The sequence below is a fragment of the Carassius auratus genome, unplaced genomic scaffold (genome assembly GCF_003368295.1).
Source record: "Carassius auratus strain Wakin unplaced genomic scaffold, ASM336829v1 scaf_tig00041812, whole genome shotgun sequence".
Taxonomy (NCBI): Eukaryota; Metazoa; Chordata; class Actinopteri; order Cypriniformes; family Cyprinidae; genus Carassius; species Carassius auratus.
In genome coordinates, this window is record NW_020526680.1 from 1 (window position 1) to 118440 (window position 118440).

At 38.5% G+C, this 118440-nt stretch overlaps 5 protein-coding genes and 2 long non-coding RNA genes across 11 annotated transcripts; 2 read left to right on the forward strand and 5 right to left on the reverse strand.

Annotated features, from left to right (window-relative positions):
* Positions 1 to 23864: 23864 nt before the first annotated feature.
* Positions 23865 to 27181, reverse strand: LOC113085543 (zinc finger BED domain-containing protein 1-like). The gene is made up of 3 exons (XM_026255185.1): positions 26914 to 27181; positions 24592 to 25947; positions 23865 to 24477 (listed from the first exon to the last, which is right to left on the reverse strand). Exons 1-3 carry the CDS (start codon positions 27133 to 27135, stop codon positions 24193 to 24195), a joined length of 1863 nt encoding a protein of 620 aa, XP_026110970.1. The 5' UTR covers positions 27136 to 27181; the 3' UTR covers positions 23865 to 24192.
* A 10316-nt stretch (positions 27182 to 37497) lies between these two features.
* On the forward strand, positions 37498 to 39633 carry LOC113085548 (scavenger receptor class A member 5-like). Of its 2 annotated transcripts, none has more exons than XR_003284309.1 (2): positions 37498 to 37759; positions 39145 to 39633. XR_003284309.1 is itself a non-coding variant. In XM_026255190.1 (2 exons), exons 1-2 carry the CDS (start codon positions 37733 to 37735, stop codon positions 39058 to 39060), a joined length of 552 nt encoding a protein of 183 aa, XP_026110975.1. In that variant the 5' UTR covers positions 37540 to 37732; the 3' UTR covers positions 39061 to 39632. The 2 variants fall into 2 exon arrangements, 1 of the variants encoding a protein (XP_026110975.1); XM_026255190.1 differs by having other exon boundaries at positions 37540 to 37759; positions 38536 to 39632.
* A 121-nt stretch (positions 39634 to 39754) lies between these two features.
* LOC113085546 (uncharacterized) lies at positions 39755 to 44901 on the reverse strand. 3 transcript variants are annotated; one of them, XM_026255189.1, is made up of 15 exons: positions 44417 to 44901; positions 43649 to 43762; positions 43479 to 43571; positions 43286 to 43363; positions 43106 to 43198; positions 42532 to 42877; positions 42290 to 42342; positions 42060 to 42172; positions 41730 to 41963; positions 41536 to 41621; positions 41335 to 41439; positions 40861 to 41054; positions 40609 to 40773; positions 40144 to 40385; positions 39755 to 40017 (listed from the first exon to the last, which is right to left on the reverse strand). In XM_026255189.1, exons 1-15 carry the CDS (start codon positions 44584 to 44586, stop codon positions 39989 to 39991), a joined length of 2115 nt encoding a protein of 704 aa, XP_026110974.1. In that variant the 5' UTR covers positions 44587 to 44901; the 3' UTR covers positions 39755 to 39988. The 3 variants fall into 3 exon arrangements, with proteins under 3 accessions (XP_026110974.1, XP_026110973.1, XP_026110972.1); XM_026255188.1 differs by having other exon boundaries at positions 42060 to 42342; positions 43479 to 43556; XM_026255187.1 differs by having other exon boundaries at positions 42060 to 42342.
* A 10795-nt stretch (positions 44902 to 55696) lies between these two features.
* LOC113085544 (uncharacterized) lies at positions 55697 to 69149 on the forward strand. Its single transcript, XM_026255186.1, has 6 exons — positions 55697 to 56132; positions 56479 to 57003; positions 66829 to 66975; positions 67598 to 67762; positions 68810 to 68986; positions 69115 to 69149. The coding sequence occupies exons 1-6, from the start codon at positions 55715 to 55717 to the stop codon at positions 69147 to 69149; spliced, it is 1467 nt and encodes a 488-aa protein (XP_026110971.1). The 5' UTR covers positions 55697 to 55714.
* Positions 69150 to 77759: 8610 nt separating this feature from the next.
* On the reverse strand, positions 77760 to 78907 carry LOC113085550 (uncharacterized). Of its 2 annotated transcripts, none has more exons than XR_003284310.1 (3): positions 78584 to 78907; positions 78448 to 78505; positions 77760 to 78030 (listed from the first exon to the last, which is right to left on the reverse strand). It is a non-coding gene; the product is annotated as an uncharacterized LOC113085550 (long non-coding RNA). The 2 variants fall into 2 exon arrangements; XR_003284311.1 differs by lacking the exon at positions 77760 to 78030 and adding an exon at positions 78171 to 78376.
* Positions 78908 to 89989: 11082 nt separating this feature from the next.
* On the reverse strand, positions 89990 to 90851 carry LOC113085545 (uncharacterized). The gene is made up of 3 exons (XR_003284308.1): positions 90491 to 90851; positions 90305 to 90371; positions 89990 to 90221 (listed from the first exon to the last, which is right to left on the reverse strand). It is a non-coding gene; the product is annotated as an uncharacterized LOC113085545 (long non-coding RNA).
* A 19147-nt stretch (positions 90852 to 109998) lies between these two features.
* On the reverse strand, positions 109999 to 114528 carry LOC113085549 (gastrula zinc finger protein XlCGF57.1-like). The gene has a single exon (XM_026255191.1). It carries the CDS (start codon positions 114187 to 114189, stop codon positions 113065 to 113067), a length of 1125 nt encoding a protein of 374 aa, XP_026110976.1. The 5' UTR covers positions 114190 to 114528; the 3' UTR covers positions 109999 to 113064.
* Positions 114529 to 118440: the final 3912 nt, after the last annotated feature.

Consider the following 118440-nt stretch of genomic DNA (forward strand, 5'->3'; position numbering starts at 1 on the left):
TGAAGTTATAACTGTATTAATGTAAATTTTACATGAAACACCTGAGATCAGGACAGGGATCTGAAGTTATAACTGTATTAATTTACATTGACATGAAACACCTGAGATCAGGACAGGGATCTGAAGTTATAACTGTATTAATGTAATTTGACATGAAACACCTGAGATCAGGACAGGGATCTGAAGTTATAACTGTATTAAGTAATTTACATGAAACACCTGAGATCAGGACAGGGATCTGAAGTTATAACTGTATTAATGTAATTTTACATGAAACACCTGAGATCAGGACAGGGATCTGAAGTTATAACTGTATTAATTTACATTTTACATGAAACACCTGAGATCAGGACAGGGATCTGAAGTTATAACTGTATTAATTTACATTTGACACGAAACACCTGAGATCAGGACAGGGATCTGAAGTTATAACTGTATTAATTTACATTTACATGAAACACCTGAGATCAGGACAGGGATCTGAAGTTATAACTGTATTAATGTAATTTTACATGAAACACCTGAGATCAGGACAGGGATCTGAAGTTATAACTGTATTAATTTACATTTACATGAAACACCTGAGATCAGGACAGGGATCTGAAGTTATAACTGTATTAATTTACATTTGACATGAAACACCTGAGATCAGGACAGGGATCTGAAGTTATAACTGTATTAATTTACATTTTACATGAAACACCTGAGATCAGGACAGGGATCTGAAGTTATAACTGTATTAATGTAATTTACATGAAACACCTGAGATCAGGACAGGGATCTGAAGTTATAACTGTATTAATGTAATTTACATGAAACACCTGAGATCAGGACAGGGATCTGAAGTTATAACTGTATTAATGTAATTTTACATGAAACACCTGAGATCAGGACAGGGATCTGAAGTTATAACTGTATTAATGTAATTTTACACGAAACACCTGAGATCAGGACAGGGATCTGAAGTTATAACTGTATTAATTTACATTTGACATGAAACACCTGAGATCAGGACAGGGATCTGAAGTTATAACTGTATTAATGTAATTTGACACGAAACACCTGAGATCAGGACAGGGATCTGAAGTTATAACTGTATTAATTTACATTTTACATGAAACACCTGAGATCAGGACAGGGATCTGAAGTTATAACTGTATTAATGTAATTTGACACGAAACACCTGAGATCAGGACAGGGATCTGAAGTTATAACTGTATTAATGTAATTTTACATGAAACACCTGAGATCAGGACAGGGATCTGAAGTTATAACTGTATTAATGTAATTTTACATGAAACACCTGAGATCAGGACAGGGATCTGAAGTTATAACTGTATTAATTACATTTTACACGAAACACCTGAGATCAGGACAGGGATCTGAAGTTATAACTGTATTAATGTAATTTGACACGAAACACCTGAGATCAGGACAGGGATCTGAAGTTATAACTGTATTAATGTAATTTTACATGAAACACCTGAGATCAGGACAGGGATCTGAAGTTATAACTGTATTAATGTAATTTTACATGAAACACCTGAGATCAGGACAGGGATCTGAAGTTATAACTGTATTAATTTACATTTTACATGAAACACCTGAGATCAGGACAGGGATCTGAAGTTATAACTGTATTAATTTACATTTTACATGAAACACCTGAGATCAGGACAGGGATCTGAAGTTATAACTGTATTAATTTACATTTTACATGAAACACCTGAGATCAGGACAGGGATCTGAAGTTATAACTGTATTAATTACATTTGACACGAAACACCTGAGATCAGGACAGGGATCTGAAGTTATAACTGTATTAATTTACATTTTACATGAAACACCTGAGATCAGGACAGGGATCTGAAGTTATAACTGTATTAATGTAATTTTACATGAAACACCTGAGATCAGGACAGGGATCTGAAGTTATAACTGTATTAATTTACATTTTACATGAAACACCTGAGATCAGGACAGGGATCTGAAGTTATAACTGTATTAATGTAATTTGACATGAAACACCTGAGATCAGGACAGGGATCTGAAGTTATAACTGTATTAATGTAATTTTACATGAAACACCTGAGATCAGGACAGGGATCTGAAGTTATAACTGTATTAATTTACATTTTACATGAAACACCTGAGATCAGGACAGGGATCTGAAGTTATAACTGTATTAATGTAATTTGACACGAAACACCTGAGATCAGGACAGGGATCTGAAGTTATAACTGTATTAATTTACATTTTACATGAAACACCTGAGATCAGGACAGGGATCTGAAGTTATAACTGTATTAATGTAATTTTACATGAAACACCTGAGATCAGGACAGGGATCTGAAGTTATAACTGTATTAATGTAATTTTACACGAAACACCTGAGATCAGGACAGGGATCTGAAGTTATAACTGTATTAATTTACATTTTACATGAAACACCTGAGATCAGGACAGGGATCTGAAGTTATAACTGTATTAATGTAATTTGACACGAAACACCTGAGATCAGGACAGGGATCTGAAGTTATAACTGTATTAATTTACATTTTACATGAAACACCTGAGATCAGGACAGGGATCTGAAGTTATAACTGTATTAATGTAATTTTACATGAAACACCTGAGATCAGGACAGGGATCTGAAGTTATAACTGTATTAATTTACATTTTACATGAAACACCTGAGATCAGGACAGGGATCTGAAGTTATAACTGTATTAATGTAATTTTACATGAAACACCTGAGATCAGGACAGGGATCTGAAGTTATAACTGTATTAATTTACATTTTACATGAAACACCTGAGATCAGGACAGGGATCTGAAGTTATAACTGTATTAATTTACATTTTACATGAAACACCTGAGATCAGGACAGGGATCTGAAGTTATAACTGTATTAATGTAATTTGACACGAAACACCTGAGATCAGGACAGGGATCTGAAGTTATAACTGTATTAATTTACATTTTACATGAAACACCTGAGATCAGGACAGGGATCTGAAGTTATAACTGTATTAATGTAATTTTACATGAAACACCTGAGATCAGGACAGGGATCTGAAGTTATAACTGTATTAATGTAATTTTACATGAAACACCTGAGATCAGGACAGGGATCTGAAGTTATAACTGTATTAATTTACATTTTACATGAAACACCTGAGATCAGGACAGGGATCTGAAGTTATAACTGTATTAATGTAATTTGACACGAAACACCTGAGATCAGGACAGGGATCTGAAGTTATAACTGTATTAATGTAATTTTACATGAAACACCTGAGATCAGGACAGGGATCTGAAGTTATAACTGTATTAATGTAATTTTACATGAAACACCTGAGATCAGGACAGGGATCTGAAGTTATAACTGTATTAATTTACATTTTACATGAAACACCTGAGATCAGGACAGGGATCTGAAGTTATAACTGTATTAATTTACATTTGACACGAAACACCTGAGATCAGGACAGGGATCTGAAGTTATAACTGTATTAATTTACATTTTACATGAAACACCTGAGATCAGGACAGGGATCTGAAGTTATAACTGTATTAATGTAATTTTACATGAAACACCTGAGATCAGGACAGGGATCTGAAGTTATAACTGTATTAATTTACATTTTACATGAAACACCTGAGATCAGGACAGGGATCTGAAGTTATAACTGTATTAATTTACATTTGACACGAAACACCTGAGATCAGGACAGGGATCTGAAGTTATAACTGTATTAATTTACATTTTACATGAAACACCTGAGATCAGGACAGGGATCTGAAGTTATAACTGTATTAATGTAATTTTACATGAAACACCTGAGATCAGGACAGGGATCTGAAGTTATAACTGTATTAATGTAATTTTACATGAAACACCTGAGATCAGGACAGGGATCTGAAGTTATAACTGTATTAATGTAATTTTACATGAAACACCTGAGATCAGGACAGGGATCTGAAGTTATAACTGTATTAATGTAATTTTACACGAAACACCTGAGATCAGGACAGGGATCTGAAGTTATAACTGTATTAATTTACATTTTACATGAAACACCTGAGATCAGGACAGGGATCTGAAGTTATAACTGTATTAATTTACATTTTACATGAAACACCTGAGATCAGGACAGGGATCTGAAGTTATAACTGTATTAATTTACATTTTACATGAAACACCTGAGATCAGGACAGGGATCTGAAGTTATAACTGTATTAATTTACATTTTACATGAAACACCTGAGATCAGGACAGGGATCTGAAGTTATAACTGTATTAATGTAATTTTACACGAAACACCTGAGATCAGGACAGGGATCTGAAGTTATAACTGTATTAATGTAATTTGACACGAAACACCTGAGATCAGGACAGGGATCTGAAGTTATAACTGTATTAATGTAATTTTACACGAAACACCTGAGATCAGGACAGGGATCTGAAGTTATAACTGTATTAATGTAATTTTACATGAAACACCTGAGATCAGGACAGGGATCTGAAGTTATAACTGTATTAATGTAATTTTACATGAAACACCTGAGATCAGGACAGGGATCTGAAGTTATAACTGTATTAATGTAATTTTACATGAAACACCTGAGATCAGGACAGGGATCTGAAGTTATAACTGTATTAATGTAATTTTACATGAAACACCTGAGATCAGGACAGGGATCTGAAGTTATAACTGTATTAATTTACATTTACATGAAACACCTGAGATCAGGACAGGGATCTGAAGTTATAACTGTATTAATGTAATTTTACATGAAACACCTGAGATCAGGACAGGGATCTGAAGTTATAACTGTATTAATTTACATTTTACATGAAACACCTGAGATCAGGACAGGGATCTGAAGTTATAACTGTATTAATTTACATTTTACATGAAACACCTGAGATCAGGACAGGGATCTGAAGTTATAACTGTATTAATTTACATTTTACATGAAACACCTGAGATCAGGACAGGGATCTGAAGTTATAACTGTATTAATGTAATTTTACACGAAACACCTGAGATCAGGACAGGGATCTGAAGTTATAACTGTATTAATGTAATTTTACATGAAACACCTGAGATCAGGACAGGGATCTGAAGTTATAACTGTATTAATTTACATTTTACATGAAACACCTGAGATCAGGACAGGGATCTGAAGTTATAACTGTATTATGTAATTTTACACGAAACACCTGAGATCAGGACAGGGATCTGAAGTTATAACTGTATTAATGTAATTTGACACGAAACACCTGAGATCAGGACAGGGATCTGAAGTTATAACTGTATTAATGTAATTTTACATGAAACACCTGAGATCAGGACAGGGATCTGAAGTTATAACTGTATTAATGTAATTTTACATGAAACACCTGAGATCAGGACAGGGATCTGAAGTTATAACTGTATTAATGTAATTTGACACGAAACACCTGAGATCAGGACAGGGATCTGAAGTTATAACTGTATTAATTTACATTTTACATGAAACACCTGAGATCAGGACAGGGATCTGAAGTTATAACTGTATTAATTTACATTTTACATGAAACACCTGAGATCAGGACAGGGATCTGAAGTTATAACTGTATTAATGTAATTTTACATGAAACACCTGAGATCAGGACAGGGATCTGAAGTTATAACTGTATTAATGTAATTTTACATGAAACACCTGAGATCAGGACAGGGATCTGAAGTTATAACTGTATTAATGTAATTTTACATGAAACACCTGAGATCAGGACAGGGATCTGAAGTTATAACTGTATTAATGTAATTTTACATGAAACACCTGAGATCAGGACAGGGATCTGAAGTTATAACTGTATTAATTTACATTTTACATGAAACACCTGAGATCAGGACAGGGATCTGAAGTTATAACTGTATTAATGTAATTTGACACGAAACACCTGAGATCAGGACAGGGATCTGAAGTTATAACTGTATTAATTTACATTTTACATGAAACACCTGAGATCAGGACAGGGATCTGAAGTTATAACTGTATTAATGTAATTTTACACGAAACACCTGAGATCAGGACAGGGATCTGAAGTTATAACTGTATTAATTTACATTTTACATGAAACACCTGAGATCAGGACAGGGATCTGAAGTTATAACTGTATTAATTTACATTTACATGAAACACCTGAGATCAGGACAGGGATCTGAAGTTATAACTGTATTAATTTACATTTTACATGAAACACCTGAGATCAGGACAGGGATCTGAAGTTATAACTGTATTAATTTACATTTTACATGAAACACCTGAGATCAGGACAGGGATCTGAAGTTATAACTGTATTAATGTAATTTGACACGAAACACCTGAGATCAGGACAGGGATCTGAAGTTATAACTGTATTAATTTACATTTTACATGAAACACCTGAGATCAGGACAGGGATCTGAAGTTATAACTGTATTAATGTAATTTTACATGAAACACCTGAGATCAGGACAGGGATCTGAAGTTATAACTGTATTAATTTACATTTTACATGAAACACCTGAGATCAGGACAGGGATCTGAAGTTATAACTGTATTAATGTAATTTGACATGAAACACCTGAGATCAGGACAGGGATCTGAAGTTATAACTGTATTAATGTTTTGACATGAAACACCTGAGATCAGGACAGGGATCTGAAGTTATAACTGTATTAATTTGACATGAAACACCTGAGATCAGGACAGGGATCTGAAGTTATAACTGTATTAATGTAATTTGACATGAAACACCTGAGATCAGGACAGGGATCTGAAGTTATAACTGTATTAATTTACATTTGACATGAAACACCTGAGATCAGGACAGGGATCTGAAGTTATAACTGTATTAATGTAATTTACATGAAACACCTGAGATCAGGACAGGGATCTGAAGTTATAACTGTATTAATGTAATTTGACACGAAACACCTGAGATCAGGACAGGGATCTGAAGTTATAACTGTATTAATGTAATTTTACATGAAACACCTGAGATCAGGACAGGGATCTGAAGTTATAACTGTATTAATGTAATTTTACATGAAACACCTGAGATCAGGACAGGGATCTGAAGTTATAACTGTATTAATGTACATTTGACATGAAACACCTGAGATCAGGACAGGGATCTGAAGTTATAACTGTATTAATTTACATTTTACATGAAACACCTGAGATCAGGACAGGGATCTGAAGTTATAACTGTATTAATGTAATTTGACATGAAACACCTGAGATCAGGACAGGGATCTGAAGTTATAACTGTATTAATTTACATTTTACATGAAACACCTGAGATCAGGACAGGGATCTGAAGTTATAACTGTATTAATTTACATTTACATGAAACACCTGAGATCAGGACAGGGATCTGAAGTTATAACTGTATTAATTTACATTTTACATGAAACACCTGAGATCAGGACAGGGATCTGAAGTTATAACTGTATTAATGTAATTTGACATGAAACACCTGAGATCAGGACAGGGATCTGAAGTTATAACTGTATTAATTTACATTTGACACGAAACACCTGAGATCAGGACAGGGATCTGAAGTTATAACTGTATTAATTTACATTTTACATGAAACACCTGAGATCAGGACAGGGATCTGAAGTTATAACTGTATTAATGTAATTTGACATGAAACACCTGAGATCAGGACAGGGATCTGAAGTTATAACTGTATTAATGTAATTTGACATGAAACACCTGAGATCAGGACAGGGATCTGAAGTTATAACTGTATTAATGTAATTTGACATGAACACCTGAGATCAGGACAGGATCTGAAGTTATAACTGTATTAATTTACATTTTACATGAAACACCTGAGATCAGGAAAGGGATCTGAAGTTATAACTGTATTAATGTAATTTTACATGAAACACCTGAGATCAGGACAGGGATCTGAAGTTATAACTGTATTAATGTAATTTGACACGAAAACACCTGAGATCAGGACAGGGATCTGAAGTTATAACTGTATTAATGTAATTTTACATGAAACACCTGAGATCAGGACAGGGATCTGAAGTTATAACTGTATTAATTTACATTTTACATGAAACACCTGAGATCAGGACAGGGATCTGAAGTTATAACTGTATTAATGTAATTTGACACGAAACACCTGAGATCAGGACAGGGATCTGAAGTTATAACTGTATTAATTAATTTTACATGAAACACCTGAGATCAGGACAGGGATCTGAAGTTATAACTGTATTAATGTAATTTTACACGAAACACCTGAGATCAGGACAGGGATCTGAAGTTATAACTGTATTAATGTAATTTTACATGAAACACCTGAGATCAGGACAGGGATCTGAAGTTATAACTGTATTAATTTACATTTTACATGAAACACCTGAGATCAGGACAGGGATCTGAAGTTATAACTGTATTAATTTACATTTTACATGAAACACCTGAGATCAGGACAGGGATCTGAAGTTATAACTGTATAATGTAATTTTACATGAAACACCTGAGATCAGGACAGGGATCTGAAGTTATAACTGTATTAATTTACATTTTACATGAAACACCTGAGATCAGGACAGGGATCTGAGTTATAACTGTATTAATTTACATTTTACATGAAACACCTGAGATCAGGACCAGGGATCTGAAGTTATAACTGTATTAATGTAATTTTACACGAAACACCTGAGATCAGGACAGGGATCTGAAGTTATAACTGTATTAATGTAAATTTGACACGAAACACCTGAGATCAGGACAGGGATCTGAAGTTATAACTGTATTAATGTAATTTGACACGAAACACCTGAGATCAGGACAGGGATCTGAAGTTATAACTGTTAATTCATTTACATTTTACATGAAAACACCTGAGATCAGGACAGGGATCTGAAGTTATAACTGTATTAATTACATTTACATGAAACACCTGAGATCAGGACAGGGATCTGAAGTTATAACTGTATTAATTACATATTACATGAAAACACCTGAGATCAGGAAAGGGATCTGAAGTTATAACTGTATTAATGTAATTTTACATGAAACACCTGAGATCAGGACAGGGATCTGAAGTTATAACTGTATTAATGTAATTTGACACGAAACACCTGAGATCAGGACAGGGATCTGAAGTTATAACTGTATTAATGTAATTTTACACGAAACACCTGAGATCAGGACAGGGATCTGAAGTTATAACTGTATTAATTTACATTTTACATGAAACACCTGAGATCAGGACCAGGATCTTGAAGTTATAACTGTATTAATTTACATTTTACATGAAACACCTGAGATCAGGACAGGGATCTGAAGTTATAACTGTATTAATGTAATTTTACACGAAACACCTGAGATCAGGACAGGGATCTGAAGTTATAACTGTATTAATTTACATTTGACACGAAACACCTGAGATCAGGACAGGGATCTGAAGTTATAACTGTATTAATTTACATTTTACATGAAACACCTGAGATCAGGACAGGGATCTGAAGTTATAACTGTATTAATTTACATTTCACATGAAACACCTGAGATCAGGACAGGGATCTGAAGTTATACCTGTATTAATGTAATTTTACACGAAACACCTGAGATCAGGACAGGGATCTGAAGTTATAACTGTATTAATTTACATTTTACATGAAACACCTGAGATCAGGACAGGGATCTGAAGTTATAACTGTATTAATGTAATTTGACACGAAACACCTGAGATCAGGACAGGGATCTGAAGTTATAACTGTATTAATGTAATTTTACACGAAACACCTGAGATCAGGACAGGGATCTGAAGTTATAACTCTATTAATTTACATTTTACAAGAAACACCTGAGATCAGGACAGGGATCTGAAGTTATAACTGTATTAATTTAGATTTGACACGAAACACCTGAGATCAGGACAGGGATCTGAAGTTATAACTGTATTAATGTAATTTGACACGAAACACCTGAGATCAGGACAGGGATCTGAAGTTATAACTGTATTCATTTACATTTTACATGAAACACCTGAGATCAGGACAGGGATCTGAAGTTATAACTGTATTAATGTAATTTTACATGAAACACCTGAGACCAGGACAGGGATCTGAAGTTATAACTGTATTAATGTAATTTGACACGAAACACCTGAGATCAGGACAGGGATCTGAAGTTATAACTGTATTAATTTACATTTTACATGAAACACCTGAGATCAGGACAGGGATCTGAAGTTATAACTGTATTAATGTAATTTTACACGAAACACCTGAGATCAGGACAGGGATCTGAAGTTATAACTGTATTAATGTAATTTTACATGAAACACCTGAGATCAGGACAGGGATCTGAAGTTATAACTGTATTAATGTAATTTGACACGAAACACCTGAGATCAGGACAGGGATCTGAAGTTACAACTGTATTAATTTACCTTTTACATGAAACACCTGAGATCAGGACAGGGATCTGAAGTTATAACTGTATTAATTTACATTTTACATGAAACAACTGAGATCAGGACAGGGATCTGAAGTTATAACTGTATTAATGTAATTTTACATGAAACACCTGAGATCAGGACAGGGATCTGAAGTTATAACTGTATTAATTTACATATTACATGAAACACCTGAGATCAGGACAGGGATCTGAAGTTATAACTGTATTCATTTACATTTTACATGAAACACCTGAGATCAGGACAGGGATCTGAAGTTATAACTGTATTAATTTACATTTGACACGAAACACCTGAGATCAGGACAGGGATCTGAAGTTATAACTGTATTAATTTACATTTTACATGAAACACCTGAGATCAGGACAGGGATCTGAAGTTATAACTGTATTAATGTAATTTTACATGAAACACCTGAGATCAGGACAGGGATCTGAAGTTATAACTGTATTAATGTAATTTTACATGAAACACCTGAGATCAGGACAGGGATCTGAAGTTATAACTGTATTAATGTAATTTTACATGAAACACCTGAGATCAGGACAGGGATCTGAAGATATAACTGTATTAATGTAATTTTAAACGAAACACCTGAGATCAGGACAGGGATCTGAAGTTATAACTGTATTAACTTTACATTTTACATGAAACACCTGAGATCAGGACAGGGATCTGAAGATATAACTGTATTAATGTAATTTTAAACGAAACACCTGAGATCAGGACAGGGATCTGAAGTTATAACTGTATTAATGTAATTTTAAACGAAACACCTGAGATCAGGACAGGGATCTGAAGTTATAACTGTATTAATGTAATTTTACACGAAACACCTGATATCAGGACAGGGATCTGAATTTATAACTGTATTAATTTACATTTTACATGAAACACCTGAGATCAGGACAGGGATCTGAAGTTATAACTGTATTAATGTAATTTTACATGAAACACCTGAGATCAGGACAGGGATCTGAAGTTATAACTGTATTAATGTAATTTTACACGAAACACTTGAGATCAGGACAGGGATCTGAAGTTATAACTGTATTAATGTAATTTGACATGAAACACCTGAGATCAGGACAGGGATCTGAAGTTATAACTGTATTAATTTACATATTACATGAAACACCTGAGATCAGGACAGGGATCTGAAGATATAACTGTATTAATGTAATTTTACACGAAACACCTGAGATCAGGACAGGGATCTGAAGTTATAACTGTATTAATTTACATTTTACATGAAACACCTGAGATCAGGACAGGGATCTGAAGTTATAACTGTATTAATGTAATTTTACATGAAACACCTGAGATCAGAACAGGGATCTGAAGTTATAACTGTATTCATTTACATTTTACATGAAACACCTGAGATCAGGACAGGGATCTGAAGTTATAACTGTATTAATTTACATTTGACACGAAACACCTGAGATCAGGACAGGGATCTGAAGTTATAACTGTATTAATGTAATTTGACACGAAACACCTGAGATCAGGACAGGGATCTGAAGTTATAACTGTATTAATTTACATTTTACATGAAACACCTGAGATCAGGACAGGGATCTGAAGATATAACTGTATTAATGTAATTTGACACGAAACACCTGAGATCAGGACAGGGATCTGAAGTTATAACTGTATTAATGTAATTTTACATGAAACACCTGAGATCAGGACAGGGATCTGAAGTTATAACTGTATTAATGTAATTTTACATGAAACACCTGAGATCAGGACAGGGATCTGAAGTTATAACTGTATTAATTTACATTTGACACGAAACACCTGAGATCAGGACAGGGATCTGAAGTTATAACTGTATTAATGTAATTTGACACGAAACACCTGAGATCAGGACAGGGATCTGAAGTTATAACTGTATTAATGTAATTTTACACGAAACACTTGAGATCAGGACAGGGATCTGAAGTTATAACTGTATTAATGTAATTTTACATGAAACACCTGAGATCAGGACAGGGATCTGAAGTTATAACTGTATTCATTTACATTTTACATGAAACACCTGAGATCAGAACAGGGATCTGAAGTTATAACTGTATTCATTTACATTTTACATGAAACACCTGATATCAGGACAGGGATCTGAAGTTATAACTGTATTAATTTACATTTGACACGAAACACCTGAGATCAGGACAGGGATCTGAAGTTATAACTGTATTAATTTACATTTGACACGAAACACCTGAGATCAGGACAGGGATCTGAAGTTATAACTGTATTAATTTACATTTTACATGAAACACCTGAGATCAGGACAGGGATCTGAAGTTATAACTGTATTAATGTAATTTTACATGAAACACCTGAGATCAGGACAGGGATCTGAAGTTATAACTGTATTAATTTACATATTACATGAAACACCTGAGATCAGGACCGGGATCTGAAGTTATAACTGTATTAATTTACATATTACATGAAACACCTGAGATCAGGACAGGGATCTGAAGTTATAACTGTATTAATGTAATTTTACACGAAACACCTGAGATCAGGACAGGGATCTGAAGTTATAACTGTATTAATGTAATTTTACACGAAACACCTGAGATCAGGACAGGGATCTGAAGTTATAACTGTATTAATTTACATTTTACATGAAACACCTGAGATCAGGACAGGGATCTGAAGTTATAACTGTATTAATGTAATTTGACACGAAACACCTGAGATCAGGACAGGGATCTGAAGTTATAACTGTATTAATTTACATTTTACATGAAACACCTGAGATCAGGACAGGGATCTGAAGTTATAACTGTATTAATGTAATTTTACATGAAACACCTGAGATCAGGACAGGGATCTGAAGTTATAACTGTATTAATTTACATATTACATGAAACACCTGAGATCAGGACAGGGATCTGAAGATATAACTGTATTAATGTAATTTTACACGAAACACCTGAGATCAGGACAGGGATCTGAAGTTATAACTGTATTAATTTACATTTTACATGAAACACCTGAGATCAGGACAGGGATCTGAAGTTATAACTGTATTAATTTACATTTTACATGAAACACCTGAGATCAGGACAGGGATCTGAAGATATAACTGTATTAATGTAATTTGACACGAAACACCTGAGATCAGGACAGGGATCTGAAGTTATAACTGTATTAATTTACGTTTTAAATGAAACACCTGAGATCAGGACAGGGATCTGAAGTTATAACTGTATTAATGTAATTTTACATGAAACACCTGAGATCAGGACAGGGATCTGAAGTTATAACTGTATTAATGTAATTTTACATGAAACACCTGAGATCAGGACAGGGATCTGAAGTTATAACTGTATTAATTTACATTTGACACGAAACACCTGAGATCAGGACAGGGATCTGAAGTTATAACTGTATTAATGTAATTTGACACGAAACACCTGAGATCAGGACAGGGATCTGAAGTTATAACTGTATTAATGTAATTTTACACGAAACACTTGAGATCAGGACAGGGATCTGAAGTTATAACTGTATTAATGTAATTTTACATGAAACACCTGAGATCAGGACAGGGATCTGAAGTTATAACTGTATTCATTTACATTTTACATGAAACACCTGAGATCAGGACAGGGATCTGAAGTTATAACTGTATTAATTTACATTTGACACGAAACACCTGAGATCAGGACAGGGATCTGAAGTTATAACTGTATTAATTTACATTTTACATGAAACACCTGAGATCAGGACAGGGATCTGAAGTTATAACTGTATTAATGTAATTTTACATGAAACACCTGAGATCAGGACAGGGATCTGAAGTTATAACTGTATTAATTTACATATTACATGAAACACCTGAGATCAGGACCGGGATCTGAAGTTATAACTGTATTAATTTACATTTGACACGAAACACCTGAGATCAGGACAGGGATCTGAAGTTATAACTGTATTAATTTACATATTACATGAAACACCTGAGATCAGGACAGGGATCTGAAGTTATAACTGTATTAATGTAATTTTACATGAAACACCTGAGATCAGGACAGGGATCTGAAGTTATAACTGTATTAATGTAATTTTACATGAAACACCTGAGATCAGGACAGGGATCTGAAGTTATAACTGTATTAATGTAATTTGAGATGAAACACCTGAGATCAGGACAGGGATCTGAAGTTATAACTGTATTAATGTAATTTTACACGAAACACCTGAGATCAGGACAGGGATCTGAAGTTATAACTGTATTAATTTACATTTGACACGAAACACCTGAGATCAGGACAGGGATCTGAAGTTATAACTGTATTAATGTAATTTGACACGAAACACCTGAGATCAGGACAGGGATCTGAAGTTATAACTGTATTAATTTACATTTTACATGAAACACCTGAGATCAGGACAGGGATCTGAAGATATAACTGTATTAATGTAATTTGACACGAAACACCTGAGATCAGGACAGGGATCTGAAGTTATAACTGTATTAATGTAATTTTACATGAAACACCTGAGATCAGGACAGGGATCTGAAGTTATAACTGTATTAATGTAATTTTACATGAAACACCTGAGATCAGGACAGGGATCTGAAGTTATAACTGTATTAATTTACATTTGACACGAAACACCTGAGATCAGGACAGGGATCTGAAGTTATAACTGTATTAATGTAATTTGACACGAAACACCTGAGATCAGGACAGGGATCTGAAGTTATAACTGTATTAATGTAATTTTACACGAAACACTTGAGATCAGGACAGGGATCTGAAGTTATAACTGTATTAATGTAATTTTACATGAAACACCTGAGATCAGGACAGGGATCTGAAGTTATAACTGTATTCATTTACATTTTACATGAAACACCTGAGATCAGAACAGGGATCTGAAGTTATAACTGTATTCATTTACATTTTACATGAAACACCTGATATCAGGACAGGGATCTGAAGTTATAACTGTATTAATTTACATTTGACACGAAACACCTGAGATCAGGACAGGGATCTGAAGTTATAACTGTATTAATTTACATTTGACACGAAACACCTGAGATCAGGACAGGGATCTGAAGTTATAACTGTATTAATTTACATTTTACATGAAACACCTGAGATCAGGACAGGGATCTGAAGTTATAACTGTATTAATGTAATTTTACATGAAACACCTGAGATCAGGACAGGGATCTGAAGTTATAACTGTATTAATTTACATATTACATGAAACACCTGAGATCAGGACAGGGATCTGAAGTTATAACTGTATTAACGTAATTTGACATGAAACACCTGAGATCAGGACAGGGATCTGAAGTTATAACTGTATTAATGTAATTTTACATGAAACACCTGAGATCAGGACAGGGATCTGAAGTTATAACTGTATTAATTTACATTTTACATGAAACACCTGAGATCAGGACAGGGATCTGAAGTTATAACTGTATTAATGTAATTTGACACGAAACACCTGAGATCAGGACAGGGATCTGAAGTTATAACTGTATTAATTTACATATTACATGAAACACCTGAGATCAGGACAGGGATCTGAAGTTATAACTGTATTAATGTAATTTTACACGAAACACCTGAGATCAGGACAGGGATCTGAAGTTATAACTGTATTAATGTAATTTTACACGAAACACCTGAGATCAGGACAGGGATCTGAAGTTATAACTGTATTAATTTACATTTTACATGAAACACCTGAGATCAGGACAGGGATCTGAAGTTATAACTGTATTAATGTAATTTGACACGAAACACCTGAGATCAGGACAGGGATCTGAAGTTATAACTGTATTAATTTACATTTTACATGAAACACCTGAGATCAGGACAGGGATCTGAAGTTATAACTGTATTAATGTAATTTTACATGAAACACCTGAGATCAGGACAGGGATCTGAAGTTATAACTGTATTAATTTACATATTACATGAAACACCTGAGATCAGGACAGGGATCTGAAGATATAACTGTATTAATGTAATTTTACACGAAACACCTGAGATCAGGACAGGGATCTGAAGTTATAACTGTATTAATTTACATTTTACATGAAACACCTGAGATCAGGACAGGGATCTGAAGTTATAACTGTATTAATTTACATTTTACATGAAACACCTGAGATCAGGACAGGGATCTGAAGATATAACTGTATTAATGTAATTTGACACGAAACACCTGAGATCAGGACAGGGATCTGAAGTTATAACTGTATTAATTTACGTTTTAAATGAAACACCTGAGATCAGGACAGGGATCTGAAGTTATAACTGTATTAATGTAATTTTACATGAAACACCTGAGATCAGGACAGGGATCTGAAGTTATAACTGTATTAATGTAATTTTACATGAAACACCTGAGATCAGGACAGGGATCTGAAGTTATAACTGTATTAATTTACATTTGACACGAAACACCTGAGATCAGGACAGGGATCTGAAGTTATAACTGTATTAATGTAATTTGACACGAAACACCTGAGATCAGGACAGGGATCTGAAGTTATAACTGTATTAATGTAATTTTACACGAAACACTTGAGATCAGGACAGGGATCTGAAGTTATAACTGTATTAATGTAATTTTACATGAAACACCTGAGATCAGGACAGGGATCTGAAGTTATAACTGTATTCATTTACATTTTACATGAAACACCTGAGATCAGGACAGGGATCTGAAGTTATAACTGTATTAATTTACATTTGACACGAAACACCTGAGATCAGGACAGGGATCTGAAGTTATAACTGTATTAATTTACATTTTACATGAAACACCTGAGATCAGGACAGGGATCTGAAGTTATAACTGTATTAATGTAATTTTACATGAAACACCTGAGATCAGGACAGGGATCTGAAGTTATAACTGTATTAATTTACATATTACATGAAACACCTGAGATCAGGACCGGGATCTGAAGTTATAACTGTATTAATTTACATTTGACACGAAACACCTGAGATCAGGACAGGGATCTGAAGTTATAACTGTATTAATTTACATATTACATGAAACACCTGAGATCAGGACAGGGATCTGAAGTTATAACTGTATTAATGTAATTTTACATGAAACACCTGAGATCAGGACAGGGATCTGAAGTTATAACTGTATTAATGTAATTTTACATGAAACACCTGAGATCAGGACAGGGATCTGAAGTTATAACTGTATTAATGTAATTTGAGATGAAACACCTGAGATCAGGACAGGGATCTGAAGTTATAACTGTATTAATGTAATTTTACACGAAACACCTGAGATCAGGACAGGGATCTGAAGTTATAACTGTATTAATTTACATTTTACATGAAACACCTGAGATCAGGACAGGGATCTGAAGTTATAACTGTATTAATTTACATTTTACATGAAACACCTGAGATCAGGACAGGGATCTGAAGTTATAACTGTATTAATTTACATTTTACATGAAACACCTGAGATCAGGACAGGGATCTGAAGTTATAACTGTATTAATTTACATTTCACATGAAACACCTGAGATCAGGACAGGGATCTGAAGTTATAACTGTATTAATGTAATTTTACACGAAACACCTGAGATCAGGACTGGGATCTGAAGTTATAACTGTATTAATGTAATTTGACACGAAACACCTGAGATCAGGACAGGGATCTGAAGTTATAACTGTATTAATGTAATTTGACACGAAACACCTGAGATCAGGACAGGGATCTGAAGTTATAACTGTATTAATGTAATTTTACACGAAACACCTGAGATCAGGACAGGGATCTGAAGTTATAACTGTATTAATGTAATTTTACATGAAACACCTGAGATCAGGACAGGGATCTGAAGTTATAACTGTATTAATGTAATTTGACACGAAACACCTGAGATCAGGACAGGGATCTGAAGTTATAACTGTATTAATGTAATTTTACACGAAACACCTGAGATCAGGACAGGGATCTGAAGTTATAACTGTATTAATTTACGTTTTAAATGAAACACCTGAGATCAGGACAGGGATCTGAAGTTATAACTGTATTAATATAATTTGACACGAAACACCTGAGATCAGGACAGGGATCTGAAGTTATAACTGTATTAATTTACATTTTACATGAAACACCTGAGATCAGGACAGGGATCTGAAGTTATAACTGTATTAATTTACATTTTACATGAAACACCTGAGATCAGGACAGGGATCTGAAGTTATAACTGTATTAATTTACATTTTACATGAAACACCTGAGATCAGGACAGGGATCTGAAGTTATAACTGTATTAATGTAATTTGACACGAAACACCTGAGATCAGGACAGGGATCTGAAGTTATAACTGTATTAATGTAATTTGACATGAAACACCTGAGATCAGGACAGGGATCTGAAGTTATAACTGTATTAATTTACATTTTACATGAAACACCTGAGATCAGGACAGGGATCTGAAGTTATAACTGTATTCATGTAATTTGACACGAAACACCTGAGATCAGGACAGGGATCTGAAGATATAACTGTATTAATGTAATTTGACACGAAACACCTGAGATCAGGACAGGGATCTGAAGTTATAACTGTATTAATGTAATTTTACATGAAACACCTGAGATCAGGACAGGGATCTGAAGTTATAACTGTATTAATGTAATTTGACATGAAACACCTGAGATCAGGACAGGGATCTGAAGTTATAACTGTATTAATGTAATTTGACACGAAACACCTGAGATCAGGACAGGGATCTGAAGTTATTACTGTATTAATTTACATATTACATGAAACACCTGAGATCAGGACAGGGATCTGAAGTTATAACTGTATTAATTTACATATTACATGAAACACCTGAGATCAGGACAGGGATCTGAAGTTATAACTGTATTAATGTAATTTTACATGAAACACCTGAGATCAGGACAGGGATCTGAAGTTATAACTGTATTAATGTAATTTGACACGAAACACCTGAGATCAGGACAGGGATCTGAAGTTATAACTGTATTAATGTAATTTTACATGAAACACCTGAGATCAGGACAGGGATCTGAAGTTATAACTGTATTAATGTAATTTTACACGAAACACCTGAGATCAGGACAGGGATCTGAAGTTATAACTGTATTAATTTACATTTGACACGAAACACCTGAGATCAGGACAGGGATCTGAAGTTATAACTGTATTCATGTAATTTGACACGAAACACCTGAGATCAGGACAGGGATCTGAAGTTATAACTGTATTAATTTACATTTTACATGAAACACCTGAGATCAGGACAGGGATCTGAAGATATAACTGTATTAATGTAATTTGACACGAAACACCTGAGATCAGGACAGGGATCTTAAGTTATAACTGTATTAATTTACATATTACATGAAACACCTGAGATCAGGACAGGGATCTGAAGTTATAACTGTATTAATTTACATATTACATGAAACACCTGAGATCAGGACAGGGATCTGAAGTTATAACTGTATTAATTTACATATTACATGAAACACCTGAGATCAGGACAGGGATCTGAAGCTATAACTGTATTCATTTACATTTTACATGAAACACCTGAGATCAGGACAGGGATCTGAAGTTATAACTGTATTAATGTAATTTGACACGAAACACCTGAGATCAGGACAGGGATCTGAAGTTATAACTGTATTAATTTACATATTACATGAAACACCTGAGATCAGGACAGGGATCTGAAGTTATAACTGTATTAATGTAATTTTACATGAAACACCTGAGATCAGGACCGGGATCTGAAGTTATAACTGTATTAATTTACATTTTACATGAAACACCTGAGATCAGGACAGGGATCTGAAGTTATAACTGTATTAATGTAATTTGACATGAAACACCTGAGATCAGGACAGGGATCTGAAGTTATAACTGTATTAATGTAATTTGACATGAAACACCTGAGATCAGGACAGGGATCTGAAGTTATAACTGTATTAATTTGACATGAAACACCTGAGATCAGGACAGGGATCTGAAGATATAACTGTATTAATGTAATTTGACATGAAACACCTGAGATCAGGACAGGGATCTGAAGTTATAACTGTATTAATTTACATTTGACACGAAACACCTGAGATCAGGACAGGGATCTGAAGTTATAACTGTATTAATGTAATTTTACATGAAACACCTGAGATCAGGACAGGGATCTGAAGTTATAACTGTATTCATGTAATTTGACACGAAACACCTGAGATCAGGACAGGGATCTGAAGTTATAACTGTATTAATGTAATTTTACATGAAACACCTGAGATCAGGACAGGGATCTGAAGTTATAACTGTATTAATGTAATTTTACATGAAACACCTGAGACCAGGACAGGGATCTGAAGTTATAACTGTATTCATGTAATTTGACACGAAACACCTGAGATCAGGACAGGGATCTGAAGTTATAACTGTATTAATTTACATTTTACATGAAACACCTGAGATCAGGACAGGGATCTGAAGTTATAACTGTATTAATGTAATTTGACACGAAACACCTGAGATCAGGACAGGGATCTGAAGTTATAACTGTATTAATTTACATATTACATGAAACACCTGAGATCAGGACAGGGATCTGAAGTTATAACTGTATTAATTTACATATTACATGAAACACCTGAGATCGGGACAGGGATCTGAAGTTATAACTGTATTCATTTACGTTTTACATGAAACACCTGAGATCAGGACAGGGATCTGAAGTTATAACTGTATTAATGTAATTTGACACGAAACACCTGAGATCAGGACAGGGATCTGAAGTTATAACTGTATTAATTTACATTTGACACGAAACACCTGAGATCAGGACAGGGATCTGTAGTTATAACTGTATTAATTTACATTTTACACGAAACACCTGAGATCAGGACAGGGATCTGAAGTTATAACTGTATTAATGTAATTTGACACGAAACACCTGAGATCAGGACAGGGATCTGAAGTTATAACTGTATTAATGTAATTTGACATGAAACACCTGAGATCAGGACAGGGATCTGAAGTTATAACTGTATTAATGTAATTTGACATGAAACACCTGAGATCAGGACAGGGATCTGAAGTTATAACTGTATTAATTTACATTTTACATGAAACACCTGAGATCAGGAAAGGGATCTGAAGTTATAACTGTATTAATGTAATTTTACATGAAACACCTGAGATCAGGACAGGGATCTGAAGTTATAACTGTATTAATGTAATTTGACACGAAACACCTGAGATCAGGACAGGGATCTGAAGTTATAACTGTATTAATGTAATTTTACATGAAACACCTGAGATCAGGACAGGGATCTGAAGTTATAACTGTATTCGTTTACATTTTACATGAAACACCTGAGATCAGGACAGGGATCTGAAGTTATAACTGTATTAATGTAATTTGACACGAAACACCTGAGATCAGGACAGGGATCTGAAGTTATAACTGTATTAATGTAATTTGACACGAAACACCTGAGATCAGGACAGGGATCTGAAGTTATAACTGTATTAATGTAATTTGACACGAAACACCTGAGATCAGGACAGGGATCTGAAGTTATAACTGTATTAATTTACATTTTACATGAAACACCTGAGATCAGGACAGGGATCTGAAGTTATAACTGTATTAATTTACATTTTACATGAAACACCTGAGATCAGGACAGGGATCTGAAGTTATAACTGTATTAATTTACATTTTACATGAAACACCTGAGATCAGGACAGGGATCTGAAGTTATAACTGTATTAATGTAATTTGACACGAAACACCTGAGATCAGGACAGGGATCTGAAGATATAACTGTATTAATTTACATTTTACATGAAACACCTGAGATCAGGACAGGGATCTGAAGTTATAACTGTATTAATTTACATTTTACATGAAACACCTGAGATCAGGACAGGGATCTGAAGTTATAACTGTATTAATTTACATTTTACATGAAACACCTGAGATCAGGACAGGGATCTGAAGTTATAACTGTATTAATGTAATTTGACATGAAACACCTGAGATCAGGACAGGGATCTGAAGTTATAACTGTATTAATTTGACATGAAACACCTGAGATCAGGACAGGGATCTGAAGTTATAACTGTATTAATTTACATTTTACACGAAACACCTGAGATCAGGACAGGGATCTGAAGTTATAACTGTATTAATTTACATTTTACATGAAACACCTTAGATCAGGACAGGGATCTGAAGTTATAACTGTATTAATGTAATTTGACATGAAACACCTGAGATCAGGACAGGGATCTGAAGTTATAACTGTATTAATTTACATTTTACATGAAACACCTGAGATCAGGACAGGGATCTGAAGTTATAACTGTATTAATGTAATTTGACACGAAACACCTGAGATCAGGACAGGGATCTGAAGTTATGACTGTATTAATGTAATTTTACACGAAACACCTGAGATCAGGACAGGGATCTGAAGTTATAACTGTATTCATGTAATTTGACACGAAACACCTGAGATCAGGACAGGGATCTGAAGTTATAACTGTATTAATGTAATTTTACATGAAACACCTGAGATCAGGACAGGGATCTGAAGTTATAACTGTATTCATTTACATTTTACATGAAACACCTGAGATCAGGACAGGGATCTGAAGTTATAACTGTATTCATTTACATTTAACATGAAACACCTGAGATCAGGACAGGGATCTGAAGATATAACTGTATTAATTCTCTCTCTCTCTCTCTCTCTCTCTCTCACACACACACACTCTCCCTCTCAACCACACACACACACACACACACACACACTCTCCCTCTCCACCACGGTTCAATACGATAATACAAGTATTTGTACTTCGTTACTTGACACCTCTTGACACCAGAGCTGCCATGGCATTTAATGAACAGAAACAATATAACTTCCATCTACATCACTTACATTTAATAATACATACTATTCAACGACTGCATGTTTCAGCAACAATTAGGGTCTAAGCTACATAGGCTACATCTAATCTGTGTGATATCTTTATTATCATCACTTTTCAAGAGTCCATCGTCCACAGTCTTTCTTTATTAAAGTCATTGATGGGGGATTGTCCCCTATCCATTCCACACATCGAATCTGGTGACCCCATGATCTTTATTGTAACTCCACATACTAGGGTTGTCACGATACCATAAAAAAATGTTACGATACTATACCAGCTGAAGTATCACGATACCAAGTAGTATCGCGATTCCATGCCATATTGTATTAATTTAAAATTCAAATCTACAAAATGAAGTAAAATGTCAGAAATACTAAGATATAAATGAAAACAGACCAAATTGTCCTCAGAATATTTTTTTTAATGAAAATGAATAAGTGGCTCTATGAAAAACTCAAGAACAGTCATGAAGCAACTAAAAAAATTTACTCCACCTTTACAGTAATGAAGTCATGCAAAATTAAACTCTTCTCAGTGTACTAAGTATAAACAACACATTAAGAATTTAATTTGGATAAGGAAACTCATAAAACTTGGATTTCAGGGAAGAATGAAATTGAAGAAGAAAAATAAGAATAATTCATATATTCATCTGAAAAGTTAATTAGAGAACATTAGAACATTCTACTGTTTCAGAGTAAATTAATGCTGTTGCCTTTACTGTTTATGTGCCCAATTTCTTGACCTGTTGTAAGTTCTTGCCAAGAAACACCAGCATATCCAAATGATGTGAGGTCAGCCTTGAACGAGGAGGTGTACATATGTTGCCTGATAAACTAAAAATGCGTTCTGATGCACAACTTGTGGCAGATATGCACAGGTATCTTTTTGCGAAGATCGATAGGACTGGAAAGCTGCCCTCATTTTGCCTCCACCATTTGAGTGGGTCATCTCTCGCATCTGTCTCTGGGATTTTGTTGTATATTTCCAACTCCCTCCTTAGCTTTTGCTGTGAATGCAAATACATAAACATTTAATTAAGTCAAGTCTGTTCTCATTATTAGCTACAGTGCTGTAATTAATTTAATATAAAAATACAAAATGGAATACACTGTAATCTTACCTGTGGTTCTGCTGCAGAGACAGTAACATCATCCTCAGTTGTGCATGGCGTTGCTCCTCGTTTCTCATTCATAATACCTGCCAAAAGTCCACTTAGCCCTGATTTTGGACACCCGAAATTAGGCTGATTTGGGATCTTCACTGATGGGATTGCATGCATTAAGCTTTTCTCAACCTGCTGCTGAAACCGTGCTTCCACCTCTTGTACATTAGATACAAAGGTGTCTTTGAATCTCGGATCTAAAAATGTACAACAGTTCAACGTTGTCTGTATCTCTTTCTGATTGTATCTGTTTTGCAGATCAGACCTTATGCAATCCTTGATACGAGAACTTAGTTGGCTGTCAGAGGCAGACGCTATCAAAATTGATTCAGTTTTCCAGAGCAGTGGCAGGACTGAGGAAATTGTGGGATGCTGCTCTCCACTTAGTGCATCAGTAAAATCCCTTAGATGTCCAAGCACATTTTTCAGTGCTTCCATTGTAGTAACATCCAGGTCTTTAGGCATGAGGTGCCACTTGTTTCTGTTATCAGCTAACACAGCACAAACAGCTTGCTGCTGTTCTAAAAAGCGTTCCACCATGTCACATGCGGACCCCCAACGGGTAGGTTCGTCATGTATCAGTTTGTGTTGTGGTACACCAAGGTCAGCCTGCTTTGACTTTAACTGTCTTGTCAGCTTGGCGGATCGCGAAAAAGCAGATACAGTTCTTCTAAGCCGAGACAAGGTACTGCCTACATGATCAACATTGAGGCCCTTGTGAACTGCCAAGTCAAGATTATGCCCAAAGCATGGAATCCAGTTACAATCATGTAAATCATGTAAATTGAGCCCCCATTGCTCTTCCAACATCTCAGAGAAGGCCTCGCTTATGCTCTCTGCTGTGTGGTCACTATTAAGTTCTGCACAGCCCAGGCACCATGACTGCATTTGCCAATGCATTGTTATGAACTGAGCAGTTACAGCCATGTAGGACTGCATTGTTCTGCTGGTCCAGAGGTCTGTAGTACATGAATAAAATCCAGATCCTTCAAGTTCTGCTTTTATTGTCCCTCTAGTTTCTGTGTACAATTTTGGTATTTCATTATTCATGAAAAAGTTCCTGCTGGGCAGTTCATATTTGCTGTTGAGCTTCTTGACTAGTTGCTTGAATCCAAACCTGTCCACTGTATATATTGGTATTTGGTCAAGACAAATGAATTCGGCCACAGCTCTGTTTAGAACAGCTGCTTCTTTGGATGTTGCTTCATACTTCTTGGATTTCTCAAAGAGGCTGTCGATGGTGGGCTGCGACTTGCTGGTGGCAGGGTTACCTGTGTGGCTTTGGGCACCAGTTAGGGCAGCATGGTTCTGATTCTGAAAAAAAAAAAAAACAGTAAGAAACAATATGAAATAAATTACAGTACTTGGATTCTGTTTGTTTGTAAAAAAGTACATAAACATTTAAAAAAATTTGAAATTAAAAAATAAATTATATATTCAATAGCCCATTTCATTTTTTTTATTTTTAAAAAATAGAATACAGAAAATTGTTTTAACATTTGTTGTATGTTAGTACTGTACATTTAATAAAATGAAAACTGGTGTGATTTTTTTATTTTTTATTTAATCAAATAAAAACAGTGTGAGTAAAATACATTTTAGAACAGCAAAATTGGCACAGAAACTGCACTTGCAGTGACACTGCAATTAAAACTGCTAAAATAATGATTAGTTATTTGATATATGAAGTTGTAAATAAAAAAAATGTCAAATACAAATATATGAAATGTTGAAAAAATTATTTTATGGACTACCTTTAAATGGGAAACTAAAAAATCCAGTAGGTGGCAGTCGTTCTTAATGATTTATTGACAGAGCCATTCAAAGAAACGTCTGGGCACTTCAGGAATGAAGCAAGTGATTACTCACACGAAACTTTGTGAATGTCTCCTTTAACAACTTGTTTAAAACACAGATATATTTAGGAATGAAACAAGCAGATTTTAACATTATAAATGAATAAAGGGCTGACAAGAACAGACTGCAAATGTCGTCATGTTAATGAATATAACAACATTCTTCGTCGCAAAGATTGTTGCAAAAAATGAAAACCATTCATCCAGAAGTTGGACAAAAGAGCAACAAAAATATATACATACTATACATAAAGTTATTATTTTAAAATACAGCTTAAGCTGCTAATTTTAAAAATCTTTTAATTCCCTCTCTCTAACATTAACGTTAGATAGCGTGAATAATATGCATCACCTTACTGAAATGTTAAACAGGACATTGTCAAAAATGAAGACAAATTATTTAAGGTAAATAAGATTCACTAACCTTTGTGTACTCTGCATAAGATGTTGGATGTGTCCAAAGGTGCTTGATGAGGTTGCTGGTGTTTCCCCCTTTAGCTTGAATTCTCGTAAGGCATTCACGGCAGACTGGTTTTCCGTCATCAATAGGTTTTCCAGTCTCATCAGGTAAAAATCCGAAGTAATTCCATACTTCACTACGTGAATTGCTCTTTTGTAGGAGATTGTCGCGGTCAGACGTATTCATTGTAATTCACAGGAACACACCATTGCAAATGAAAATGAAATGAACTGATTCAGATGCTTGTCAAGAAAAAAACAAAAAAAACAAAAAACAAAACCATATATGGTATATAAGGCGCGAATTCCCTACAGGTTTTTTGCGCGCTTAAAGGGCACCGCAGAAAGACGACAGTGTAATAATATTAAAATCTCCATACTCATCGGGAAGAAGGAGGCGGGAACCGGCGCACAATCAAAACATTTTAATATTCAAAAATAAATACAAAACGGCGCACCAGCCCCTCACGGCCGACTGGTGCGCATAAATAACAAGCAAACACATAAAATAATGTCCCAGGCCTGGTCCTCTCTCGTCCTTCACTATAGTCGCTCCAGTTTTATATCCTTCCATCTCTTACGTGGGACTCGATACTGGCGGTGGGGCGCAGGTGTAGCTCATCTCCAATCACTACACCTGGCCTCACTCCTCGTTCCCACGCCTCTCGGCCCCGCCCCACTCGCCACATACAGGAAGACAAAAGATATTGTTTTTTTTGCAACACAAGTGTTTGAACGTTTAAGCAACTGCCCCACAAGCCACATACAACAGTACTCACGGTAGAACCGTATAATGACGATACTACCGTTTAAAAAATACAGTGGCACCGCCAGTATTTTGGACCCTTAGTATCGCGATACCACCATAGCACCGGTAAACCGTGCAACCCTACCACATACAGTATAGGCCAAACTTTCAACAACTATATCCTCTGAACTGACAGAAGTAACACATGGTGCTCTTGTGTATTAATTAAGAAAGTGGAAATCCATAGGTTCATAGTTTTCTACAGATCTAGTTTCTGTTTCCAATGAGAAGCTGTGATACTTGCACCAAGAATGAGAACAAACAAGTGCCTTTTTACAACAGAGCACGCATGAATGCTGCAAACATGGAGCCTAAAGGGTGATTTATACTTCTACATTTGACCTACTGTGGGATTACAAATTTAGAAAATGTTAAATCTAGGTTCCAATATAATAGTAGACTTTTTGGGGTAATAAAGCTGACATCCAAGAAGCTCAAATCAGGAAAATCAAGTGTCTGAGACATTAACCTTTTGTCTTTGTGTTCTTCCTTGAAGCTCAAGGCACAGCTGTGCCTTTTGTCTCTATGATAATGTGAATGTATCAGTGATACTGTCTGGCACCTCTGTATTTAAATGACACTGTTATGCTGATAAGATCAAGGCTGGGAAGATGCCAGTGTCTGGTACTTTCCTGATTGCATTTGCATGCTTTGTTAAAATGGTCTCCACCTCTACTGTATGGATCCCTCCCACTTGAATGTATATAATCTACAATGTCTTAAAGACAAATTAGACTGTTGATGACTGCAGCGCCACGCAGAGCGTTCTCAATAAAGAATCCTGTTGAAGATTACCCAAGAGTCTCCTGGTCTTCGTTTCTGAGTTTCCAACAGTTTTTGGTGCCGTGACCCGGATAGAGCTTCTCACCTGAATCCAGATTGAAACTGCAACCTCAACAAAGATCAGACTTCATTCCACACTGAATCTTTTGTACAACCAATGGTTGGTGAGTGTACCTCTATCCAAAAGAACGTTTAAAACCAGAACAAATTTGTTAGCCTCTGCGCCGTCAGAGAAGAGTTAACAGACAGCTGTAGGGTTTGGTTAACTAAGTGACCCTCTAAAAATTACATTTTAGAGATGAAAATAATCCTCTGTTTAGGCAGGGAAGATTAGCATCACATGCTAATAGTTTGCTACCCTCTATGTCTCGGCAGGGAAGTTTAGCGTTTGTGTCTGGCAGGGAAGTTTAGCGTAAAGTGCTAAAAGTTTGTGTTAAGTTACCCTCTAAAAAAGACATTTTAGAGATGAAAATAATCCTCTGTTTAGGCAGGGAAGATTAGCATCACATGCTAATAGTTTGCTACCCTCTGTGTCTCGGCAGGGAAGTTTAGCGTAAAGTGCTAGAAGTTTGTGTTAAGTTACCCTCTAAAAAGGATATTTTAGAGATGAAAATAATCCTCTGTTAGGCAGGGAAGATTAGCATCACATGCTAATATCTTGCTACCCTCTGTGTCTGACAGGGAAGTTTAGCATTAAGTGCTAATAGTTTGTGTTAGAAGTGTCCTTTTGTGTCAGAAAGACGTTACAAAATGTTGAGAAGAAATCCTAATCTGATTCCAACAAATAAGAAAGGTGGACTAGCTACTCCTTCATGGACAGACAGTGAGTTCAAATCATTGTTAGGACAGCAAATTAACTCATTAGTGACAGAGTCAGTCAGATTGGATTTGATAAAGAAATTTGGTATTGATCCAGAAAAAGTATGGTCAATTGAAGAATGTAAAAAAGTACTAGGATCATGTATTCGCAAAAACAATGCGAAAGGAATTATCTGCTGCCACAGAGAATTTGGTTTAGCACTAGCTACGCAACATTCTCAGCGTACCTCAGAAGGGGGAACAGAACAAAGAGCTCAGAGCTAGAGTATCCTCCTTGACTAAGAAAATGAATCGCAACAAAGCTGCAGCAGAAACTGATGTGGGAGAAGTTAGTCAGACTGATAGCATTTATCCTGATTTACAAACTTTCTTTCAAAAAGATGTAGCCATCCAGTCAGTAACTGATGTGCCTGTAGATTCTCTAGAAAGTTTAGCTACTTGGGAAAGAAACTCTGATGTCAAAGCCAGAGTACAGATTGCAGCAGCATCATTTCAGGTCAAAACAGAGAACCGACCGAAACGTAGAAGTCCTAAGAAGGAGGGCAGTTGTCATTTTTGTGGTAAAACTGGACACTGGATGAAAGAGTGTAGGAAAAGAAAGAAGACATTAAGAGAAAATTACTCAGCTCCTACTCAGTCTACTTACTACGCTGAATCTGCCCCTCCCCACGTCACCTAACTGTTGGAGCAGCTTGCTCAGGTGTTAACTGTGAGGGCTGTGAGTGCTTAACTTCCCAAGTAATGTACAACAAAGATGAAACATCCTTTGTAAATACGTTGACTGTCACTTCCTTTCATTGAGAGAACGTTAAGTACACTCACAGCTGATGAAAGCTGAGAAGCTTGCGAGACGTGAGTATGTGTGTGTGTTTGACCCGTGACATAAGCAGTGCGCGCCCCCTCGAATGAAACAGCTAGAGCAGACTGCAACTCAAGTCCGTCTCTTCAATGTTACAGCAGTAAGTGAACTTGAAAGTAAACATCTGAGATCATACAATAAGGTAGAAATTGAGCGTGTTCCTCATTTTTGTAATGCCTTGTTTTATAGCTGATTTGAGTTTACTGCGTGTTCCAGTGTCTCAAACGCTATCTCAGTCACTGTTTGCTGAACGGAGCTAAACTGTTAGTGTTTCAAAATCGATATAAATCGGTGAAAAAAGAATAGTTTTGAGCGGGTTCCTCAATCTATTTATCAAAGTCCCCGTATTCATATTTCATATAGTTTGATTGCCAGTGCGTGTTCCACTGCCGAATCAAATTTGATATTTGACTCCCCTAAGTTAACGTTAAACATTAGAGAACAATGTTTGCCCGTTTGTATCCGTTCACAAAGTGAATGCAATCTCGCGTAACACTGCGTGTGCCCGCGAGTAATTTGAATGGGAGTGTTTTAAAAGCTTGATCAAGTAAATTTTAACTGTGTACCAACAGCGAAGGAAAACTTTTATGTTTGTGTCCAGAAAAACTCGCATGGAGATTCAAATTGCTGAGATTGATATAATAACTACAGCAGGAAGCTGCTATTTGAATTAAGATAAATTTAACTCTATACAAACTGAGAGTTTAAGTGCCACATCGCAAAACCAACTGAAGGCGGTGTTGTTATTTGTACAGTGTTGAAATGATCCGACATTTCATGTAACATGCTTAACTGTATTTGCAACAATGCAATGATTCATGTGCTAATCCACTAGAATGTGTTTTGGTTGCCATAGTGACGACCGTGACCCGGAAGCCTTAACGTACTTCCGGAGCAACTCTGAACTGTGCATGCGCAGCACACTTGTGTAAACAAACTCCACGGTGTTGCTAAGCTAACGAAACCATTGCATTTACATTGAAGTCTATGCTTAAGCCACTAGTCTCAAAGGTTAGCCGTTAGCATTACAATCCAGATGTTGAATAGTGTGTGTTTGGCAACGCAGACGTGATTTAACCCTTTAAACATCCTAACTAACACTTGTTAGTCTCTTTCATTGCTCTCTTTTCTCACTAAACCACTTATTTTCATTTTACTAGAAAGGGAAATACTAACTCACAATTATTAATTGTCAAATTGAAATTTAATTGAAACATTACATTTATTTTGAATCATTTAAAATTTCCCTCTCAGATCATTTCATATGATCTTTTATTTCTGGTATTCTCTTTTGGGCCTATTTATTTTAGGAATGAATAAGCCTTGAACTTTGAAAGTTTAAGTAAACTTATTCTTCCTAATTTATTTATTACCCATCTGAATATATGCTATTCAGACCTTTACTTATTTGAATGCGTTTTACCCCTCTTCCTGTTTTGGTTATACACTTAACCACTATTGTTTCACTTATTGATTTCCTCTTTTTAATTTCATTTTTGCATATTTTGCCCATTTATTATTTTTTTTATTTTACTTTTTCTTACCATTTCTTTACTTTGTGTATCCTAGCCTGGGAATGACACACCTGAGCCCTAAAAGGAGACATTGTTATCCCTCACTACGAGTTCAAATAAATTAGAAAGACAACTCTCTTTCACTTAAAGTTTATTTTGTTTGATTAGTTGTGCAGCAACTAACACAACGCTCTCCTTGTAGTAGAGATAACCGCTACTGAGACTCACCATCTCCCTCCTCTCTCTCCTTTACTTTCCTCTTCTCTTTTTACATTTGTAGGACATGTAAGAACCATCAATCAATTCTAAGTGAATTAAACACACAATCGTGCCAAAGACGACGAATCATCCTTATGAATTTTGATTGTAATCATCCTCTCATTTGTTCTTCATAACCTCCCTACATTTGGAAACGCAATCCAAGTTTTAGCATCTCATCCAACGTTGAGATCAATTTAATAGAGATACGTGTTGAACAACTGTCTCCTTCACAGCCTCCCTGGTGAGCGGTCCAACTGAAAGGTGTACGGTGTCAATCCTGTCAGACTAAGAAAAGAGATATCAGAATTATTATTGTATTCTTTTGTCCAAAACAAGAAATATAATAATATTGTTTACCTTTTTGATAACATTTATTTGGAAAAAAAATATTTTCCTTATTTGAAAAACAGAAATTTTGCTTGTAATTTAATTTGTGTTTCACCTCTTTCTCTCTTTTCCTCTTCCTCATTAGAGTGACAAAGTCTGCGCATCTCTGGTGTACTTAGACACCCTGAGACCAACACAGTCATCACCACATTTCACTAGTGGTTCACAATCACTGATACAACACTTAGTTGCCCCACAACACATAGGCTTTTACTCCACACAGATCTGTGTCAGTCTCTCTTCTCCCCAGCGTGCCAACATGCCGCAGACTGCAGACCCCATTGCCCATGGGGAAGATGTGAACATTTGGCTGAGAGGCATGACAGACAGCCTCACTCCAAAGACATTTGAACTGTTATTATTTTTAATAATAATCCTAATCCTGAAAAAAGTCCTGACACAAGATTCAAGCCAGAACAACAACCACGAGGAGCTAGTCAAGATCAGGAGCTCACTAAGCTATGCCTTCACAACCCAGCTGAAACTGAGCGACAAGCAAATCACCCACCTTCAAGAGGAGCTGACACGTGTTCAACGTCGCATAGACAAGCTGGAAGTGAAAGTTCAAGATCAACTCAAAGCACGCAGAGAGAGGGAGCGGGAGACAACGGAACAAGTTATGAAGCTCCTAGCAGCCCTGGCAGCAGCTCAGCTCGACCAGCAACATACAACGGCTGCTCAGAAAGACCTGGTAAACAGACTCCAGTATGCAGAACAGCTACTAGAGAAAGCCAAGATAGACATCAGAAACAAGAATTCTGAAATCAGTGCTTTGGAAGACGGACAATCTGACCCAACAACTAGACGATACCAACGATGAGCTCTACATGGTCAGAAAAGAACTCCAAAATGCTTACAAGCACAAACAAGAGCCAAGGAAAGAGAAACCTCTCTTAGCCTCATCACTGCTGAGCAGAGCAGAGTCCCACGTCCAAGAACTGGCATATGATGAAAGGAGCGAAGGGCCACAACCCAAAACCTCACCTGCCTTCGCCAGACAACCCTTTCCTGCCAACGAAAGAAAACCTCCCGTCCAAGGCCTTGAAGCATCACACGGGATGACCATCAAAGACCTCAATAAGCTGTCTAAAAACATCAGCAAGTTCAATCCGAACTCCACAGAGGGCCATGACATCCAAGCTTACCTGCGAGATATCGAATTTCACCTGGAAGTGAGACCTCATGTGACTGACAGAGACTGGTTATACCTCCTTAGAGCCACGTCCAGTCCCGAGGTACGAAACTTTCTAGATCGACAGCCCAGTCAAACTAAGTCAAACTACCAGTGACTTCGTGAGGTCCTGATTAAAGAGTTTACAGACCCAGAGTCTGAACATGGACTGTTAACTGCCTTGGAAACCAAACAAGGTCGTCAAGAGACTCCACAAGCTTACTACAACCGACTCCGACAAGCCTACTTTGGTGCACACAACAGCCCTGACCTTGAAAAGGATGTGAACTTCAAAACCCTCTTCCTAAAGAATCTGCACCCTGGAGTCAGTCACCATCTAGGTGTCATGGCCTGTCCGAACTCCATGACCATCCAACAGTTGCGTGACCTAACACAGAAGGCCTATAACAAGCAGAAGTTGGCCTCAAAGAAAGGTAACAAAACATCCATCAAGAGCATAGAGAGCGTGACACCCATATCCACGACCGCTTTCAGCCCAACTGCTGGAAAAATCCATGGGACCAGCCACGCTTCTCAAGAAACCAAAAGGATAAGAACATCTGGGAACCTAACCAGATATCCAAAGGTAATCAGCTGACTCATCCAAGAGCAACTCGTGTGGGTAAGCGACAACAAAACCCACCTCAGCACCACTCAGATATGCACAGTGCTGAGTATGCACAAGAACATGACCGCTTACCATTAGAAGACACGGAACAAGTCATGGAACAACTAAGTCCTAAGGGGGAAGGGCTTTAACCCTTTCGAGTCGATTAACGCATATATGCGTTTTGAGTCATTTTCTCCTGATAACCCCGAAAAGAACTTAAATTACACTCTCAGTTTTAATCGTACAGATAAGAGCAATACATCAATCGAATCTGTAAAGGGTCTAGTTTTTTTTGGATACAGACATAATAACAAAGAACCTTTGTGCACTTATAAATTAAAGATAACAAACAAAGTGCGCTGTCTGCAGTCATTGTCTCCGCTGATCGTCATGTACAAACACGTCATTAAAATGAACTGTAACTCTGTGAATACTCAACGAAGAGACATGAGAGCGATATCTATAGAAAGCCTGAAATGTCTACTTTTAAACTAAACAAGTGCTGCCGAAAACAAATATTCTGAGATAAAGTAATCCATATGAAAACAACGCGATGTCTATTTTTCATATCTCCGCTCATTATATCTAATGTGACCACACCCCCGCGCTGAACGCGCTATTCAGATTCAAACTGAAGCGTGCAGCTTGAATACGCCCACACAGAAGAAAAAGCAGCGAGACTGTTCTTTAAGTTTTTATTTTATTTTACTGTTTGCTTCGCGATGAGAGGACTAAGACATAATTCACCCCAAAAAGATGTGATGTGGTTGAGGATTTGAGAAATGGATTTCCTCAGAAAAAAGAATGAAGCACTTTATTCAGCAGAGATCATAAACATGAGTAAGTCTCTTTTTATTTATTTGTACTAGTTTTCACATAAAGTGTAAACATTTTACTAGTCAGACTTTTTCCAAATACTTTTTCCAAACTATAATTCCTGACTAAATGTATAATAAAGTGAAACATTATGAAGTTTCAATAACAATATACAATACTATACCATTCAAAAGCTTGATGTAAATAATATAAATGTGACAAATAGAGATAACTCTAACAAATGTAAAAACAATGCAGTTCTTTCGATTTATTCCCCCTAAAAAAAAACTGAAAAATATTCTCAGCTCTTTTCAACATTAATAATAATAATAATGATGATGATGATGATAAATGGGGTTTATTTGGTAGAAAATAAGATTGTTAAAAGGATTTCTGAAGGATTGTGTGACTGGAGTAAGGATGCCAAACAATTTGTTTGAAAGTAAGCTTTGATTGTCCCTAATAAACTGTTTAACTGCTCCCCCAAGTGGATATTAAATTATGTTGTGGGATAATTAAATATATTCTTAATAAACTACAAACATAAAATTATATACTTTTATTTTGTTCTCACATTCTTTCCTGTAAATCCTCACTCACAGTGGCACAGCTGAATGAGAGGCTCATTATGCGGCTCATTATGCAGCTCATTATGCAGGCCTTTGTCTTCTCAGGTGTAAATCACAATGATATTCATGATAGTTGACGCCTACTCGCATATGACTTTTACCAACAAAAAGTGTCTTAGAAAATTTAAATCAATATATTGTTTTCTGTGAATGAGTAAACAAGATGATTTTCACATAATTTAGAAAGAAACATTCTAGGCTACAAGCTCCAGTTCTCAACTTTTCCGGCAACCAATTTTATGTATGTGTTTTATGGCCTTATTCAAGTGACTTAACATTTTTAGTTTTTCACTAACCATGCATAACATTTTTTTTCTCAAAAATACAATCATGTACATGCATGCATTTCACATATTATTATAGCCCAGTTTGTGCTGATTACAGTGATATTAGACTTTACCCATTTAGATATTTATAAGAAACTGAAAAAAGCACAAATATCAGGGCATGACAAAACTTCTCCAGGCCCCAAAAATACCCTTAGACTCCAGAGGGTTAAACCTCTGTCTTCACAGAAAAGTCTTTGTCATGAGAATGACAAAGAAACTGCTTTTGTACATATATATGGCCAAGAATGAACTCAAAAAGACTGATAAATGAATCAGTCCATCGCTTCACTCCATATTCATTTATGTGTAACCCACACATTTGACTATCATGTATAATCACTTATTGTGTATGTTTTGTTTTTTATAACTATGGCATAGCTTAATGATGCATAATGGTGTTTGGTATGTCTGTGAGTGAATTTTCTTGCTTGATATTGTCCTGACAATCATTTATTTGTAAAATATATCATATTCGTGTTATAGTAATCATGTCCAAAATAAGACCCTGCCAGAGCAGGAAAACTCGGACCACATGCTTGGTAAGATAAACAAATGATTTATGATACCCCCGAGCCAAGACAATATCTGATTGGTCAAGACAACATTTGAGGTGTGGCCAACAGGCCAGTTTAAAAACTGAGGACATCGTAAAATCTTGGCTTTTAGTTCTAGCCTTGCTCGTGCTATCAGTTACGCTTTTCGTGTCTGCTTTTAGTCTGCTTTTTAGTCTCTAGCTATGCTGCTGCTATTAGCCATGTCTGTTTCTAGTCTCTAGCTATGCTTCTGCTAGCTTGTAGCTTCTAGCCATGCTGTTTAGTCATCACTATCTTTTGAGCGCGGTTCCAGCGTGCTTTGCCTGCAAGCCTGCTGCTACTTAGCCACGATGAGAAGGAACACAACCTAGTCTCGTCAAACTTTATTTCTTTTCTTTTCCGTTTGAGAGTTTCGTGTTCTGAGTTAAGTTTTGTAACGTCGAGTCTCCGACGCCTGACCTCGGATGCCCGTTCAACTTCGACCAGCGCACACGACTCTGCACTTTCAGCCAACGCTCAACAACCACGGGCTTCCCAAGACGTCACTTCAGCCACTACTGAACTTCCAGCCAATCAGCGACACCGGGATAGCCCTTTCAACGGGACTCCCTTTCACAGGACACGAAGGCAACGTATCCCCAGATATTTGTTGTGCTGGTGTATCTAATATAATTTTAGTCACATTGAGGAACTCAATGCGAGGGCTAATTACGTGATTGATGGTTGTTCATGTCTATGCAATTTAACGTATTGCTGTAAACTTGGGATTCCATATTTCCATTCTCTTAAACTCATCTTTCCCTAACTTTCGATCTTCCTGCAACTTGTGTGAATGTGTGAGTGCATGCGTTTATGTGCTAGATTAGTTTATATGTCTTAGATTTATCTAATAAAGCCTTATTCATATTGAAAAGAGAAGTATCTTGTGTTTTGTGCTTACAAGTTAATGTCTTAAACTGCCGATCTTGTTACTGTGCTAATTGATAGTGTTTCACTATAGTTTGGATATTAGTATCCAGCGCAGATTTGATGTTAAATGGCTCGTTCAGTGAATCGCAGGGCGTCTCATTGATCAGCCGTGAAACAGTGATTCTGTTCAAATTCCCTTTAAAGGAACCGTGTGTAGGATTGTGGCCTAAACTGGTACTGCAGTCACTATAAAAATACTGCAGAGCGGTGTATCCCCTCCCCCTCCCCCCTGACTCGAGGTTGCCAGATAAGCTGCAGGATTCAGCAGAAACGTAGGCTGCTTCATCGAGCTTCCAATGGCAGGTGACGAACAGACGTACACAGTAAGTTTTTCCGTTTTCTGTTAATTATGTTTATGCTTCATGAGAGATATTTTGATAAGTAATTATGTATTTAAACATTTTACTAATTGTCATTAGTTAAATATAATCGTAAAGATGTATGCTCGTATGTGACTGTATAATCGTAAAGATTTATGCTCGTATGTGACAGTATAATCGTAAAGATTTATGCTCGTATGTGACATTATAATCGTAAATATGTATGCTCGTATGTAACAGTATAATCGTAAAGATTTATGCTCGTATGTGACAGTATAATCGTAAACATGTATGCTCGTATGTGACAGACAGAATGGTAACTGGTAGTGTAACTTGTAACGTTATTTATCTGTCATTAATGTAAATACAAGCACAAGCCTGTCACTGTGTAACCAATATCAAAGATACAGTTATTCAATTAGCTGATGATATAAGTGAAAGTGGCCAGCTGTATTTTTTATTTTTATTTTACTTACCCTGCAGCACGTCCATAACGCTAAAATATGTGATGTGAAGGATTACATGACATTCTATTATTTTTGGCTGTAGAACTTGCATGAAAAACAAGTAGGCTACAAAACGTTCCAAATGGCCCAAATTTTTCACATCATAGGCTACACTGTGCTTTTCATTAGTGTTATGGACATTAGAAAAAGTATTTTTTCCTTGGAATTGTACCTACTGTAGTGCTTCCAAACCAATACTAATATAGTACATAGCCTAAAAGGTAGAGAATGTTTATTTTGAGTTAGCACTTGTACTGCTCTCACTTGTTGCAGCCTGATTTAGACCTCAGTTATGAGGTGCCCGCTGTCCTAAGTGAGGCTGATGAGAGCTGGGAAGGCGAGAGGAGGCGCAGACAAAGGAAAAGAAGAGCAAAGGGGAGAGGGACAAGAGTAGAGCGTGCAGGTCTTGGTCCAGGAGACAAAGAGCAGAGAGAAGGAGAGAATTTAGAGGGAGGAGATGGACCAGGTGGAAGAGGCCAGAGAGCTGGAAGAGAGAGTGCAGATGTTTCAGGTGGAAAAGGAGAGAGTGTGGGCCCTGCACCAGGTGACAGAGGCCAGAGAGGTGGAAGAGGCCAGAGAGGTGGAAGAGGTCAGAGAGGTGGAAGAGGAGATAATGCAGGTCCAAGTACTGGAGTTGGCAGCAGAGGAAGGAAAGGGAAAGGAGGCAGAGATGCAGAGGAAGAGAACAGAGTTCAGATGATCCAAATTGACCGAAGGGTCTGGACAGAGGTTTGTTTCCAGAATATGCTAGCTACACAATTGATAGATTCTAGTAAAATTATGGCTTGTGATAAGTAGCCACCATTTGAATCAATGTTAGCATCTTTGTTATTTTTAATCAAATGTAAATAACACATTTTCTATTATGGTTTGTTTACTTAGGCACTCATTCAGGGCATGAGTGAAGTGAGGCTACGAGCACTAGCAACCCAGGTCTTCTCCCGGAATCCTGGATTAGTTTTTGATGCACTTCCTCAATTGGACAGCACAACCCCACCTAACGCTGCTCTTCCATGGTGCACCTGTGGGAACTGCAGGGAAATGGCCACAGACGCTGAAAGGAAATGCTGTGGCCAGGGGCCTGACTACTGCATCAGCAAATTGGCACATTTTGATCTGTATTGTCTGGAAGATGGTTATTTGCGTATTCACAGAGATTACAGAAATGATATGTTGGTGGTAGCTGAAGTTATAGAGCCAGGAGATGATAACAGACAATTTAGGTATGCTGCTTATCGTCAATACATCTTTTGGCAGCATGGGTCACTGGGTCTGGGTAACCGTCGTGTTATTCCCAGCTGCTGTATATGGAAAATAAGGGACAAATACCCTGACCCCCAAGGCCAGTACACTGGCTTTGTACCCAGCATTTGATACCATTCTAACGTGAACAGTTAAATTCAAGTTATTTATTGTTGTATATATAGTTTTACTAATTGTTTTTTGATTTGTTCAGTTTTTTGGTTTGTTTGTTTGTAAAGAGCCTTCCTCATTTTTTCAATAAAAAAAGTTTATTTATAATAACAATACTATGCTTTTTACAATGTAGAGAAACAGTATATAAAATGGTATAATGATAAATGTTACACAGTATAAATAGAAAACTAGACTCAGCTGCTCTGTACTGTTAAAATTTTAGTCTGAAATTGTTGATAAGCAGCTTGTGACACAAAAGTTTACATGGCCATGAAGATGGTCAGGGTTGTGAGGCTCTGGAAACTGGGCTTCACAGGTCTTTAGTCTGGAATGTTGACACTGAGGAGAGCAAAATACAACCTGAAGTTAGTTTATTTCAAACTTGGAAGTGTTATGCATAACATCTGACTTGGTGTGTGGCATGTAGCCCAAGGTGCAAAATAAATAAATTTGCATTCAACCTACCAAGACCTCTCCTGACTTGGGTGTGCAGGAGTTCCTCAATTGTTGGTGCCGGCACAGGGGGAAGTGGGCCGTACCTTCTGGGGTCATCAGGTCGTAGTGTCCTCCGTCTGGGCATCCCCTTACCAGCTAATCTCTTTTGAAGGAGCATAGCTTGCAGTTCTGGGATGTAGCCATACGTCTTGGATGTCTTCCGAGTGTATAGCATATACCTGCGAGCATTCTTCTTGTACAGCCTCCTGTACCTGAATTAAAAGCAGAAAGGGGAGGGAAGAATACATTTACATTCCAAGGGACATTTTTTGTAGTGTTCTTCTGTAGTGTTAGATGAAAATTCTATCATCACATACTCACTCCCCCTCATGGTGTATATGTTGATAGAATTTTCATTTTTCGGTGGAGTATCCCTTACATGGTGTTGTAATCTGGTATAAAACAATAGCATGTAGATGTGAGCAAGTCACTTACTGTTTGCTTCCATCAGATTTACACAACTCTGGGCGGTCCTTGTGGTAATTATAGTCCATCGCTGCAAGGAGCATCCTGGCCTCAAAGACAGGAGGGCTAAATGCTGTGCGCTTGCTAGCGTACATTAAAATATGGTTCTGGAAGGACTCCAGATCAGCAGTGGACCTGTGGGGTGTGTGTGAGAAGAGACATTTAGTGGGATTTTGAAAATATCTTTCTATCTACAGTATGTGTATATACTCAAAATATTACCTAAAATTTAGATATTTGTGGACCTCATTAAGCCACCGCTTGTTTCTAACGATGCTCTTCAGGGCCTCATGTGCCATGGAGCCTCGCTCAAGCCACTGTTGAGTTCCACCAGATTCTAAGTCTGCATGCTGGCAGCTTCCCAGGACCCACCTGTGTTCATTTGTCACATGATGTAGGAGACCAAGCCACAGCTCCTAGAAATAATATAGAAATATAATGTACAGAAAAAAAAGCATGCATATTGTACATAATTCATTTTTAATGATGATTCTGTTTGTAAGTACTATAATCTAAGTGGGTCACATTATTTACCACAATGACATGTCTGGTTAGCTACTGAATCAACAAATATCCAACATCAACGAACCATCCTAACTTATTCTCTTTACCAGCAAGGCATGTCTAATAAGTCTGCATGTTAGTTTTGCATATTATTTTTAGATGACAACTATTTTTCAAACCATATCAACTTACAAGGAACTCTTGGTAAGAATCTGCTGTTTTGCAGCACCACCAAAAGTGGTTGACAATGTCTTTTAGCCAACTGCTCAAACTGGACTGACCCTTGACCTGTGAAGCCTGGGATAGACATAACAGTTATCATGATTACACCGCTCAAATTAGGGTAGATTGCCATGCAGAAAAGGAAGCCATAGTAATGACAGCTGAACTTACAGCATGGATCCTTTTTGCCAAATTCTTGGCCCCATGCCACATATCCAAGCTGTGCTGCAGCCCAAGGTCTTTGTACTTTCCTTTGTCTTATTTGAAAAAATAATATGTATAATTAGTACAGTAATGGTCCCCCCACCCCTCCAAAAAAGTTGTTGTAATTCTACAAGTAACGCAAAATTTCAGTGGCAACTTACTCATTAGTGCGGAGATCTGGACATGGGCATCAGTGCAGACCTCTACTAGTTTCACTTCATTCAAAAGAGTGTCGACTGTCCGCACAAATGCCTCTCTCTCCATGATCACAGAATTTCGCCCAGTCTCCCTTTTGTCCACAGTGATGACAGAGATGATTTCCCTGGATTCGTTCTCCATGGCAGTGTATGTACAGTACTGGGCGCAATGTCCAGGACTGTCCATTCTTCCATCCGCTATTCAATTTGTAAACAAGAATCAATGATTAACACAGAACATAAAATTTACATCTTAACATACTGTAGCATAAATTAATAAAAAATGTACATTACCTACTATTACCACATCTCTGTCTTTTAGCCGATTTATTGCCTCAGCCCTCCTCTCCTCCCAAAACTCCTTCACAGTGTCTACACCGTATGTGTCCTGAATTGTGAAAAATGAACTACGGTCCACCATCCCCATGTTCATAAACTGGAACAGAAGCGAGACTTTGGCGTATTTGCTTCCGGAGAGTAGTATGTTGCTTGCCAACATAAAGTCCCCTGCTAGCATCCCGTACCTCAAAGTGGGCTGTGAGCTCCATGTCCATACAGTGTGGCCAACAAGGCAGGTCTGACAATAAATGGGACACAACTTAGGCTATTTAGCATTATCAAATACAAACATAGAATTGCTTCCACTAAGTGGAAACTACAACTCAGGAAGCTTGATTGAGTTTCACAAAACCACTGTCAACGTATTGACATTGCCTCCAACACCGATCTACACTTATTTGCAATGTAGTATGATTACAACACATACCCATTCCATGATGCTTGCAGTACCCCTGCGTGTAATGGAAACTTCAAATGGAGGGCGACACTGACACTCCATTTTACTGACGTCACATGTGTATGGGCACTTTTGGACTGGAAGCACAAGTAATGTTGCAAGCTGCCTCAAACAGTCCTCATAAGTGATGGAGGCCCGTTTCCCGATTAGGTCATCTTCAGTCATGACCTCCAGTGTATCAGGAAAGCCAGGTTGTTGAAGTGTAGGTAAGGTGACTGATGGAGGCTCTACATCCGGGATGTCATGTACTGTCTCACTGGCATCTATCACAGGCAGATTGTCAATGCATGGTGGTGCCTGCAATGCTCCACCCAACCTAAAGACATGAAAGATATATACTGTATATATCATTTACAGATAGATATCCAATCAGATGAATAAAATAAAAATGGCATATACAAAGACGGGGTTATCTTTGAGATACTACAGGGACCAGAAAATATAAAAAAATCTTACATCTTTTATTTTTATGTTTACATATTTAATTGAATCAATGTTCGATAATGTATTGTGCATAATCTTAGAGGATCCAATGTTAACATACCGAATACAAATACGAGGGACATAGTCCTCATCTTCACTGTCATCTGCTTCAATCTCCTCATTACTAACACCTTCACTGTCCCCCCAATCAATTCTGGCAAATGTGATAGAAAATTATATTTGTTAATACAAAGCAGAACATCTTGTTACTCAATGTTCAGTAAAACCCAGTGGAACTTACACAATGTTCATTAGATCATTTATCTCCTGCTCATTCATGACCTGGGTTTCAGCATCCTGGATGCTCATGTTCTGTAGACTAAAAACAAAAACAATACAGAGGTCACAAAGATTTTTTTTTTTTAAGTACATTTTTACTTACAAAACATTTCTTATCATTTGGCATATTAGGAAGCCTGAGAGGCTTTATCTACCTTTCCTCCAGAACCTCAGAGGCATCTATGGTGCGCTCATCATCTTCCAGTCTTTCCTCAATAGGCGACAGGTCCTCTCTGTAAATGGTGTAGCTGTTTAAGACCCAAATTGTTTCAAAATATGCAATGAAAATAAAAAAAAAGAAATAAAAGTGGTACTGACTACTGACCGATTTGAAAGTGTTTCAGATGATGCACATACGATACTGGAAAGTGATGGTGCAGTCAGGTGGTGTTTCTTCAAGTTTCTCTTACTGGGTGTTGAGGTGCTGGGGCCATAATAGCTGAAGAGATAAGCGTTTTTGATTTGTTTTCTTTTTTTAACATATAAATACAATTACAATAAAAAAAATTTGAAAAAAAAAGATAATAGTAAAACAAAACAAAAAACATATAAACAACAAAATAAAAATTCCTTTTTTTTCAATAACAAAAAAAAAATCGATTTACAAGTACTAAAGTTTTTGTAATAAGTACGCTAACAAATAACCAAAACATTTTCCACAGCAATTGTAATGCGGGCCAAATTCAATATCACCAATGGCTATCACAGGGTTGTTTTCAGTTCCATCAGAAAATATTGTTATAGTAACTAAATTACATTAGCAATGGTCATAAAGGTCAACTTTCAGCATGTGTAACTTGGTCCATGATATACGTGAAGAAGAAATGACGAATCATTTTTACTGAGGTAACATTAGGCTACTGTCTCAATTACGTTTCAAATTGCCACAATGGGCGTGCTAATGTTGTTTTCCTCAGCTTCTCAGCATAATGACAGAAAAACGGGCTACTGTAATGCATTGCTTAGCATACGTCCATGTGAGCTAACGTTATTTTACTTTGCACAAACATGCCTAACTTTGTTCGACTGTCATTAATATATCAAATGTCCATCGACATCAAGTACAAGCTAGCCAAGCATAGATGAATCTTACCTGTCCAGGAGAAAATTAGCAACGTTGGCGTCTGTGTTCAAATTCTTCTCCGTTTTCAGCCGTCTCCATCGTTCAAAAGCATCTCCAATACAAATTCTGGTTTTATTTCGGACTTTGTCACGACGAATTTCAGAATTATAACGAGGTCTTTTTGATTTAGTAACAGACATTTTTATCCGACTGGAGTTAGAGTAAGTTACAGCAAAGCTGGCAACACGGATCCCGAAACACTACTGACTTCGTGATTGGTAGATAGGAGGAGGGAGGCGCGTCAGGCCAAAACACAAAATGACAACAACAACATCAGTTGAGGGCTGCAAGTCCACTTTTTAAATGACAATATCCTGGCCGGACTACTGTTGTCAGTGATATACGTATATGAAATGAACATGTTTTCTTAATGTCTAGTGACACATCAGGGCCATTTTATGATTAATTAAAATAGATTTCTTACATACAGCTCCTTTAAATTATTAAATGATTCCCTTTGAGCTAAATTGACCTGTTTCCCTTACACATTAATATGTCAATATTCCATTCTTCATATCAGTTATAGTGATATCTCTTACTGTAAATTACTGCAAATCAAACAGTGGTTTGTCCAGCAAACGGCTGTAAGATTAACTTATCAATTTTCAATAAAGTTATCACTTCTTATAATTCAAGGAAAAACATTCTCTGGCCATGAAAACATTATCTTATCATTATGATAAATTTAGTTTTCTAATTTTAAACAGCATGTAGCTAAAATCAGACACTTCATTGACTCGTAATGTGAGCGGTTCGCAGGCAATCATGAATATATTTGTTTTTAATAATTGAACTAATAATACATAAAACTACAAATCACACAGAGTAAATACTCGTACGACAATACAGACAGTAAACTTTGTACGAGACATAACAGAATCCAAATGAGGGAGAGAGAGAGAGAGAGAGAGAGAGAGAGAGAGAGAGAGAGAGAGAGAGAATGAATGAGAGAGGAGGGAGGTGAGAGAGAGAGCGTGGTCACAGTATGATATGAGTTATGCAAAATCACAGACAGTACCCTTGGAAGCCAACAACGACTCAAATCATAGACACAATTTAAGCAGCATTTAAATCTCAATAGAGATTGATACCTGCATGGCCCAGCGTGCGTGAGCGTGGTCTTTTTGAAAACAGCGTGCGTGTGCTGGAGCCTGGCGTGAGCAAGGTCTCTTTGTTCGTGGTTCAGGTCTTCCAGGGGTTGCTGCGGGATCGCGCGGTATTTGAAAGGTTTCACAAGGCAGTGTTCCAGAATTTGTCTTCCTTGTGTGGAGAGGCGAATAGTTGAATAAACTTAGTAAAGAAAGGAAAACAAAACAACGGAAACGAAAGCTTCCGAAGGAGCCATGAGAATGGCTGTCCTCTCAGCGATATTAGAGCGGCCCGAGGCCGCTCAGAGGGACAAGCGGAAGCAACCAGGGTTGCAGCAGGTTAGCAGCGTAAGAGAAAGAAGAGAGGGCTGGACCTTCCGGGGTCAGCTCTTATGGCTTGAAATGGTTCACGCCTCTGTTCACGTGAACAACCAATGAACGTCCGCGATCTGAAGCGGGAAAAAGTTCCTTTGTCTCTGTGGAAACACCCACCCTAATAACTTAGGCTTGTCAGATCTCAGCAGTGATATTCTAGCAAGTTCGTAATTCAAGATTAATAAATTTTTACACACCTTTTATACAGGTGGATAGTTGGGTCACAACATGACAATTCCAAAAACACCAAACAGTACATATATAACTGATAGAAACACGAAGTTAATTCAAATGCAGAATTACACACATTTAACGTTTGATTAGCACGATTAAAACTGCAGATTCTCCAATTTATATGGGGAATCTCTAATGCACCAAAAAGCAATACTTGATACATTGAGACCACATTGAAAAAGTAATAGTTTAGGATACATTGAGAAAAAGATGTCAGTGACTTGGCTTCTTCCTGTCCTGTTTCCCAGTGGGGTCATAAAGTTTTACGACCTGGTCAGGAGTAGAGTTACAACCCATGGTTCTATTGGAGAACATTAAAATTAGGAGACACATTTCCAATTTATAAGTCAGCAACTTTAACCATTTACACAGGATTAACCATTTTTATGCAATACACAAACATTCAAAATACATATTAATAAAATGACGAAGATAAAGAACTTTAAGAAAGGTTTATTTTTGTGTATGTGCTTATGTGTGTGTGTGTGTGTGAAAATGTGGGGGGTTTCGTGTCTCCTTTGAGTCTCGCCCACATGACTCTGGAATTCCTTGTCGTAAATAATTTAAATCCAGCCAGGCCAGGCATTTCGTGTAAAATGGTTTCATTTTATATGCCTGAATTTTAACCCATGAATCGATGACCTGCATATATGTTACACATTGCACTCTGAAGAATAGGCTTCAGATATTTTATCTACAAATATTATTCATTGCAATTTATCAAGACCAAGACCAAAAGTCTAACTTTGTCAGATATTTTGTCAGACATAATGTGCAGCAACCAATACTATAGATATACTGTGCCTCTGGATTGAAATCTAGTTGTATTTTATTCATCCAGCTCAGCATCTTCACTCTTTGTGAAAGTCTGATTGCATTGCTAACCTCAGCAACCTGCCATTGCCATCTCAACACCTGGTCAAAGATTCCCTCATCCGGACATCTCATTTTACTTCCAGTTAGTTATAAAATAAGCCAAAGAAACCCGCTGCTCAGCCTGATTGAAAACGCCCCCCGCACTTCCTCAACTAAACTGGACACCTCAGAGTCTTGGGATAAAAACACTCCATCTAAAAACCCTGGCTCTTCACTCCTACAACAAAACGTATCCTGGATAACCACTGTAGTAAGTTTGACATAATAATGATAACAATATATTATAATAATATAGTATATACACTTAAAAAAAAACATGTTTACAACGTCTAACATGGCTATTATATTCAGCAGCTTAATTTTAAATAACAAAATGAGAACTATATTATGATGATGTGAATAACAAGGACATTGGCTGTTTTTAATGTGTACACAAAACTCACTGGTTTGTTCTGTCTTCAACCTCTAAAACAGCCACCATTGGCAGACAAATGGCTCCTTCTCCAGAAGTTGGTCCTCTTCTGAGTTGCAGTACACATATTGCAGAAAGCTCCTCTGAAAAGCATCTGCATTCACTTTGCCAGTCTGAAAAACAATTTATAGAACAGCAATTTATGACAATCCCTTACGAAAGGAAAATATATTTACCAATATATTTCTTAAAATATATTGGGTAACACTTTATTTTGATAGTCCGTTCGTTGAGACTCTACTACTTATTAGTAGCCATTCAGTAGCTTGTCAACAGTGCATCAGTTGACATTCAACAACATTGTTTCAACAGACAAGTAACATACGTTCAACTAACTGCCTATAGACTATAAGGTACATTTCAAGTGTTAATCTACTGATTTTACAAAAAGTGCCTGTTGACTTTCAATGTTATTTTTGCAATAGGTTATTAGTCAATTGTCAACTAACTTTCTGTAGATTGAGTCACCATCTTCTAAGCTGTCTATCAACAACTCAAAATCAATCTGTCAGTTGAAAGTCAACTGTCATGTCAGTATATGATACTGTATATCCTACCCAAAGGGTGTCAAATGCATCACATTTCTGTATTTACCATTTGTTGATAATCTGTTGATAGTCAACTGAAGATTAGTTGCTTATCTGTTGTTTGTCAACAAATATATTGTTTATGATCAGTAGACTATTAATAGACATTCTCCACTAAGCGTTAGTAGATATATTTTAGGACTATCTAATTAAAGTGAAAAACAGTTGATATCAGTAGAAAGTCTATAACCTATCAACAGATTGCATACAGGTTTCCATTAATTGTATGCAACATAATTACCATTTAAAACATGCTTTGAATACCTGACTGAAGTAGAACAAACACCATAGGCAGCACATCAGAGAAAAAAGTGCACCTTTATTAAATACAAAAACACTCCAAATAATACAACCCATTATTTACTAGGGTATCAGGATCACATCTGAACCATCAGATTATGTGACAAACGTTATATATTGAGCATTTCAAAACGAGAAAAAACACTCAATACTTTTCTACAAGAACATTTCTCAAATGCCCAAGACCAAGATCAAAAGTTATAAACAACAAATAATAATTAATGAATACATTTTGCCTTTCATGACAGTAAGGTTTACAGTTAGTTCCTAAACGTATCTGCGGTTACCATTCCTTATGTCCTTGAGAAGTCTTCCAAGTACTCCATGTTTATGTCTTCTTGCTAACCAGTAGGTCCACTCTATGAAGCTGAGCTGTTTTTTTAAGGCCTTTTCAGAACGATTCCCCTGCATACGCCAAACTTCCCTCTTGTAAGTCTGCCATGCTCTCTCAATGTTTTGAGTATGTAGTCCTGTTTGGGGATCTACATAATTCTGGCTGTGGTTGACTCTGACATGCTTGCAGCCCTCCTGGGAAAGACTGGCATATGCTCTCCACTCATCACTCACAACTAACCTTTGACGTTTGACATGTTTCTTGATGATGGGAACAAGGGTCTCCTTCTCCTTCTTTTCTTCACAAGGTGAAGAATGGGGCGTCTGCTTGCAGCTTTGATCTCAAGTATACCAAACACCCAGGTTCGCTTTCTTTTCCAGGTGTTACCAAAGCGTCCTCTTGCATACTACCCAAAAAACAAAAACAAAGAAAACAGCATGAACAGTATTACAAAATAAAGAAAATCTATGTATCAAAGATTAATTACATATAACACAATAACTATGCTTACCTAATAATAAAATCTTTAAAGAGACAGTTCACCCAAAAAAGAACATTTAAAGATTCATATTTTGTAAATAAAGGGGTAAATTATGTGGGGGGTTTTGTGGAAACAAAGCACTTGTGCCATTTTATAAAATTGAGGTTAAACCACTGAAGTCACATGGATTAGTTTAATGATTTCTTCATGAATTTTTTGAAGTGGTAGTTGCGTATGCTGTCAATGGAGGGACAGGAATTGAATATTCATTTAATTTTTGTGTTAAGAACACATTCCTGTTTTATTCTACTTAAGCATGAGATAACATTTACATTTACATTTAATCATTTAGCAGATGCTTTTATCCAAAGCAATTTACAGATGAAGACAGTGGACGCAATCAAAAGCAAAAAAAAGAGCAATGATATATAAGTGCTATAACAAGTCTCAGTTAGGTTAACACAGTACACGTAGCATGGGATTTTAACTAATATAATAAATAAAAAGAAAACGGATAGAATAAAAAAATAAAAGAATAGAGCAAGCTAGTTAGAGGTCTTTACACATACACACACACATACATATACAATTGCATAATACATGAAAAGAAAATAGAATACAAAAAGATTAGAAAGGTAGTTAGATTTTTTAAAGAATAGAATTAGAATAATGAGTGTTAAAGTTAGAGGGTCAAATAAAGATGGAAGAGATTTGTTTTAAGCCGATTCTTGAAGATGGCTAAGGACTCAGCTGCTCGGATTGAGTTGGGGAGTTCATTCCTGTCGTAGGATGGTCGAATTTAGGAGTCAAGAGGTAGATGTTTCAGCACATTCAAGAACGAGGAGAATCCACATTTAAAGATGATGGGATCTTTATTTTCCCAAATAAGGCCAAAAGCAAGACAAAAATCCATAATAAGTCATAATAAACGACTAAACTGTAGAAACCAAAATCAAACTGACATGTGAGTCAAAAAAAAATATATATAAATAAACATAACAAAAAAAATCTTTCAAAAATTACCATATACAAAGTTGGCTTCTTTCTAGCCAGTACAAAGTCACTCAGGTGACAAAGACAAATTACAGCCGTCCGCTTGCATGCCCATCCTCTTTAATACTGAACGGCCTTCTTAAATAGCGTCAACTCCCGCCACCCAAATTGGCCTAAACCATTACATCATCATCAGGGGGGTTATACAAATTAATAAAGTCTGGAAAAAAAATACTAAAGATAACAAATTACTACAATCCGAGGGTTTAAACCACACAAAGTGAGACTTACAAATTTACCCTCTTCAATAAACCCATAATAAAAGCAAGAAAAAAAAACAAACAACAGCAATCAGTGAATTCATAACAAATACTCTTTCCAAGCAGCAAGTATATACATAGGTACTCACTAGGGGCGCGCTTCCGCAGTGAGACCCAAGAACAACTAACCGCGAAGAAGAGATCAGGGTAAGCCGATGTAATCATGTTAACCAATGCCTATCAAATAAATGAAACTTTACAAAATAGAAAACAGTTTGAAGAGCGGTTATTTGGACAGATGAAACTTAACACTTTAACTGATTAACACTTGTAATTCATAGAGAGTTTAACATAGTGTTCTCCCTGCAGCTCACTCTATTTAATTGGTGCACACAATCAAACAAAGGCATAACTGCATGAGCATTACGAAATACATTGTGTATACATACATTTCAAATAACAACTGTCCCTTCAAAGTAAAGATAAATGTCCAAGTACCATAAAAATGTTTCAATTCATGACAATAATGATCCATTGTACATTGGCAGAAATGTCTGCCGTGACGGAGCATAATCTGTCCCGTCACAATTCCACCAGGAGGAACATTTACTTTAAAAGTCCATAAAAGTGACTTTGTGCTTCTTTGGGATGGCACAATCAAGCGACGTTCACTTGCAGAACGCAAGCTTCTAGAGGCACATAAGTCTGAAGTAACAGATTTAGGTAAATGGGTGCAGAGCCAGTGGTAGTTTTGTAGGCAAACATCAATGCCTTGAATTTTATGCGAGCAGCTATTGGAAGCCAGTGCAAATTGATAAACAGAGGTGTGACGTGTATTCTTTTTGGCTCATTAAAAATTAATCTTGCTGCTGCGTTCTGAATTAATTGTAAAGGTTTGATAGAATTGGCTGGAAGACCTGCCAAGAGAGCATTGCAATAGTCCAGCCTGGACAGAACAAGAGCTTGAACAAGGAGTTGTGCAGCATGTTCCCAAAGAAAGGGCTTGATCTTCTTGATGTTGAATAAAGCAAATCTGCAGGATCGGACAGTTTTAGCAATGTGGTCTGAGAAAGTCAGCTGATCATCAATCATAACTCCAAGGCTTCTGGCTGTGGTTGGTGGTTGATGTGCCTAACTTGATGGTGAAATTGTGATGAAACGATGGGTTTGCTGGAATCACAAGCAGTTCTGTCTTGGCAAGGTTGAGTTGAAGGTGATGGTCCATCATCCAGGAAGAAATGTCTGTTAGACAAGCTGAGATGCGAATAGCTACCGTCGGATCATCAGGATGGAATGAGAGGTAGAGTTGAGTGTCATCAGCATAGCAGTGGTATGAAAAGCTATGTTTCTGAACGACAGAACCTAATGATGCCATGTAGACAGCGAAGAGAAGTGGTCCAAGAACTGAGCCCTGAGGGACCCCAGTAGTTAGATGTTGAGACTTGGACACCTCACCTCTCCAAGATACTTTGAAGGACCTATCTGATAGGTAAGACTCAAACCATTGAAGTGTTGTTGCTGAGATTTTTGGCAATAAAAGGAAGAAGGGAAACTGGTCTGTAGTTCTCTAAAAGAGATGGGTTGAGGTTGGGTTTCTTAAGTAGTGGAGTTATACGTGCCTGTCTAAATGATGAGGGAAAAACACCAGTGTGGAGGGAAGTGTTGATGATGAGAGTGAGTGCAGGTATAACTTCAGGAGAAATGGCTTGAAGGAGATGTGATGGAATAGGATCAAGCGGACAAGTTGTAGGGTGATTAGAAAGGATGAGTTTTGACACTTCTGCCTCAGAGAGTGAAGAGAAGGATGTAAATGAGTGTACGTTTGCTGGTGATATGAGCTTGACCGATTGTGGTGTGGAAAATTGTGCACTAATGTGTTTAATTTTATTAATGAAAAACGTTGCAAAGTCGTCAGCTATTAGAGATGAAGCAGGAGGAGGAGGAGGACAAAGAAGTGAAGAAAATATTTTAAAAAGCATGCGAGAGTTAGATGAATTGTTAATTTTGTTATGGTAGTATGTCCTTTTAGCAGCGGAGACATTAGCAGAGAAAGAAGATAGGAGTGACTGATACACAATAAGATCAGTAGTATTTTTGGACTATTTTTGGCCACACCCTTTCAGAAGCTCTAAGCTTAGAATGGTGTTTGCGTAGAACATCAGATAACCAAGGGGCAGAAGGGGTGTTACGGGCTGGCCTGGAAGATAAGGGGCAATAAGTGTCTAAACAAGATGTAAGAGTGGAGCAGAAAGTATCAGTAGCACTCTTAAGCATCCAAAGATGCAAACAGTTTAGGGGAAGGAAGTGAAGATGAACCCATTGCAGATAGCCGGGAGGGTGAAAGTGTGCGTAGGTTACGTCGAAAGATGACATGTGGAGGGGTAAGTGATGTGTCAGGGATCATGTTGAGGTTAAGAGTGAGGAGGAAGTGATCCGACGTGTGCAGTGGAGTAACCAGAACATGATCAGTAGAGCAGTTTCGTGTGTAAATAAGGTCCAGTTGGTTGCCTGATTTGTGAGTAGCAGTAGTTGACACTCGGTTGAGATCAAAAGAGGCAAGCAGAGTGTGGAAATTGGCAAACAGAGGTTTATCTAGATGAATGTTGAAATCACCAAGCATAACTAGGGGAGTACAATCCTCAGAAAAGGTTGAGAGCAACACATCTAATTCATCCAAAAAGTTACCCAGTGGTCCTGATAACATTATAAAGATAACCCTTCTTTAGGTTAAACAAAATAAATAAAATGTCAGTGAAAGTAAAAATTGCACATTTAGATTACTCTACCTTGCGTTTGTGGCAAAACTTGCTCTCATCAATGTGAACAAGGACATTAACTTCACCAACATTCTGTCTTTTTTTTTCCGGTGCTTCTCCAGGCTTTGTACACAAATTCTTCTGAGTTTCTTTGACATCATGGAAAGTGTTGCTGTGCTCTTTGCAATGCCATCTTGAAGCATGTCTACTTGCCATAGATGTAAACCCTGAGCAAATCTATAAAGATTAACAAAAAGTATTATTATCATTAAATCAGGACTTTGCATTTTTACTTAAAGAGACTGTGCGCTTTATCAACCTGCAGGCCACAAAGCATAATTTGTACTTAGTATCCTGAATTTTGAATACTAGTTTCTAAAGTATAAAAAACATTTGCATATTAATAGATTCTGTCAAACATACAACCAAACAGTACAACATACTGTAGTGCTGTACAGGAACTGACTAAACTTGAAAGCATCACAGTGAAAACATATATAATCACCACCATAATCTTATTTTAGAAGCTTCTGTAAGATGTTTTACAAGACATCCTAAATACTAATTCAAAGTATTGTCCAGATATAATCAACTTGATGCAATTTTAAAAAGAGTTTGTTTTACAGTTTTTGAGTTACTGTAAGATATCTGGCAAAGTATGCTGGGGATATTACAGGAAATGCTTTTGCAATAGGATATGCTATAGATTGACCATCATATTTTTTTTAATGCCACCATAAACTATGAAAACATGCTGCAATTCAATTGTGCTCTATGGACTCAACATACACCATGCAAATAGTGTAATATGTCAAATACTGTAGTTATGTAATGCATTACTTACCTATGTATATACTTCATCCATGTGAACAGACTGCAGTGTGATTGTGAGAAAAGTGAGTTTGTCCGAACACTTCTTCTCAACCGTCCACATCTTTTACGTCGACACTCCCTGGAACTTTCAGGACATAAGACTGTATGATAAGTTGACATGTTTAATATATGTCTTGGAACACACACACACACACACACACACACACACACGATAGGTTGGATATATAGCCTAATTAATACAACAAAAGTTTATGTAAAAATCATGTTGTTTAGTACAAATATGTCGATACAGATGTTGAGCAATATTTGATTTTTTAAAATAAAATAATGTTTTAAAAAAAGACAACAGACTGATTATTGTGCTGATAGTAGTACAATCTATTTACCGGTACTTTAAATCTGTTTTTACTAATTCTAGGTGTTTATTCAAACTGATTAGATAAAATACAAGCATGATAAATTGCCACTCTTACAATGATATACATTAAATTACAACATAAATACAATGTACATTGTCATAGTTCATTATCAGTGGATCATAAGCAATGAGGTTAGTGTGCAGTAGGCTTATTGCCAACTGCTCTGAAACAGTGAGCCGCAACCACACCATATTTTTATTTTTTTTACTTTGAAATGTGCAGCGCTCACATTTATGTAAATTGCCTTTTGAAATTTATAAAAATTTTAAGTCACATTTTTATAGCCCCTCTTGAAATAACAACTAACACACTAGGCTAGCATTAAAGATATTTAAGTTTATTTTATGATAAATCATAAAAACAAAGCATTTATTCTTACCAGATGTAATGGTCCTTGGACTGGGAAGCAACCATGTTCATTTTATGGTCGCAGTTCTTGCATTTAATTTTGCGTTTCAACAAGCAACCATTTTACTAACTTTAAAGACGATTTTTTGGTTTCTCTAACATAAACTTTGTTCAAAAGTTTTATCTCCAGCGAATACATCAGCGGCTCGAGCCTCGAGCTAGTAATACAACTAGCAATATAATGCAATCCAAAAAAAATTAAAAATTGGCGCTCTTTCCTTTCATTGGCTTACGATGTTATCAGAATCAGAGAGCTGACAAGTGACCGAGCACTTCTTCAATCTGATAGGCCAAGCTCTGCCTACAGCTACAGGTTGCTCTGCAGTCTGCTTCGAGTCCGACTCCGAACATTTGATTGTAGAGATGGTAAGTAGGCTTAAATCCCTTGGGAAATATTGTCATTTATTATTTTCATTCTTGTGAAACAATATCGTTGACACTTTTTTTCAGCATCAAGATATATATGACCAAGCTTCAGTACACTGTCCCTCAGCTGGAACTGGGAGTGGGGGGAGAGCGGGTACCATGCATTTTACCCGTGCAAAGGCACGGAGAGGAAATACCAAGGGAAAAGAAGAAGACGTTTCCATACACAAAAAAAGTGGTAAGTTGTGTTTATAAATGTGAAAAATGTTGGTGTTAGTGTGCTACCTAACACAGCTGATATTTCTGGTGACGCTATTGTATACAAGTCCAATCAAATTCGCTCTGGGCGACGCGATAACGAGTCTGGGCAAATTGAAAGTGATTTAGCTCGAGCGAATAATTCACACAATAGGCCTATTTCACAGCGTGACGTCAGCGAGCCGGAAGTAGGTAAAAGGTTTTCCGGTTAAAGCGTTTCCAGAACAATGGCGGAGACTAAGAGTAGTCAATCTTGTTGCGTACCTTTGTGTTTTAACTCGAAAAAAAAACAACCTTACTTATCATTTCATAACGATGAAAGCATGAAAAGACGTTGGATTTGGGCTATACGAAGAGATGAGGGCGCGGCATTTACTGTGAGGAAGGGTAGCTCTTTTGTGTGTGCTATGCACTACACGGAGGATGAAGTCCGCGTCCATCCACAGGCCGGACGTAAATATCTCACACCGCAGGCTGTGCCTTCCAGGTTTTCGTGGAACAATTGGGGAGACGTTAAATCACACCAGACACGTACGGCAAAAAGAGATCTCTGTGGTGAGCAGGAGGATGCAAATGTTGAAATGGAGAGTTTTGATGTGGCGCTGCCAGTTCAGGAGCACGATTACAGCAGCCGCCCGCCTCCGGGTGAGTGAAGCATGTTGTTCGTCAAATACAAATGAACTACAAATATCCCAGAAGTCGACAAAGATAGACAGTAGAACAATAGGAAATTTAATTAATTAATAAATGTGCAATAGAGAATGCAATAAACATAAAATACAGCAAATTCAGATTTGTAATAACGGCATGTGAGATTAATGTGAATAAATAAATTACATTAATGTTATAACTTTTATATAACTGCATACATCTGTAATATTATTTACCCAATTTAGTTCTTGTTGTTTTTTCATCAGAAATGTACTTTAAATATTTGATTTGTCATTTTTAACATAATATAAAAAAAGTTGTTTGTTGTTTTTTTTATTAGGTGCTCTTGATGAGGCATTGGAAAAAATAAAAGAGCAGGAAGAACTGGTGTCAACCCTTACCATCTCTCAAGCTTTGCTGGATAGATGGTGTGTGTCTGATGAAGACTTTAAGTACTTCACGAGGTTCTCAAACAAGAAAATATTTTTTGTGTTCTGGAGATCTATTGAGCCCTCTGCATCCAATATTGTGTACTGGTCCAAAGCCAAGAGGATTGGAATTTCAACTGTGGAGAAAGAGGTTGTGAAGCCAAGCCCCCAGCGCAAGATGCAGCTCATTGATGAGTTTTTCATGTTTTGCTTGCGAGTCCCTGTCGGTCTTAGAGAGAGAGTTTTGGCCGAGATATTCCAAGTGAGCACTTCTACGGTGAGTCGCATTATAATAACTTGGTCAAACTACTTATACCTTGTGTTGGGATCTGTTCAAATCTGGATGACTCGGGAGCAGGTGAGACGGACAATGCCTGTGAAATTTCAGCAGTACTGCCCAAATGTGAGGGTCATTATTGATTGCACAGAATTCAGATGTGAGTGCCCAGAGGCAATTACGCTCCAGTCTGAAACATACTCCACTTACAAGAGCCATACCACCTTCAAAGCCTTAATTGGAGTGGCACCATGTGGTGCAATCACATTTGCATCACGATTATTCACTGTCTCTATCTCTGACAAGGAGTTGACAAGGCAGTCAGGAATCTTGGACTTACTGGAGCCTGGAGATGAGGTAATGGCAGATAAGGGCTTCCTCATTGCTCACCACCTCCTCTTTCTCACCAGCCAGTAACATCGGCCTCCTCCTGCTCACCACCTCCTCTTTCTCACCAGCCAGTAACATCGGCCTCCTCTTCCTCACCAGCCAGTAACATCGGCCTCCTCCTGCTCACCACCTCCTCTTCCTCACCTGCCAGTAAACATCGGCCTCCTCTTCCTCACCAGCCAGTAACATCGGCCTCCTCCTGCTCACCACCTCCTCTTCCTCACCTGCCAGTAACATCGGCCTCCTCCTGCTCACCACTTCCTCTTCCTCACCTGCCAGTAACATCGGCCTCCTCTTCCTCACCAGCCAGTAACATCGGCCTCCTCTTCCTCACCAGCCAGTAACATCGGCCTCCTCTTCCTCACCAGCCAGTAACATCGGCCTCCTCCTGCTCACCACCTCCTCTTCCTCACCAGCCAGTAACATCGGCCACCTCCTGCTCACCACCTCCTCTTCCTCACCAGCCAGTAACATCGGCCTCCTCTTCCTCACCAGCCAGTAACATCGGCCTCCTCCTGCTCACCACCTCCTCTTCCTCACCTGCCAGTAACATCGGCCTCCTCCTGCTCACCACCTCCTCTTCCTCACCAGCCAGTAACATCGGCCTCCTCCTGCTCACCACTTCCTCTTCCTCACCTGCCAGTAACATCGGCCTCCTCCTGCTCACCACCTCCTCTTCCTCACCAGCCAGTAACATCGGCCTCCTCCTGCTCACCACCTCCTCTTCCTCACCAGCCAGTAACATCGGCCTCCTCCTGCTCACCACCTCCTCTTCCTCACCAGCCAGTAACATCGGCCTCCTCTTCCTCACCAGCCAGTAACATCGGCCTCCTCCTGCTCACCACCTCCTCTTCCTCACCTGCCAGTAACATCGGCCTCCTCCTGCTCACCACCTCCTCTTCCTCACCAGCCAGTAACATCGGCCTCCTCCTGCTCACCACCTCCTCTTCCTCACCAGCCAGTAACATCGGCCTCCTCTTCCTCACCAGCCAGTAACATCGGCCTCCTCCTGCTCACCACCTCCTCTTCCTCACCTGCCAGTAACATCGGCCTCCTCCTGCTCACCACCTCCTCTTCCTCACCAGCCAGTAACATCGGCCTCCTCCTGCTCACCACCTCCTCTTCCTCACCTGCCAGTAAACATCGGCCTCCTCTTCCTCACCAGCCAGTAACATCGGCCTCCTCCTGCTCACCACCTCCTCTTCCTCACCTGCCAGTAACATCGGCCTCCTCCTGCTCACCACCTCCTCTTCCTCACCTGCCAGTAAACATCGGCCTCCTCTTCCTCACCAGCCAGTAACATCGGCCTCCTCCTGCTCACCACCTCCTCTTCCTCACCAGCCAGTAACATCGGCCACCTCCTGCTCACCACCTCCTCTTTCTCACCAGCCAGTAACATCCTCTTCCTCACCAGCCAGTAACATCGGCCTCCTCTTCCTCACCAGCCAGTAACATCGGCCTCCTCCTGCTCACCACCTCCTCTTCCTCACCAGCCAGTAACATCGGCCTCCTCCTGCTCACCACCTCCTCTTCCTCACCTGCCAGTAACATCGGCCTCCTCTTGCTCACCACCTCCTCTTCCTCACCAGCCAGTAACATCGGCCTCCTCCTGCTCACCACCTCCTCTTCCTCACCTGCCAGTAAACATCGGCCTCCTCTTCCTCACCAGCCAGTAACATCGGCCTCCTCCTGCTCACCACCTCCTCTTCCTCACCTGCCAGTAAACATCGGCCTCCTCTTCCTCACCAGCCAGTAACATCGGCCACCTCCTGCTCACCACCTCCTCTTCCTCACCAGCCAGTAACATCGGCCACCTCCTGCTCACCACCTCCTCTTTCTCACCAGCCAGTAACATCCTCTTCCTCACCAGCCAGTAACATCGGCCTCGTCTTCTTCACCAGCCAGTAACATCGGCCTCCTCCTGCTCACCACCTCCTCTTCCTCACCAGCCAGTAACATCGGCCTCCTCCTGCTCACCACCTCCTCTTCCTCACCAGCCAGTAACATCGGCCTCCTCCTGCTCACCACTTCCTCTTCCTCACCAGCCAGTAACATCGGCCTCCTCCTGCTCACCACTTCCTCTTCCTCACCTGCCAGTAACATCGGCCTCCTCCTGCTCACCACCTCCTCTTTCTCACCAGCCAGTAACATCCTCTTCCTCACCAGCCAGTAACATCGGCCTCGTCTTCTTCACCAGCCAGTAACATCGGCCTCCTCCTGCTCACCACCTCCTCTTCCTCACCAGCCAGTAACATCGGCCTCCTCCTGCTCACCACCTCCTCTTCCTCACCAGCCAGTAACATCGGCCTCCTCCTGCTCACCACCTCCTCTTCCTCACCAGCCAGTAACATCGGCCTCCTCCTGCTCACCACTTCCTCTTCCTCACCTGCCAGTAACATCGGCCTCCTCCTGCTCACCACCTCCTCTTCCTCACCAGCCAGTAACATCGGCCTCCTCCTGCTCACCACCTCCTCTTCCTCACCTGCCAGTAAACATCGGCCTCCTCTTCCTCACCAGCCAGTAACATCGGCCACCTCCTGCTCACCACCTCCTCTTCCTCACCAGCCAGTAACATCGGCCTCCTCTTCCTCACCAGCCAGTAACATCGGCCTCCTCCTGCTCACCACCTCCTCTTTCTCACCAGCCAGTAACATCGGCCACCTCCTGCTCACCACCTCCTCTTTCTCACCAGCCAGTAACATCCTCTTCCTCACCAGCCAGTAACATCGGCCTCGTCTTCTTCACCAGCCAGTAACATCATGAGTCAACAAGAGAAGGTATAACCTTATATAAAAGTTGTGTAGTTAGTATTGTCCTGTTCAATAAGAGAAGCCCCATAATATATCACTACGTAATTTCATCAGATTAATAGTTTTGTACTTCAAAAATAAATAAATAAATAAATAAATAAAAACATTACCTGCCACTTCTCCAGGTAAAAACTAATATTTAAATGAAGCACCTCTTCTGTTCTCATTAACAGTGTAAAAAAATGTATAGCAATGATCTTCAGTCAACCTCATCTCTTGCTAGGTAAGTAATTTCTGTAATTTTCATTGTCTGTTTAAGTATTTTGGTCAATATTATTAATTGTGGCAAAGTATTAAGTAACATTAATAGATCATTTACACAAATTTTATAACGGACATTATATTTCTTAAATTGTAACAGAAGCAGAGAGAAGAGAGTCCTAGCCTTGTCTACTTTGTGACATTGTTGTCTATCTTCTGGTAAGTTTGAGTTTTTGTTACCCTTTTCAGACAGGATTTTAAGTTATATTGTTTGTAGGGCTTCCCTCAACTAAAGATTTTTGATTCATTTTTAAGCATTTTAAACAAAATAAGCCATAATAATAAGCCTTTAATTGCATAAAGCGCTCAAGCGCACACACAAAAATGGTTGCCCTGGCATACTGGCAGCAATAATAAATATGAATGTGTCTGGGAAAAACAGCAAAAGAGACTGCATTAACAATTTAATATTTACAAATGAACTTACTCTACTAATGACCTGCAACAGCATCTTTCGGATTTTAAGTACATTGAACTTGACTCTCATTTACTCATCTTTCCAGTTTTGGAAAGTTAAGTTTCAACAATATATTTTCATTGTTCAGTAATAAAGATTTGGAAAAACATACATCATAAATCTTAATCGAAATTGAATAACAAGCTATAAAAAAATAAAAATCCTTAAGTCTACTGTAGTTAACGATTAAATTGACTATGTATAACTAATCATCTGATGTGTTTTTTTTTTTTTTGCAAACTAAATGACTATATAACAGTGAGAAAAGAAACAACATTGGTTGCCTATTTTCTCCCTAGCAAAACATGAATGTATGTGCCAAAGTAGAATTCATCAGCTTTAGCCTTGATTTCTTGGATCAGCTCATCATCTCTCCATACTCTCTCCACAGTGAAGTCACCCCTGGTATTTGTCACCAGATCACACCAAGCTAAGCCAGAGACCAACAGCTGACCCTGGACTTGCCAATGGTAGGTATGTGATTTCCTCAGTTTTGCTTGGCCCCCAACAAACTCAGTGTGTGATGCTGCTCCTATGTCTTTCACATCAGGGCACTTAACTTCTACCAGGCCATAGGGAGGGTCTTCATTTGGGTCTACCACCTTGCCATCTGGACTAGCACCAAGGTGTGGAGCTCCCGGGTGGATAATGAGACCGCATGGAAGAACATTAACATTGAAGGTATCAGCATAGCGGCGAAGAACCTCTGGCTCAAGTTCCACTCCTCTGCGCATTGATTTGGTCTGGGGGGCACCTTTAATGATCCGGCCAGAAAGTTTTTTTGCAGTAGATTCTGACCTGACATGAGCTGCTTCATAGAACTTGCTTGCTGTAAGCCGGAGGCGACGCATGGTAAACCAGAGTGGGCTTTTGGATTGATCCCATGTTCCCTTCTCAATGATCCCTGACATTTCAGGTGTCACCTCCAGGCTCTGCATGTGCATGAGTTCAGCCCAGCTGCCAGGGACAAAATGATATTGTGGAAGTGTGTATTGTGGGATAGGTAATGGGGGGAATTCTGGTGCATTTGGATGGATTAGCACATCCCTTGGCAGCACAACAGGACACTGGTAGGAAAGCAGTGAACCTTTTGGGACTTCTCCAAATTTTGTTGAAACCATGGTTACAGCAGACATCCCATCAACAATCTTTGCAATTAGTGGTTGAGGTCGAAGGGAAATGAGGGATGCTGCTCCAGCAATCACATCACTATCAGGCAAAGGTCCTAAAACAAAATGTTTGTTTCACTGTGTTAATTGTTAACTCTTTCGATATGTTTTTTATTAGTATTTGGGGAGTACCTCCATATGCTTTGTATAGAGTTGACTGAACACTGCTCCTACCAGAGGCTTTTGGCTTGCGCACCACAAGCTCATCCACTGGTTCTGGAGTTATGCCTTAACAAAACATTTATTTATATATTGTACAGGATTGTAACCTGATTTGAACATTATGCACTTTACATTATGTCTTTTTTTATTTATTTTTTTTACTTTTATTAATGGTGACTTATTTAATACTGCTTATTTATTTTTATGTGTTGTAAAATTAAAACTGTTTGAAGGATCAGTGGTTTTCTCTTTCATTTTACCTGGGTACAGGGTCTATGCCAGGCCTGCTGCTTGCTTGTGCATGCAAGGGCAGCTGGAACATTCCTGGTGCCTAGCGTACTAAAATGTGCTGTCTGGTAAAGTAATGCAACCAAATGGTTGCACAAACTTCTTCCAGCAGCACACGAGCATGTAAATGCATTCAGCTGAGGTGGGGTGCTGGTTTCAAGTGTGATCTAAAGAAAGTGATACAAAGGCTTGCATGTATTTCACATATTTAACACTTTAGTGTTTACCTGGGTTTGTGTATTGTATGTTTGGGACAGCTATTGTTTGTTATTGTTTATTGAATATATCAAATATGTACATATATTGTACTCGTATGTATAGTGTGAGTGCATGTGTGTTTTCATATGTTCATATGCACACTTATGTATGCAGTACTACATGCTACGCTAACTTAATCCTAACTGCAGATGGTGCTGTTACTACTAGGCTTCAAAGCTATGTTTGATATTGATACGAAGACAAGTAATGCATTATAAACAGCCTTTAGCTAAATACTGAATGCATTTAACGTTACCTCAAGCTGATGTGGTTCCTCACGCTTTCTTAATGACCTATAGCACCTGGCCCTAATTACCACTTTCCCTAAAATAATGTTTGAGACTGAAGTGTCCAAACACACACACAAACACTGTTATTAACAGGACATTTTTATTATTATTAAACCACAAAAGCAAGATTGATCATTCGGAAATTAGCAATCGTGGCAGCTGTATAAAATAATACATACCTTGATAATCAAAAACGAATTGCTCAAAAAAGAATTTATAGCCCTTGTCCAATTTCGATTGCCTCACATCTCCCTGAAAACTATGAACAAAACGAACAACATCTGATATCCTAATTGTGGGTAAATTTATTAATGACTGTGAAAAAACACGTTCGGACTCCATTATGGCAATGAATTAGTAGCGATCGTAACCGTCGGCGCCGCGACCGGAAGTAACGCTTACCTACTTCCTGTTTCCGCCGCCATATTGTGAAATAGGCCTATGCGACTAATCATTTGTCTGAACGCTGGCATGAAGTTGGTTTGACTTTGGACGTTCGATATTCGCCTATTTAACGTTAGGGACCGTCTCTAAAGTTATGCGACATTGGCATAAACGTGTCTGACTTCAATAGCATTTGAAGACAATGACTTCATCTAGTTGTATGATGCACACCTTTTAGATTTTTTAAATGTACAGTATTACAATAAACTGTTAAATCATATGTAAATATTGCTATGTATTTCACTACTGTATGGGGTCTTACACAAAATATGACAATTTAAAGCTGAATAACATTTGAAGACAATTACAATCTTAAAACCAACTGTAAAATGTTCGTCGTTTTATGACTAAGTCATTGTATTCGAATGCTGTTTAATTAAATGTGGCATTATGTATTAATTCCTTAATATCATATTTTATTATCTAATAGTGTAAATGAATGTGATAATCACAACCATTGGTCAAAGATATGCACTCCAACTTCCATTTGTCTGATTTAATTAATCATTAGCTAATGATTTACAAATGTATCATTATGTATAACTTGTTGAGGCACATGACTAATAACTAATTGTTAAGTAATATGTTATGATTATGGGTTTTGTCATCCCCACTAAAGGCCTGTGGGGCAGTTGCACATGCAATGAATGTAATGTCAGGTAATGTGTTTGAAGGATGGGTAAGTTGGGCTGCACACAAATACCAGCACACCAGAATCTGAACTACTGACGCTGTTACACCATGTTTAAACTGCTGCGACCATTACAGCTGTTTACACTGACAGACCATTGCAAGTCCATTTGTCCTTCATAACAGAAGTAACTCTAGAGCCTGGAGTACGTCAGAAATAGAGTGTGTCATCAGTTTACTGTCGAGGTTTTGTTGTGTTGTGTAGTGTTGTGCCGCATCCAGTGTAGTATCACTGATTATAATGGGTTCTAGTGTCTTTGTCCGGTCTAGACACAGCGTTATGAAATAGCAGAGCCCGGCCACATGTTCTCAGTGTTCTGCCTTTAAATCCTAGACCTCAAGCTTAACCTGACACAGTCCTGTGCCATCAACTATTGGATGCAGCAGTTCATCTGGCACAGTGGAATCCCGGTTGTAGAAGGCTGAAAATTGAAATCCATAGTGTGGATGTCAAAACCAAAATTACATATTACTTAACAATTAGTTAGTCATGTGCATCAACAAGTAAAGTTACACATAATGATACATTTGTAAATCATTAGCTATTGATTAATTAAAGCAGACAAATGGAAGCGGAAGTGCAAATCTTTGACCAATTGTGGCAATTAACACATTCATTTACACTATTAGTTAATAAAGTATGTTATTAAGGAATTAATAAACAATGCCACATTTAATTAATAGCAATTCATTTATTACTTAATCTATCATACATATAGACCCTTTATTAGTTGCTGATGCAGTAATCATTAATTAATTGTTTAGTTAGGTCCTTCGGATGAGATGTTAAACCGAGGGTCCTGACTCTCTGTGGTCACAAAAAATCCCAGGATGTTCTTTGAAAAAGAGTAGGGGTGTAACCCGGTGTCCTGGCCAAATTCGTCCAGTTTCCTCTGTCCATCATGGCCTCCTAATCATCCCCATATGCTGATTGGCTTCATCACTCTGTCTCCTCTACACCAGTAACCTGGTGTGTAGTGGACATTCTGGTGCAATATGGCTGCCGTCACATCATCCAGGTGGAGCTGCACACTGGTGGTGGTTGAAGAGATTCCCCCTTCTATGTAAAGCGCTTTGAGTGCAGAGAAAAGTGCTATATAAATGTAATGAATTATTATTATTAGTTCTTCATGAGTCATACATTAACACATGACTATCTGTGCATTAGTTAAACATGAATTAATGCATATTAGTGCACCCGTATTGTAAAGTGTTGAGCATGGTAATTTAGCATGGTATCCCTAACTTTAGTTTGAATCTTTTCTACTATGCCGATAACCCTGTTGTATCCCTAGTTGGATACTCCGTGTTGGGAGTAATGCATTACCAAATAATTAATTAGTGTAATTTAATTACTTTCCTTTGGAAAAGTAAAGTAAGGGATTACTCTCAATTCTTCTAATGTAATTGCATTAAATACTTATAGACTATATAACAATGAAACAATAGTGGGTTTAAATTAACATCAAAATTTAACTTCAAATGTTAAAATATGTTTTTAATGTAACCTTGTACCTTTAAATACTTGTCAGTTGTTACGACCGCTAGGGGTCAGGCACAACAGGAAAAGGAAGAGAGTCACACTACCAGAGAGATGACGAGTAATATGAATTTTATTGACCATAAAGGGCTAGCGTCAGGGGCAGACAAGGCCAAAATAACAAACAAAACAATATTCTTTTTAGAAACTAAATGACCTTTAACAAAAGAAAGAAAAATGAAAAGACAGTTTAACTTACCTAACTCCCTTACACATAAACAAAGTGAAAAATAAATACAAATAAATAGGCGTCAAACTCCCTACATCCCTTAATATGGTAACAATTAAAAGAATGCTTACACATTTAAAAAGTATCAGTTAGAATCGGAATCCAAAGACGTAGTCAATCAAGCAATAGTCAGATATAGGAGAAAATCAGAAGTAGGATTACATTCAACAAACACTTACTCAGTTTCACTAAACACTACTAATCTCTCTGGCACGACACTCTTACTCAATTAAATAATGGCGAAACAAACAAAGCTGAAGAGAAACACAATTAAACGGTACGACCGCAAAACACAAAGGCATAAAACACAAAGTCAGGGAGGCTGAGAGGCAACCATGGTGTGTAAGAGGTGGTCCTTATATCCAGGGCAGGTGCAGAGCTGGTCCAATCACAGTCTTAAACAGATTAACAGAGGTAACGCCCATCTGAAACACAAGGCTGTCTACATACAGAGAGAGAAAGAGAGCAAGACACACCCACACACAAGGACAATTGATACAAACACACAAAATATCTCAGAATCCTAACACAGTTCAATAATAATTTATGCAATTTAATATTATTTATTTGAAATCATTTTAAAAAGCAGTTTCATGTATGTTGTTGTTGCAACTGGTCAACATTGATTTGAGATTTAGGAAGTAATCAATGCAATATTTTTAGATGGAATAACTAGTTATCTAATTACTGTACACTTTTGAAGATGCAATTAGTAGCCCAATTACTTGCCCAACACTAGGGATAGGTGGTGGTTATTGTAAAAACTGTTGTCCAGCTAAATGTTGATGAACCATGTTAAAATCAAGCTAAAATGTTTCTTGCCCTCTATCTTAAGTTATCGTCTGATAATTGATAACAATAATAGAGACCAGGAAAACCTGTTGTGTCTTATGGATATAATTGCATAATGCAAACAACTTTTGACTATGTGCTTACAAGGTTTGGCCACTTTACCCCACTGACATGTATTCCTAATTTTTCATGTCATATTTTGCAGTTAATAGGATGGACAATCTCAAACCTGTCAAACAACATATTCTCTGGGAAAAGAAGGCTGAGATGCTCCAGTTTCAGGTGAATGAGCTGGAGGAGGAAAATGACTTCCTCAAGAGGCAGCTTGAAGAGAAGTCTGCACAAGAACAAGGTTTGTACAGGTAGAGCAGGTGGCTCTCCAGAACCTCAATGGCTTTAGATTGAATAATGCTACAGAATAACTGTATATTTCAGCTGTCTTTGACAATATTGTTGCTGGCCTTTCAGTATTATTTTGTACCTGCTTTAGGTTTTGGCATAAATGTTATATTTAGCGCATGCATATATTTAGGTGGACAATGTATAGGATCTCTAAAGCAGATAACCCTCAAGGTGGAATTAAAAATAGAGACAAAGAGTTATGTGTGAAAACAGTTTAAACCGTTAGAACTAAATGCTGCTGACTTATGTGCACCTGTTAAATGGCAACTAAAAAAGATTTCCTACAGAAGCTACGTACTTTTTCCATTATAGGTATCTACAAAGTGTTTTATTTTGCTAGGGTTTTGAAAATGAAATAGTCTCTTATTTGGGTAACGACATTTAGGAGCTTTAGCTGTTAAGTCATTTGTAAGGACTGAACTGACTTTGCTGCCTTGCCTTAGCATATTGGCTTTCGATTTACAGCAGAAGTGGCTCTGACAACAAATACTCAAATAGTTACTGTAAAGTTCTACAGAAAGCAGCTTGATTATACAGTGGGTATAGTTTTACATTATAAGTTTATATTACAGGTATGGACTTGGAGATAATGGACACTGGAGGTGGGGAGCCACAGGCCATGACTTTGGACTCCAGCACTGACACTACCACTGATTCCAGCACTGACTCCAGCTCTAGCTCTATCTCTGACTCTTCAGATGAAGAAAAGAAGAAAAAGAAGCGTAAAAAGAAGAATGGCAAGAAGAAAAGCAAAAAAAGAAAGAATTAAAAAAATCTAAAAAAGATTACAAAAATAAATCTAATTAATTAGAGGCTATGTAATTAATTAATCGAAATGAATAGCATTTTAATTGCATATAAATATTTGACCTGAGAACAGTGAGAAGTATTTTTTTTTTCACATGGATCTTTAGTAACCGTTATACCATTGAATAATGACTGAATAAGCTTAAACAACAAAATATTGTTTATTTTTGTTCAACCAAGTCCAGCAGACCAGTGCAATTTTTGCCATTAAGTGTAGCAATATCATATTTAGAAATATAGTAGCCTACATTTCAGAAATTTAGGGAACGTTAGCCTATAGGTAGGTATACCTTCTGTAAACTGTTTTTTTAGTAAAACACAATACTTTCGAGTACATTCAGAACATTGGAAACCCTGACTATTCCATCCACGGGGCCAACCAAAGCGGTCTCGTCAGCTTCTGCGTACATGTTCACTTCACTGTAGTTTGTTGTTGTCTGAAGTCATGAACGCTAGTTGGTGCTCCAGTATAATCGGTCCACCGAAACTCATCCAGTGAGAAACGTTCCGCGGTGCAAAAATAAGTTATTAAAATGCGTTAAAAAAAATTACGCGTTATTTTTTGTGTAATTAATTAATCTTAATTAACGCGTTAAAGTCCCTGCCCTATTTTTTACTATAGCTTTCTTACAAAGATTAACGAATGAAGTAAATAAAGACACAACATGTGCTTACCTATTATGGTAATCAATAATTCAATATAAAGAATGTTCTCAACAGTATTTACCTCAGTGTTTTTATAGCAATACTCATCAAATAGTCTTTAGTGGCACACTGCCCTCACACTACTGACTATTAAATGTTCTAAATCAAAGAATAAGCCACACACCTTTATCCAAGTTGTAGCCTCCCTTTTTAAGAGAAAACATGTGGGTAACACTGGCTCACCCTGCGAAGAAACCGCACAAGACACAACACAACAGTCCTTGGTGATTTATTCACATTATTGTTTTTTTTTTTCTTTTCTTTTTTTTCAGTTGCCTCAGTCGCAGATGTGGTGAAAAGATATCAGCGTGTCCTCAAACTTGTGCAAAGAGGCTTCAGGATGACCGCAGCTTTCAAGAAAGGTTGTGTTTCTAGAAATGCTGTGAAAGACACCGCAGCAATTGCAGAGATTTACATGGTAGACAAAAGTGTCCTAGAACAGTTCAAGGGTAAATACACACTTTTGCAACTAGTGTAACCGTCTTCTTCTGTCTGCGTTGTGTTGTTAATTCAGTGGAAAAAAAGACAGGAGAGCACCAGATTGGGTCTGCATAAGAGAATATATTTTGTTTTACAGGCCGTCAAGCCAGCTTCAGCTCAATTACACAGTGACACTCAGTTCGGGAGAAAGGCAGAAAAGCCCGCTCAAAGATTAATACAGCGGATATAGCTGCCTGGACCGAACCACTTTGTTGTAAAGAGGAGGGGGGGGGCAGTCGAACCATCACCTCTTTACAGACCCTCTTTTAATGAATTTAATGAATATAAACACTTGTTTCAATAATAGTAAAACAGACTTAAATGTATAATAACAGAAAAATCTTGTGAAATAAAACCATTTTAACCTCGTTACACTCACCCCCACTGATTTCACTAGATTTTACATAACATCATAAAAAGAGTAATACATAAAAAAAAACAAAAAAAATCAATCATGCCAAAAATACTCAACTCTACAGTTAGATGACTCAGCAATCAAGTGTATCTCCCAAACATGAAGACTGAAGAAAGTCTACCAACATTATCGCTGTCCACAGAAGGACTAGGAAATACAAAGGTTAGCTACTCCTTTACCTAACCATAGGAAGACATGCCATATACACATCTTATCGACAAATTACATCCAAGATTGCATAATTGTCTATTGTCATAGACTACACATAAATGTGTTTTTTTTTTTCTTTACAAGGACATTTAAAACGTGAAATGAAAGAGAGAGAAAAAAAAAAAAAAATAATAATAACAAATGAACTCTGTATCAACTCTTCTTGTTTTCTCCAAACGAGATCGACAAAAGATAGGTTAGATATAGTCTTAATGAGCCTATTTAACGGCTATACCAGTCTGAATGAGCCTATTTAACGGCTATACCAGTCTGAATGAGCCTATTTAACGGCTTTACTAGTCTTAGACTGTACACTATTGCACATTAACCCTCTTAAACAAAATAGAAAACAGAAAATGTATCAATAGAAATTGTAACAACAGAACAAAAACAAAAAAACAAAAATATATATATACACACAAGTAACCATCTACCAATTACTCATAGTATCATTTTCTTTTACCCAAAAAGATTCTTAACAAATTGACTAGACATAGTCTGAATGAGCCTATTTAACGGCTTTACAAGTCTGCCATGTCTAGTACGATAACCCTCACTCTGCCCAGGCCTTTCCACTGACAGCTCCTTTCCAAAGGTAGATGGTTGTACAGAGGGGGGATGCTCATTAACCAGGCTTTCTTTGTGAACTGCCTTAATCTCAGTGACATTCTCCTCACTCAAATTGACACTTGTTGCCGAATCATCCTGATTCCCATTCCTTAATTCAGAGTGGTCACAACCGCGTTTATCATTGCCCACATGGAAATCAACACCAGTAACCGTAACATCACACTCACTGGTAGCAGAAGTTACCAACTCCCCCTCAAATTCTACATCATCACTTTCGTGAACAGTTTCCTCACACATCACATTCTGCTCATCCACTTCATCTCTATGTGCGACAGAACCACCAGACCTGCTAGAGTGGTCAGCTACCCACTGAGTAGTCCTTTCTTCTGCAAGCTGCTCAAAACTAGAGTCCTCAGGTTCATCACCACTCATACTGGATAACTGTTCCTCGACAGCGGCTGCATCAAGCAAAGGCAGAAAGTCAACCGGCATAATCAGATTCCTATGAACAGTTTTAACAACGCCCAAAAGGCTTCGGAGTTTGTACGTGTTCATTAAGGAATTTTTGTCAATCACTACATAAACTGTACTCTCCCAACGATCTGCCAGTTTCTTTTTACCTCTTTCGCCTTTGTTGGCTAATAAAACTCTTTGCCCAATGTCAATTGACTGTCCTTTACACCTTTTGTTATACATTTCTGCTTGTTTGTGTTGTTGTTTTTCTGAATGGGACTGTGCAAGCTTCATAGCTTCACAGAGGTCTCGCTTGAGTGACTGCACATACTTATCAATGTCAACTGTTTTCTCCACTCAAAAGTACAGGTTCAAACATCAGGTCAACGGGTAGTCTCGGAGTACGGCCGTACATGAGAAAAAAAGGTGAAAAACCTGTAGTTTCGTGAACTGTACAATTATATGCAAAAGTCAAGGTGTTCAACATTTGTGGCCATCTGACTTTAGATCTGGGGGGCAGTGCACGGATCATGTTACCAAGAGTACGGTTCATTCGTTCTACCTGGCCATTGCCCATTGGATGGTACGGTGTGGTGTGCGTTTTGTCAATACCAGCCAACTGACACAGCTCTGCAATCAATAGACTCTCAAAATTGGCGCCCTGGTCAGAGTGAATGCTAACTGGAAAACCATACACGCAAAAGAAGTTATTCCAAAGAACCCGTGCCACTGTCTTCGCAGATTGATTAGCACAAGGATATGCACACGCCAACTTCGTGAAATGGTCAGTGACTACTAAAACGTCAACAGACTTATTGTTGTGGTCTTCAGCTGACCAAAAGTCTATACAGACTAATTCGAGTGGCGACGAAGTGGTAATGGAAACTAATGGGGCCCTAGCCTCAGGCTCTGGGGCTTTACTCACAATGCATCTCTTACAGTAGTGTACGTAATCCTTGACATCTTTCTCCATTGTATCCCAATAAAACCTCTGTCTGGCCAACCCCAATGAGCGCTGCTGACCCTGATGGCCCGCGTCATCATGAATGCCTTTCAATACTGCCATTCGGAGCGATTCCGGCACAACATATTGGTAAACCTTCTGTTTGGTCACTGGGTGCTTGGACACACGATACACTATTCCCAGGCGTGTGGTCAGTTTGCCCCACTGTCTCAATACCCTTAACGTTCCACGTGATTCATGAACTTTTTCGCGCCTAGAGGGGCGACGACCGCGGTCAATGAAAAACTTGACACGACCCACAACACCATCATTGACTTGTTTGGTAAGAAGTACAGCATGAGTGAAAACGGGAACCGGGTTCTGCCCCACTGCGACAAGAGATTCCAAGTACTGCACATGTGAAATAGCTCTTATAGTACCAGCGTCTTCCCAATGCTGATGTGTCCTCATAACAGCAGAAACCTCATCACTGCACACATGTACACTTCCTGTAGTACACACAGCTTTCACAGTAGTGTCCACAGTGCCAATCTGAGCAGTCACACCCCTCATCTCAGGAAGCTCCGCCGAGAGCCGAAACATATTCTGAACTTCATCCGTTTTGAAATTGTCTGCCTGCTTAAGAAGGGTGGAATAAGGAGCTCTAGTAAGTCTGTGCAAAATTTTTGACTGCACAAAAGGCTCTCTGCTGAGGGCATCAGCCACCACATTTCTAGGGCCTGGAATATACTGGATGTCGAAGTCAAACGGTGCCAACTGCGCCACCCAACGCTGCTCGCAGGCATCCAATCTGGGCTTGGTCAGTATGTACTTCAAGGGATTGTTGTCGGTCCACACAGTGAACCTGTGACCACGCAACCAATGGCTAAATTTATGACAAATTGCCCATTTCATTGCGAAAAATTCAAGGCGATGTGCTGGATATTTTGCCTGAGCGTGATTTAGAGACTTGCTGGCAAAAGCTATAGGTTATGCTCTCTCACTGTTGTGTTGAACTTGCGACAATACTGCACCAAGTCCAGATGTAGACGCATCAACGGATAAAATGAACGGCTTACTAAAGTCAGGGTGAGCCAAAAGTACTTCCTCAACGAGTGCTGCCTTAAGATTCTGAAATGCCTGTTTACACTCCTGGGTCCAATCATCTGGGACAAGTTTGCGGGACAGCGAAGGCTTTTTCCTACTTTTCGAATGCCGAGGCCTTTTCTGACCACCCGTCAGAGCAAACAAGGGTTTAGCCAGTACAGAACAGTTTTCAATAAAATGCTGGTAGTAGATAACCATCCCTAAAAAGGAACGTATTTTGGAAGGAGATGGAGTGACACCATCTAACTCCATCAAATCAGCCTCTTTAACCTTGACTATAGCTTCTACTTTACCCGGATCCCTCGAAATTCCATGTTGGGAAATAACATGACCTAGAAATTTAACTGAGCGCCTCAAAAACAGGCATTTTGAAGGTGAAAGTTTCAAATTATGCTCCTTCAGACGCTGAAATACCATTTCCAAACGGGCTAAGCCCTCTTCTACAGACTTCGCAAATACCAACAAATCATCAAGGTAACACAGAAGACTTAAAAAGTTCTGGTCACCGAATATGGTAAGCATCATTCGCATAAACGTGGCTGGGCTATTACACAGACCCTGTGGGAGACGATTGTATTCGTGCAATCCTAATGGTGACGAAAACGCAGTATACTTCCTGTCAAACTCATGTAGAGGTATGTTGTAATAGCCAGCTGTCAAGTCCATTGTACTAAAGAACATGTTTCCCCCCAACGCAGCCAGGACGTCGCTCTGATGTGGAAGCGGATGGGCATCTTTAACAGTTCTGGCATTAAGCCATCTGAAGTCGGTGCAAATTCGTAGATCGCCGTTCTTTTTCCACACGAGAACCAAGGGAGAGGCAAATTCACTACAAGATTTACGAATTATGTCTTTTTTTTCCATTTCATCCAAGGTCTCTTTCAATTTGTGATAATGAGCAGGCGATATTCTACGATATGGTAATCTGAATGGTCGGTCATCTGTTAGTCTAATACGATGGCAGAAATCCTGCGCCTCACCACAATCTAGATGATTTCTCGAGAAGACAGACTCATAGGCCCCAATCAAATCAACAAGTCTCTCTTTACACTGCACAGAAACTTCACAGCCACCAATTGGAATGGAGCCAAGCCCTAGCTTTTCCAGCTTATCGTTCACATCACAGATGTCACTACACACACTTCTCGCAGTGAGGCTACCACAGGAACCATTACTTTGCACTTCCCCCATATTTTGGTGAACAGTCAAAGTGTCAGACAACTGATCAAAATCCTCTAAAGCAACACAGGGAAAAACGTCTGCAATTTTCGAATTTCTGCGTAGAGTTATTTCTGCATTGGTGGGGTTAATGATCTTCATGGGTAGCCACCCATCTCCCCACAATGGAGAAACTATTCGCCCAACCATTATCCGTTTGTTCACACATGGAGATGCACAAGGCTCAACAACAACCGTACTGCCAGCTGATAACACGGTACCCGTGGGTAAACGACCCCACACCAAATGTTCAGTCATAGGCTGAAGAGTTACAGCACCTTTCAACTTCAAAGTTCCGACCTTGTCAGGGATGGACTCCCCTCGCCATCTCTCTAGGTTAGACAGAAGACGAAGAAACTGGCTACTGTCACTCTGGCCCGGTACATCAGGTTTACTCATAACACGCCAAAATCCATCATTTGACTTGAAATGTCGTATAAGTGGCTTAAGCACATTGGTACCCAAAACAATGGGATCAAACTGTCCTTCAACAAACAGAACTGGGACTAAAAACTTGTACCCATAAACTTCAAGTTTCAAATCACACAGCCCTAAAGGACTGGTTTGTTTACCCCCACAACCCACTAAAATAATATCCGCTGGGACAAGCATGTCGTCTGTAAACACACCTGCTTGTTTTAACATGGGTATTACAGCAGCACTGATGGTAGTCGCTATTGACCCAGTATCCAACATTCCTTTCAACTCAACTTTATCCTGCACTAAAATATTAGTGTAGAATAAACTTTCATTTTGAGGTGTTCTCATGGTGTTTTGCAAGATTACTTTGCTAGACTTTGGGACATTTTCACAAACGAAAGCATATACAGACTCAATGTCATCACTGTCAAAGGAGGTTGAATTCATGTGCCTACCATCGCCCTCCTCCAGATGTAGGCTCAATAGTTTCCCTGAGGGGGCCTTTGACTGTGACCATCGACCGCAGCAGTCGAGCTGTTCGGTCTAACCTGTGAAGCAGACATCTCACACATGTCACGTGTATGTCCAGGAAGATAACAAGTGAAACACAATTTGTGCAATCTACAGTGGGCAACTGTGCTGTGGTCAAGACTCTGACAGACCCTACACACCTGTGGTCTCTTAACATTCGGTTAACGATGCACGACTGCTTTGGAGGACTGTGCATTACATGTCAATGCTTTTTCCAGCATATTTAGTATCCTATCCATTGTGTTACCTTCACATGTTGGGTTATCAGGCTCAACTGGGACTTGGGTTCTACCAGGTGGTGTACCACCTACATCAGGAATGACAGGGCTAACGGTTTGTTGTGAGAACTGACACTCGTACACTTTGCGGTCTCTTACAAATTCATCTAAACGGTCCTGCACCTCTGCAGCGGTCCACTCACGCTGTGGTTTGCTCAAGAACATCATGGAAAGACCTTTATCGGGACAATTACGTATGAACATAACTGCAAGCTCCATGTCCCGGTGTTGCAATGTTCTGCCCTCACTTTTAAGATGCTGTTCAGCTAGGTCAGCGGCTTTGTTTAATCTGATCCAATAATCAAAAGGACCTTCATTTTGATATGGTGTCGTAGCATAAAAATCAGCCATAGGAAGACCTGTGGATATCACACCCCCAAAGTGCTGTTTGAGGATGCGGAACACCATATCTACATCACCAGTCCTTGAGACTGAGGCACTATTGCGCAACCATATCTGAATGACATCCCTTGCACGGCCCATCAATTTGTTTATGATTTCATCAATGCACTCTAGACCCGAATAGCTCCCCTTTTCAAGGTAAGCAGTCGAACCATCACCTCTTTACAGACCCTCTTTTAATGAATTTAATGAATATAAACAATTGTTTCAATAATAGTAAAACAGCCTTAAATGTATAATAACAGAAAAATCTTGTGAAATAAAACCATTTTAACCTCGTTACACTAGCACAACTCTGTCAGAAAAAAATTGTTGGTGAACTGGCAGAAAAGATAATTGAAATGAAAAACAACAAACAGTTCATCCCCTTTTCTGTCAAGAAACACTGAATGAGTTAAGTAGCTTGTTGTTAACTAATGCAACTTTGTTTGTTTTTGTTTTTGTGGTTGTACTCTTTATAACTTGAGCACCAAGCTAGACCAACTAGGGCAGTGCAGCATTTTTTTTTCAAGTATTGAGAGTGTTTTCTCGTTTTGCTCAATATATAATGTTTGTCACATAATCTGATGGTTCAGATGTGATCCTGATACCCTATTAAATAATGGGTTGTATTGTTTGGAGTGTTTTTGTATTTAATAAAGGTGCACTTTTTTCTCTGATGTGCTGCCTATGGTGTTTGTTCTACTTCAGTCAGGTATGCAGAACATGTTTTAAATGGTAATTATGTTGCATACAATTAATGGAAACCTGTATGCAATCTGTTGATAGGTTATAGACTTTCTACTGATATCAACTGTTTTTCACTTTAATTAGATAGTCCTAAAATATATCTACTAACGCTTAGTGGAGAATGTCTATTAATAGTCTACTGATCATAAACAATATATTTGTTGACAAACAACAGATAAGCAACTAATCTTCAGTTGACTATCAACAGATTATCAACAAATGGTAAATACAGAAATGTGATGCATTTGACACCCCTTGGGTAGGATATACAGTATCATATACTGACATGACAGTTGACTTTCAACTGACAGATTGATTTTGAGTTGTTGATAGACAGCTTAGAAGATGGTGACTCAATCTACAGAAAGTTAGTTGACAATTGACTAATAACCTATTGCAAAAATAACATTGAAAGTCAACAGGCACTTTTTGTAAAATCAGTAGATTAACACTTGAAATGTACCTTATAGTCTATAGGCAGTTAGTTGAACGTATGTTACTTGTCTGTTGAAACAATGTTGTTGAATGTCAACTGATGCACTGTTGACAAGCTACTGAATGGCTACTAATAAGTAGTAGAGTCTCAACGAACGGACTATCAAAATAAAGTGTTACCATATATTGTAATATATTATTTTCCCTTTTTATTTCTAATATTTTATATATTTGAATACATTTAATATATTGATGACACATTATATAATATTGCAAAATATACAAATGATTGCCGCTTTCAATATATTGCAATAAATAAATGGAAAAAATAAATATAAGAATATATGCCTAATTACATGATATTTCCCAATATACTGCAATATTTTTGTTTCATAAGGGATGAACTACAAGGTCACCCCATTTATGTTTTGTTAATGTTCCTTCTCAAACCAAAGAAAGGATGCAACTGCCAATGTGTCTAATATGGTCTTCAGTTCGGTTCATGTCAGTAACCTGAAATATTACAGCCCCTTGACTTCATTTGTGGGTATATGTGAATTTGTGCCTTGTTTGGTCTCAAAGACTATTTTGTCATACTGTCATGCCTTACATCTACTTATAACAACGAATGCATTTGTCTTCCAGCTTAAAAATGTGTACTCACTCTTCCAAACCACTTTGTTCTCTGGTCCAACATTGCTGTGCAGGCTTTCCCTGACATCCCTGGAGCAGTTGTCTTATTAGCTTCAGAGGAATGGAACAGATCTTGGTGGAAAAGTGTCTGTGCTTGTGTAGCAGCATGGCCATAGGCAAACAGACACTATAACACTAGACAAAGGACTACGCCACCCCAAGACTTGCACCCAGGGAAATACTACGCACCCACAGGTACTAATCAAGGCAATGCAGGTTCGGTTCCAAAAAAAAAAAAATAGAGCGAGAGACATGGGTACCAAAATACAGAGCTTTATTATTCCAAATAATAAATTACTAAAAAAAAAAAAATATATATATATTCACATGAGCACTGACACACTTAATATTTGGTTACGTGTTGCTGATCACACAAAAAGAGCAAAGATTTACAGGGCTGTGGTCAGCTGGAATCAACTCCTAAAGAATCACAAAATGCAATTATCACACACTATCGGTGCACCCATTCACATACACACGATACTCAGTGAGATTTTGGTTGGTGATCGACACGCCACAACACTGCACACGGTGACAAGATAGCACCACCACCACACACACATGTGGAGATCTGCCTCCCTGCCCTTTTTGGGGTTTGACCCACAGCACCTGTAAATGAACAAACCAGATCAAAAATACTAAAAAGGAAAATAATTTACAATTCCAGACAAACATGTCACAAGAGAATAAAGTTAAACAAAAAAAAAAAAAAAAAAAAAAAAAAAAACACACACTAGGCTCAAAAGAAATTAACAATCAAATAATAAATCTTCTTAAAACTTCTTAATACTGATGTTAGGAGTCCTGCACCACAGCAGGAACTCTCCAACGCACGAGCACCTCGCAATGTTAAATGGACAGGGCCAGCACTGAACCTCACAAACGTCACACCGAAGCAAAGTCATGAACGATGTACACGATGGTGTGGGAGCCAGGAGCGGGCAGCAACGAACTGCTGCAATGAAAAACAACCAACTAGTTCCCACAGTATGATTAAACTTTGTACTATAAACTTTATACATGTACCCAAGTAAGCAGTCTGACCAAACACCGGTTGCAACATTAACCAGTCGACTTCATGCGGCTAAAAGTGATACAAAACACTAACATTAGCACAACAAGAGTACAAAGATGCCATAAGTCACATTACTCTAATGCTTACCCTTTGGATAGATGCACAAAAAGAACCCTAAGTGAGCTGTGACCAAGTTAGCCACACTGCTAACCACAATGTAAACACTGGTACCAGAAAGGGGCGGGGCACCTAAGAGCAACACATCCTTGTGACACAACTCCAACTTTTATATGCTCACCCCTAACCACTGATAGGCCAACAATCCTAACAATCAATATAGGAGGATCTAGCCATCCTGCCACACTTGCATGGTAGCAGGCCAGTATCCACTCCTTACAAAGTCACTGACCTCTGGAGCCCATTGCTTATTGCCATGTTTGCATGTTAGCACCAGAACATGAAGATTATAACGGCCTGAGAGCACATGAAAGACAAATAACTAACAAGAAACTAAAGTAATATGTTAGACAATATTTGTAACCCAGTCCTACCATTTATGCAAACAAGAATGATAGATCTACCAACAGAGATTGCAACATCACCAGTGTCACAGGAGGATATATTTTGAGGAAAGAACAATCTGCAAGAGCAAAGGACCATCTGGATGACATTAATGAATGTTTGGATTGTTAGCAAGTACTTGGAAAACAATCAATCATTTAATAATGTTGTGTGTTGATGAAAAAATGAATTGAAGAAGAGACACCAACCGTGTTCTCAGATGATGTACTTCACAACAAGTTGTGAAGGTTTTGTGGCCTCGCCTGTTGCCAACATTGTTTGACCCCTTTCTGTCTTTGACACCAACTGGACAAAGATGGCTGCTGAGCAAAAGCAGGCCAATCAATGCTCTCTGAATCCCGTAGAAGCATATTCAAATCTTCAGAGAGAGAAAGAGAAAAATAAAAACATACTAGAAATCCAACATTGCAATTCCACTACCACTGACTTCTTTTGAGGCATTTCCTTTGCTTTTAATACAGGGACAGTCCAGTTATAGCAGAGAAGGCAGAGGGTGACAGGATATATTCTGTGTAGGTGCTGGCTGTAAGTAGTGTTGCCCACTTAACTGTGAAACTAAACTACAACCATGTGATTTAGCTGAGAAACAGTGATGCTATTGTCTAAGGTTTTCCTATTTCTGTCATGTTGACAGGGCTGAATGCACCAAATTGAGGTAACTTTAATATCTGAGGCATGTTTGGGGACTGTGGAAAAAGGAGCATCATTAGATGACTAGTTGCTAAACATAGCTAAAGTGCAGGTATAATGAGGCTTCCTTTTTACACAACTCGTTGTTTTTATTTGAAGCATACCATATTATGAAAAGTGTTTTAACTTAGTTTTTCTACTTTTGTTAGCTAGTACATAAAGTTGTGATGGTGGATCTAGCACATGAAGAAGTACCATTACCAACTTTTTGGAAGTAAAAATAAAAAAAACACATTATAATTAAGTACAGTCCTTTCAAACTCTTTGCCAGATGTACAAAAATAAAAGCTGAAAACTTGCAGCATGGAAACTATCAAACCTAAATGCATTTGGCATTATAATGTAATTTAGATTATGAATGTGCAAGCATACAGAATATTGGGTAACAACAGCATTATCAAACCAGCACCTTCTCTTAATCACGCATCACTCTTCATTTAAAGTATTTGACATCAATTTGATAAGATGTACACTAACCAGCAAAATAACTTTTTTCCTCTGTTTGCTGGTGGTCACACTCTGCCCATCACAGTCCCTCTTCCACCAGGTCACTTTCGATTGTCTTGTGACTTCAGCCTTCTGCGTTTGTAACTCTGTGTTACGTTTCTTTATGCACATGTAATGAAACGTAGAAGGGTGAAACACAGGCATTAACTAACTGGAGTTAATTAATCACACATTTGTGAATAACAAGAATGAAACTTGCCTGTATCTCTTCAACAAATGCACTTTATTGTAATTTTAGCAATATAAGAACCAGCCGGTCACGGCCTGCTTGGCTCATATTTTAGTCGATATTAGGTCTTTATTGTTATTTTAACAATATAACATCACATGTTAGGATACAGACAGGTCAGTGCCTGGACGCATCCTCAGAACCAGGAGGTCACAGCCTGCTTTGGCTCATATTTTAGTTGATATTAGGTCTTTACTGTAATTTTAACAATATAACATCACATGTTAGGCTACAGACAGGTCAGTGCCTGGACACAACCTCAGAACCAGCCGGTCAAGGCCTGCTTGACTCATATTTTAGTCGATATTAGGTCTTTATTGTAATTTTAACAATATAACATCACATGTTAGGCTACAGACAGGTCAGTGCCTGGACGCAACTTCAGAACCAGACAGTCAAGGCCTGCTTGGGTCATATTTTAGTGGATATTAGGTCTTTATTGTAATTTTAACAATATAACATCACATTTTAGGCTACAGACAGGTCAGTGCCTGGACGCAACCTCAGAACGAGCCAGTCACGGCCTGCTCGGGTCATATTTTAGTTGATATTAGGTCTTTACTGTAATTTTAACAATATAACATCACATGTTAGGCTACAGACAGGTCAGTGCCTGGACACAACCTCAGAACCAGCCGGTCACGGCCTACTTGGCTCATATTTTAGTTGATATTAGGTCTTTATTGTAATTTTAATAATATAACATCACATGTTATATCACATGTTATATTTTAATAATATAACATCACACAATTAAATCAAAAATGTGCAATTTAGGTAAATGCACTATGTATGATGATGACATTAGAAATCTAATATCTTGGGGATAGAAGTCTAATCTAACCCTACAGTATCATGCATCCGAAAGCAACTAGTAATGTCTGCGCGTGCCTGAATTATTCCATGCGCACTAATTGGTCCACATTATTGACCCCTGGGGGATCCCTTAGACTAACCATGCCACTTTAGCTAAAAACATTAGCAAATACTAATTCAGTCTGTTGATTTGTAGTGCTGTCATCAGCCATGTCTAAAAGCTGAAGACCCATGTCAAAACATAATAAAAAACTGTTTTTTTATTCATTTCAAACTGCAACAGGCATACAGTAGAAGTTAGCTTAGGCTAATGTCAATGGTAGGATACTATATGTGCTAAGGGAGCAGCCCACGGTTCTATTAACAACTAATTTAAAAGCATTACACTGCCATTTCGACACATGGCCCCATGTAATAGAAACACTGAAATAATTAAAACAATATAGTTAACACCGTGATCTCATTACAAAAAAAACACTGTTAACTTACCTGTTTGAAGATTTAACGGGACGCGCATCAGGTGCAGGTGAATAGGCCAACTGAGCCTCGCTGGGTGACGTCATCGCAGTTGAAGGTGACATGTTGTATTTCTCTTGATGTCTGAGTGTGTCCCAACCATAGACTGTATAAAAACATGGACGTAGTGTCCGTGACGTCACCCGTAGACTCATGAAGTGTGTTTTTGAAGCCTAAAGTGTGTAGAGCGGGTCGTCGCCATTTTGGCAGCACGTCACCGCCCGACTCTCCCGGACAATCAAAAATGGGCAAAAAGGCGTGAGCTAGTTGCTGTAGCCACACCCACCTAGCACGACGGCAGTGTCAGCAGCGGCAATCCACCTGTCACTCAAGTGGCTACGCCATTAATTATGCAGAACTTTAAGTTTTAATATAATTTAAACGGATGAGTTTAAATTCACCCCCTCACAATTGTCCTGAAGGGCAACATTAGCTATTTAGACCAAAATAATTTTTTGAACCAGGCTGTAAACATTCATGATGAACTGCAATTCAACAGTCAATGATTTGCACTTTGAGTCACTTCCTTATTGGCCTCATGAGAGAGAGCGGGAGGTTGGCGCTCGGTCCCAACGCATCTGCTCTCCGCCGAAGTTAATGGGAAGGATTGGCGTATCATATGCATGCAAAATTGAACTTGCCATACGCAGGGCTTAATTTGTGCCTGAACAAGCCAGATCCGGTGTTACGGTTTAACTGGTTACCGAGTTATCTGGTGACCAACTTCCTGGTTTAGGTTTCCGCTGCAGATGTGCTGGAACAACGGCAGCAGATTCGCCGATTCTGAAAGCACAAACTGACGTGATATTAAGTGTCTAATAAACGCAGACTTGCTCATTGCATGATTTTGATATTCTTGCAGAGATAACAAGTATAGGTATGATCGCCCGTAGTGGCTGAAGTAAGTAGGATAAACAAAAAAATAAAGTAAATCTGTGTTGGAACGGGTTTCGAACACGCGCTAGAAGACGGCACGCAGCGAGATGACAGTCACGAACCACCGATCTATCGATCTACACCGAATCGTCTTCAAATCTCTGGATTCAAGACAGGACTCTTGGCGTCACATTGTGCAATTGGCTGAATCAAGGAAATGTGACCATGTTAACTTGTGAAATAAACCATAGCATAACACTGACTATATTTTATGGTTTATGATGTTAAAGAACCTTTCATGACATCTCAGACAACTGTAAATTTGTGGCTATTGTGGTTCAACTATAAACGCTATCATATTTACAATAGTAAAAACATGTTCCATTTTGTTTAGAGACTGCTGATGTCTCATTATATTAATGTAACTTCGTTGTTTCCACGTTGCCGTTATTGTCTCGTAGCATATTACTTTGGAAACGTGACTTGATTTGAATTAAGTGTAAACTTATACGATTATGCTAGCTGAAATTCTGCGTATAAACATTACTTTATAAACATGTTAACTTGTTCTGTGTTTACTAGCTGCTATTTTATTTGATTATACAAGTATTTGAAATATTAACTATATAACTACATTTTTTATGAAATATAAACGGTAACTATCTGTTTGCGAATATATTCACAAGCAGAAAATACCGTTTATATTTTTTAAGTAACGTAATTGGCTAGTGAACGCATTCTCAAAGTACAAAGTATTACATTTATAAACAATTTTTTTAGAGAATAAATCTAATATTTCAAATACTTGTAAAATCAAATAAAATTACAGTCTCTAAAGAAAATGTTTTTATGTTACCATGTTTTTACTATGGTAAATATGAGTTAACGATAGCGTTTATTATTAAACCACAATAGCCACAAATTTACAGTTGTCTGAGACGTCATGAAAGGTTCTTTAACATCATAAACCATAAAATATAGTCAGTGTTCCGCTATGGTTTATTTTCATAATAGTTAAACACAGGTCACAAGTTAACACGGTCACATTTCTCTGATTCAGCCAGTTGCACAATGTGATGCCAAGAGTCCTGTCTTGAATTCAGAGATTTGAAGCTGATTCGGTGTAGATTGGTAGCTTGGTGGTTCATGACTGTTGCCCCCCAGTGCGCCGTCTTTTAACTACAGCGCGTGTTCGAAAAAATAACCAAAATTTGTATCTCTATTATAATTAGTTATTATTATTTTAAATCACAGAATTTTAGAAATATTAAACCAATGATAAGTATTTACAGGAGCTTGTAAAACTTCGTAATGCCATTGGATCCTCAAGCTCTCGCTAAACCTCGTCACTTCACGCGCCTCCGCTCAGATTGAAGTGCGCACAGCTGGAGGAGACAGATCTCCGCTTATTTAAAAAAAAAAAAAAATCTCTGCTTATTTGCAAAGTGTAGATCGTTTGGTTAAATGATTATGCAGTTTGTTTATTGTGAGCCACCGTACTGTGTCGGGGCATCCAATCAGAATGCCCGGTGGCGCGGGGGGTTGGTTCTCTGATCTGTATCGGCTGGCAGTTAACAGAAATGTGAGATTAAACGAAGTCATCTACATTCAGTGTGATCATTGACTCGAGAAAACATATTTAAACTTTCTACACAAAGCAAGGGTAAACAAATAACTTTAATCAATACAGCATTTCTTTACTCAAACACTATGTCGGTAAAGGCTACTGGAGAAGTAGTTTTTTTTTTTTGCCATCTAGCCAATATACTTTTGTACGTTTAAAATATCCTGTGCAGAAGTGCTTAATCGTTTATATCATGAGATTTTGGCCAAGCTATTAAACAGCAAGAAAAATGTAAAATAAATAAATAAATAACCATTATATCCTAACCTGTAAAAGGTGATAATGACATATAATGCGCTGCACTATCCTCAGATGCGGACAAAACACAGATCTCCCCATTCGACCAAAGACCTTGTTAACTCTATTTGAGCTTTTTTTTTCATATAGTCTGATGTTAATTGCACGTGTCTGATACAACACTAACACTCACGACGCAGTGTTGTTTAATTATTGACTTGTTCCCCCTATTCTTTCTTTTTCCCCCTGTATTTTAGTAGAGTGTACCATGAAACTGTTTTATTTGTCAACATCCATCAGACATCATATTGTGTGTATTTTGTTACTTAAACTCAACAAACTACGGAAAATAACTCCTATATAATACTCGTGAGCTTTAGATGTGACTGCGAGGGCACATAATACAGCCTTTGGAGCGCGTGAGTACCAAATGGCTTAAAATACTTAAAAAGGTGTACAGATTATTATCCATGTTTGTGACAATGCAACATTCACCCGATTAAGACACAGTTGTGTCATCTGTCCTGAAGTGTGAGTGAGTCTTGTATCACAGCGTGCAGGTCACTGATGCGCTGATGAGAAGAGCGCTCTGAGAGAGCTCATGGATTCAAACTGATTTAATCTTAAACTTTGTGTGGATTTATTTCATTATTCAAACCTACAAGCTATGTTCAATAAATGCAGGAATTTCCCTCATTCTAAACTTGAAAGCTGTGAGATTTATTAAACACATAGTCCCCCTCAGAAAAGTTTTTAGGCCTGGAAAGTGTTTTAAAACCGCATGGTATTTCCATGTTATTCATGACCTGACAGACCCGATAAAAGCCACTGATGCACGCTCTTAATCACTTAAACTGGTCCACCAATTACAAAACCCTTCTGTAATCACGTGCCGGATCCGTTGCCCCACTTTGTTCCGGTACCTCGCAATTTACAAATTAAGCACTGGGCGTACGCATTCCATTACGAAAATTAACCATGGTTTTACTATAGTAAAACTGTAGTTAACTGTGACTGCATGGTAATGGTTTCATGGTTCTACTACAGTTATATTGCAGTAATACTACAGTAAAACCATGGATCATGTACTACAAACTGGTTAGAGTGTAGCCATATTGTTTCACTAAATTATCTTGAATTACATTTAAGCCATTTAGTTACAACAAACATCTACAAAATAACAACAAAGACTTTATTACAGAAATTACATAATCTGAAAGAAAATATAAACTTGCATTTGTGCTCACGTGTGACATAAAACTAAACTACAAAGTGATGTTGTGCAATGGTTCAGTTGCTAATTTACAAATAAAAACAATAGCAATTAGTTCCACTGTAATAATAATTTATATACAAAAATAACATTGTACAAATAAAGATGACTTAGAGCAACTTTAAAAACACAGCAATCTCTAAAATGTATATAACCTGTAAACATGTGCCCAAGCATACATTTGCAAGTTATACTGTACATACATTAACAGGATTACAGGATACATTACAATGAATTCCTTTTTTTTCTCTTTTAAATAGAGAATCCATACATACTACTAAATAATTTCAGAAGAAATGAGCAGTTCTGTAAAAGAGTGTTTGAAATGAAATCCACTCCCAAGAGATGAAGACATAGAGTCTCCTCATGGGGGATGAATACTCCACACTTTAAATTGAAAGTGAAACATGTGATGCAGCATCCATGCCTGTAGCTGTCAGTATGAAGTCTGTGGGTTACAGTCCAGCTTTGGTTTGGTTCTGTCTTGACCTTCAGCCCAAATGGAAGCAGAAGCTAAAATGAGAAGTTTGCACACCACATTAACACACAGCTTGCTGGAATACTCAACTGTACTATTGAGTAACCATGTAACAATGTCCAAGTGCAGTAATGTCCATTCAGTGTTTCCCTAAATAACCCATACATTATTAGGGCTCCAAAAACCGAGCAGAAAGAATGTACATCATATGATCAGCTGAGTGTATTCTCCTTTACTTATACTCATGACACTACATGAGTCATGTTGACCTATTTTACAGTTATTTTTTTTTTTATTCCTTTTACAGTTTAAAGATTGGCTCTGTTAAATTTCACTACATGGAAAGAACAAATCAGAAGATTTTTCCGAAGTTCACGGTTTGTGTTCTTCAGAGTCATAAAGATCTGAAAAAACGTGCAAGTAGATGGTGACAGATATAAATATTGTTTTTGGTAAGTTAATTATCCCTTTAATGTTTATCATATTTAATTTGGGGAGTTATACTGACATTTGTTAGATAAACATCATTGGTTTGTAAATGAACTTGCCAAAAGAACTCACTTTCTTCCAGTCCAAGAATCTTTTTTTCATGCTGGTATAAACTGGACAGGTCTTTCTGGCAGACTGGGGACCAAAAAAACAACAACAAACAATTGGGATATACAGTACATAGCATATAATCATTACATGTTTATTTGTGGCATTCACTACGCCTTTAATATTTACCCAGCAAACACACTCTCTCTTGTGTGTATTAAAGAAGATCATTAGAAATTACATTTATGTAAGTCACAAGTTGACCAAAGTCATTAAATGTAATGGTTAAATAGTTAGTTTATTTTTTCTTCAGGTCCTATAATTTTTTTTTTTTTTATCGGGGTATAGTTGGCTGAAAAAAAAGCTTTTAAAAACAAAACAACTGATGTACTCAAATGTACCATACATATTAATTAATGGTAATAGTCAGAATTGATATTTGAAACACAAGTAACAAGTTGAAAAGACAGTTTGAAGATAAAAATGTGATCGAAAACATGCCTGACACTTTTTGAGTTTGGGTCCAGAAAAGTTTGGTTTAATTTATTTATTTGGATGTGTATTCCTACTGTATTTTAGTCTTGTCACGTTATTTAATTATATGTGGCGGAGTGACTGTGACGGGGCGGAACCAAAAATGGCAAACACCGCCACTTCCGGGAACGCCGGCGAACCCAAATCGGCGTGTTATTGGGAACGTGTGTCTTGTTGAGCGTGGCGATCACTGATTGGGCAATTCGGTGAAGAGGAGACACATAAATAGGGCATCAGAAACACAGGAAGTGGTTGGTGATTCCCAGTAGTTATTGTGGGAGCAACGGAACGGAGGAGAGAGTGGGAGAGAGAGTGTATGGTTTACTGTGGAGCTTGGGCAAAGAGAGATACACACACAGGGCTGAGTATACGATTATCTTTATTGGAGCATTGTGCTCAGATGCATTGTGTGATGTGAAGTTAACACACATTGAAGATCTGCTAGGATTGCAGGAAGGAGATTGTGCTGCCAGTTGTGTCAGATGTCGGTTATCTGGAAGAGAAGTGGAAAGATCCAGTGTTAATGAAAGTGATTGGTGGGTGAGCCGGAACCAGCGAAAAAGGAGTCTGGTGCCTTGTCGTGGCTGTGACGTTTCCTCTGGCCGTCTGCTGCATCGGTGCCCCCAACGTCCAGGAACTAATCCCCGGTCCTATGTGGTTTTGACCCTAATTCACTGTGAGTGTGTGGAGTGCAGTGGGCTGGGAGAGAAAACCCTGTGGAGAAGAACGTCTTTTATATACATGCCCGCTCGTGGCTTTGGACCCCTACTCCGCCGAGTGGTGACGTGTCAAAAATAGCAAGTAAGGAACAGTGTGCATATTGTGGGGGACGACGACTGAGAGAAGTGTTGGCTGCTATATGAACATCCAGCTGTGTAGCCCTTGTGTATGAATACCTGTTTGCGGAGTGCTTTCAGAGGTTTGCCCCTTTCTAGATCTCTGGTCCGTTGTCTGGAAGAGAGGAGAGGGAAGCGTTCGAGTCATTCCTGAGGTACATACGCGGTGGCACAAACCTACCTGAAGTCACCCAGCGTGGGGGCACCAGCTGAGGCCGTGGAAGGCCGTGCAGCAACTTCAATCTGTACTTCTATCCACTCTTGGTCAAATTCGAGAGGTGGGGTGTCTTTCTCCATATATTCACTGAAGCTAAGTAAATTTGTGAAGGAACTCTGTCTGTCTGTTACCAGTCCTACAGGTCTGAGCTTGAGGCTCTGAGTCGTCTTGGGAGTGTTTCCACGGTTGGAGGTGACCGTGTTGAGTGTTGGTCTGGGAAGTCTGCCCCGATGAGGAAGACCACAGTTGTCGTGACATATACACCTTCTCTAGACTCCCGAGCTGAAAAGGGCTGAAGCCTGACGTCCGCCTCTTCGAGGGTCTGTGAGTTGTATCCATTCAGTATTGTCACTGTATACCCACCTGCATGCCCAGAGCAAAGCTCCAGTTGCCCCTGTATGCCCATCTGTATGCCTAAAGCTAAGAGCCAGCGTATTGCCCTTGTATACTTACCTGCATGCCCGAAGTCCAACTCCAGTTGCTCTTTGTATGCCCTTCTGTACGCCCACAGCTAAGAGCCAGCATATTGCCCTTGTATACTCCTCTGTACATCCAAAGTAAAGACCCAGTTGTCCTTCTGCATACTTACCTGTACGCCCCGAGTGAAATACCAGTGCATCGCCCTTGCATACTCACCTGCAAACTCCATCCGTAGGGTTTACCTGGACGAAAATGTAGTTTATTTAGGATGAAGTTAAGGATTGTGTATCTTTCTTGCATACTTACCTATACACCGAAGGCCAAGACCCCAATATATTCACCTGCATACTTACATGTGGACCTTTTAGGTGTTTCCAACCGCGGACCCAGAATCTCGTGGCGAACGGCGTCAGGTACGCACCCCACCCAATTCATCAGAATTACTTGCCTTCTTTACTCTGCGTGTAGGGACTGGAAGGGCCCCACCGACGGTTCTCCTGCAGGAGAAACACAAAGGCACTACTTAGAAAAACCCTGTTGAGTCACGTGAAGGAAAGGACACAAATTACCTACAGGCTTACCTGAGAGTCCCCGTGACAGAGTCCGAAGCGACTCGGACCTATACTCTCTGGCCCCGAGAGTGGATTTTAGATTCCCTTTTCCCTTCCCTTCACACCTTTTAAGAAATTTAAATAAAGTTTGTTTTAATTATACTCACTCTCTCTCGTGTGTCTGGTCATTGGGGTGTTCTTGTGACCTCCTCGAGGTGGAAACTAGGGAGGGGCGAGACTCACGACATCTGTGGTCCGCTCCGACCTGTGACATTTATATGTGCATAAAGTTTATCACCCCCCAAAAAAGAGCAACAACATTTGCATGATATGATTGACGATTCTCTATATAGACTAGGCTACACATACATAGGCTTAAGTCATTGCTTGCTTTGATAGCTTATGTAAGTAACATGGCATTGACTTTCAGGCCTTTTTCCATCAAAACAAATATATATAAAAATGTGTCCAAGTCCTACGGATACATAAAGCTCAATAAAAAGACATCTCTTGTTTGACTGGGTATTGTTATATTTATTTCACAAAACCATAATATTCAACAATGTAGAGTAAATAAATTATTATAAATTAAATAACTCCCAGAAACATGGTATTGAATCTCAGTCCCTGTTCATCAACACATTTTAATAAGAATGTTTCCATATCCTCAAAGACAAACACACAGGCATCCCTTGCTTTCTCAGTCTCTCCTTTCAGGAGGTCTTTGATTATATTAGACTGTTTTTCTTCGTCCATCTGGAGAAATTCACGCTCTGTCACCCCTCCATGGAACAGCTCACAGTGGCTCTGAACCCAGCACCATGCTACACCAATGTCCCTTATGAACTTCCTCTACGCTCTTCTGGTGAAAATACAAAAGAAACGGTGTTTGTGGGGTAAATCTAAAATTACTATCATTATTTTCACAAAAAAAAGAGTTTTTACCTCATCACGGTCATCTTCAGTCATCACATTTTCAGTACTAGCTGGCTGTTTGGTGGACTCTGACAACCTAAAGACAGACTCAAAGGTCAGGTAAATGGACCATTTGTACAGCATCTTTTTAGTATTTCCAACCACTCAAAGCATTCAAGACATTTCTAAACATTCAACATTGTGGTCTCTCCGTACCTCCATGCTCCACTGCATGACTTCTGTGGTTCTCCAGGTGAAGTGTAAAACAGAACTTCTCTTCAGTGGTCAAACTGCAGCAGGGACATCCCGGCAGAACTGTTCTGGATCAGGTTTGGACTGCAGATGTGTAGGATGCTGTAAAACATGATAAATATTATATGTATTAATATAGAAGGATACAAAGATTTTCCACGAACAGAGAGTTATCAAGTAAGACATAGTGAAATGATGTGGTTACTCAAACAAGTGTGTTGTGCAAGAGTGTATTTTATTAAATATATTATGTGTGTTTTGCGTGGGGCCAGTGGAGTACATGTATGTAAGAGAGGTGAAGTGTATGTGTGAGAGGTGAAGTGTGTGTGTGTGTGTGAGAGAAATAAGTATTATGTGTCGGGGATATAAAAAAAAAAACATGAAGGATGAATAAATGCACCTACATTTGATCAGGATAGAGTTAGGAACATTACAGACATTAAGAAAGTGAACACAGCAGTGTTGGTAGCCTTATAACGTGCCTGTGTGAACGTCTTGGTTACGTATGTAACCCCCGTTCCCTGAAGGAGGGAACGGAGACGTTACGAATGGGATCTCGCCCGAGAGCCCAATCACCTTCGAGTGGTACAAAACGAGCCAATGGTACACAAAGTACCTTGGTCTGCGGAATTTGCATCGCGAGCTCCGCCCCGCAGAGCAGGTATATAAGGAGCAACGCGAGCAACTCGCATTCAAGTCTTCGCTGAGGAGCCGAGCCAGTGACCCGGCCGTTCAGCGGAACAGCGATGTGGCAAGGGGACGTAACGTCTCCGTTCCCTCCTTCAGGGAACGAGGGTTACATACGTAACCAAGACGTTCCCTTTCAGTCGATCACGTACGTTACGAATGGGGTCCCTTACAAAACGCCACATGGCTGTCTTCCAGCGACCCGTGTGAGTGATAGCACCCTGTCGTGAGGCCAGCACGAGTGAGGGCCTATAGCTCGCACAGAATACACTGGGTAGCATATTCCAGCTGGACATATGCTAGCAGGCTGCCTGCCCGTGGGAGGACTTACAGAAGGCAGGTATCTACCAAGTTGGTGATACATAAGAACTCTGAGGTACCCAGCCCGCAGGGTGGAAATTTCAATGACAGAGCTGGCAAGGGGCTTGCCAAGGGAAAGACACATGCTGCGTAGAGACTTACTGTGGACATACACAAGTGGGATTACCCAGAAGGGGAATCACGACACATGGAGGCACCTAGTCCCACACATGGCTGACCAAAGGGCATGTACACAAGTGTTGGACATCAACAGTGCTGGAGGAACCCAGGGTTCTGACTGAGGAACTACCTGAGGGGAATAGCGCACGCATCCAGTCCGCGGAGTGGAATGGCGCAGCAAGCGGATTGACACCGAGCAGGTCCTTACTGGCCCGAACGGGCGAGTACCCGGGAGGACACGGGCTCTACACGGAGACTATAAAATCTTGCGAATGTGTTAGGTGTCGCCCAGCCCGCAGGTCTACAGATGTCTGCTAGCGAGGCGCCATGCGCCAGCGCCCAGGAGGAAGCTACGCTCCTAGTTGAGTGAGCTCTCACCCCTAGGGGGCATGGCAGGTCTCGAGCCTGATAAGCCAGGACAATAGCATCCACTATCCAGTGGGATAACCTCTGCTTGGAGACAGCCTTTCCCTTCTGCTGTCCTCTGTAACAGACAAAGAGCTGGTCTGAGGTCCTAAGGCACCGAGTTCTGTCCACGTAGGTGCGGAGCGCACGTACTGGACAGAGCAGTGCCAGGGCTGGGTCTGCCTCCTCCAGGGGCAGCGCTTGCAAGTTCACCACCTGATCCCTAAAAGGAGTGGTGGGAACTTTGGGCACGTACCCAGGCCGGGGTCTCAAGATAATGTGAGAGTTAGCCGGCCCGAATTCCAGGCACGCTTCGTCAACTGAAAATGCCTGCAGGTCCCCGACCCTCTTCACCGAAGCCAAAGCCGTCAGGAGCACAGTTTTCAAAGATAAAAACTTTAGCTCTACTGAGAGCAAGGGTTCGAAGGGAGCTCTCTGCAGTGCTGATAGAACCACTGCGAGGTCCCAAGAGGGGACTTGCTGAGGGCGAGGCGGATTGAGCCTCCTTGCTCCTCTCAGGAACCTGATGATCAGATTGTGCCTTCCAAGAGACTTACCTTCAACGGGGTCATGGTGAGCCGAAATGGCAGCCACATAGACCTTGAGGGTGGAAGGAGACAGCCTTCGTTCCAACCCCTCCTGAAGAAAGGAAAGCACTGACCCAACCGGGCATTTCCAGGGGTCCTCACACCGTGAAGAACACCAAGTGACGAAGAGGTTCCACTTCAAGCATAGGCATGTCTGGTGGACATGGCTCTAGCTGAAGTGATGGTTGCTACCACCTGTGGTGGCAAGATACCTAAACCTTCCGTGACCCATCCAGAACCCACACATGTAGGTTCCACAGATCGGGACGTGGGTGCCAGAGGGTGCCCCGTCTCTGAGAAAGAAGGTCCTTCCTCAAAGGAATTGGCCAGGGAGGGGCTGTCGCGAGGAGTACAAGTTCGGGGAACCAGGTCCGGCCGGGCCAAAAAGGCACAACCATGAGGACCTGCTCCTCGTCCTCCCTGATCTTGCACAACGTCTGTGCAAGAAGGCTCACTGGGGGAAACGCATACTTGCGCAGGCCCAGCGGCCAGCTGTGTGCCAGGGCGTCCGTGCCGAGGGTGCCCTTGGTCAGGGAGTAAAACAACTGGCAGTGGGAATTTTCTGGAGAGGCAAACAGGTCTACCTGAGCGTCTCCGAAGTGTTCCCAAATCAGCTGAACCGACTGGGGGTGGATTCTCCATTCCCCGGGGCAGGACTGCTGTCGTGAGAGCTCGTCGGCTGAACGATTGAGCCTGCCCGGAATGTGAATGGCACGAAGTGACCTCAGATGCTTGTGACTCCATAGGAGGAGATGGCGAGCGAGTTGCGACATGCGGCGGGAGCGTAGACCACCTTGACGGTTGATGTACGCTACGGTTGCAGTGTTGTCCGTACGGACCAGAACGTGCTTGTCCTTTAGCAGGGCCCTGAAGCGGTGCAGAGCAAGACGTACTGCTAGCAACTCGAGGCAATTGACATGCCACTGAAGTCGGGGTCCTGTCCAGGAGCCTGACGCAGCATGCCCGTTGCACATGGCACCCCAGCCCGTGGCAGAGGCATCTGTTGACACAACAACATGTCTGGACACCGGTTCAAGGGGCACGCCGGCCCGTAGAAACGAGGGGTCCAACCACGGGGTGAAGTATCGGTGGCAGGCCGGAGTGATGGTCACTCGGAGCGTGCCCTGTTGCCATGCCCATCTCGAAACTCGGTCGTGAAGCCAGTGCTGAAGCAGTCTCATATGGAGAAGCCCGAGCGGTATGACTACCGCCGCGGACGCCATATGCCCCAGGAGCCTCTGAAACAGTTTCAGTGGAACCGCTCTCTTGCCCTCGAATTGTCTCAGGCAATTCAGCAGTGACTGCGCGCGCTCGTTCGTAAGCTGCGCGAACATGGCGACCGAGTCTATTTCCATACCAAGAAAAGAGATCCTCTGCACAGGGGAGAGTTTGCTCTTTTCCCAGTTGACCTGAAGACCCAGTCAGGCGAGGTGTCTGAGCACCAGATCCCTGTGCTCGCACAACCGCTCTCGAGAGTGAGCTAGGATCAGCCAGTCGTCGAGGTAGTTGAGGATACGGACACCTTGTTCCCTGAGAGGAGCCAGGGCTCCCTCCGCGACCTTCGTAAAGACGCGGGGAGACAGGGCCAACCCGAATGGGAGAACCTTGTACTGATATGCCTGCCCTTCGAAAGCAAACCGAAGAAACGGTCTGTGTCGAGGAAGAATGGAGACATGAAAGTACGCGTCCTTCAGGTCGATCGCTGCAAACCAATCCATCGGACGAATGCATTCGAAAATGCGCTTGGGCGTTAGCATCCTGAACGGGAGTCTGTGCAGAGCTCGGTTCAAGGCACGCAGTTCCAGGATTGGCCGTAACCCACCTGTCTTCTTGGGTACTATGAAGTAAGGGCTGTAAAAGCCGGACTTCATGTCGGCTGGAGGGACCGGCTCTATCGCGCCCTTTGCCAGCAGGGTCGCGACCTCCGCTCGCATGACAGGGGCATCTTTGCCCACCATCGTCGCGTGGACACCCCGAAACCTGGGGGGACGCCGGGCGAACTGAATCGCGTAGCCGAGCCTGAGCGTCCGGATGAGCCAGCGGGAAGGCCTGGGGAGCTCTAGCCAGGCTCCCAAGAACCAAACCAGAGGGGTCAAGGGGACTACAGGCGTACCCACAGTGGGGCAGCATGGTGGAGCAGACAGCCGCGGCATGGGAGGCATAGCATCCCTTAGCGGGGGCGGAGTGCGGGCACTCGTCTGACTCCAAGTGGCAAAGAGGGCATAAGAAGGCGAAGCGTTCTTGAGCCGTCTTTGCATGGAAACTGGCAAGGGGAGAGGAGAACGAGAGCGGTGAGGAAGCACGTCGCCAGCTGCCGTTCGTGGCCTCTTGAGGAAAAAGTTATTTTAGTGAAGGTTTGGGTGCAGGGCCAGTGGCGGAACAAAATGAAAACAAGAACAAAGGATTCTCCCCCGGCCCTCCTCCGGGGGAAGGAGTGGTCCTGCTACCATCTCCTGATGAGCTGACGTCTCCAACTCCGGGTCGTCCGTCTCAGGAACGCCGCTTGGCCTGGCAAGGTACTTTGTGTACCATTGGCTCGTTTTGTACCACTCGAAGGTGATTGGGCTCTCGGGCGAGATCCCATTCGTAACGTCGAACGTGACCTACTGAAAGGGAACTCAGCCTCATGTCTTTGTAACTCTACTATGGCTCAAAACAAACCGTAGTATCAGTTATCGTTGTGCTGTTAGTTTCACTTCATGTCTAACAAAATATTACATGTGCTGCATTACAATCAGTGATAATTTAATGTATACATTTTAACTATTAACGTTAAGCAGAAACATACAGTTTTGGAATTACACCGGACTAAGAACCAAATATTTCATTACTTACAGCCATGAAAAATAACTTCTTACTCTTCTGGGCGACTGGCAAACACGGAAAACAACAACTTCTTCTTTCTGGCAACTGCAAAACAATATTTCCTTCTCTTACCGATTAAAAACAACACAAACTTATTCACCGTAACTTCTAGACTTCTCAACGTTCCTTCCTGTTTGAATTTATTTTTTTTTTTTATTGAACAAACATTAATGTACAAACAACTTGGCCGTATCAATACATCTTCACATTACAATGTACAGAATAGAATAGGTGCATCTACATACAACATAAAGAGAGAGAAAAAAAGGAAAAAATAAAATAATAATAATCTTGGAGCGGGGCTAGGGTTTTTTCTTGTAAATCATACTCCATAATAGCAGTGAACATAAGTATTGCATTTTTCTTTTTCATAATTTTAAGTGCTTTTGATTACAAAATAAACTCATTATGAAATGCATAAAAGGCTGGTTTATCTTTCAGAAATCTAGATTTATGAATATAAAATTTTCCCAGCATAAGGATGCTATTGACCAGAAAATCATCTTTGCTATTGTTCCATACAAGTCCATAGATAATATCTTTTAGGGTGAAGTTGACCAGGTAACATATCTTTGGGTAAAGCCAGTCATGAATATCGGACCACAAAGCATCCACATACTTGCAATGAAAGAACAGGTGATTCGTAGTTTCGATGTCATCACATAATATACATTTATTAGAATCAAATCCACATCTAAGTCTTAAGTACTCACTGGATGGATATATCCCATTTAAAATCTTAAAATGAATTTCCTTAAACTTGGGAGATAAAGGAAATTGTATGTATTTACTTCTAAAAATATGAATGATATCTTTTTGGAAATTATAAGAAATTGAATTTCTGTAGGCTTCGATAGGATAAGAAATGTTATTAAACAAATTTCTAATAATTTTGTTGGAAAGTTTACCTCCTTTAAATTCACAGCCTTCAATTAACAGTTGAGGTAAACACAGGATCATAGGGTTCGAATAAAAAAGAGTTTCTTTGATCAAACAAATAATAGAATTAGGGATAGCTTTTTAACAATTGATTCAAATATAGCTCGACTGCAACTTAAATATTTAACACAGAAATTATCATATGATATAATAGCACTATTCTCCATTAAATGGGACACTGACCAAATACCTTTTTCCATCCAATCCAATGATTTGTTTCTAACTGTAATGTATTTTATTCCATAATGGTGTATTATGTGGTGTGAAATTATGGTTATATGGTTATAATCTTCCAATATAACAAGACCTGTTGGTGAAACTGGGATAATTTAACTGTGCGACGTTGAGCAGTGAAGTCGCATCTTAATAGAAACTCTGTTCCTCCTAATTTCTTGAATAACTCTCTGGAAATATGAAACCAAAAACTGTTATTATTTAAAAGGGACTTCAACCAATTAATTTTAAGGGTCCCATTAATAGATTCAAAATCAATAGCTTGTAAACCTCCCTCTTTATATTGTTTTATCATCTCTACTTTCTACGGAAGTTCTAAGCGGCCATGCATTATATTTTTTTTCCTTCTTGTTTTCTCGTTATAACGACTTAATTTTCTCGTTATCTCGACATAACGAAGTTCGTTTTCTCATTATAACGACTTAATTTTCTGGTTATATCGACATAACGAAAGTCATTTTCTCATTATAACGACTTAATTTTCTGGTTATATCGACATAACGAAGTTCGTTTTCTTGTTATAACGACTTAATTTGCTCTAAGAAGTTACAAAACTGTGCCAGCAGGTGGCACTATAGACCTGAATATAGCTGATGGGTGTTGTACACAATCCACTTTACTGTACGCGGACCTTCGTCGTGATCGCTATAATTTGTGAAGTCTTGTTCATTACTGACATTTAATTAATTCATAAATGTTAAATGCTTGAATTAATATGATTATTTTGTGTATTAAGTTCTTGCTAGATGCATGAGTTTCACCAACGTGTTCTGTGTCATAAAACTGCTTATCAAAACCAAGGTTGACGTGTATTCTGTTTGCACCTATATCTTTATTTGTGCTTCTTTGAGGCACATGATTGTTAGATAATAAGCGGAGATGTTCTGTTTACCTACAGTAGGACGGGATATAACAATGTAGGCTATTTGTGATGTGCTTCTTTTCCTTATTATGAATCTTTATTCTTAACCATATTGATGAGAAATGTGATGTATGTAAAGTGAATAGGCTAATTTTATTATGTTTTGTTCTATAATGTTGTAATCGTTTTTTTCTAAACACAAACACATACACTGTACATGAATGCTCTTTTTAAACCGAAGCTTGTAACGCACATGATATCTGTCACAGCATATAATGACTACTAAAAATTACAAATTATATATAATTTTATTTCAAATAAAGGGAAAATTTAAAGTGAGTTTAATCCAAGCAGCTCTAAAAGATCTTAGAATAGTCAACATCCTTCTGAAGGCGCTCCGCCTGTGTTTGCGGTGTTGCCATTTCAACATGTTAATTACAAAAACAAAACGTTCATTTGTCGAGATTAAGTTGTTATAACGAGAAAACAAGAAGGAAAAAAAATTATAATGCATGGCCGCTTAGAACTTCCGTAACTTTCTTCATATAATGGTTCTTCTTTTTCCAGATGTAGCCAAAGTTAATTTGATTGATTGTTTAATAGCTCTATTTCAAATAGCAATTGTGTATGCTGGATAGATTAACCTTGAAATACTTTCCATCTTAGTCAAAAATACTCTACCTAATAAACTTATATCTCTCAATAACCAAGAGTTGAGTTTAATTTCACATTTATCTATTGTATTCCACACATTCATAAGTTCATTTTCAGGGGAGTCTTTTGAAATAAGCATACCTAAATATGTAACTTTAGATTTTATAGGGATATTATTAGCCTCAGTTAATTGACATTGATGGATTTTTCAAAGTTCTTTTTAAACCAGAAGCTTTAGAAAAAATCTGAATAGAATGTAGTATTTTGGGGACTTCTGATAATTGCTTTTTAAAAAAGGCAGTATTGTCTGGAAATTGACTGATGATTAGTGTCTGATCAAGTACCTCTATTGGGGCTATCGTTGAGTTCTTGATAAAGATGGAAAGTAGTTCTGTTGTTATAATAAAAAGAAATGGGGAAATAGGACAACCCTGCTTTATACCACGACTGATGGAAAATCTTGGTGATGTACCTCCTGGCAAGGAAAAAGAACTATTAGAATTTTCATACTAAGATTTTATAATGTTTCAAAATTTTTCTCCAAAACCAAACTGTCACGATCATTACATGGAGTGCCCATGAACTTTTGTAGAGGGCACTCCAATCAGGACTATTCCACACTCACCACCAGATGTCACTCGGACTCTAGCACCTCTTATCTGTTGCACCACACCCTAACTACATTTCCCATTAGTCTCTGCATCACAATCACCCTGCCACACCTGCACATCATTCCTCAATCAATCTCCTTGCCACACCTGCACCTCATTTACACACACATATAAGCGGCACACTCACTCTCACTCACTGCGAAGTCTTGTTTAGCCAGTCTGACATTTCCGAGCGTTTCCCTTGTGTTTCCCTTCTGTACCTGACCTTTGGATTGTTTATACCGACTCTGATTCTCTGCTGCCTGCCCCCGACATCTGCTTGTTCCTGTTATCGATTTTGATTATCCCCACATACCTGACGCCGTTACTGATCATTGCCTGTCTGACCATTCTCATTAAAAGTTCTGCACATGGATCCGAATCTCTCTGTCTCATCATTACACAAACAATCTTAAAAAATAAAAAAATTAAAGAATGTTCGATTGAGTCAAATGCCTTATAAAAGTCAATGAAGAGAATAAAACCATCGTCTTCTATTAGATGTATATAATCTAGAATATCAAACACTAATTGAATATTATTATGTATAGATCTCCCCTTCATAAAGCCAGATTGAGATCCGCTTATAATTTTGTGTAAAAAGATTTTTTATCTATTAGCATATATAAGGGTTACAATTTTATAATCGGTGTTTAATAATGTAATTGGTCTAAAGTTATCTAAACTATTAATTCATCAGACATCGCATTAGAGACCATGGCCTTTTTACCCTCATTAAATGACTTGCATTTTAATAAATTAGAATTGAATTTCCAATATCCTTTATTTTGTTGGCTAACACCAGGAGGTTTAAAATTCAATTTAACAACAGAATGATCTGTAAGAGGAGCTGCTGACATACAACATCACTGACAAAATTAATAATAGAAACTGAAATTAACCAAAAATCTATTCTTGCACCCTATCCGCCACCTTGCCAGGACTTCCTGTTTGAAATTGAATGAGAACGTGATGTAGACGGATATAGGCGTGGTTTATGATGGCACATCCGGGTGGGCAGGGTTGGATGTGTGACGTCTTTGGATGTGGGTGTGCTTTCTGACGTCACACTTGGATGTGGGGGGGTTGGATGTCCACCACAGGCTGCAGCGAGCCCTACTTGCTGTGAAAACACCTGGAGCAGTGCACAGCCATTTTTGCTTGTGTTTAGTTCTGGTTGTTTTGAGTCAGTATTTCAGGGGTTAGAGTTAGAAGAGTGCTGGTCCTGTTACGGTTTATCTCTGTGTTAGTTCTCTGTCTGTAACTTCTCAATCAGTTGGCTGTATTCATCAGAAGTGTGTTTGACTGTCATCATTTTCCCACAGAGCGTCTCTCGTGTCTCTTGAAAAACTAGTCTAACTGTTTTTCCCGGAGAGTCGTTTTTCTCGAGTTGCCATTTCAGAGGTGGAAAGAGTAGTTAACAGACGTCCTCATTTTTCACGGTAATAAAATACTGCTTCATAACATACTGACCTATCTATATCGTTGATATGCTGATTCTAGACCTTCAGTATCATACAATATTGAGACATTGTGAGTCACAATAGTAAAACTGAAGCTCTCTTTCTGCTTGTCCTTCAGGAGTGAATCTGTGAAGGATAATGGCATCTGTGAATGAGAGCCGGAGGATGATAGTGTCTGTTTCAGAGCAGCTTCTGGTCACTCTGGATGAACTAGACGCAGATAAACTGAAGAGGTTTAAATGGTATCTGAAGAATCATCACGGCATTCCAGCTGCTGATCTGGAGAAGTCAGACGCTCCTGACACAGTGGATCTGATGATGAAGCGTTTCGGACCAGAAGAAGCTGTGAAGATCACGGTGGACATCTTGAGGAAGATGAACCAGAACTATCTGACTGAAGAGTTAGACAAGAAACACAAGCGAGGTAACAGGTTAAAGTGAAACTGAAATTGTCAACTGCCTTAAAAATAAAGAGCTAGACTTAAGAATGTATGTTTTATCATTTTAACAAGGTCCTTTTCCTAGATGTTTGATCGAGTGAATGTTTACAGAATAAGCTGATGTGTTTTTGCAGTTTAATGTCATGCTGAACTGTTTCTATCTCACAGCTCCGGCTGAGAACAGTATTGAGGTGCCTGTCCCTGTTGGAGCCCAATCTGAACCGATCAATGGTAAATACTGATCACTGTCTGTACAGAGACACACTTAACGTGTCTTTATTCTTATTTTAGTCATGGACTCCTTGTGTAGAAGCTAGACCACCAAACCTCAAAGGTTAGCGTGATTTGGGTGCTTTAAACAGAAGATCTCAGACAGAGGTAAAGTCCTGGAGACTCATCTGCTCTCAGAAACCAGTCCATCATCATCTCATATCATGGAGAACATCATATTAGAAATGTCTTAGGAATAGTTGCAGGATCATGAGAATCACACTGTTCATGTCTGTTGATTTCCACAGACACATTCACCAGCATTGATCACTGGACCACAAAGGACTTCCTACAATGCAAGTCAGTAAGAAAACCAGCAAAAACACTCATGAGTTTGTTCATGTTCTTCCTGTAGAAGGAGAAAGAAGAGTTTTATAACTGATGATGTAAATGATGATTAGAACAGATAATGAGACACTGATGGTAGACTGAACATGAAGAGTTCAGCTTCATGAAAAGATCAGACAGATTCATAATTCCTGATCTGTTTTATCTCCATCAGATTCCCGTCAGTTCACTCTGGATCTGAACACAGCACATAAATGCCTCCGTCTGTCTGAGAACAACAGAGTGATTACTAACACTTACACAGATGAGCAGTATCCTGATCATCCAGACAGATTTGATTATTTTGAACAGGTGTTGTGTAGAGAGAGTGTGTGGGGACGCTGTTACTGGGAGATTGAGTGGAGTGGAAGTGTGCGTATATCAGTGTCATATAAGAGCATCAGCAGGAAGGGACGGGGTGTTGAGTGTGGGTTTGGACGTAATGATCGGTCCTGGAGTTTGATCTGCTATTTCTCCAGTTACTCATTCAAACACAATAACATAGAGACTCATCTCCCTATAGAGTCCACCAGCAGGAGAATAGGAGTGTTTGTGGATCACAGTGCAGGAACTCTGTCCTTCTACAGCGTCTCTGACACAATGAGCCTCATCCACACAGTCCAGACCACATTCACTCAGCCGCTCTATCCTGGGATTTATGTTGGTTATCAATCATCACTGAAACTGTGTTGATGAATCAGAGTAGACTGACGAGAGATTCTACCCATAATGCTTTGAGCTGCATGATGAATCAGTGACAGTGGGATGTTATAGAGTCTCTTCATGACATTAATACTGCAGCTGAACTTCTGTCACTGAAATAACAGTCAGAATAAATGTGTCAGAAATCCTCATAGAGACAGTAAGATCAGTGTGTGTGTGTGTGTGTGTGTGTGTGTGTGTGTGTGTGTGTGTGTGTGTGTGAGTCCGGCTGAGTGACGATGTGTTTCTGTGCTTTTCTCCTTTGTATTGATGAAGATCAGTTTTTACTGTCAGATCAATCATTTGTATAATTACTATAAAGAAAAAAAGTAAAAAAAAAATTACACAGACACATTAAAGTTGTATAAAGATGTATAATCCAATAAATGATATTAACTTTGTTAATGTAATTTCTTTTTAACTGTGATTATTTATTTTTGTATATGTATATTAATGTTGTGACAATACCAACATTTTGACTTTGATACGATACCTGACTGAAATATCTGGATACTTCTACTGAACCGATACCATGACAGAAATGAATAAAAAACAAATGGGAAGAAAGAAATCTCTCACTTACACTTGAGCAGTGTTTCCTGCCCCTCAAAAACACAAACACCGCACACACACAGGTCTATGGTGAGCAACTCCGAGCCTACGCAAATATCATTCAACGATATCATGATATATAATCAGTTCTGTTATGTTATTAATAATAAAAACATCAATGCAAGTAACAAAAAAATTACATGAAATAAATGGTGTTTTTAACTGCTGAAAGAGATCTGAATTCACACTGACTTCTGTGCACACACTTTGGGTTATTATTACAGGTCTATTGCAACTCTTTTTAGCATCTAGCAAGCCCCACACTTTATTTCCTCATCCGTGCATGTTTCTTCTTCACATGTATATACGGGAAAGCAGGAGGAAAGTGTGTTTTCCATCATTTTACTCATGCTGTGATGGGTCAGAGCACCGTGGGGTAACGTAACTACATTTAGGCTCAAGAAACAGTTTTTTTGTTTAGTTTTTTTGCTGTTCAAAGTGATGTTTGCACGTTCAGCGACTCTTGCTTCTCGTTCCTAAATAATTTCAGACAGATCTGAGGAAATATGACATGTGTTTGTATTGTATTGTATTTCCTTGCAACATATGTTGAGTACATTAGCCCAGTTCTGTGAACTGTATGCATTCTGTTATCCAAACGGGAGCTGGAGCGTAACCCAGCGTCTCAAGTCCCTGGATGAGCGGCCAGTCCATCGCAAGGGTCACACAGAGATTTTAACTGGAATTCAGGGTCAACAAGATAAGGACAAGACCTTTATTGAGAATGTGTTTCATTAAGAAAAAGACCAGACCCGGTTTGTTATTAATGCTATTAATCTACTAGAGTCAATAATTACAGAGTAAAACAGAATAGACTCAAATGTAACAATTTATTAACAGTCAGGTAAACATGTATTATGCCAATGCATAGCCAATTCAGAGATATCAAATCAATACAAGACATCAAATTCTCTAAGATGACTCTAAGATTAAGATGCATACCTCTGCAGTATCACTCACGATCTGTGTTTCGCAGTCCGAAGCTTGGTGCATTAAAATGTAGATTCACATTAGTATTGAATTAATAATTTAGTAGTTTGTTTTTGTATTTCTGTCTGTAATGATTTGCTCTTGCCTTTTAAAAGTGATAACAACAAAATAGCCACGTTCTTAGAATTAGAATGTATAATCAAATTATTGTACCTGATCAGATCTAATATAAATAACACAAAAATCAGCGGCGGTACGTGTGGCGATAGAACCGGCGTTTTGGATGGCCACCTACTGTATGTGCCCTCTAGAAGCTTGGGTTCTGTAAGTGAACGTCGCTTGATTGTGCCTTCCCAAAGAAGTGTGTGTGTGTGCGCGTGTGAGTGTGTGTTTGAGTGTGTGTGAGTGTGTGTTAAATATCCACCAGAAGCAACAGAATGTCTTTCAGAATGCCTTCATTTCATTACATAATATATATATTTTTTTCTACATAAGTTTCTTTCGATCTTTTTTAGTTAAAATTTTAAATTTAGCACACACTTTTATTAAGAAAACACTACAGACACCACTAGGCATACAAGTATAATACAACTATTAGGCTACATGAAAAATATATTAAAATATGTAAAAAATATAAAATTTTAACAGGTAACAAACATTAGTCTCATCGTGGTTGTTGGTGTTTCTGTTGAAAACACTGTTAATCAGTTCTTGGAAAATATTGACCACTGGAGTGGAAAATAAAACAGTCACACGGTCACAATAAAAAAAATGTGTGAACATTTGTGTTCTTCAGTTTATATTCCACTCTATTCCACGTTATTAGTAGGATATTTATCTCAAATCAAAACTATCTTACTATGTTTTTGCATACTTGAGCCCCATGCGTTTTCTGACATGATCAAGTATCTCATTGTGTTCAGTTATTAAAATCAGATTCAGGATTGTGGTGTTTGGATCAGATCCGTTTTATAAACAAAACACAACTGAAACAGAAATGAAACAAGAAGGAAAAATAGATTAATCAAAACAATACTTATATTCCCTGCCGGTGTCCCTGCCCTGTGGAGTCGCATGGTAGAGTCGATGGTCTTTACACTCTTCGGTCTTCACACGAGGAGGGCTTAACTGGAGGGCTGCCGTGGTATACTAACTTTTTTTTAAACCCGACAAAACGGAAAATGGACGGCTGAATGGTTGCAATTTTATCTCTAATAGTATCAATTTTAGAAGTAGTTCATAAAGTCATTACTGCTGTGGTGTTGGGAAATGTCAACACTTGTTGAGGCTTTATTTAAATAAATAAATAAATAAATTCCTGGGGTTATGTTTGTTTTATTCTAAAAGAGAAGAAAAGTAATCAGATCTAGCAGTTTTTATTGCTTTTCTGTAGGATATGCTACTTTCCCGCCAAGCAATATGAAATGCCTCTAGTTTAGTAGCTGCGCTCCATTTTTCGGGCTGCTCTCTTTAGGGTGCGAGTATGCTCATTATACCATGGTGTCAAACTGTTTTCCTTAACCTTCCTTAAGCGTAAAGGAGCAACTGTATTTAAAGTGCTAGAAAAGAGAGAGTCCATAGTTTCTGTTACATCATCAAGTTGTTCTGAGGTTTTGGATATGCTAAGGAATTTGGATACATCAGGAAGATAACTTAAAAAGCAGTCTTTTGTGGTAGAAGTGATGGTTCTTACATACTTGTAACAAGTAGAATTTACAATTTTGGCTATATGAAGTTTGCACAGAACTAAATAATGATCTGAGATATCATCACTTAGCTGAATAATTTCAACACTATCAACATCAATTCCATGTGACAGTATTAAATCTAGAGTATGATTTCGACAATGAGTAGGTCCTGAAACATGTTGTCTAACACCAATAGAGTTCAGAATGTCTATAAATGCTGATCCCAATGTATCTTTTTCATTATCGACATGGATATTAAAATCACCAACTATTAAAACTTTATCTGCAGCCAGAACTAACTCGGATGTAAAATCACCAAACTCTTTAATAAAGTCTGTATGGTGCCCTGGTGGCCTGTATACAGTAGCCAGTACAAACATAACAGGAGATTTATCATTAACATTGGTTTCTCTGGATAATGTTATATGAAGCACCATTACTTCAAACGAGTTATACTTGAAGCCTGCCCTCTGAGAAATCCTGAAAACATTGTTATAAATTGAAGCAACACCTCCCCCTTTGCCTTTTGGATGCGGCTCATGATTATATATATATATTATATAAGGAGCAGTTGTGAAGTAGGCCTACGCTGGGAGTGGAAGTGCACAGAAACAATGGGCAGATACATTTTATGGATGTTCCCAATGTCTCGACATTCACAGGGTAAGTTACTGGTATACTTCTAGGTGTCTGTAAAAGGCAAATTCTGTATGTTGAACACTCTTACAGTGTAATTGAACTGCAATTGTAATGTCACCATAATACATTTGAAGTTCATTCTACATTTCAAAACTAATATACATGAAATTGATAGAGTGTATATAAGTTTACTTGGAATGTTTCCACTTTAGCACAAACAAACGCATTTAATACAAATTAATTTGAACTTCAGCACTGATTTTGAACAAATAAAATGCATTTAAGACTAAATTAGTTGCTCCAATTTAAGACTTAAGGTATACCAATTTATAGCGTGCCAAAAATACATTGGTATACCAAAGTACATACTTTTCATTAGTTACTGCCTAAAAGATTTATAATTCATGCTGCACTGTGATTTCCACTTAAACGAATCAGAAGATTATTTTGAAGGCAGCTCAAGTTATTTATTTTAATTTAGTTATTTGCAGCTTTACTCCTTTCACTCAATTCCTGCTCATCAATAAGGTGAGAAACAGACCCGCTAACTGAAACGCACAAATTAATGAAAGAGGACCTATGATACTTTTACATTGTGTTTGAAAATCAATGCGTGTCCACAATGTGTGTAATGAAACACCCTATAATTGTAAAATTTATTAAAACTCCCAGAATCTGAGTCACTGAGGATACAGTGGATTCTTTTTCAACTGTGTGCCAAGAAATTAGCTAAATTTGTGTGTTTGTGAACCATTGTACACTGGATTGCTTTGCAAATGTAGTGGGTTATCTTCTGACTTGTGTGTTGATAATAAAAGAGACCTTACACCTTGATGCGGTTGTCATGTGGTTTACTTTTGGCTTCTCAGTTTCTGTATTAAAAGTATAACAGACACCATCAGAAATTAAAGGAGAATATCTGGTTTAGCCGTGCCTCACAATGACATCCCGCGTAAGAGAGCGTTATAGAATAAAATAACTATTATAGAAACAAATACTACATTGATCCATTTACATACCTGTATTAAAGTATAACACACAACCCATCCCTGTCAATCATCGGATACTGTTACAATGTACATTCATATAATGGGGAATACATTCAAAACAAAACAGAGTTAAAAGGTTTTACCTATGGATCTAAGTATGGATCGTTATATAATGAAACTTATTGAAACATTTTGAAAAAAAAAAAAAAAAAACATTTTGTGCAGAAAATCCATATACGTAAGCAATTAACCAGATTTGAACACAGTTTCGAAAAGTTGAAAAAAAAAAAAAAAAAGTGTTATCACACAAAAGAGAGAGGGCTCCCAGAAATTACATCAGCTCTACCCTCACACACACACACGACATAACTTACGAGAAAAGTGATTCCTGAACATTTTATATGGATTAACAATTTCATACAAAGGGAAAAGCAAAACCAATAACAAAGAAATACAAATTATAAAGAAATTATACAACAGTATTGTGCTTGAGATCACGGGAACATTCATCATGGTTTTTCCTAATACAGATTTCAAAATAAAAGCCTCTGACATGAATGCCATTAGTTAATAATAATTTCAACAAACCAGGGGCGTAGCCATCTTTTCAGAAGTGAGGGGGACAGAAATTATATATATATACACACACACACACACACACAAACACACTAAAAATATAATATAATATAAAACATTACAAAATAACATTTCTGTAATCTAGCCTACCAGTCAACAGTTTTTGAACAGTAAGATTTTTTATGTTTTTAAAGAAGTCTCTTCTGCTCACCAAGCCTACATTTATTTGATCCAAAGTACAGCAAAAGTTTTTACAATGTAAAATAACTATTTTCTATTTGAATATATTTTAAAATGTAAATTATTTTTGTTATCAGAGGTGAATGTTCACCATCATTAATCCAGTGTTACATCCTTAAGAAATCAAATCATTCTAATTTGCTGATTAGCTGATTATCAATATTTAAAACAGGAGTACATTTTTTTTCATCATTCTTTGATGAATAGAAGGATCCAAAGATCAGCATTTATGTGAAATAAAAAGCCTTTGCAACATTATACAGTATATCATTCAAAAATATATATTTTTTCTTGGAAAATAAATTATAGAAATAAATACTTTTATTAAGAAAGCTTTAAAATCTCAATAAATAACATTTAGAAATATATTCGAATAGAAAAGTTATTTTAAAAAGTCTAGTAAAATATTTCAGTTTACTGTTTTGCTGTACTTTGGACATCCCTGAAAGACAGCGGAGACCAGGACAACTAGAGCCCCAGATACAGATCCCCTGTAAAGACCTTGTCTCAGAGGAGCACCAGGACAAGACCACAGGAAACAGATGATTCTTCTGCACAATCTGACTTTGCTGCAGCCTGGAATTAAACTACTGGTTTTCGTCTGGTCAGAGGAGAACTGACCCCCCAACTGAGCCTGGTTTCTCCCAAGGTTTTATCCTCCATTCTGTCACCGATGGAGTTTCGGTTCTTTGCTGCTGTCGCCTCTGGCTTGCTTAGTTGGGGTCACTTCATCTACAGCGATATCATTGACTTGATTGCAAATAAATGCACAGACACTATTTAACTGAACAGAGACGACATCATTGAATTCAATGATGAACTGCCTTTAACTATCATTTTGCATTATTGACCACTGTTTTCCTAATGAATGTTGCTCAGTTGCTTTGACGCAATGCATTTTATTTAAAGCGCCATATAAATAAAGGTGACTTGACTTGACTCAAAGATGGATCAATACCAGCTCTACGTGGTCCATCTTCATATCCATCGCATTTTATACATTGTGTTTGCCATTGTCTCAGTAATCACAGAGACGAGAGCTTGTGATTTTTAACTCCAAAATGCTCACTGTCTGTTAAATTATTACTTCTTTAAAAATAAAACTAACGACATAGCTCTGATCTTCATGAATACAGTGAGAGACAGTGGTAACTTAAGCCACATTAATAATAATAATAATAATAATAACAACTTTATTTTGTATAGCGCTTTTAAAAGCAAATTCTCAGCGCACTTTACATTAGAAAAATGAAGATAGATAAAATAGGGATGATAAACTCAGTATAAATAAAGCATTACAAACTATTTTACAGACCAAAACAATTTAAAAATAAGTATCCAAGACATATAGTAAACTCATAAAATACATCTCTTAACCAACCACAAAAATCCCCTTTCACCCAAATGCTTCCTTAAAATAATAAGTTTTGAGTAAGGTTTTAAACATTTTCAAGGATGGTGCATTTCTAATATCGGCAGGCAGATAATTCCATAAAGAGAACGCCCTATCACCCATTTTTTTTAGGTGCGTTACCGGAACAACTAAAAGACCAGCGTCGGCCGAGCGAAGATTACATGTCGGAATGTAGGGTATTAAAAGCTCAGAAAGACATTGAGGAGCAAGTCCATTTATTGCCTTGTATGTCTACATAAGAATCTTAAAATCAACACGGAATTTGACAGGTAGCGAATGCAAGGTCTGTAAAATAGGTTTTATATGATCTCTATGTCTTGTCCTAGTCAGAATACGTGCAGCAGAGTTTTGTACCCACTGAAGTTTGTTCAGAATAGATTTGGATGCACCTGCTAACAAGGCATTGCAATAATCTATTCTGGAGAAAACCAGAGTATTTAATTTTTCAGGAAAAGGCAGCATGGACCGTAATCTGGATATATTTCTGAGATGGAAAAAAAGAAACTTTTACAGTATTACGTACATGAAGATCAAATGTTAAATTACAATCAAAAATTACTCCCAGGTTTTTTTATTTAGATTGGAACTGTATAACGGAGCCATCCACATGCAAGGCTATAGGTTTCGCTCTGCGTAACTGGTGGGGCGAACCAATAAGCAACACTTCTGTCTTATCACTATTTAGACGTCGAAAATTAGCAGACATCCAATTTTTTATATCTGTGATACAGTCAGAAAGATGTGCAGCAGCCACATTAACATCAGAATTTGAGTGAATGTATATCTGGGTGTCATCAGCATAAAAATGAAAATCAAGACCAAGAGACCTCAAAAGTTGGCCAAGAGGAAAAATATAAAGGCTAAAAAGTAAAGGACCTAAAATTGAACCCTGAGGTACACCATATTTTACCACGCCAACCTCAGATCTGCAGCCACCCAGCACAACAAATTGTTTGCAATCTGAGAGATAAGAGATAAGACTTAAAACAGCTTAGAGCAGAGTCAGATACACCAAATACAGACTTTAGGCTAGAAAGTAAGGTACAATGATCAATAGTGTCAAAAGCGGCACTGAGATCAAGCAAATTCAATATTGATAAGCGTGCAGAATCGGAAGCCATCAATAAGTAATTTGTGACTAATACTGTCTCAGTGCTATGCATTTTACGGAAACCAGATTGAAGAGGTTCAAAGAGGTTATTTGCAGACAGATGAGAGAGCAATTGTGATGCAACAATATGTTCTAAGATTTTAGCAATACAATGCAGATTAGAGATGGGACGAAAATTTGTTAGATTCTCAAAGTCATGGCCGCTGTTCTCAAGTGTAACAGCGGCAATTTTAAGTGCTGATGGCACAACACCAGAAGACAGAATAATTTATAATATTTAAAACAGCTGGACACAATGAAGAAAAGCATGACTGAAACAACTTAGATGATATAGGATCAACAATTGAGGTGGTAGCCTTCATTTTTAAAACCACATTACATAAGGATTGAGAATCTACCATGGAGAATTCTGAAAGATTATCACTAGAGAATTCTATGTTATTTAGTTTTGGGGTAACAAATGTATTTGTAGTAATAATCTGATCTCTTATCCCCTCAATCTTATTGCCAAAAAACACAAGAAACCTGTTACATAATTGAATAGAAGCAGAAAAAGTGTAAATATTATTTCTGTTTAAAAGATTGTTGATTGAATTAAAAAATTTTTTAGGGTTATCTTGATTACTTGAAATAATTTGGGAAAAGTAAGTAGACCTTGTCGATACAATTTCAGCCCTATATTCACCCAAGTTTTCTTTCCAGGCCTGATGATACACTGTTAAACCAGTAGAGCGCCATTTGCGCTCCATTTTGCGACACTGAGTTTTCATTGCGCGCAGATCATTGTTATACCATGAGGCAGATCGTTTAAAAGAGACCGCACGTGACTTCAGAGGAGCAAAAGTGTCCTGGCCGGATGAAAAAATTGTATACAGCCTATTTACTTTGTCATCCAATGCATCAGATGGTATAATACAGCTAGTACCAGAATGAATAAAGTCTGAGAAGTCAGTGGGCACGATAGATCTCCACTTGCGGTAATGAATAATACAGGAAGTAGAAGTAGATATATCAGGTAGCTCCACATTGAAAAATATGGCTAAGTGATCGGATAGCCCAAAATCAGATACTGACAACTGAGACACAAATGTACCATTTTGAATCACAAGATCTAATATGTGGCCTTTGTTGTGCGTAGGACAGTCCACCACTTGGTGTAGCTCAAAGCACTCTAATAAAGATGTAAAGTCTCATTGCTGACGTGTCTTTTTTGTCCATGTGAATATTAGAATCACCAAGTATTAGAATTCTCTGAAATTTTTAAACCAACACAGATAGTAATTCAGCAAAGTCAGATGTAAATTCTTTGTTACCCTTGGGAGGCCTGTACACGGTCACAATGACCGTTGATAATGAAGCTGAAACACTTAAGGCAAGGCATTCAAATGAGGTGAACGAAGGGATATCCACAGTACATACTCCAAGAGGCTGTTTAAACAGCACAATGTTATCACCTACTCTACCTGTTGAGCGCGGGAGATTGCATAATCCATATCCCTCAGGAGTCAGTTCATTAAAAAGTACACCATCAGACTCTTTATGCCAGGTTTCTGTTAAGCAAATGAGATCCCAGTCTTGATCTACTATAAGGTCAGATACAATCAAGGCTTTGTTATTAACCGAGCGCACATTTATCAGTGCAGATTTCAGCAATCACACCGGAGCGGCTAAGCCAGGTGTAGCCTCCTCACGTATGTCTGCCAAGTTATTAAAATCAGCCCCCGTTGGTCTCCATGGCGACTTCAGCAGTTTACGATGTGCTATCGGATAAAAAACATTATTTTGAGATGAACCAAGGTACCCACACCGAGATGATCGATGTAGGTAACGTTTTGGGCAAAGAATTCCGCAGGTATTACAAAGTGAGCGTGGTTCAGTCCCCAAAGCATAATTCCCATTAAGGTTCAGCAGCTGGCGAGAAGTGTACCTTAAGACCATGGTAAAGGTGTCCATGCGAATAACATCACAATTGTGTAAGTCCTGGGTCAGACAGCTGTTGATGACAAATGATCCGCAAACACCCAGAGATAGCAGCAGTAGTCCAATGAATGTAACGCGATTTCACACCACGATGGTAAACTTTTTTCAGGAAAAGAAGAAAACAAGAATATCCATTTATACCAAGTGTTTGACGGGAGAAAGGAGCGGCAGCCAAACGCGCCGGCGTGCCCGTTCAACTGGAAGCTCCCGTACAGCGTGCTAACAAGCACATTCACAATACACAATGCTATATTAACATGTTCTGAATACGAAATTGGACAAACAGTTGGTACTGATCCATCTTTGACACTTCTACTCACTTTGCAGGGGGCAGGTGTAAGGATTTTACTGTGGTGCAAATTCTCGTGGATTCTAAGGTTTTCATGCTGAGTAAAACTCTTTAAATGCTGTTGCCAGGTGTAAGGCTTATATTCTGTGTGAATTCATATGTGCCAGTTTAAGTTTACATTTTGAGGGAAACTACATCTACACTTTGTTGGCATGAGTGACTTTATGACCAAAACTTTTCCACACTGTTGGTAAGTGAAAGGACTCCAGTTGTGTATTATCATATGAAATTTAAGGTTTCTTCATCGAGTAAAAATGTTTCCACATTGTTTGCAGGTGTAAGGCTTTTCTCCAGTGTGAATTCTCATGTGCAAGTTAAGGTTTCCTTTATGACTGAAACTTTATCCACAGTGTTGGCAAGTGAAGGGACTCTCTCCAGTGTGTATTTTCATGTGGACATCAAGGTTTACACATTGAGCAAAACCTTCACCACACTGCTGGCAGGTCTAAGGTTTTTTTCCAGTGTGAATTTTTATATGCCGGTCAAGACTTAATTTATAATTGAAACTTTTTCCACAATGTTGGCAGGTACAAGGCTTTTCTTCCGTGTGAATTCTCATGTGCCAGTCAAGGCTTCCTTTATGAGTGAAGCTTTGTCCACACTGTTGACAGGTGAAAGGCTTCTCTCCAGTGTGAATTCTGATGTGGGTGTTAAGGTTTCCATGCTGATGGAAAGTCTTTCCACACTGGGGGCATGTGTAACGCTTCTCTCCAGTGTGAACAGTCATGTGCCAGTTAAGGCTTGCTTTACTAGAGAAACTTTGTCCACACTGTTTGCAGGTGTAAGGCTTTTCTCCAGTGTGAATTCTCATGTGGTGGCTAAGGTTTCCTTGATGACAGAAACTTTTTCCGCATTGTTGGCAAGTGAAAGGACTCTCACCAGTGTGTATTCTCATGTGGACTTTAAGATTCCAATGTTGAGCAAAACATTTTCCACACTGTTGACAGGGGAAAGGATTCTTCTCTCGAGTGTGAATTATTTTGTGCCTGTTAAAGCTTGCTTTATGAGTGAAACTCTTTCCACACTGATTGCAGGTGTGAGGCTTCTCTCCAGTGTGATTTCTCATGTGGTGGCTAAGGCTTCCTTGTTGACTGAAACCTTTTCCACACAGTTGGCAAGTGTAGGGACTTTCTCCAGTGTGAATTCTCATGTGGGCTTTAAGGTTTCCGTGTTGAACAAAACTTTTTCCACAGTGTTGGCAGGTGTAAGGCTTTTCTCCAGTGTGAATTCTCATGTGGTGACTAAGGCTTCCATGATGACTGAAACGTTTTCCACACAGTTGGCAAGTGAAGGGACTCTCTCCAGTGTGAATTCTCATGTGCTCTTCAAGGTTCCAATGTTGAGCAAAACTTCTTCCACACTGTTGGCAAGTGTAAGGCTTTTCTCCAGTGTGAATTCTCATGTGGTTGCTAAGGCTTCCTTGTTGTCTAAAACTTCTTCCACACTGTTGGCAAGTGTAAGGCTTCTCTCCAGTGTGAATTCTCATGTGGTGACTAAGGTTTCCTTGATGACGGAAACTTTTTCCGCATTGTTGGCAGGTGAAGGGACTCTCACCGGTGTGTATTCTCATGTGGACTTTAAGGTTTGCATGGTGAGCAAAACTTTTCCCACAGTGTTGGCAGGTGAATGGTTTTTCTTTAGTATGAATTTTTATATGCCTGTCAAAACTTACTTTATAAGTGAAACTTTTTCCACAGTGTTGGCAACTGAAAGGGGTCTCCCCACTGTGGACTTTAAGGTTTCCTTTTTGATTATAACTATTTCCAGACTGGAGGCAAGTGAAATCACGTTTAGTTTTTCCAGTCTTTTGAGCTTTTCTTTGTGTGTAAAACTTTTCAGTCTGTGAACACCTCAAATATTTTTTTCCAGCTGTGAAACGATGCAAACTGTCCTGTTGATCTTCCTCTTCAATGTCACGGAGTACTTCTTTCTCTTTTTTTAACACCAGGTCTAAGGTAAAAAAAAAAAAAAAAAAAAAAAGTTATCCCCAGTTTACACAATACAACAAACATCAAAACATAGCTGACTTTCTTTAGTTCATGTCCTAAGAATCTTTAAGCTGGCAATTAAACACTTTATTAAAAAAAAGAACACCAAGAGATATAGTTCTCTGTAGACTTCTCAATTAGGAATACTAAATAATCAATCACTGGTTCATTAATGGAGAAAAAAATATTAATACAAGGAAACTAACTCAGTGAAATGGTCAAAAAAATATTAATGATACGCGCACGAGCAAGACATTTCAATTAGTTGTTGTGCTTTGGGGAAAGCAAAAATTTAGTGTAGTGTTAGTTCTGGCAGTTCATTTTAGTCAATCTCACATCAGCTGACTCTCAGCTGATCCCCATCAACCTTTAGGATACAACCCCTACCTAGGCATCCATATATAAGGTCCTTCAGTATTATCAGCATTTGTCACATTGCTCAATGGCTAATTACCGTATTTTCCGGACTATAAGTCACACTTTTTTCATAGTTTGGCTGGTCCTGCGACTTATAGTCAGGTGCAACTTATTTATCAAGATTAATTTGACATGAACAAAGAGAAATGTACTAACAGAAAACATTACCGTCAACCACCGCGAGAGGGCGCTCTATGCTGCCAGAGATGCTGCTCAGTGCTCCTGTAGTCTACACTGGGCATCATAAAGCGCCCTCTCGCGGCTGTAGACGGCAATGTTTTCTCTTGGTTCTTGGGTCTAAATAAATGCGACTTATAGTCTGGTGCGACTTATGTTTTCTTCCTCGTCATGACGTATTTTTGGACTGATGTGACTTATACTCAGGTGCGACTTATAGTGCAAAAAAATACGGTAGGCAAAAACACCATCATCATTTGGAATCAGAAATTTATTGAGTGGAATTAATTTCCCCAATGGACTCATCTCCGATTAGGGATGTAACAGTTTGAACATTTCTTATCACGATTATAGTGACCAAAATTATCACGGTTATCAGTATTATCACGGTATTGTTACAATGTGCTGGAGATGTTTAAAAAGAGCATAATCACTTACTAATCACTAAAAAGCAACAAGAAACAAATAAAATGACTTTTTGTTTGCATTATCACTAAAACAATATCTTTACCAATGATGTCCGGATTTTAAATGACTACTTGACTGACAACAATTTAATAACATTCAAGATTTTAAGATATCTAATGTAAATGTTCAAATAAAGCGTTGAAAAAGTTCCAGCCTTTAAATAAAGAAAAGATGTCAAAATGATAATTGCCTAAAAAACCTCTGTGATCACAAAAACACTTCCATTAGGCTAGCTGTCCTCAATTCCAGTCCTCAAGCCCCCAGTTCTGCATTTCACACGTCTCTCGTTAACACACCTGATTCAGATCATCAGCTCGTCAGAAGTGAGCTCCATGCATTTTGGCCGCAACAAACGATTATTTTGATAATCGATTAATCGTTAGATTAATTGTTGATTGTTTCGCTGATTAATAAAAATAATTTGATTGATTATTCAGCTTTGCAATTAGTTAAAATACTGTTATAAATAAGAGATAGTCTAATCACTTAGTATTATTATATTATAATATTATATAATTACAATGAATTTAGGACAAATAAATATTATTTGACAAAATGAGATGACACAGAATCCTTCTTATTTACCATTTAATTACTATATGAAAATTAAACTGAAAGTAGTAAGTATTCTATAGCTTCTGTCAAGATGATTTATGACTTTGACCTTTTGACAGGTGAACTTCCGGTAACTTTATGATGGATGGGCGGAACAAATGAGGTCACACAATCCTTCAGAAATCCTTTTAACAATCTTATTTTCTACCAAATAAAACCCCATTTATTATCATCATCATTATTATTATTATTATTATTAATGTTGAAAAGAGCTGATAATATTTTTCAGGTTTTTTTAGGGGGAATAAATCGAAAGAACTGCATTGTTTTTACATTTGTTAGAGTTATCTCTATTTGTCACATTTATATTATTTACATCAAGCTTTTGAATGGTATAGTATTGTATATTGTTATTGAAACTTCATAATGTTTCACTTGATTATACGTTTAGTCAGGAATTATAGTTTGGAAAAAGTCTAACTAGTAAAATGTTTACACTTTATGTGAAAACTAGTACAAATAATAAAAAGAGACTTACTCATGTTTTATGATCTCTGCTGAATAAAGTGCTTCATTCTTTTTTCTGAGGAAATCCATTTCTCAAATCCTCAAACCACATCACATCTTTTGGGGTGAATTATGTCTTAGTCCTTCTCATCGCGAAGCAAACAGTAAAATAAAATTAAAAACTTGAAGAACAGTCTCAATGCCTTTCTTCTGTGTGGGCGTATTCAAGCTGCACGCTTCCAGTTTGAATCTGAATAGCGCGTTAAGCGCGGGGGCGTGGTCACATTAGATATAATGAGCGGAGATATGAAAAACAGGACATTGCGTTGTTTTCATATGGATTACTTTATCTCAGAATATTTGTTTTCGGCAGCACTTGTTTATTTTAAAAAGTAGACATTCCAGGCTTTCTATAGATATCTCTCTCATGTTCTTCTTTGAGTATTCACGGAGTTACAGTTCATTTTAATGAAATGTTTGTACATGACGATCAGCGGAGACAAAGGACTGTAGACAGCGCACCTTGTTTTTATCTTAATTTATAAGTGCACAAAGGTTCTTTGTTATTATGTCTGTATCAAAAAAAAATAGACCCTTTACAGATTCGATGATGTATTGCTCTTATCTGTACGATTAAAACTGAGAGTGTAATTTAAGTTCTTTTCGGGGTTATCAGGAGAAAATGACTCAAAACGCATATATGCGTTAATCGACTCAAAAGGGTTAAAATCCATGATGATCCAGTGTTTTTAAAATCCACGACGATCCAGTGTTTTTTTTAAAAAATGGTTCAGATCCGTCGAAGCCTTATTATTTGAAAAATTAGAGAGTGCGTCAGTTTCAGACAAAGCCGTTTCTGTCAGTCTACGTAGATACTGACAGATACTCCATCGACCGCGCTGTAAAACCCTTGTTCGCAGATCATAAGAAAACCTGCGATAACTGCAGAGTTTATGAGGTCAGCCGCTCACAGGGGATAAAGACTAGCCGTAGTCACGAGGAAGTAGCGGTGGATCTTCTGTACATTCAACCAAAAAATGGGTTGTGGGTGTTGCGCTCAAAAAGCGGAGGAGGGTGAAGGGCCCTGGTTAGGGGTTTGACCTGCGAGAAATATGAAGAAACAAACTTGTATCTGATATAAACTAGGATAGTATAATGATATGACGTAAAAGATATTTTATGAAATCGAACAGATTCACAGAGATATCACTGCGTATGAACAAAGAGGTTGAGGGCCAAAACTAGAAAACAATCCGCGAGGCCTAGGAATAACGCTTAGTTGGTGAAAATAAGATAAGAATGCGAAAGTCCGTTTAAACAAATTTAAACAGAAAGAATGAGCAGAGTCCTGGAAGCGTACGATTGTACTTGTTTAGATTAGATTCAACTTTATTGTCATTATGCAGAGTACAAGTACAGAGCTAATGAAATGCAGTTAGCATCTAACCAGAAGTGCAAGAATATAGTGTTTTATATACATAAAAGTGCAGAGTAAGTAAAGCTATACAGAATATACAGTGTAGTTGCTATATACGATATTGATCAGAGTATATACACAGAATATAAATATGAATGCAATGTAGGGATCGTATGTAATGATGAACCGAGCAATGAAGGATTATATATACATTATGAACAGCAGGAACGTGAGAACGGCGGTAATACAGTCGAATGAGTGTGCAAAAGTATTGTTGAACGATGTATTATAT

Bases quoted from the DNA above. Each gene is read 5' to 3' on its own strand.
- LOC113085546 (XM_026255187.1), bottom strand. From the start codon at position 44,586: ATGTCTGTTACTAAATCAAAAAGACCTCGTTATAATTCTGAAATTCGT. The intron at 43,763-44,416 runs GTAAGATTCATC...TTATCTCTTCAG, and splicing joins GCTAATTTTCTCCTGGACAG to CTATTATGGCCCCAGCACCT. The intron at 40,018-40,143 runs GTAGGTTGAATG...TGCTCTCCTCAG, and splicing joins CCAAGTCAGGAGAGGTCTTG to TGTCAACATTCCAGACTAAA.
- LOC113085549 (XM_026255191.1), bottom strand. From the start codon at position 114,189: ATGAGAATACACACCGGTGAGAGTCCCTTCACCTGCCAACAATGCGGA.
- LOC113085548 (XM_026255190.1), top strand. From the start codon at position 37,733: ATGGCAGGTGACGAACAGACGTACACA. The intron at 37,760-38,535 runs GTAAGTTTTTCC...CACTTGTTGCAG, and splicing joins GTGACGAACAGACGTACACA to CCTGATTTAGACCTCAGTTA.
- LOC113085543 (XM_026255185.1), bottom strand. From the start codon at position 27,135: ATGAATACGTCTGACCGCGACAATCTCCTACAAAAGAGCAATTCACGT. The intron at 25,948-26,913 runs GTTAGTGAATCT...TTTTTTTTTCAG, and splicing joins CTTATGCAGAGTACACAAAG to AATCAGAACCATGCTGCCCT. The intron at 24,478-24,591 runs GTAAGATTACAG...TTGCATTCACAG, and splicing joins TCTCTGCAGCAGAACCACAG to CAAAAGCTAAGGAGGGAGTT.
- LOC113085544 (XM_026255186.1), top strand. From the start codon at position 55,715: ATGGCGGAGACTAAGAGTAGTCAATCTTGTTGCGTACCTTTGTGTTTT. The intron at 57,004-66,828 runs GTGAGTGCCCAG...CATATTTTGCAG, and splicing joins TGATTGCACAGAATTCAGAT to TTAATAGGATGGACAATCTC. The intron at 66,976-67,597 runs GTTTGTACAGGT...TTTATATTACAG, and splicing joins GAAGTCTGCACAAGAACAAG to GTATGGACTTGGAGATAATG.